The sequence below is a fragment of the Haemaphysalis longicornis genome, unplaced genomic scaffold (assembly GCF_048455015.1).
Source record: "Haemaphysalis longicornis isolate Haplotype H1 unplaced genomic scaffold, Haemaphysalis longicornis Haplotype H1 scaffold_12, whole genome shotgun sequence".
In the NCBI taxonomy this organism is placed as follows: Eukaryota; Metazoa; Arthropoda; class Arachnida; order Ixodida; family Ixodidae; genus Haemaphysalis; species Haemaphysalis longicornis.
The window spans coordinates 15233756-15377934 of NW_027526225.1; positions in this window are offsets into that span (position 1 = coordinate 15233756).

The window sequence follows — 144179 nt, forward strand, 5'->3', positions numbered from 1 at the left end:
AAGGAGTTGTTTTGCTGTGGGCATTTTTTGCCGTAATAACAGTATGTATATGCGCTTCCTATTTCCTGATACGGATTTGCTTCGAAAATAGGCGATTTGCCAACCTGAACTGAATTTAAACAAATAAAAAGAACGCCACGTGTGCTAGCCAATTCGAAAATTTTCAACTTTATCATGCTCAGGAACATTTTCGAACTACCCGCCGCGGTGGCTCGGTGGCTAAGGCGTTGCGCTGCTGAGCACAAGGACGCGGGTTCGATTCCCGGCCGCGGCGGCCGCTTTTCGATGGAGGCGAAAAGCAAAAACGCCCGTGTGTGCGAGATTTCGGCGCACGTTAAAGATCCCCAGGTGGTCAAAATTAATCCGGGGCCCTCCGCTACGGCGCGCCTCATCGCCTGCGCTGCGTCGGCGCGTTAAACCGTACAATCAATCAACATTTTTGAACTCAAACAATACTCATTATTTATTTATTTATTTATTTATTTATTGATTTATTTAATATACCTAAATTTTGACCACAGGGCATTATAGTGAGCGGGGTAAAACACATTTTCACACACAAAATGTGCCAACAAACAAACAAGAGGAATAAGAAATAACAAGCAACATGATCTTGACTCAACACGTAAACACTTATCAATGGCGCAGTCAAAGCCCCACCATTTATCACTTCGAATGTGAATGCCCGAGCATGACAGCTGCAGCAAAAGTGAGAAACCCCCACTCGGAGCACTGGGAAGCACTGCTGGCTGGCGACCGCTTCAAAGACCAAATAAGTCTGGCCCAGCGTTCATGGAGCGCAGCAGAGAGACCAAGGGGACCACCCCTGGTGAACCTGTCGACAACTGAAGGATCATAGCAGAAGCCCGCTGCGGGTTGTCGCCAAACCTTGGAAATAGAATTGTTTTAAGTGCGAATGCACTTTATAAGCGACCCCAAACCATCCACCGCCGGCGGCGGTGGCGGCGGCGTCGGCGTCCGCAGTGCTCCTCTATATTTAAAAAAGAAACAGCATCCGGCGCCAGGTTTCGATCCGAGGACTTTGCGGCCGCAGCGCGACGCTCTACCGACCAAGCCACGGAGGCGACGCTGATATCAGTGTTAGTGACGCGCCTTATATCTTTAACGCATTCAAACTACGTCGTCAGCGGCGTGCGTTGGCGACTCAGCGGCGTTATAGCGGCTTGATAACTGCGTGGTGTACACGTGATACTACAAACCCGATGGAAGAGATGGAAGAGAAGGCGGCGAGGCGGTGGGCTGCGGGGGCCGAGCGCAAGCGCCGCAAGCGGGGGGCCGACAACCGTGCATTCGCACTTTCACATTCTCCCCCTCGGGGAAATGCGGGGGAATTTTTTGTATCGTAAGCTACACTGGCCGAGGTTGAGCAGTTTCGCGTGGACCTTGAAGGGCCGTTCTACGCAAGCGCGAGGAGCATTGGACTGCTTTGAATTGGATTGGATTGGATGAAATTGGATTATTATCCAATTCAATTGGAGTACGGGTGTGTAGAGAATTGGGTCTGCACATTCGCCGGTCTGCGCATTCCAGAGGAGTGACGTCACAGCGCGGCAGACGCACTGGCGCCGGCGCGTGCCCGGATGTGCGCCACCGTTGCGCAGTACCCAAGTCTGACGCTGGGCCCTAGCCGCTTGATAACAGTTTCGCATGGCTTCTGGAGAGCCGTGCTGAGCATGCGCGAGGAGCAGTGACTGGACTGGACTGGGCCCGACTGGAGTGGACTAGACTGGACTGGGCTGGATTGGATTGGAAATCGTGTCAGCAGCAGTACGCATGATAATCAGCTTATCCTATACAACCAGGAAACCTAGGAATAACCAGCTCAACCTTAGCTCACGCTACGTATATCCTGGCATAGCCTAGCTAAGCCACTGCTGATTTTTTTTAGTCCAATACAAGAGGAATAAAACAGGCTTCGACGTCATCCCCAGTACAAATGGCGACGCACACAATGCTGGCATATCTGTTCGAATATTCAACAGTAATGCCAATTCACGTTCCCTACATCACCAGCAGTCCGCAGATAAACCAAATTTTTCTCTCTGGGCCTGGCTGCAGTTGAGGCAAATTATACAGACCATGTTTTATGACGCTCATATCAACGTTCCTTTCTTAAGCAACAACGCATAATACCGAAGATTGATGGCAAACACGCAATGCACAGCAACAACTGAAGCCGAGCTTCATCCGACGCACCTTATAAGAACGCGTATCTCTAATGTTGCTTCTATTTATCTAACCTTTATATGAATTGCAGACATATACTTAAACTTTAAATTTGAATTTAATTGATAAATTTAGGGTTGCTTCTATTTTTATCGCCTTTTTCAGCATTAATATTGGGTTTTTACTGCTTTTAATATTTGTAATCTTTTAAGTTGCTCACGAGCGAGTTCCGCATAGCCTGCTCTTGGGCCGAACGAACCATCCGTGGGCTACCCACAGACCCGCAAAGGTGAATTCAGGACATCATTAGACAGTTTTAGTTGAGCGTACGCACAGAGTTGCGCGCGCACGTAGGGGCAGCTCAGCGCGCGCAGCAAAGTTCTCGCGAAGAACCAGTTTTAGTTGACCGCACGCAGAAGTTGGTGCGTGGATAAACCAGTAGCGCCGAAATGCGCGCTTTGTGTGTCACGCAGCGCCACTGAACGCCAGATTGGCGAACGAAAGAAGTGGTTGTCGGCCAGCGCCAGACGTAAACCTAGCCAGAAGAAGCCGTAAACCAGTTTCTGGGGAGACGCCGTTCCTTTGTACCTTTCGTTCACGGGTGAGAGCGACCGGAAAGAGGACGGGAGGGGCCTCGCGCACGGCCCGCTAAGCCCGCAAAACCCGCAACGCAAGAATCCAAAACTTGCGGGCGCATGCAAAGCGCGCGGCTGCCGCTTACGTACTGCGCATGCGCTCTCGCTCCTCCGCAAGTTCCTTGCGCGCGCAGAGCTGCTGCGTGCGCTCAACTAAAACTGTCTATTATCATCAGAGCTTCTTAAAGGAGCCACGAAGAGAAAATACAACTTCGTTTAATTTGAAAGAGCTAGGATTCAGTATCTCACTCAGCTCCATTACAGCCACAAAAGATGTTTTTTAACGAAAAAAAAAGCAAGAAGTATTTAAAAACTTTTAAATTTTGCGCCACATTGACGTGTTATGAGCAAGAATGACGTCATATGGGCCAACAATAAAACATAATTTTCAGTGCGTTAACTGCACGTTAGCATTCAAGTGATGCGGTGAAATGGAGCTAGAGGCCCCATTACAGACGTCGAGTCATGTGCCGTCGCGACAGGTCAGTTAGGCGGCCGCCAATCGCAGAAACAAGGTTCCGTGACGTCATAGAAAAGTTGCGGGAAATTGCCTAGGGGGTCGTGACTGCTTCACACGTTTTCTTTCATATCTCGGTTATTTGTTCGAAGATTGCGATGATATTAGTATCATTGTTATCGGGACTAAGCAGTCTTTCTAATAAACCCACCTTGTATTTTGTCTTCGTGGCTCCTTTAAGGCGGGCTTTGCGGCATGGCGTTTAGCATACAAATATCGTACGTTAGAGTCGGTTATTTCAAACGTCGCTGGTATAACCTTAAACGTACGTGTAAAGGTCCAGAAATTTGTTCCAACAAAACCCCCACAAACAGCAGCGTCGCAGTATTTCTTACTTTTGCTGCGGGACCACAGCGAGTGGGTTCAATTTAACCTTGCCACAATCACGTGTGTTTATTTAGAGATGACCTGGACACCGCTAGAAGCTCGCTTTTGCCGAAACTATGTTAAATCATTAAAGTCGAAGTGAGGACAAACAATAATAAAATATCCAGGGCCATCTCCACTAACGTGAATCCTGGGTAGGGGCGAAGCACGCAGTGTATACAGTTGAACACGGATATATCGAACACGGATATATCGAATTTTTGTCTATATCGAACAGTGCAAACATCCCCTTGAAAATCCCATGCAAAAGTATAGGGCTGTTGTGCGCGTGTATCGAACTCCTGATCACGGGCAAATTCGATATATCGAATTCCGCGCCGAAGGCTCCCCTGAAAGTTTGCGTCCTCTGATGGGGTGGAGTAGATGATAATTTTGACTCATCGCAGGCGCTGCCTGGCTTGGTGAGACAGAGGCGGCGTCCGCGGCATTATGTCGCTTCGATGGCCTTCAACAGCTGTTTTCACGCTAGCAGGAGGGGCAGCTCCATCACAGCTAGAACGCGGATAGTGTTTGGGGCGCAAGGACATAAAGGAGCAAAAGAAATTGACCGGAGGAACTCTTTCTGTGACTGAGCTGTTTGTTGGCTCGTGCAGGGGGACCGATGCGGCGTTGTATGTTTGTTTTGTACAAGTCATTTATTTCGGAGCAACGAAGGCGGGAATTCGTCGGGTGCAGGCTGCTGAAAAGATGTTGGTTGAAAAGGCGTTCGGAATTCCTCGCAGTAGTTTTGAGGGCGATGCACCCATCAACGTCGACGTAAAGGCGAATGCAGCACAACCCGCCCCGGCTATTCCGGAGCGTGTCGGGTGCAAAGCGACTTCGTTGCACGCCTCCAGATGGGGGAGGTGTTCGGTTCGGATACTGAAGATAACGGCACGCAACGTTCCCAACGTTCCCAACCGCCTACTGCAGCCGAGGTTACGTCAGCGTTATTCGCCTCTGTTGTGGCACAGTGTACAGTGTTGATTTTCTCATTTGTGTGTGTTTGTAATCTTGAAGACAATTTGGCGAACTCTACGACGCAGAAGAAAAAACAAGCGAAGCTCAAAGACATTTCAATGATAATTAAGGTGCGGTGGTCATCATTCTGCGGTTCGAATTTTCCGTGCTTTGACGGTCAAAGCGGTAAATTACCGTTTACCACGACTTCAGCAAACTCTCAGTGATGTGCGGAGTTGTCATATAATCTTCAGATAGGCCTATTTTATATATCGAATTATCGATATATCAAATTCTTTCACGATCCCCTTGGAGTTCGATATATCCGTGTTCGACTGTAAGTGTATTCAAAGATTGTAAGCATCTTTTTTGCCACACGGCGCGCGCTGATTGAGCCCCGTAGAAGCGCCGGTGAGAGGACGAATCGCGCGCTTGCTGAGGCGCTGCCGCCCTCTCTTGCTTTGAACCGGATTTAAGCAATTTTCATGCTCCATCTGTCGTAGCTTGGGGTAGTGGCAGGGGTCAACGCTAGCGGAGTGCAACACCCGCGCCTCGCCTTGGGGGGCTCGGCCTCGGTGATCAACGAGACCCCGGCACCAGGTAAGTACGCCTTCTCTTGCTTCAAGTGACTACCCGACCCGATCAGGCCTAGCATCGAGAGCCGGTGGGTGCTTGTATTTAACACAAATTGTAACCCGTCTACGAACAGCTTCTGCTTCTGCTTGAATATTGCTGAAGGGGAACTGGAGCGTTCCACAAATCTTGAAATCGTGTTACTTTATTTTGAACCGGTTTTATCAATTATACACTTTTCTATTACCACGCGTTACGTTCTAGCGTGGGGCTTTGGAAAACGACTGTCCCGGTGTTTTAGTACCGTGACTACATGAGACGACGACGACAGGAGACGCTCACAGCGCGAGCCCCTAAGGGGCTACGCCCCTAAAAAATTGGACTGAATCGTTTGTCGTATGTGCCTCATTGAACTCACAACACTGCCAGCTTATGTTTACGCATGGGCGGCTGAAAGCAAAGACTTGAACAACCATTTGTATAAAACAATACTCGCAAGAACTTCGATTACAAAGGCTCTGCGAGCAAAATTATTAACGATGAACCGAATCTTGTAAATAGAAGCGACTCGGGCACAGTGGTGATTGGATATTCTACAAAAGAATATCAGGGCGCAGCCAACGCATCCGGGGAGTAATGGCACCCACTCCTGTTTGGGGCGATTTTTTTTTTCACCGATCTCTTTTCTCCCTTCAGTTCAACAGAGCATAAGAACCGTTACACCAGTTTTTACCGGTCCATAGTTAACGATAATGACTGCAATATAGAGATTGACTTCGCATACTGCGCTCATTACGTGGAGGTAATATCCTCGATAATGACATCCTGCGTGCAAATCGTGGACCAACGTACGTTCCTAATAAAGGCACGGCGTGCGTAATGGCCCGAGCGTCGTAGACGGCTTCATCATCAACGGGCGGACGTCGATAGAAAATGGGAAGCGGTTCCCTAGCAGAGCAATACGCTCATGCACCGAATGAGGTAAATCTAGAAGAAAGTGCGCCGAAGTTGTAACGACGTGCACTTTCCGTGACGGGGGCGTTTGGTAGGGAAGAATGGCGAACGAATCCCTTAAGGCGCGGGTGGCGAACTCGACCCACACCGACTCCCTAACGAGGCCTCCGTACAAAATGACAAACGCCATCCTATTGGCTGGTTTCTGCCCAAGATAATCTCTCAGACACAGTGACCAATAGGAACCTCGGAAACTTCCTGCTTAGGTGACGTTTGCGGAGAAGGCTCTGCTCAGGCCTTTTGGCTTTGGAGGCAGTGTTGACTTAATATCGCCGCTGTTTGCACCACATTCCCCTCTACCTTGTAGATAGTGCGCTGTCTACTATAACTCCTTTTTTATGACAGAAATGTCAGCTTTCTATTAACGGCCGGCGTAGGGGCGACGGAAAATTGGCCATGTATGCCCGGAATGTGTTCGCTCGTGACGCCAGAAAGCGCGAGCGCCAGTATTTCATTTCCACGGAGTCCGTTTAGCAGGAAAGTTCTTTCACATTATCCCCTTTTTTTACTGCGCACACGTTACGGACCACGCTAATGAAATCGTTAATACGTGAGGCCCCGCAACTTTTTCAACGGGGGCGAGTGGTGACCTAACATTTTACGCCTCCCTGCGGAGACGAGTGCTGTTATGTTGGTTCGATAAAAAAGTACGTAAAGACTGCCATTTTTAGTGACCTCAGTCAAGGGGACGCCCAGGAACCGCGCATTTTATTGGCAGTAGGTAATAACAAGACGAAAAAGTTTGTTTTTTTCCTCTGAGAAATATACATAACTCGAAATGAGGTATTTTGAATTGCCGCATATATTTTTTCGTCTATTCGTTTTTTTTTTTTTCTATTTCGAATACCTTTAAAGGCCCTCGTAAGAGGGCATTGGATAGTGCGGGGGGAGGGGGTGCAAGAGATATAACTGAAATGCACGTGCATTGAAGTCGTCAAAACAAGCAGAACAACTGGCTGAATCATGTTAATTGCATGTTCGATAGCATGTCGGTTGTGTTTTTCAGATATTTCTAAATACGCCCCAATTAAACATATTTGAAGCGTTTTTTTTATTATGTTTCGAAATGAGCCAAATCCATCTAACACGAATTTGAGAAAGAAGCAAAGTTCCTTACCGGACCTAAATGCAGCGCCATTAAAGCTATTATATGACATATTTTACTTGTCAGCAAGGGGAAGTTTGTGGTCACAATTAATTAAAGATTATGCCGTGCATTTGACCAGCATTGGGTTGATAAGTTTAGATTTGGCTAATATTGAATTGAAACACTCAAGTTGATGTGGCATTCTTACGAAAACCTCATTTAAATTCACTTTCAAGCATTTCGCGATTGATTTTCGGTGGGACAGGCATTACAAATATGCTACAGGGCCTCAAGAACAGTAGAACTGTACATGGAGAGCCGGTGAGTCATCTCACAACCATTAGCTGCTCTTTCAGAATTCTTCCCTAGGATAATTATCTTGGGCACGCCGCAACTCACGAACAAAGTAAGCAAGCTTTTCATTGCATTCCTACGAATTTCCAAAAGGCAGCATATCTAATATCTCATAGCTCATTCATCTCGCTCATATCTCATTCTTCACCTTGATGAAGTGCTTGCTACTCTCAGAGCGGGAAAAAGGAGAGGGGGGGGGGGGGGGGGGGGGCGGGATTTGCCAGGGCTTGTAAGCGGCGGCTATTTAGTTAAGTACTGAAATTGTAGATATGAGAGTAAAAAAATAAGTATTACAAGGGTTATTTTATAGAAACGAGGGAGACCAAATGAAATCATTGTTTCACATGTATGTTTCATTTTGTTCACTTCTTGCGTTCACTTCATCATTGAAATCTGGGAAAGATCTTTCGCCGTTCTCCTAATTGCAACCCAGCTCCGAAACGAACAAAAAATATTCCGAAAACGCCCACAAAACAGTCTTAACAGTAAAGCAATAAGCAAACTCCCATTGGGCAAATTCATTTGACTCATTTTGATCCGTGAAACAGCCGGATGTTGCTCATTTTCGATACGGACTAGGATCTGCATACACGTTTTCAGGGCGTTATCTGAACTATTTTCTAGCGACCATCTTTTAGGGGAAAGTTGCCGAGTTTTTCTTGTCAATGCAGCGTTATCCGGCTCAGTTTCGGTTTCTCTATCTGGCTCATTTCGAAAAAACAACGCCTCGTTTATTGTGGCCGCCTTTCCCTAACAGTCGCGGTTTTTTGCTGAACATTGGACGCTGAAGTGTAGGATGTGCATTACAATTTCGCCCATCTGGCTTCTAGAAAAGCCACGAAATCATAAAAACTGGCAGAGATTGTCTTCCAGGTGCGTAGGAGAGATAGCATGGGAGAGAAAGAACAAGTAGAGTAGAGAGAGAGACAGAGAGAGAATAATCTTTAATGAGTCTGGCGATGTCAGCCGAGCTAAACCGCCTGGCTTGCTACGCCAGATGAATGCTGTGACAATGATGATTATAATGATGAAGAGGAACACATGATTTGAACTATTTACAAAGTCTGATCAAGGCTTGTGGCTTTTAGATAGGCCAGTAAAGCTTTTGTGGCACGAAAGGCACGTTTGGAAGCTCTCCGTATGGCTAGAACTGAGAGACGTATTAGGTCAAGTAGAGTAGATGTGATGCCGCACCACATTTCATTGCACTCCGTGGCATGGCACCGGGTTTGCGTGCCTATTTTGTGGTGAGGTTGTACGACTTAAAAATGAACGCCACCTTAAATGACGACCTAAAAACCAAGCTATAATGCCAATGCGCCCGTCAAGAACGTAGACTAACCTGAGCCTCACAGGCACTGAGCAAGAAAGGAGCAAGTATGCAACCAAGCGCGCTGGCCAGACAGAAGCACGAAATAGGAAAATCGCGTCACTTATCTGAATTCCTAACGTATGCTGATGACACATGTTCTAAAATTCTGCCGTTAATCTAAGTGAAGGAGAAACCTTAGCGAGCAAGGACAAGGAGCGAATCTTAGGTCATCGAAGGCTAAGTCGGCCCTTAATGATACAGAGAACAAGCGCGTCAACATTTCACCTTGGAAAAAGATGGCACAGGTATACCCTTCTACACCTACTTATTACAAGCGAAACCAAAGATCGTGCACGCAGTGTTTCGTGAGAAATTGTCTTTGCTTGAGGTTTCACAGCCGGCCGTATATCTGGTGGATGACAGCATTCATCCTTTCGCTTGCACTGAAGGAAAGGCGCTGGCAGCCCCACCGGCGGGCCATCGATCGCAGCACTGAGTGACCAAGCGTCGGCGAAGCAGCCGGCGAAACGTTCGCGGCGTGCGCTGCAGCGCGCGCTGAGTGATTAAGCGCAGGTGGAGCCGGCGCTTCATCCTCGCCTAGTCACATACATACATACATACATACATACATACATACATACATACATACATACATACATACATACATACATACATACATACATACATACATACATACATACATACATACATACATACATACATACATACATACATACATACATACATACATACATACATACATACATACATACATACATACATACATACATACATACATACATACAGACAGACAGACAGACAGACAGACAGACTAGAGACAACAAGTTGTTCGTTCCAAGAAAGACCGTCCAAGACCAAAAATGTGCCCCAAGAAAGACCCTCGCATTTAAAATCTAGATGTCACCCTCTAGGGCGGCTCAGCGTCCCCGCCGTCAGGCTGCTGAACCTAAGGTCGAAGGTATGACCCCAGCTGCAGCCGCTGTTTTTCTCATAGAGGCGGAAACGGAAAACGCCCCCGAGCAGAGATTTCGGTGCTCATTAAAGAGCCTTAATTGGTCAAACTTATTCGTAGCCCTCCGCTAAAGCGGGCCCCATAGCCCTGGTGTACCTTCAAAAAGTGAAATCCCCGGAATTCAATTTTCAAAATTAATTTCCAAATCTTAACGTTGTTCGCAAGGTCTTCAAGGTAAATAGTTTACACTCATCAACAGAAGAAACTTTGGATGGTCGTCAACAACGACAGCCATTTCCCTGACTGCAAACCCATTTTCCTTCATTTTGTTTGCCATTTCCCAAAGCAGGAGAGGCCCCTGGAGAGGCGCATTTTCTGTTCCTTCGTTAATTTTTTTTTTTATTTTTGGAGGCTCGAAACATCTTGAGGCGCCGTAATGTTTCGTTAAATCAATAGGCGCAGTAGCTGCAGTGCCGTGATCGAGCGCTGTGCTGTTTCGTCCAGGCGGTTCCTGCCCGATGAGCAGCCTTTCGTGCTGCGTCGAATACCTAATGCCCGACCTTTATTTTCTGTGGCCCGCATGCCATTAAGCGCAGAAACAAGAATGGATGTATTGGTGGCCGGAGCCGTTAACCTTTATTTCCATTGAAACTGCCCGGGCGATCGTGGCGTCTTTAGATGTGGTCGTTTGGCTCGCTTCGACTGACATTACCGAAACACGCTGCCGCTCCCGGGTCATTCGCGCGAAAGGGCTTCGTTTGATCTTCGTTCGCCTATAATGTTTTCCCCGCCTTTGTCTTCGGATGAAAGAGCTGGGATTGCAGACTAAATAAATACGGTGGGTAGTTCAGCGCGGCCCATAGAAACGGCTCTCACCCCACGGTGATTTCCCATTCCCTTCCTCAGAAGAACCAGACCGGTACACCGAGAACCAAAGTTCTCAAAATGTCCCGGTATCAAACTCAACCTTCCAAAGCGCGGGCATGGTCAAAATAACGATGACATGGGATCGCAGCCATTTCGCTGCAATAGATTTAAAAAGTTGGCATACGCCATCCTATGCCTCCCGTCGTCTTGTGGTGGACACTGGAAGCCGTGCCAAAATAGTTCCTTTCACCGTGACGTCGGAGAATTCCCGTTCCAGCAGTGCGCTATGTTTAACTTCACGCTAGCTTTCCTTTCGAATTCCTCCCAAACAGATTGTCGCTTTTTACACTGCGAGGTAGATGAATCAGAACCTAATGCAAAACAGCTTGTTCTGATTGCTGAAAGTAGTGGTAGTTTTACTTTTTAGGGATTCAATTTGGGATTTCTTTGCTTTTCGTTAGGCGAGTATAAGCATGATATAGAAAGGCGGTAGCATTCCGCTAAAAAATTTGAAAACGGCTACAAAGATCTGGCCTGAATGGCATCCTTAGTTGAAACTATTATTGCGGGTCCAGCAGTGGGTGATCGAAATTAATTTATTGGCTTGATTGATTCTAGGGTTTATTTGAAAAGCCATGAGGATTGCGGGGAAGGACGACACGAAGAGGAGACAACAGGACGAGGATAGGACAGGACAGGACAATTCACCGACGGAATGCAGGCGATGAGGCGTGCCGTATAGTGGAGGGCTCCGGATTAATTTTGAGCACCTGGGGATCTTTAACGTGCGCTGAAATTTCGTACACACGGGCGTTTTTGCTTTTCGCCTCCATCAGAGAAGCGGCCGCCACGGCCGGGAATCAAACCCGCGACCTCGTGCTCAGCAGCACAACGCCTCAGCCAATGAGACACCGTGGCTGGTGAAATTGATTTATTGATCGCATTGAGCTCACTAGAATTATTTCCGTATTAGCCCCTACATTAACCTTTGGTCAATTCCCCAGAATATTGTTCCATTCCTTAGTACACCAAAATTTAGGAAGGCTTTATTTACTTATTGATTGATTGATTGATTGATTGATTGATTGATTGATTGATTGATTGATTGATTGATTGATTGATTGATTGATTGATTCATTCATTGATTGATTGATTGATTGATTGATTGACAAACTATCGATGTGATGAGCCGTTTCGGTGATCTTTGATCAATCTTTCTCGCTGTGTGTTCTCTGGTGAGTGGCGAAACGAGCTACAGAATTTTACAGAAGAAATGCTCTGTGACATGCCACATCCTGTTCCATTTACGAAACGAAATGGTAACCGGTCTATTGGACGGGTTAGCGGTGGGCATGCTCTTTCTTAGATATTTGCTTTATTTACTTGTGTCCGCTAAGGGCCCGGGAGATTCACAGAGGGGGCTTAGATAAAACGTACTCAAGACACAATTTTAGAAAAACAAGGACTTCTATAGAACAGAATAACACGGAAAACAATAAGAATAAAGAATTGCACCCATCGATGGCAATTACAAGGCTCATATTACAAAACCAAATAGAAAACAAAGTATAAAGTCACCATTAACAAGCGATGTGATATCCTGAAAGCAATAACATTCGTTGTTACAGCCTAAAAAACACGATTACAAACAAATTAGAAAGTTTTCGAGTCGTTAGAAACAAAAGCAGCCCAGTTTGAAATAAAAGGGGCATGTTCGACGCGTGGAGACGCATGCGAGGCCTAAGAGAAATTTTCGAGCGAAGGCCGATGGATTATGTACCAGCGTGTGGACAACAGATAACCCTGAAAGTTCCCTGCGCCTGCGGAGATTTCGAAGGTTCAGTTGATCCTTTAGGGCAGATACGCTCTGCTTTTGTGAGAATGGTGGCCGAATAAATCGCGCATCTTGTGTTGGTGCGAAAGCGTTAATAATACCAACTTAATGTAGATGCCGTACTATCTCCGCATATTATAAAGAAGAGAGAACCAGGCAATTGCACGAGCGGAGCTTCGTTTCGAAATAAGGAGGGATAAGGCAACGCTTGAGCAATCCAAGTTTATATGCTTTCTTTGCTTCATATGATGCATCCACTTTAAACCAGAAATGAATGTTACTTCAAGATATTTAAAGGAAGGTACTGCCTAAAGTTTGGGCGTGCTTATTAGACAACTATAGATGACTTGTCCCGTTACCGAGAAAAATCACCGAGGAAAATCACCAGACATTTGCATTTATCATGTGTTTCACCGTTCAGTTAATGTTGACAAATACAGGTGGAGTGTAGTAATGCCATCGGTTATTATTTTCATGTAAATCACAATCCCCAGTTAATGGGCGACTTGAGGAGCAACTATTAATTACTTTGTGTGTCACTCATGCAAATCAAAGGCACCCTGCAACACTTTCGATACACGCTTTCACTCTTTCCTTCGCGTCTGGAAGCACTGCGAAAGCTTTTGTTACCGCCAGCACGGAGCAGCACTGCGTGATTGACTGGTCGCAGCAGATACGCCTTCCATTTCTGCTTTCTTTTTGTAGCTTTCTTTTTCAAGTTGCTATCGAATGCGTTCATTGCTGCAACTGAAGCAAAACCGGCAAACAGCAGCTACATGGCCTTAATGATGTAACTCGAGCCGTCAAAACAACTTCAAGACCGGGAAAGACAGAAAAATCTTTTAAGCGAGTTTCCAAGTTACCTGATGGGCATGGAGCAGTAATTTTTGGCTGAGGTACTTCGCGACCCCCTAGTTTTCGTACTGGGTTTGTTGGCTGACTCCGTTCGGCAAGCATTTAAGATTTCAGAAAAAGTTTGGAAAAAGTGTTGCAGGGTCCTTAACAGACTGGCCGCGTCTCTGCTCACTTCGCTCCAAGCAAATGCCATCGAAAGACGACTGTCTTCTGCCGCCCCTGTCAATGCCTCGCTTCTCTCATCCGCCCGCCTATCAGGCTGTTCCCCACCCGCCTCGCTTCTCCCACGATAAACAAGGTGGAGGTTTGCTCAACGCATTTTACTTTTCCCGTGTTCCACCGCTCACCCGCCTTCTTCTTGAATCTTTTTTTACTGTTGGTCTTGGAATGCTGTCACGATGTCTAGCCTCAGCCGCCAGCCTTTTTCATTAATATTTTGTGGTCAAAACATTGTTTTCAACCCGTAATTCTTATTAGCTATCGCAAAACGAAAACTACGATGTATTCATAATAAAAAGAACATTGCACGTTCTACGTATGTATTGATGTTTTTCCTCAAACTTGCCGAATGTTTTCTTTTGGCTCACGAATGTTGAGGACTATCAAGTGTGTTTTCAGATTTGGTGGCCAGACAGACAGACAGACAGACAGACAGACAGACATTCAGAGAGACAGACACGGACAGAGACATAGAGACACAGACAGACACAGACAGAGACATACAGACAGAGACAGACATACATACAGACAGACGGGTTTAAGTATATCAAGAAAGGCTATTGTCTCAAAAGTAGAAAACTACCTCCAAAGGAAAAGCCTGGAGGGTTAAAAACGTAGTCATTCAGTATTACTGATTGCCACCGGTTTGTTAAAAAATCTTCAGTCCAAGTAAAATCTTTTTTCACTAATTTTAAACATTGGGAGATTATGGGGAACTCGGTAAAAATCTTCGCTAAATCAATAGATATGACATTGCTGTAAAGTGAAATGTTGACTTAAACGTTTATGTCTGTAAACTAGCTCAAAAAGATGAGGTTGACTAGAAAGATTATGTAAATTCATGTTTCTAGTCAGTGAAGAAGTTGTTTCGGTTAAGGCGAGCAACTGCGTGAAAATGGCATTTTCGAGTTGCGGGTCATTGAAGTAAGTAAGATGAGACAGGCCTATAGTTTATAGAAACAGACCTGTTGGCCGATTTCAAAACGGTGGGGCATGAGTGAGTTGACAGTCGTTCGGAAAACAACGTCAGTTCAGCGATTGTTGGAATAATAACGAAAGCATGTAAGCTAAGGGGGCGGGGCTACCTAATTTTAGGAGCTTTGCTGGTGTATTATCAGGCCCACGGTTAAACTTAGAAGCTAAGTGGTTAATAAGGCCGGCTGGCTATAGCGGTAATTACTACGGGTGAATAACTACGGTCTGTGCTCGGCAGCGACTACGTCCAAGATTTACTGAGAAGTAGTTAGGCCTGACATCTTGGGAAAAGGCTCGGGTAAATTTTTCGGCGCACACTCGATTTTTTCTCGACTGGCAGTGTTGGCCTTGGAGTTTACAAAATACATTATATTGGGGGAGGGCAAATAGACTATTTGTCCCCCTATGAATATGCCCCCAACTGCTCTATGATATATAGAGATAGCTCTCTGAAGCCGGCCAAAAACTGTGGCAGGGCAGATGCGGTGCGACATTTCTGGAAAGACAAAAATAAAGTGGACAAAAAAAAATTTTGTCCACTTTCTTTGTGTCTTTCCAAATTCTTAATCTGTTTCAATGACCTACCACATTTTCCTCTTTGCTTTCCGAGGTTTTCTTGACTGCCAACCCTATTTCTGTCTTATTTCAACGAGCCCCTCATTTCGTATTCTGATTCGCTACATGCATAGCGAGGGCCTCTGTTCTGGCAGTCTTGGTGCCATAGGGAGCTTAAAAGGGTTCAACGCTGGTCGACCACTCCGGACATGTCGTAGACACTCGAGTCACTGCCCGGGGTTTAAAAAGAAGGTCCCCTTCACCCACAACAGTCTGAGTGGAGCTGGCTACCACCCCCAAGCGCAAGAAACAAAAATACCTCAACATAAATACCCCAGAAAGTGGAGGGGAAAATAGCCCCGCCGGTAGCGTAGTGGGCATCGCACCAGACCCATATAATCAGAAATGGGAAATTGAGGGGCTCAGCGAAATAAGACAGAAATTAAGGGTTGGCAGTCAAGAAAACCGCGGAAAGCAAAGTTGTGGTGGGTCATAGAAACAGATGAAGAATTTTTTGAGTCTCGCACTGGACCGGTATTCTGGAGGTCGTGGGTTCAGATCCCACGCATTTTTCTCCACTTTCTTTCTGTCTTTCCAAATTCTTTATCTGTTTCAATGACCTACCACATTCTCCCCTTTGCTTTCCGAGGTTTTCTTGACTGCCAACCCTTATTTTCTATATAACACCTCTGTCCCTAAGCACGCCTAGATGCCTTCATCAGAAATACCATTATTATTTCCTGTTCTACTCACGTTGAGTATGTTTATCCACGAATTGATTTTTCGTAAACATCGAACGGGGAGGCTGGTGTCCCGTTTGCCTCCATAGCACTCAGCCACTCGCCAGTGCTAAAAGTTGGCGCGCTTTAGGAAAGGTTGTTCAGGGACTCGGAACGGGGCAAACGCAATTTTCGCCTGCCTCGACAGCAAAGGGCCTCTGCAAACATTGCTCACATGAAAGCTGCGAAAGAGAAAGAAATGTTTTCTTTCGTTGCTACTTTATTGCTCTGTGAGCAAAGTACCAGATTCTCTGCGTTACTGGGCAAACAAATGGGAGCCGTGAAAGGTAATACTTGCTCAGAGCGTACGTCTTGTCGCGAATATAAGAGGCTTAATGAAAGACTTGTGCAAACAAACAAACGAAAAAGGTTGCGCAGCTAGGGTGGCACACCTTTTTCTCTGGCATGATTAAGGCAAGGTGGTCACGGAGCAAAGTGTGAAACGTCAGCAGTTGCGGCACGACGGCAAACTCCCTGAGTCAGCTACAAAAACCTCTGGAGGCGTGAAAAAACATACAAACCCTGGCCTCCACCTGGCGGAAATGGGCGGAGAAAAGCAATGAACTTCAGAGCACGAACGAAGAAGGTAGCATAGAAAACCAAAGCCGTCCTGAACAGAAGGCAGCCACGCAAGAGGAGCCATGGCTCTTGCGAGGTAAGGGTAAGCGGTGGCTAAAGATGGCCGTCGGGTATAATGCAGCGAAAACGTCGCACGTCGTCGTAATGGAAAACATTGCGCGATAGTGCTTGGGGAAAAAGTAAACCCGCCCGAGAAAAAAAAATCCGGCGCCAGGAACATAAAAGGCCGTTTACCACGACACATTTCAGGAGAGCGGCAAACACTTGCCTAGCAAGCAAAGCGGAGTACGCCTGGACAATCTGCGCTGGGGACAAACTAGAAAACGAGGTCAAGAAGGCTAAAAGCAGGAGCGGCGGTGAACTTTTCACTCGTGTCCTCTCTGATGCATTTGGGTCTCTTTTCATCCCAGTCCACGGTGATTGGCTCGCAGAGGTGATTGGGTTTCCGCCCTTTGCAGTAACGACTTCTGAAGGTGGAGCCAGTGCTGCGCGGCTGATAAAGTGTGTACTTGTGCTCGGCGCCCCTGGGTTCTTCTGGGTGCATTCTGCGTATTGGATTGGGACTTCTTCCCAGTTTACCCGATGTGTGGTGTACCTCTTATACTTGAAAGGACGTCAGGCGAAAAGTTTGTATGCGCCGTCTACGCGGATAACAACACAACTCTGTTTTAAGTAAAGAATTTATTTTTTCTTGTTTATACTCTTGACGCTGTCGGGAGCCGTTGCGAAATAATCGATGTCGCTGTTGGGTTATTTTATATCGGGACTTCAGCATGAATTTTGACCAAACCCTTTGTTTACACAGCAGCCGATCTTTTTGTAGTCTCCATGATCCATCGTGAGAGCCGGGGATAACAATTTTTCTGAATGCTTTACGGGGCAATAGGTGGTATGTTCCTCACTGCTTTGAGTACACAGGCGGATAGCCGAGCGCCTCTATCAAAGACTCTTTTTCGAATCAAACGCCTTCATACCGGACCTGGTTGGCGGGACCCGTTTGAAGATTTTACAACATTATGCAGGTCCATTCTAACGAACATACAGCTCTAAGGGGATCCTGTTTGGACCCGTATACAGGTGCAAACCGGACCTGTTCGACCAAGAAAGCGTCTAGTTCCGCAAACGGGAACTACAAGCGGGTAAGGTCGGGGGCCATACGGGGGTCAGAGCAGACCCATTTGAGCTTATACAGGACCGCTTTTGGGCGCTTCCGTGCTATGCGTGACTGCATTGGGCGGGAACAAAACAGCAGCGGGCGCTTAACAGTGAAACTCGGGGGCAGCTAAAGAGGCGTGAAATTGATGAGCTGTTGGCTTGTATCAAAGCATACTGCCGGCGCGCAGGCGTCCAATGCGGAAATGTTGCAATTGGAAAAGAGAAGACTAATTACCAAAGTGCGTTCCGCATTAACATTCCCAATGCAAGTGCAGGCAGTACAGGTTTGATTTTTTGGTGGAAGGAGTTAACATTTGAAGATTGAAATCTCATTGATTCCAATTAAGACAAAAAATTAAACGAACATGTTTCATATCATAAAAGCGAAGGGATAAAACAAACACTCGGCACGGGCACTCGATGGAAACAAGGTTTCGATCGAGGGGTCGTGCACTAGGTTTTGACGTGAAAAGTTAACACTTCAAAATTCAAATGTCATTATACAAACAAATTACAATATTAAACTTAAACATATTTCACGTGTTTAAAGCAAAGAAATGCGATGAAATCATTATATAATACGTCAAGACGTGAAGTGTGTGTTTGATTTATTGATTGATTGATTGATTGATTGATTGATTGATTGATTGATTGTAGGGTTTAACGCGCCGACGCAACTCAGGCGATGAGGCGCGCCGTAGTGGAGGGCTCCGGATTAATTTTGACCACCTGGGGATCTTTAACGTGCGCCGAAATCTCGTACACACGGGCGTTTTTGCTTTTCGCCTCCATCAGAAAAGCGGCCGCCGCGGCCGGGAATCGAACCCGCGACCTCGTGCTCAGCAGCGCTGAAGTGTATGTTTGTCCCTCATTCACGCATGCTGTTTACGCGCGGTGCGCCCGTACTACACAATCGGTGGTGACAGCGCGCCTGCGGCGGGCCATTTCAAGTTCCGTTTTTAGGAATTGCCTCGTGGCCTCTGTACGGGCGGGCAGGAGCTCGTAGCCCGCTGCGTGTACATGCTTGCCGGTTGAGCTCCAAGTGCCGCGGGCGATCAGGAGTTCCACCTTGTAGGTGCAGCACAAAGAGGAACAGAGACTACGCATGCGCTGCTTTCAAGTCAAGCGCGAAGCAAGCAGAATCTTATGAACTAGGGATAATAATTGCTCCTATATCATATCAAGTAGAAAGGAAAGTCAACAAAAATAACCAAGCAAAAAAAATAAAATTCTGGTGGTTTGACGCGCTCAAGCTACACCAGAGCTATGAGGTACGCCGTAGTAGAGGGCTGCGGATTAATTTTCACCACCCGGGGATCTTTAAAAGCATTCTGCCACACCTTCAATAAACGCTTTCACTCTTTCCTTCGCGTCTGGAAGCACTGCGAAAGCTGCAGTTTTCGCCAGCACAGAGCGGCACTGCGTGATTTGCTCGTCACACCAGATACGCCTTCCGTTTCTGCTTTGTTTTTGTGGCTTTATTTTAAGTTGCTATCGAAAAGCGTTCGTTGCTGCAACTGAAGGAAAACCGGCCAACAACCGCTACATGGCCTCAGGGACGTAATTCGGGCCGTCGAAGAACGTCAACACCGGGAAAGGGAGAGAAATCTTGTGAGCGAGTTTACAAGTTATCTGATGGGCATAGAGCAGTAATGTTTGGCTGAGGTACTCTGCGAACCCCTAACCTAAGTACTGGGTGTGTTGGGTGACTACGTCCTGGAAGCATTCAGGATTTAGAAAAAAGTTGAAAAAAGTGTGGCAGGGTCCCTTAAACCACGCCAAAATCTCGATACAGGGGCGTTTGCGCTTTTCACCTCAATCTGTAAAACAGCCACCGCGGCCGGGTAATGCAGCGCAATGCCTTAGCTACTGCCCCACCGCGGATGGTTAACTGAGTCGACCGGACAGAAGCTGGGAACAGAGCGAATGTGAATGATAGCGTACAGCTGCTTCGTAGACACACGGTGTGGCTTGGGCTTTTTTTTTTTTTTTTTGTTACGGGGCCGGAATGGGCAGAAGGAGAGCAGCGATGGGGAAAACGAACAAATCCCTCGCCTAATTACTCTACCTGCAACAGCTCTCGTCTGCCTTGCACGCGAAGACAATTTCGGTCTAGCGTTTTTTACCTGCCCTTTTTTGCGCCAGATACCGGGCAGCGCGTGGCAACAGCAGAAAGTCAGGCCAGAATCACGGCAGGCTGCACAGCTATTGCTCTCGACAGGCATTCGGAAACGAACCGACCGTCATCAGTACTCCCAAACAAACACACAAAAACAGAGAAAATAAATGTGCAAACAAACGAGCCGAAGGCACCGACCGGTGTGGTTCTTTCCCTGGCACTGAAACCAGATCCCTGCAGAATGATGCACCACACTCTCGACTATCGTAATCCGAGACGGACAGCGGGAGCCCGCACATAATCACATCCCCCGGTGCCCCAGGGGCAACAGCGCTGAGATTACGCGTCATGCTCTGCCAGCTGAACAAACCATTGGCTCTGGGTTCTTTTTTTTTTTTTCTTTCATTGTTATTATGCGTTCTCTGCGAATAACGTGAAGGGATTGTTGCACTCGGAACTATCGATTGAATGCACTAAGCGTGAACGTCCCTGGGTATTGTCGCATGTGCCGCCTTGCAAAGCCCTGTGCCCGCGTGCAGGGAACATACACTCCGAATAGAGGATAAACCCTTTATGGTGAGCTGATTTGGAAGGACCAATGTTTTTACTCAATGACGAAAGTTGTAAGAGGAGAGTCTAATTACATACACTTGATTCCTTTTCTTGCTCACAAATATCACGAGGTAAATGCAGGTTTCTTAAGCGAAATTCTAATACAGGAGCTGTTTCACGAATACGATTTGCGCAAAAGTAAAGTAAAGCCACTGGTTCTGTCGATGATGGCGTCTTCACTGCCTTTCTCTTTTCATAGATGGTGCACTTGAGTTCCCCGAATCCTTCTTGATCCCTTTTTACGAAGAATCGGTTGCATTTGCAGTGTGGAGTCAGTAACGCCGCCTGCAGAAGAGTGGTAGTGATCCGCTTGTGAGGAATAGAAACCGTACTGTACGAGATGCAAGGGGCCTGAAATCTGAAAGGCGATGCGTGCACAATTCTAGTCCCACGAACTGTGTAAATATTGTAGGCGTCGTGTATTACTGAACCCCGTACTGCTCGTACAATAGAAACAACAGCAGCAGCCGTTTCCAGCTTGCAGCATGAAATCCTGTACCTGGCAGATTTAGTGCCACCTAAGCTCTGTCCTAAATACACTCCCGCATTCTCTGGGAGTGTTCGAGCTGACCTTTTTCGGAGCATTACCCCAGCCGGTCACACTTCTTTCTCTTTTTATGAAATGGTTTGCTTTTCTCGGCTTAGTTGTTTTGATAGCTAGACAAAGGAGAAACCGAATCTGGACTTGAGCTTTCCGCTGCTAGAATTGCAGTATTTTTTTTTTTTTTGCCTGAGGGGTAATTTTATGGGGGTGCTAGTCATTTTCTAGAAACCGCATATTTAGTGCTTAAATATGTAAACCTACGTGTCCGTGTACAAAGCGTAGTGAGGAATTATTTTGTGCTGCCATTTCCAAACCAGCACTTTGAACGGTTTCCTGTAAGTCCTTAGGTGGCGAAGAGTTATAAACCGTAAAGCACTCCGATTGAAAAGTTTCTGATCTTAGAGATATACAATGCAAAAAAATACATTTATATATGTTGTACCGAAAACGCTACAAGTAATAGAAGTTTACACAATCTTAGATGGTCCATCATTATCATCATCAACAGCTTATATAGGTCCACTGCGGGACGAAGGCCTCCCCCGTTGACCTCCACCCGCTTCTGTCCCGCGCCGTCCGATTCCATCCTTTCCCTCCGAACTTTCTTCGTCAAGCCCCGTCTTTCGGCGCCCATTCTGCTGCCCTAGGGGTCCCCCTGTTGTCCGTTCGTCGTACTACGTGGCCCGCCCAAGTCCATTTCTTCTTCTTAACCCTTTCACCCTTGATTGTTTTATTTCAAGGGAAACAGTATTTTCTGTGTGTTTCTTAACGTTAGGCTCCCGTAAGACCACAAACAAAACGGAAATCTGAAAGCGCGAGTAATAATAGATTTATTGCGGCAATTAAATAGGACATCTCGCAGTTAAAAATTTTATGTCGAGGAGAGACATCACTTTTGCGTAATTTCTTAAACTTATGACTACAGGAAACACACAAACCAAAATTAGGTTCGTAAAGCACGTATTTTCATATTTACAAGCCTGGGAATGAAACTGTGACCGTCATTTTTTTTTCTGCCGCAATGTCCTTATTTCGTCTTCACCGTAGCTTCTTCATGTTTGTTGCGTGCGGCTCCACTAGAATGAAATAACAGCGATACCCATCGCAACAGGCATCAATGAAGAACAACTCCCTTTAAAAATAGTGGTTTTGGTTTCGTTCTCTATGCGCTAGAGGAACTTTTATGTGATGGCGTCAATTCACAGCACCAGGGCCGAAAGGGTTAACTTGAACTATGATATTTACTACCTCGCCGAATTTGCTAGTCTTCTGTCCTAAAGCGTTGCTCCTAATATTATTCGCTCCATGGCACGTAGGGCAGACCTAAGCTTTCTTTCGAGTTGGTAGTAAGGCGCCAAGTCTCTGCTCCGTATGTCATCCCCTGCAAGGTGCATTGGTAGAATACCTTTCTTTTTAAGGGTAGAGGCATCTTACCTTTTCTTAGGTGAGAGTGCTTGCTGAAAACACCCCAACCCAGTTCTATTCGGCACCGGATTTCCTTCTCGGGGTCGGGATCAGCACTAACCATCTGGAAAAGTTAGTTATATTCTTCTACTTGTTCCAATATATTGTCACCTATGCTGATAAAGACGCGTTAGCATGTTTATTTATCGTTACTTATGTACTTATCGTTGCTGTACTTATCGTTATGTATTTATCGTTACTTATCGTGTATTTATGTTCATCATTAGCCCCGCAGTGAAGGTATCCGATTGTAGCTCTTTAGCCAATTTTTGGAGTTCTGCAGATTCACTGAGCAAGACTGTGTCGCCGGCAAACCTCAAATGACTCAGGTATTCTCCGTTCATCCATAATCCCGAGTTTTCCCAGTCAGGTCTTCTGTATACACTCTCAAGACATGCTGTGAACAATTTGGGGGAAATGGTATGTCCTTGTCGCACTCCCTTTCGGATCAGGTATCTATCACTTTGTTTGTGAAGGGTAATTCTGCCCGTGCATTTTTTATATGTCGTCTAGATTACTGGGTCCTAAATTTTTGTGCTACGAATTGTAGTGGTGAGAACACTTCACACTTCCAACTAAAATTTCCTTTGAAGTTTAGGGTACTGAAATAACTGATCTAAATAATTTTGCAGAAGACACTTCCGCGTATTTTGCGGGACGGATGTACAAATGAAATGTTCAGAACATTTTTCACTGTCAAAAACCGAGCATGCGGGATGCAAAATCAATAAACGAACTCGGTGTGCGTAAAACAAAAGCGAGACATCTGTACCACTGTAACCACAGTACTGTGACACATTTCGAATTTAATAGCTTTTGGTGGGCATAAAACAGCAGCCGTGTATAATATCTCAACTTGCAGTATCCGCTCATTATTGGATCATACGTTTTTCGGCTTTTAAGTACAGGTTTGAAGTTATTAAACGGGGGCTATTTTATTCAAAGCTTACCTACAGTAATTCGACTTGAATACGCGACGCAGCACGTAGCACAGCTACATACTTCAACGTTGCTCTCGGCAGTATGGATTAATATATGTATAAACCTAATTGTGTAAAGAAATATGCTCAACCTTTTTTTATGTCGCCATACTGTTTCCTCGGAATAGCGTTAGGCAAAACGCTTAAAAACTCATAGGTAGTTCCGTTTCTCTCAATTGTGTTATTTTTTATCTTTGGGTATTTTATATTGATCCTTAGTATATATTCTAGACACTTATAAATTAGTACATACGCCTCCGCTATATCTTCCACCAGGTGCGAGAATGAGAGCATAGCATCTACAGAATGTAAATGCGACATTCTGAGCAATGTGCGGCAAAAATAAATAAAACTGCAGATACGTGCAGACGTAATTAAAAGCGAAATATTGACGGAGCTCTACGACAGATCTGCGTTCTACACTGGCGGCCTATGACACATTTCAGCTATGCCTTTTGGAGGAAACAGACTTTGCTGGACCATTCCTGCTGATACCTCGAAATATTGGTGTTTGGTTATGTCAAAGTCTTTTTTTTTATCTGAAGCAAGTTTGCAATCAGTCTTCTATAGTACGATTTATTGCACATGTGAATCTGGTGACAATGTTGTAGATATGATCTGTTGAAGAAGGATGACGTCAACCTCTGAAGCGGTTGTGGCTGTCGATACCGCCCTCACTCGCGCAGGGGACAAAACAGGCAATGTGAGCTAATCCGTTCGGTCCCACAAAGATTATCCCAGTGCGGTAGCACAAAGGTTCCATGCCTGCCGGAAAAGGGTTGGTCGAAATTGTAACCACACACATCCCCGAGGTGCGATTGATCTATGATAACGATCGTTCGCGGCCTTAATCCACCAAGTGCACTCTAGGTTTATTTGATAACGTCCCCGAAACCGGAGTGCGTGACCGAACCATATCATGGAGGGTTGAATCGTCCACCGTGTGAAAATGTGAGAGGCCTCCCTCGAACCTACCTCGTCGGATATCTGTGGACGAAACATAACGAGCGAAACAAAGCACTCAATACAGGAACGATGCAGGAATCAAGTGAAAAGGAACAAGCAGCGGTGCAAACTTTGTGCACCCAGGCGGCTCCATGCCTGCGTGAACACCCATCACGGTTGCCAGTAAAGAGCACCTTCGAGGGACGATTTCTTAATGCGAAGTTTGCCATGCTTCTCATGTGCCGTAGATTGCAACACCAAAACGCAGGCAGGAACCCAAGTTTACACTATTGGGTTTCCAGAAAGAGCACTTCATGATGATGATCATGAAACTCGCAGCGCCTGTAAATTTCTCAGTTTTTAAAAATGCTTCCCGTGGCAGGAATCGAACCTCGGTGGGTCCCTCGCGTCATATAACCGGCGGCTATCCGATTGCGCCATTGCCACACACTCGAAACTGTTTGAATTTCGCACTTTCACTCGAGTTTCATGAGAGGAACCTTCACGATTTGTGCATTTTTCTCTTAAGAATGGGGCTCTGATTTTTCTCGAGTTCCCTCACACCTGGGTGAGTCGCTCTCCGCCATGATAACTGCCCTGTCATAAGATGTCTTGAATCTTTGCGTTGGGTGTTTACCATGTGCTGTTCATGCACGCACCTGCAATAGAAGTTAACGCAAGGAAGGCAACCCAAGGGGGAGGGACGGGAAGCACTAGCCCCGCCTGCCTCTCGTGTGTTCTCTCTCTAAATGCCGGCAAACATCTCTGCTTTTTCAATGAAGAGCCTTCTCTCTCTCTGTGTTTCTCTCTGTGTCGCGAGAACTTTACTTGCAAATACTATGTACCAACAACCCCAGCAGCAAGGTTTATTAAGTTCATACACGTGTTTCATAACTGTTAAGGTGCGAAAACTGACTGGATGTTGAAGTGGGTCTAGTTTCGCGCCGCCGTCGTCGTGGAATTTTATGGTAAACGCTATGTCCGTAAAACTAGCTTTTGTATACGACCCCGTTCAACACAATTGTTTGACGCCCTGATGTTTAGTATAGCTCTACCTTGCCGGCTAGCAGCTACGTTCTAAAAATTATCCTTGTCTGTGAGCCATCAGATCCCTGCGCATATACCAAACCGATCTTGAATCTCTTTCGCGTCCACGGCACATATACGACACATAGATGGATGGCTGGAATAAACTTTATTTAAGGCGAGCTTTAGGTGCTCATGTTAGGGGCACCTGCCTGTGGGGGGGTCTTCTTTAGTCCGGAAAACCCAGGTCCTCGCTGGCTGCTCTTGCTCTTCGTACCAGGTCTCACTGGTCGGAGAGGTCTGAGCTGGTCAGCCGGGCCGCCTACTGCTCATAGGTGGGGTTGGGGTTTGGGGGGAGGCTAGGGGTTTGTGAGCACTCCCATACCATATGGCATAGTGTGCTGGGCTGGGTGCAGAATTTGCAGGTTCCGGGATAGAGGGTGGGGTGCATTGCGTGTAGAATGGTGCCATGCGGGTATGAGTTTGTAATTGGCGCAGAGTGGTGGCTTCGGTGCGGGTCAGTTCGGGGTGAGGTGCAGGGAAACTTCTGCGCTCATGGCGGTGGTGAACCAAGATGTCTGTGTAGTTTAACAGCGGCTCAGGTCTTGGAGCGTTGCCCTGTTGAGAAATGGCCCGGAGTGTATGTGCGCGGGACGCGGCGTGCGCCGCTTCATTTCCCTAGAGGGACTCGAGTCCGGGGGTCCAGACAAGTTGGATATGCGGTAGCGCCTTCGCAGAGCGTAGGATGTTGACCGCGGAGGGACATATTCGGCCAATAGTGTAGTTTCTGCATGCTGCTTGGGAATCTGTAATTATCGTGAGGAATTCCTCTTCATCCTGGTGGGGGGCAGTAGTTGCGGCCAATTCGATGGCTAGTTCTTACGACACATCTAAAAAATAAAATGGATCTGCAGTTTCTAACTTTCGTGAGTACAGCATACAAAATCCAGGACACGGAACTAAATCACCATGGCGTGCGCGATTCGCCGTAACAAGGAACGGTTATACCAAAAGAAGTATCTCTTGACTAGCTTCTGATTGACGCCCTTTCGCATGGTACATAATCATGCCGGAAGCAGGTTAAACGATGGAGCCAGTGTACCGTTAATTACGCCTGGGGGGCCTTGTAGTGTAGTCAAAAAGAGGTACCCCCGACCCACGCCCACACACGGCAGCGATTATCCGTGGTTAGGTAGGAAACTGTCATGCGATCTTTTAATTTGATGATAATGCAGGCTTCCTTGCTTACTTGATCAATTCCTTAATTTGTCGCCTGCTGCCACCCTGCAACGTCTAGTTCCGCGCTTCAATTACTCGACGGAAGTCTCCTGAAGTGGTCAATGGCGGTTTTAAGTGCTAATGCACTTCTTAAGCGACCCTGAACCTGCGTCCACCGGCGATGTCCGCGCACGTGGAGATGGGCGCGCGCAGCCTGGCCGCTGACATGGCACATACCCACGTGGGGGATTGGCCAGGAATCTCCTCGTCTTCTTTGGCAACGGGGGGAGATGGGCGCGCGCTGCCTGGTCGCTGACATGGAACATACCCACGTGGGGGATTGGCCAAGAATCGGGCGTGAGAAGGGCTAATGCACCTGCTTAAAGGAGTACTGACACGAAATTTCAAAGCTGAGATCCGCTCTAGCAATCAAGTACAACGACAACACAAATAGGTGTCTGAATAAATGCATCTTTCTTTCTTTGTAGTTGTGTGTGTGTGTGTGATCTCTCTTTCGCGAACATTACCGAACCGCGCAAATTCAACTCGTGCATTCGCACTTTCACATTGTTCCCCTCGGGGAAATGCGGGGAATTTTTTATTTGTCTTACGCTGCCTAAAGCTGCTGCCTTAGTTTCGCGCTCACCGTTACCGCATCCCGCAAAGATGCAGGAGCACCTTGCGGCTCTTCAGAGTTAATTATTAATGAAGTTTCCGAACTCTCATATAGCCCATGTGTGAAAGGTCACCCGTGATTAGACACCCTTGTTTTGGGAATTTCACATTTTCCTGCCACAGGTCGCTGTGCGGTCAACACATTGCGCCGTAATAATTGAAACATGAGTGGAATGCTCCGGATAACTGTCAAAATTACTGAATTCGAATGTTATCACGGCTAACGAGACCCTATTATCAGAACCACCTAATAAATGCTCGTCCCGGTATCCAATGACTTCACGCTCATCTTTCCGCCCCCCCTATTCCGCACCAGTGCGCAGCTCACTCGTGATCACACATGGAGGAATATTTACTTAAACAAGGCGGAAATTTCCGTAGCCGTCATAATCCCAAGGGGGAGTGGGGGGGGGGAAGCGGCGGGGGGGGGGGGGGCAAATCGTAAAATTCCAGAGATTTCTCACCACTTTCCTTTTCTCAGTATCATTATAATCTTTTAATAATAGTGATTAGCACAGGTGCGCACGATATTTGCTGCAACTGTTTTATTATGCTCGGGGTTGTTGCGGGACTTCTCATTGAGCCATATTATCAAAACGTAGCGTAAGTTTTCCGCCAATGTCACCAAGTTTAAATTGGCGTATCATCTCAAGACAAGAAGTTGAACTAGCAAACGATGCAGCTGATATCATTGCACAGTTACCAACTTGCCTAATAATGCTGTAAAACTGAAATGACCTGCTATTTTCGGTCGCCTAACTATAACAACCTGTGTGGGAAACACCAGCCCAAGGACATGGGTTCGATTCCCGGCCGCGGTGGCTGCTTTTCAGATATAGGCGAAAGGCGAAAACGCCCGCGTGTCGAGATTTCGGCTCGCGTTAAAGATCCCACGGTGGTCCATATTAAGTCGAGCTCTCCACTAAGGCGCGCCTCGTAGCCCCTGTGTACCGGTAGCAGGTTAAACCCCACAATCAAAATGAAATAAAGGGGAACATTAATCAGCGTAGGGACATTTTTGTACTCATCACACCATTATGAAATGGCAAAGCAACGTATTTGGATTTACTTATACCACGAAAGGTCCCATGATGTATGCACAAATCTAAAGCTACGTTTATCGAGTTACTGCACGTTTCGGAGGTGAATTTCGCATTGATTCACAATTTGCAGAATAGCAGTGCAAGCGGGTACCACATCCCGAAGTATGAATTCTGAAAGCTAGTTACCAGCACTCTTTTACAATTCACCTATTTAATTACATTATCATTATTTTAATTTCATTCCATTTCACTACGTTACAATATTTATTTATTTATTTATTTATTTATTTATTTATTTATTTATTTATTTATTTATTTATTTATTTATTTATTTATTTATTTATTTATTTATTTATTTATTTATTTATTTATTTATTTATTTATTTATTTATTTATTTATGAATTCCGCAGCCCTTACGTGGGGCTATGGCAGGAGTGAGCATACAGAACAAGTTCGAACAGCAATTGAACACAGCGGCGGAGCAATATAATAAAAGACCCGCCGTGGTGGCTGAGTGGCTAAGGCGTGGCGCTGCTCAGCATGAAGTCGCGGGTTCGATTCCCGGCCGCTTTTCTGATGGAGGCGAAAAGCAAAAACGCCCGTGTGTATGAGATTTCGGCGCACGTTGAAGATCCCCAGGTGGTCAAAATTAATCCGGAGCCCTCCACTACGGCGCGCCTCATCGCCTGCGTTGCGCCGGCGCGTTAAACCCTACAATCAATCAATCAATATAATAAAGCAAAATCACGACTAATCAGAAATGGCAACTATAAATTTCTCGAGCGGAAGGGAACTGGTGTCACCAGACAATCCGTTCCAGTATTCGGCGGTTAAAGGGAAAAAAATATATATCCATACCTTTTACATTTAGAATTTTATTGACAGGTCTCGGCTTCGCAGAGGTCAGTGCGCCGTTTTTGGCACCACGTGAGCCGTTATCTACACACTTTTCACATATTATTACGTACAAATCCCCTCCAATGGTGGACCGGTATATTACTGATATTTTCCCCTGCCGTGTCCTGCTTTTAAGAAATCACAATTCAACTGACGAATGGTTCTTAAAAAAATATTTCTATGAGCTAGAAATACAAATGCTCTTGGAAACAGAAGAATATAGGATTTTGGAGCTGCCCGTTGGAATTCTCTACGAACCGCCATAAAACTCGCTCATAATTTTTACTCTTCACCAAAAACTTTCTTTCTCTGAGATTCTTAATGTTTCTTCTTTAAACCACTCTTTCATGTAAATTCTATGAGTTTGACTTTTCTGCCCCACGTTTGTTTGTTTTATAACCCCACTTTATGTGATGTAAGGTCGAATTGTATATGTATTTGTGGATAGTGTAATGAGTGTGTATGTATATGTATATATGTATATACTATATAAAGAAGGGACAGCGATAGCTGGCTGACGAGACATTCTAGCGCAAGCTCACCGACGACCAACATTGCGATTTGTGGATACACTAAAATTGTGGATACACTAAAGTCTTAGCTGCGTGATGGGAAAATATCTGATTCGATGTTTGAAGCTATGCTGCCGCAATATTCTAAGCCATGGCGTTTCAATATCTTACCTAATACACAAAGAAAACAATCCTGGTTGCCCCATTGTATCCAGCAATGAAACGGCAGCCGAAAAATCTCCAGTTTTATTCGTAACCTAATTAAGTACATCCCCCACACATTCTCCTCGTACATAGATGATACAGGCTACTTTCTCCGTGAGTTTCAGGCCTCAAGGTCCCAACCGGCAGTTTTCTTGTCACCATGGATGTTACGTCATCCCTGTATACTAACATTCCCCATTCTGATTGTATCCTTGCCGCAGTCTAATGATACAGTGACTTCAGTTTCTGCTCGGACGTAACCCCTGGCATATCGGAAACCCTCCTCCACCTGCTACGATCCCTTTGAATTCGTCAATACCGACTATCTCCAGATTAACGGCACGGCCATGGTAGCTAAAATGGCGCATACATTCGGCAATATATTTATGGCGTCATTAGAAAAGGAGTTTACTGAAATACGCTGGCCAAAATCGATCCTCGATTACGTCTTCTTCATTTGCAATAATTATGGGGCGACCCTGAGGCAATTTATTTCATAAATCATCTCTCTGCATACGTCCATCAAGGTAAACTTATCAGATATCCCCTTAAACCCAAATTTTTTTTGGACGTCATGCTCATTTCGGACCAAGGGAGCGTCTCAACAACATTGTACAGGAAGCCCACTGACCGCCAACAATATTTTCACTTCTACAGCAGCCGTCTCCGCCATTGTAAAACAAGTATACCGGACTCTAAAACCTCAGGTACAGCTGGATATGCTCTGGACGGGACGATTTCGAAAAAAGTATGATATGAAACTCAAGATCTCTTTGATTGGTCAAAAATATCCCGAAGAAATTATTCGCGAAGCGATTAACCGAGCACGCAATTTACGAACCGAAGATATTCTTACTGAAACCCAAACAGAAAGCCACCCTGAGACTACCTGAGTTCTTACGTACTCTTCCAAAACTTCCCGAGTGAACAACACCTTGAGACGACATTTTAATATCATACGGCAGCGTGACGGCTTGTCGGCTGTTTTTCAGCAGCACCACTGCCTCTCCCCCCCGTGCTGTGTACAGACGGGGCAGAAACTTGAAGGACCTTAGTGAGGACAAAAACAGAATCACCTGATTGAACTCAAGGCTGCCCGCCATGCGGCAAGCCGCGCTGTAAATTCTGCCCACCCAAGGAGACCACTAACGTTGCCCAGTGCAGCAGGTCGACCTTTAAACATGAAATAAAAGACAACCTCAACTGAGACACCCAATGTAATCTACAAACTCCGTTGCCTTGTCTGTGAGGACGACTATATTGGCCAAACAGAAAATCTTTCGGTAAAAGGTTTAACAATCGCAAGTCGCACGTGAAAGGCATTCCCGACCTTTCGCTCTCTAGGAATCTCCGAATCCCGGACCACTCCTCCGAAAAAATACAGGCCGCCTTAATTCAGTCCGGTTTCCGCACCACATACGAGCGGGAAGAGAGAGAATCCTTCTTTATACATAAATTTCGGATGTTTGCCGAAGGAATAAATAAGACCACCGGGAGATTAAGTTGCTTTTGAATCTGACGTAACCACCCTCACATGTTCTGCAGGAGGGTGAAACGAGTGCTTATGCAACAAAATTCGTTAGTGTATTTTTTTTTATTATTTTGCTCTTTTAATTTTGTAGAAGGCGTCCCTCTGCCCCCGCTAGGGGAGCTCGTTGTGGTGGTATTTGAGAAGCGAGGGGAGCGCGGAGGAGGGGGGGAGGGGGGAGCGTACGGGGTGTTCCGCGTGGTAATGGCCCCTCTGGCGGCGTTCGGGTAACGCATCCGTCTCCTCCTGCTTTTCTTTACGAGGCATAACTCGGTTTCAATGCAAACTCTACGAACTCTAGGCGGGCCCTTAGGCGGACCGTACGAGCCTCCACGCAAGCTCTACGCTCGCGCTCCCCTTGCTCTCTCTTCCAAGTCTGTTTGGTTTGTAATAAGCTTTTTTCCCCGCCGCCTGCTGTCCATGTGGCACTTGTCTCCATGTCTAACAACTCTCTCAAAGCGCAATCAACAAGGCATGTTTTTCGTCCTCAGTGGGAACCATTTGACGTGCTTCTCCGCCATCTAGAGCGTTTTCGTTTGGGTCGACTCTTCCTGTCCCGGACGCAGCGCTCCGCTGTTGCTGTACACACATTGGTTGTACCTGATGCGTCTCTTCTCTCTCATCAACGCCGCAGTGGTGCCTCTTTCCCATTCCCCACTTTTCCTCTATCTCTCTTTTCTCCACGGTGTAGGAATATTTAGGTGTTGATGACTGCGCGCGCCGGCGCGGCCAGATCTTGTTCGGCACTCCATGCGCTTCTCTCGAACGCCGGCAGACGGCGCCACGCCACGGGGGCCTGTCTGGTCGCAACGTTGCGGCGTTGCGGCTGCCGAAGTGCAGATGTTGCGGGATCGCTCGATGTTGCGCCGTGTACGTGAAGTTTTTTTTAAGTGCAGCAAGGCACACGACGATTGAAACTGCTGTCGACACCAAATCATTTTCGGTTACTGCCATTTTTACTTTCTGAAACTGCGGGAGTGCGCGGAAGAGCAGCGAGAACGCGGCCGGCGACCCTTCCGAGCTCGTCGTGGAAATGAGTTTATTGCAAATTCTTTTGGTGTCCAAAAACGCTGCCAGATCCCAGGGGCTTGTGGCCGACAGCTAGGAACTCCACTTGGCAACTAAATAACGTTTTACTATCTCTCTCTCTCTCTTCGTTCATGCGCACGACTCCCGAGAGCATAGCATAGCTACTTTACCGCATCGTAAAATAAAATGTCCTAAACGCGCATGCTCGCCAATTCAGACCAGAGAGACTACGCGTATCATGAAATGTTGCCAGAGCAGTTTAATGCCCACCCTGTAGAGAATATGATAATATTCGCAAGGCTTACTGGGGCTCTTCAGCTACGTTTCGTATTTCGACGGCATCAGAAATACCCCCTCCACCGCTCTAAGCGCGCTTGACCGGTCCAAAACGAAATCAAGGCTACTTTTATGACGTTTACATGGCTAGGGCAGTGCATTGATAGCTACACGGCAAGAAAATGGTCAATGAAAATGTCCCTGGCGTTCCTCCTGTCAAGCTCGTCGCTGCGCTGATAGCGGCGCTGCTGAGCGGTTGTCTATCTCACGAAAACACAGGTGTGCCCGCGCAAATATCATATACTTACGCAACTGTACATTGGGATTTGCGGATGTCAGTTGAGAATAATTGAAGTCGGCCTGGTAAAGCAGCTTGATGAGCCACAAAATTCTCCACTGAACATTATAGGGCGGGGCAAATTATACAACTTTACCAACATAATATGTGGAACGAAACGTACAGCGGGTGGAAACTGGTTCTGAGATGGCAGACTAAAACTAACTGCGCTGCTGCCATGACATACGGCAAGTGGTGTGTCTGTGTAATTGCTTCTTCGAAAACATATTAAGACCGCATCGGTCGCCTAAATTGTTTCTGACTAAATTTTGAAGTTAGGTTAGTTGGCTCTTCTGCACATTCTGAGGGAAAACAACGCGCAGACGAGGGCAATAGAAGGAAAACACGAGAACTTCTTCTTGGGTTTTTCTTTCTTCGTCCTTGTCTATGCGCAGTTTTTCATCAAAATGTGCAGGGGTCTCAATTATTTCGTTCTTGGATTTTGTGACTATCAGACTCTTGATCCCAAGATGTTTTACTGATCAGGCAGCTGAACTGGGGCACACAAGTGTAACACCGACCGCGGCATCAGCGAAAGAATGCAAAAGCTGCCCATGTCCCTTGTAATGTAAAGAATATCATGTGGTCCTTCAGGGTGTGAAACAAAATTTTTAGATAATGAAACAACATTCAGGGCAAAAAACAAGAAATTGTATGTTTGTTCCACTGAAGCCATAATAGCCAGTTGGTGTAACAGACACATTTATCACTATACGTCACCTTCCTCACAGACTAGAGAAAACATAACACACAATGTAACGCAAGTTGCCTTTTTAAGAGACTAGAGCACTCAAAATGCCCTGCAAGTCTTAACAAAATGTACAAGTCACCTTTCTGAGCGACTAGAGAAAACACAATGCACAAGTCACCTTCTAAGAAACTGGAGAAAACAAAACAATTCACTAAGTAATTCAATCAGCTAGGATGCGCACAGCTTGGCCTGCTTCTTCTTTTCTTGGGATTGCTTCGTCATCATTGCATTCACATGCTTGGAGTACTGCCTCATACGCATGCTGACGTAATAGTGCAGAAGCTGGGCAATTACTTCTTCTTTGTGGTCAGCGCATGGGAATGTCATCGTATACGTGTCGATAACTACGTCTATGGTGTCCCAATAGACAGTGTGGCAGTCTGCGTAGTCGACAAAAAACCGCTCCGTGTGCTTGGGAAGATGGAATATGTGAGCGTTAGGGTGGGTGAGACCTCCTCTGGTCTTCACATTTGGGAGGTCTGCTTCAGCAGAAGAGTTACCCTCTACGCTGAAGGCCGACAAGCAAGTAGGGCAGCTACTTACTCTTCGCATTTTTCTGCACAAGAAACCGGTCACATAGTCAATTATGCAGTCCGTAACGTGCCCTCCATCCGATTTGTGTTCGGGAATAATGTCTTCGCATTCCCAAACTTCCAATGAAACAAGATGATCCAGCTTTTCCTTAATTTGAGTGACGAAGTCAGGCCCCGATGCTGGTGTGTCGTTTGTTTTAACAAGGGCTCTGAAACACGAAGCATCTAACAATGGTTGCTCACCATCGACGACTTTACAATTGCCATACTTCGGAGGTTTAAGGATGCTGTAGATCGACAATGTCTGGTAGAGCTGCAGAAAGATTGGCATAGAAGGATGGTCATTTTGGCTTCCCGCCAACCGTACTTTACCAAAGAACCGTTCAACTGGGTCTTGATTCATTTTGCTTGTCAAGACATATTTGAAATTGTGGCAGCCAAGCAGATTGTCACAAAGATCTATCGTGGACTGCAATGTGACTCGAAGTCCCTCACAGGTGTTCTTTGTCAAAAACTGGTCCTTTGTAATCGCGCCGCTTTCCAACTCTCTCTCCCAGCTGTCCAGCCAGTGAAGGCCATGCTTGAGAATCGTGAGGTCTCGACTGTTTCTTGTGATCCCTTCTGCGGGAAATCGCCGGTTTACGGCATCGAACAAATCGTTTAAAAACAACGTGGACTCTTGGGTTTTCTCGCTGCCTACAAAACTGCGAAGACCTTGTTCCCTATAAAACTGAATACCTGCCGCCATGGAACGGCTGAACACTTGGGTGGCTAATTTCACACGCATCTTTTCAGAGTTGCTGGGGTATATGTGAGCGCGTGTTACTTTCGGGCAGACTTTTAGGCCCCCCATGTTGGCAATGTCTTCTTTGTAGACTTCAGCATAATATTCCCACTTTATCCACTCACCTCCTTTCTTCAAATACCGCTGTTGTGTGAGCCTGTTTCTGACACACTTAAACAAGTGTGGCGTGTCAGAAAAAGCACAAACTTTTCTCTCGGGGTCAACTGGATGTGTGAAGGAGTTGCAGCTGTCCTCGAGGCTCCCACTTATACCGAGACTATTCCACATGCACCTGTTGGTGGAGGCGCCATCACACACGAAACCATGAATCTTTGCACCAGCTTCTTCAAGCAGAACAATAGCTTGGACAAGTAATTAGGCAAGAATGGAACCTTTGGTTGCATTTTTTGCTGCAAACACCCCTATAGGTTGCGCGTAGCTATCGCCAAAGGGGCAGAACATGAAAACAAGGGCGTGATCAGCGAGCTCCTCACTTTCTGCAGTGCCTGTTTCCAGCCCTACATAAGTCATCGTACGAGAATTGACCTGCTTACTTTTACGCACCTGCATTTCATCAAACATGATGATTCCATGTCGCTTGAAATCGTCCATTTTTGCCTGTTTTTTTTTTCAGAACAACAAAAAATTTGCAGTCAAATCCAGACTTCAACCCCACCATAGAGACATAGCGACGTATCGTTCGGACTGATGGCAGTGCAAGTACTTCATTTTCCATAAGGAATCTGTACCCAGTTGGTGACCTAATGTGAAGGAGCAAGCAAAGAAGGATCCAGTTGTCTGAGTACCGCCGTGCTTTTTTAGAGCCAGTCTTGCCAGCAGCAACACATTCCCTTAACACAAGCTGCTGGACCTCAGTCAGGTTCGCATCCCGACCAATGCGGTCAACTGTTTCGTCACTTATTTGTTTGAGCTTCGCCTTGCATTTGCCTTTCGAACTTTGGACTTGCAGCAGGCAATCCTAGCCTTCCGCAAAATGTCAATGCGGGATTTTTTGGAAGGGCTGCTTACAAGACCAATGCGTTTCATTTTTCCCTTCTTTTGCATGCGAGAGTGATGTATCCGCAATGTGTCTTTCAACCTTTCACAGCGGTCACAACTTCCTACTTCAGTGAACAACAAGCAACTCCGGTGGCGCCAAACACCACATGCATCAATATACGCACACTCGGGTTTGATGTTGTGGTACGTTTCAGAATCGGGGCCACCCGCGCACACGTGCAGGTTGTGAAACTTGCGAATCCCAATTTCCAAGTCGCTCCATCCGCATGAAGCCACTGTTAAGAAATAAAGATGGGCAGGCAGGGGGCGACAGTAGGGGGAGTAGAAGAGGAGGAAGAGGAGGATCGGGCGCGCTCTACCTGGCTAATCGACTCGATCACCACATGGGAAGCTATACGCTGGTCCTCGTTCGTTACACATTTCCTGAAACCCGGGAACCGGCACACGAGCGGATCTACGTTCGACGGCGCAGCGGCTCCGCGGCACGCGAGCCTTGGATACCTTCGTACTGCTTTATCCTGGGAGCCTTGCCCTCGGCCGCCGCCCCTTTCGGCTCGTGCCCGAGCCCGCCCTTGCACCCTTGGTATTCGCAACCCCAGCGTCTTGCTTCATCGACTGGTGCCATGGACGCTCTTCGTATTCGCCGAGATGTCCTGCGAGCGACCATCTCCGGGACCATGACAGTCCTCGACGCCTTGCTGCGGAGCCAGGCAGCAACGGCCCTTGATAGACAAAATGTCCTCGACCTCATCTTGCATGACCAGGTGAGCCTTCACAAGCTCGACGCCGAAATTTGAGCGAACCTGACGGATGACAAATTCGAAGCGGATATTTTGAACGAGATCGACTACGATGAACGAATCTGCGCCCTGCGAACGCGCGTGCGCTTCTCCGCGAGCCAAGACTCTTCCGCAAGCCCCGTTCTTCAACCTCAGGCGGCCCTGTTTACCACCCGCATCGCAACTTCGAATATTCGCTCGATTCCCGAGGAGGCCTGGCGGACAACGGTCCCGGGTGACGTGCCGCCCGTCCGGGAAATGACTGGCACGCGGGTAGAAGAACAGGACAACGACGACGGAGGTGCTGCAGCCTTTCAGAACGCTAAGCAAGACCCCGATGGGCTCAGCCCGGGAGAGTGGCTCCAGCGACCGGACAACCCTGGTGTTGCCGAGATTTCCGAGTTGGTGAAATCTGAGGGAGCCTGCCGAGACCTCGCCGTCGCTAACACGACCATCGTTTCCGAGACGTCTGACCGGCCTTGCCGCAGCGCTGGCGTCACCGACGCGGCTCTCACGTCAGAGGCGTCATTACAGCCCTTCCGCAACCCTCGCATTCACGACTTGACTACCGCCACGATATCGTCGGACCCGTTCTGCCACGGCCCTAGATTCGATGATGCGACTCTTGTTTCGGAGACCTCCGAGTTTCCCTGTTGCGACCCTTACGTCGGCGACGCATCTCTCTTTTCGCCAGCAGTTCAGCAACCCGGTTTCGAGTCAAATATGTTTTCATTGGGTTCAGCAACAAAAACGCGGTTCGTGCAGAAGATGGACTCGCGTCAGGGGATAACGAAGCGCCTGCTCCTCCGACGCTCCATCAGCGAGCTTCGACGCCGGAAGCGAGCTTCGGCCGCGCTCGTCAAGGCCCGGTGGGGACGTATCCTCGTGGCGAAGCAGAACAAATGCTTCTATGGTGACGACCCCTTATTTAGCAAGCGCAACTTGATTCCGAGCGAGCCTTTGTGCCGTGTTGGGTCCGGCGAGAGCGAGGTCATATGGTTCGCAGAGATAACGGAAACGCCGCTGGAACACAACAATAACTTCACGGGAGGCGAATCAGACGTGGACGCAACGGCGATGCCACTACGCTCGCCGCATGATCTCTGCAAATTTGACCGTCCGATTCAGCTGTTCCCATTCGATCCCGGCGGCTGCTTTCTGGCAGAAAACCTAGAGCATGGCCCCGGGTGACCGTATGAACATTCTCAGTCGTTTAGGCCTACGTCACTTTGGTCCAGCAACCCAGCAAGCGCTCGTTTCCCATGATGCTGACTATGGATTTGTACTGCCTCGCTCAATTGACAACGCTCTCTACAGAGATCTACGGCACCGAGACACCCTGCCAAATGCTCCACGGGATCCCCCAGCCAGCTTACAAGCATCGCTGTGGTGGAATCATGCACTGCTACGGAAGTTGGACAAGTGGTCGTAGTGGGACACGGACTTGGCCACTACCCCTGCTAGTCACTAACCAACTTGGTGGCGGCGGGAGTATCTTAAGAAATAAAGATGGGCAGGCAGGGGGCGACAATAGGGGGAGTAGAAGAGGAGAAAGAGGAGGATCGGGCGTGCTCTGCCTGGCTAATCGACTCGATCACCACATCGGAAGCCAGACGCTGGTCCTCTTTCGTTAAGCCACATCACCACTTATGGCGTTGATAGTTATAGGGTGACCATAAATGAAGGCACGCAGTGACAGCCCTCCACTGGATGAAACAGTTACATCTAGTGTCTTCCTCAGGAAAGGTGCCTGGTCTCGTTTCTTCGCCAATGCCACTTCCGAGAAGATGACCGCCTCCTTTCCAAAGCCATCAACGACCTGTGTTGCCCACGCAGTTCCTGGAAGTTGGATGCTGTTCGCATAACTTGCGAGGCGTGAAAACGTGAGCTGCTCATCTTCGTTTTGGCTGTTGACAGGCACTCCCCCGTGACTTTGCTCGACTACCCCGTGGCTGCTGGGCACTCCCAATGGTGCTTCTGTCGGCATGCGACTCGATTCGTCCAGGTCTGGACCACCTCGATCTGAACTCGGGATGTTGTCCTGACAAAAAATGAGAAAAATTATGTCACTTGAAATATAATTAAAGTATTGTGTTATGAAAATATGATATATACCAAAAGCTCCCGGGCGTAACAGTTACATTCACACGCTTGGTAGGTAGCTTGAAACATAAATTGGTTTAGCATGCAGTGGGTTACGTTAACAACTAAATTATTAGTGCCCTCGAGTGGGAAGTTGCTTAAACCCGCATTTCAGAGCAACTGCATCACACTGTCCAGGCACCCCTATGAATATTGCATGCCGGGATGACAAGCAAATTCAGCAGAAATTTATGTATAGAGAAGTCGGGTCACCTAGCATATTAATACCAGGACCAGTGTGTGGAAGAGAACCAACCTTAACGTCCCGGATGTACTTTAGGGGGTGCCTCCAGGATTTATGGTGGCAGAGTAGCATGTTCCTTGACCACCTGACTTGCATGACGTACTCCAGCCGCCTGTTCGCAGTTTCTTGTTGCGGCTCAATGTTGGATCGGCGTCTTTTTGGATTTCACCGGCCGTCCCCGTGGGCAGTGCGACAGCGGTTGGTGCGGGCCGCTTGCTTGGCTGCTGGGCACACGGGTCTGCAGACTTTCGTTTTCTAGGGGGCTTTCTTAAAGTTGTCTGCTTTGTCAGATATTTGGGGCACCCCGGAAAAATGCTAGGTACAGCATTCGCCGATAGCACCGGTTTCTTCTTGGGTACATTTAAAAGCACCTGGCCATCGAACTCAGCGTAGTACGATTTCGATATCTCCTGCTCAGAAAAATGTTTCGCACAGACGCAGTCGCTAGGTTGCAATATCCTATCTGCTCTAGGTATGGCCCGGCGCCAAAGTTCGAGCAGGCTCCGATGGAGCTTTGAAAAGCGGCACATGATCCACGCAACTTTGGTAGCCCGATCTGCAGTTGGGTACGAAGCACTTCTTACCCATTACTGCGTCCTAGTCGCCCTCTGGGCCAGGCTAGATTTCGCAAGCGCGCCATTTCAACACCGTCCACTGAAACAACAAACACATCACAGCCACCAAGCACATAGGCCGCGACATTCGCGCACTGCGTCGGCCCGCTCCACCACGTGAGCTTGCATAGCGATCATCGTGGCTGGTCCCAAACCATGCACGACACAAGAGGCTACGCACGGTGCCGGACGGCCAGCTGAAACATAAACGTCTAGTCCTTTTTGTGCACTCTGCAGAAGAAAACACCGAAAAACAGCACGGCGTGTAGCCACCGTAGCTGCGCACGCCACTCCGCAAGCAATTGCCGGCCCCTCATTTGCAGTGCCCGCAGCTGCGGACACCGCATGTACTACGGGCGAACAAGATCTGGCCGCGTTCTCCGCCGCGGCGCCCGGTAAGTGTCAACACCTAAATATTCCTACACCGTGCTTTTCTCTTATTTTTTCCCTCTCCCCACCTTGCGCAGCCTGTGTCGTATAGTTACGTACGAGAGGTCATTGTTACTTTCCCGCTCATTGACTCCCCCAGAGGGTTCTCATTGGAGAGGGCGAGGAGAAAATTAATCCCTAGAAGACAAAGTGTGCATCAGAGTTGTTCTGTCCATGCTAAGATAATCCTTGACGTAGAAAGGTCCTACTGGCGAAACTGTTGGGCATAATACAATCCTTGTCAGTGTTCTCCAATTGTCTGCGCCCAAGTTCTGACTTATTACTACAGTAGTCGTCAAGTGTGTAAGTATGTATTTATGCGCTTGATTAGGTTTTCCTGTACCCAGCCTTCATGAATGCTGCTTGCTTCGTATTATTATGATTGTATATGCATGCTTCATTATACCGTATTACTCTTTTTTCTGCATGAATCCCGAGTAGCCTGCGGGGCTAGGATTCAGGTGTCTCTCGTTCTCCCTCGTGTATTTTTTCAACACTCTTAATAAAAAAATCCTCAATCTTTAGGCAACGTGGCAGTGGCACTCACGCAATAAAACGAGGCACAGCTTTGCCACCAAGGCGAAGATCTTCAAGTTTATCTTTCGCATCTAAAGCGTAACAGAAGAAAAGAAAGCAGGTTCCGATACCGGTGGATGCAGCTACTCTCATGGCCACGTCGGTAGTAGCCTGTGTGAGGCACTGTCTCCTCCAGAACACGATTATTGACACGGCAACTAAAAACCGGTGGTTAAGTTTCCTTTGAAGCTGGTTACAGGCTCCGACAAATTTATAGGTGACCTGCTAGTGACCCATTCCAGGGCCAGCAGTGGGGCAGCGTCAGTTCACGTGACTCAAGGGTGCGTCGCCCACTCATAACTTCTGACACACAAATTTCGAGTACCGGTGACAGAACTATTGGCCCCCGTGGACCACGGGACCTACACTGGGTCATCACCCGCTAAGCCGTTACCCCCAAATTGCTAGTTATCCACAGCTGACTCTCCCCTAACCCACACTTGATCATTCTCCCGTAACCCATCACCCACAAATTACAAGTGAACCGAGGAACCCAGCCGTTGGCAACCACATAATCACCCAACAGTAAGCGCAGTAACCAGAGGTCCGCAAATTACCAGTGCGCCACCGTTAAACCACCAGTCACCCACGAGACTGTTCCTGGTGGCTAATGAGGAGTGCCTGTAGCGTACGCCATGAAAAAATACAAGCAATGGCGAAAATTCCAATTGTGGACGTTTTACGCGCCGAAGCTACACCACGGCTGTCAGGCACACGGTACTGGAGCGCTGCGAACCAATTTTGGCAACCTGGGGATCTTTAACGTGCGCAAAAATATGCACACAAGGGTGTTTTTGCTTTTAGCCTCCATAGCCACTGCCAGGAATCGATGCTGCGTCCTTTGGCAAGCAGCGGCCAGAAAGCCTCCGGGAGGCACGAGTGGTTGAGTTCACGGCGAGTCACACTCGTATCCCCTGAATGCACAAGCGGAAACTAATCATGACTACTTGGCCAGTAGCCGAAAAACAATATTGGCCGTCAAATTAAGTAATAAGGGAGTTGCCGTACTGGGCGACAACAACGCTAAGGTCTTTCGTGGTCATTTATAACGAGGTAAGCGCACAGGCAACCAGGTTTTCCCTCCGCACGCAAGGAAGAAAGGTGAAGTATCCTTTACAGGCCAGCGCCACGCGCTAGCATCAATGCACCGCTAGTAGTAGCGGTGTGCGTACTATTGCAAATATGCTTTTGTTTTGTGGTGCAAGGATAACAGAGGCTAAGGGGCTAAAGTGTGCCACCCAGGTACATGTGTATTAAAGACTGACAATTGGCGACGAGGCAGCACTTGAAGGACGACTACATAACAAAACATGAAGACGAAGTGCCCCCATGTCAGAAGAATAAAGGAAGTGAAAGTGAGGTAGAAGCGGTTATATGAGTTCCCCTGAATTTAACCTTCGGATTTATTTTAGGGTACACTAGGAATCAAAGCACATGCTAGCACATAGTTGATAGAAAAGTGCATTGATGAAAATTGCACCATAAAGGCGGAACGCAATGCACAAGCAAGGCAAACTATTCAACCCAAGAGAAACGAGAGATGACCCATTCAGCAGTACGTGAACATAGGCACCACGTCACACGCTGTCATTGCTATCAAAGTGTGAAAATAGTTAAAGGACACTCCGGCAGTCAAAATTATACTTTAATAAACGGTCTCATCAACTGAAACCCTTCCCGTTCCACCGAGGTATAACGGGTAAATTAAATACATTAAAAATGGGTGTCTGGATTTAAAATAAAAAAATGTAAACAGGTACTTAAACAACATAATTACGCAGAAAATGACTCACTACAGAGCACAGATAAATACAAAAGATCTAAAAATTATTATCGCGTTATTTGCCGCTGATGTTGTTTACGCGTGTGTGTGAAATAGTAACAAAATGTTTAAGGGGTTATTATTGTTGAATATTAGCGTTAATTAGTGTTGTCATTTCTCCTACAATTTTAATGTTTTTGTTTGTTTTATTAGTTCTCGTTTTCTTCTTGGAGATAATTTCTGTGAATATTAAGAAGTTGTTTCCTGTGTTTGTTTACTTTTGGGCAGTCCTGTAAATAGTGGTAGGTTGCATTTACATATGTTATTATTTGTAATGGCAAACCTATGTACATAAAATTGAAATCTACCGTGTCCAGTGATAAACTGTGGCGTGTAATAGTTGGTGGGAAAGTAGTCCGGAATTTTGTTATATTCTTTATCCTTTGGAATGTGTAGCTTTAATTTCCTTCTTGTTGCCAGTCAACATTCTAATGATTTCTTAGGTTAATATTGAGCTGCTTTTGATAAAATGTAGTGAAATAGGCAAGTCAATTTTTTCGCCATATCTTGCTGCTTTTTTATCCATTTCGTCCGCTATATCGTTACCGACATTGCCACTGTGACCTCTATTGTAAGTTAACGTTATGTTGACCTGTTTTGCTATTTTGTGTACCATTTCTTTAATTTTAATTATATTGGGCTTCCGATTATTTGGATTGCTAATTGCTTTTAGGGTTGATAGGCTAGCAGTATACAACTGTAGGTTACCTTCTTTGAAGCTAGTTTTGAGGTACTTAATTGCTTTTAAAATCGCGATTCCTTCTGCCTCAAAGTTATTGCTGTACTCCGGAAGTTTCTATTGTTTGGTTTCTACTATTTCGCCGGATTTATATAGAATTGTAAAAGCTGCTCCTATGTCGGTTTTATCTTGCGAGCCCTCTGTAAATACTACAAAATCTTACTGCGAAATTGGTTGAGTAAGATAGGTAAACGATATCTTATCTGCTGGATGCAGCTGCCATATATTTACTTTGTAACAGAATTGGTCTCCCGTAAAAGCGCGGTTTTTCCAGGTGAACATTTTTCCGGTGAAAAGTACGTTAAATGTTTCGATTTCTTTTTCGATCGTCCGATGAATTAATGGGACATTAGCTATGAGGTTTAAGGCCGGATTAGATACTGTTTAAATGCTTTGGTAACTTTAATGAGGCTTGTTCTCTGAATACTTCTTAGTTTGTTTTTTTTTCATTGGTGCATGTTTCTTATACCAAATTGGAGCGGCATAAGCTATGATTCTTTTTATATATCTGATATAAATTTGTTGTAGGTGTTTGCTGGTAAGCCCCCAGTTGCATGCTGTAAATTTTCATAGGCTGTTTATTATTATGTTTACTTTGTCCTTTACATAGTTATTATGAAGGATAAAACTGAACTTGTTGTCTATTTGTCTGTATAGACGCCTCATATTTTCATTTCTTTACAGAATTTAAGATTTTTGTTTCCTAGTTTGGTAATGAGAGGTCTTTTAATGTACTAGTCACCTATTACAGCGAATTTTGATTTTGTGTTAAATGCCTATTCGCCCGTTTTCTGCTATTTTGAGCGCATCGGTTGCCTTTTGTTCGATATTATCTCTTGAATTGCCTCTTATTACTAAGGTTATGTCGTCAGCAAAAGCCTGAATATATACATCGCTAGGAAATTTGCTGTTTAGGAGATCTAAAATTCCTATGTTTCAGAGTAATGGACTTAAAGGTGACCCCTGCGGACAGCCTGACTTAAGATAAAGTTGAATTCTTGATTTCTCCATGTTATAGATACTTTTTCTATTTTTAAAAAAGTTATGAGTCGAAATGATCAGATTTCTTGGACACCCTGATTTTTTTTGAAAGTTTACAATGACCGATGATTTGATACAGCTAGATGCGTTCTTTAAGTCTAACGAGATGACAACACGTACGACTTTATCTAATCTTGCTTGATCAATTTTCCTTTTTAACTTGTTTAAAGCGATGGTTGCCGACGGGTTATGTGTAAATCCGAATTGTTTTGTACTTTGGAGTTTTTTTCTTGGTTAAGAAGTAATATAGTCTGTGTTTAATTATATTTTCAAGTATTTTTTCTAGTATAGAGTTGACTCCTATGGGTCTATATTTGTTCGCTCCTTGGTTATTTCCCGATTTTGGTATTAGGATTACATTTGATTCATTCCACCGTGATGGAATGTATCCTGTTTTGTTACATGCATTGTAAAGATCAGGAAAGAATAATTTTTGGTTAGTATATAGACATTGTACAAACGTGACTCCGAGGCCATCTGGTCCAGGAGGTAAATTTCTGCGTGATTCAGAAATGACTGCGTTAATTTCATTTTCCGTAATAACAGCTTCATCGTTATAGTTTTCAATAAGGAGAATTTCTTCTTCGTCACAAACCTTGTCGACCTCGTATAACTCGCTTAATGTATGTTCAACTGTTTCTTCGGTTGATTTTGTTTTTCCTCCACTTTCTTTTTCCAAACTTGAAATGATGATTGGTTCCTTTAGTGTTCCTCTGGCTAATTTATACGGTAAAGTGAATGATTTTTTATGAACTTGTGAACAAACTTGTTTCCAACTCGTGCTGTAGCTAGGTTATCCTTGTAAGATTTGTGTTCATTATAGTACTCGCGCTTAAATCGTTACCTCATTTCTCCTCGCAATTTTTGATACCTCCTCCTTAGTGCTCTTACTCGCTTTCTTTCGATTTCAAGTTCAACTGTGCACCACGGTTTTGGTTGCTTGTGGGGTGGTTTAACTTTTTTGCTATGTTTACTTACTGGAGAGCTCAAGTACAGCGCGCCTCATAGCCCAGGGCAGCACCAGCGTCCATAACCCCCAAATATTACAAAGTATGGTGACACCGCCAACGAAGATTCCCCGTGCTGCAGCCGTAGTGCGTAAGAAGTATAAAATACATTCTCCCAGAAATTAGCCCTTCATTCTTGTTTACTCGATTTATGTCCAGTTACGTATGGATACCGCTGTTTGCAGTTTTAAGCAACGAAAACTGCCTGCAAGGAAGTAAAAGCCGGTGTTTTACCGCGTGTATTCCAGGATTTTTCACTTGTGAGACAGTGATAACTTCACGGTAACTATTTTCTGTATGATTATGCTGTTAGGCCTAATCATAGCTGCTTAACTATCATTCGGTTGACTCTGCAAGAGCTCTTCTATGCCTATAAGTTGGTATTTGGCTTTTGAGCCACGAACATACACTTCGGCTGCAGGGAGCATCGTTGTACAAAGCTGCGAGTTCATTTAAATAACCTAGATGTTTTCTATGCGCTAGAAGCTACTACCATAAATTATTTTCTTTCTTCGGAAAGACATCTGCCGTGACAGCAAATCAAGCCCATTACCGGTTTGTAGCAGAAAAATAGGGCTAACACAGACAAATACAAAAGGAGCAGGAACGTTGGGGGGCGCGTGTGGTTACCAACAAGCCGAAACCAGAATGCCCAAAAAAGCACTCTCAGGAATTTACTGTCGTATTCATGGATACAAAGCCTTGCTTCCAATAACAGGCTATTACTAACATTCTCTGGTAGCCTGTTTTGTCTCACACTGAACTGGATGACATGGATTAGGACACTAAGGGGTAGTTCGTCGTGAACTAGAAAATCTCGCGGCGTTGTTCTAGTACCTCAACAAGCAGAGATGTTAAAGGAAAACTGAAGCGTGTTCTAAAACAATCAGGTAGACGCGGGTTTGTATCATTTTTCGCCCTCTGGCTCTGAATATCACATGGGCATTTATCATACATGAGGCCAGCCACCATTTATCTTGCAAAACGCGCGCTCTTATTGTAAAGAGGAGCGCGCTTCGTCTTCGACGCCTCTGATTGGTCGCGCCCTTCATGGCGTCAAGGGCGGACACCCGTTGGCCGCTCCGGCTGCCGGATGCATTGAAACTGATCGCGCGGCCGGGGCGCTTGCCTGTCCCACGATTTAGCTTGCAGTTCAGTGTTTCCGCTGGAGTGTAATGTCATTTTCTGACTTCCCGACTTCTTGGTTCGAGGATATTGGAACTCGAATTACGACCGATAACCGCAAGGAAGGGACTTTCTGGTGTCGGCTGGTGGGTATCGTAGAACACGCTTAAACTGGGCCACTAGAATAGCGCGTTTCTATTTCGAAGGTTAACATTAAAGGCTGCCTGAACTGTTCGTAATTATATAACTAACCATTTCTGCCTAAGTTTCAGGAGAATTTTATAAATAATGTGCCAGTGAAACGAGGCATGTTCCTTGCTGGAACATAAATCCTTCATGGGCTTTGCACGTATATGCGGGAAAGTACTTATGTTACCGGAACCTGCATGACCATCAAATGCTCTTTTTGCTTCCCAATTTCATTTGTGCGTTTCGCGCGCGCGCGTGCGTGATATCGGAAGCGGAGCTACGGTGCCATTTCGGGTCCTGCAGTTGTTCCATACATGGCGTTTGCCTATTTGGTGCATTTATTCGCAAAATCTCGTGGCATATGTTGCCTCCTAAGCACTAGCGGATCTAGCGGCGCTTCAGTTTCGCGTCTGCGTTGCCAATCAGCCATCATAATTTGGCCGCCTCGTACCCGACAACGCAGTTAGATTGCACTGACGTTAATTTTGGCAACAACGGCCAAGGGCTTGTGGTAATAAGTCGTTGGCTTGTATCGCCATTGCTGGATTTAAGCATTTACCGCTAGTCGGATAAAGGCTGTACACGCACTTTTCGCTTCTACTTTTTTTAGTCTCATCGTGATTTCTGGGTCCCTTTTCTTTTTTGTGTTTCCCATCAACAAATATCGCTGGATTACAAGGTGAGCTTCAACTGCAAACGGTGCATGCCAGGTCATGATATGCAGGCACACATGATAAAAATAGCTCCTAAGTGAACGCACCGCACCGAGGGCAAAAGAATTTAGACCCTTAGCAAATCACTTAAGGCACTTTGGGGGTTCGAAGAAGCATTTTCCCATTCCAGTGCAATACTACCGTCTTGCAGCATGTATAGTTAGGAAATAGATAAGATTGTGCTGTTGGTTCGTTTACTTTGTAGAAATATTTACCTATGAGGAAGGAGAGAAGTTCTATCACAATTTCAGTCTCACTAAAAGTTTGCTTTCGGAACGCAGTTCTAAATCCAACATCGAAAATAAACTGACGCGGATAAAAAATTGGTTTTTCGTGAACAGGTGATCTTTTTTTCTTGAACATTAAAGAAACATCCCATGACAAAGAACAGCAGTATACAGCATCTATTTTATCTTCAAGTCCTTCGTTGTTATCTTCAAGAGTCAAGTCCTTCGTTGTAACAAAAATCTTATTAGAGTAATTTACGAAGCCGAGAACGTATGGTAGCATGTTTGCTGTCGTCACGCACGCCCACGTCAGCTGTTGCTTCGTATGTTACAAAACACCCCGGCACAAGAATTCTCCTCAGGAATGCGGCTTGAAAACAGATGCCTGTTTGCAGTTTGTGCATAATTTTCGAACATGAAAATCTTACAAAAAAAAAGCTATCACCAACAACAAAAAATGAGTACCGAAACGAGTACAAAAAAAAACTGTACAGGAAGAAACGATACGCTGTTAGTACCAAAATAGGTATTTTGTATTTATCGAAACCCTGTTTCAGTAAACTGCGCATGAGAAGTTATATTTAGCGCCTTAAGCACTTTCTTTTCTATCACAGCAGGAAGTAACCAACAACACCAAACAATGGAAGATCTCACTTTTAATGCTTTATCATTAGGCCTCTGAACAAACAAAAGGTTTTTTGCACCCTCATGTCTTTTACAATAGCTTGTTAAAGAAGCTAACGTGCCTTCGTTTCGATTTTGTGTGGTGCGGGACAACTTACGGCCGGCGCAAAGTTTTGACATCGTCATACAACTTCTCTGATCCCAAATGGCAACGCTGGGCATGCATGTTCGTGTTTATTTTATTTTTTTTGCCTTTCGCAAGTCACATTGCGGATTTTGTACAGTCGTACACCAGGCCGTACAGCGCAAAATATAAACACAGTTGGAAAGCCGCTGTGGGCTCGAGAGATTTTTGGGGGGACAGTGGAACTGAATATAGTTTGAATGCACCAGCCAAGCAACCGTTACACCTACCCGTTGTTTTCTGAGGCCGGTGGTGTAAACTGTCAGCTGGTCATCCTGAGTTTATTTAGGCTGTTAGGCTGTTTAAGAAAATTAACTTTTCTTTTTTTTACAACTTCTCGCATCGCTGTACCTTCTCTTTTACCAATTCTCATATTTCGGTGTGCGCTTTTCCATCCATCCAAATTTTTCTGTTTCGAATTCATAGTTTTGTGAAGAGGGCAGCTTAGCCCCTGAAAGCTTCCAATCGAGGCCGAATTCCCTAGTGGGTATTTGTCAGGAACATCAACAACGGTGCACCTGCACTTTCTCTGCTTTTATGGTGGTCTCCTTTTAACGAAAGCTTAGAGTTTGAAAAAAGAAAGTGTGCATACGCGTTTTCCTCTTAGTGCTCTTATGCCGAGCGGTGCGAATTTCCGTTCTAAACCGCACTTCGTTTGCACGAGACCCACGAGGGCGACGGCTGTTTATTCCACACAACCATCACCGGTCGAACAGTGACGCACGAATAAAAGAGAGCGTCTCCAAACACACAGCGCTCCTGCCGCGCCTGTCGGAAAATAAGAGCAGGCAACACGACATCTCAGAACAACAAACGATGAGAAATCCCGTCCACGGCTGTCGCTGACGGGTCTAAGTGTGCCGTGTAGAGCGGGGCTCGTTCTCTGAAGCGGCAGGCACTCGCGGGGATCCACTTGCGTGCACGGATGCAGCCTCTTAAGCGACGCGCTGCCGCCCGCGTCTTCTCTCTGCGGATACCGGTCCGGCATCGGTCAGGAACACGCGTGAAGGCCACGTGAGCGCTTTAGGAGAGGGGAAAAAACGCGTACGAAAACGCGTCGTTCGCCGCACGTGTGTTTGGCCTTTTGCGCTCCGGCGGGCCCGTACAGGACGTAGTGCAGCTTCCCCCGCAGGAACGACGGAGCGCTTTCTAGAGCGGACGACGCGTGAAGCAGAAATGGTAAGCGCCGAACGCGGACAAACACCCGGTCACGTCCGCTGCAGCAGACGCCGTTGACATGCCGCGCAGGACCCGCCGCCGCAAATAGGAAGTAGATTGCAGGCAACGCGGATCGCCTCCCCGAAGAGCGTTCGCAGTGCCATTTGCCATGGCAAGCACGCACTCTTCTCGGAGGCGCCAATGGGATGCCAGCGAAGATGCTTGGCTGCCCCAGGGTCAAGCATGGAAGCTTAGTCGTTGCAGATAAAGGACATAAAACGTAACTTAGCTGCCGCACCTCATTGTAAGTTTACTACAGAAAAATGTACGCCATAATATTTTAATTCTATGCATCTAGGTGTAGAACTCTTCGCGTAAAAAAAAAAAACCGTTACGTAGGTGTGCTTTCAGCGCTCGCTTTGCTTGGTGTGCGCGTTCCTCAATTAATACCCTTTCACTTCATCATCCACCGCTTTTCTTTTCTATGGCGTCATATCGACGCGCCTAGCAGCGTACCGACTGTGCTTAGATGTTGGGACGGTGCGAGGACGAACCCTATGCTCCAAACAAAACATTTCCCGCTGCTGTTTCTTTCCCGGCCATAAGTGACCTCAATGTTAGTGTCAGTATTGAAGGGGCGACTCAGCCTTCCCAGAAGAACGAAAATATTGATTTATAATGCCGTCGAATAATCCGAGGCACGTCAAAAAGGCGTTAAACACTCATTTTTTGTAGTTTCAAAGCACGTCAAGCAGGGCCCGCTTGAAGCAGCATAGCTAATATGGGTCAATAATTGCTGCTTTCAATCCATTTACTCTTTCTTGTTTTGGCATATTTTCCAACATTGATACATTTCCAAAAGGAGCCTGGAACACTTTCTGCCTTGTTACAAAGCAGTTGTGTCCGACAGGACAGCATCTCCGTGGTGTTTCTCCAGCAAGCAAAAAACGTGGGAATTAAGTAGGTGACTTAAATGTCAAAATTTAAGTTAACATCGCATTCATCTTCAATGAGACATACAGAGTGGTGCGACGATAATTGGAACACTTTAAAATCTTTCCCTGACCGAACCACCGCGCTGCTCGCGCTCAAACTTCACACGGAGGTCGCATTTTGTGGTCTATTTTGTTTGACACCGGGAACAATGACGGTACTCTCCTGTTTATTATATATATAAGTAAAACGATTTTCGCCTATGTGAAAATGGCGGCTGATTTGGACGTGCGAGCCAGCGTAAGTTAATGTTGGAACGACCACGCCACCTGAGGTATGCGGAGCATAACGCACGTGTGGGATTCACGGTAGGAAGGAGCCAAATTGTGCAGCAGACGATCAGAAAATGTGAAGGCGGGTTTCCTGATCGTCTGCTACGTCATTTCGCTCCTTCTTATGTGCATTTTTTGATCGTTTGCTGCACCATTTGACTCCTTCCTACCGTGAATCGCACACGTGCGTTTCGCCCTGCATACCCCTGCATACCCGGGTTCCAACATCAACTTGTGCTGGCTCGCATGTCCAAATCAGCCGCCATTTTCCCATAGGCGAAAATCGTTTTTATTTATTTTCGGAATAAACAGGTAAGTACCGTTGTAATTGCCGTTGTCAAACAAAATAGACCACAAAATGCGACATTCGTGTGAAGTTTGAGCGCTAAAAGGGCGCCGGTTGGCCTATTGAAAGATTTTAAAGTGTTCCAATTATCGTCACACCACCCTGTATAATGTTTCGTCTTAAAACTCGTGTTCGCCGCAGCTGGTGCCGTAATAAGGCTTGCTCCTCTGCTGGTTCGTGACTACAATTCGCGATAAACGTTAGCGCAGGGTAGACAGCACAACAGATGCAGACGGGACTAGTTGTACTTTCAATTGATATTACTACTTCGAGTATATACCAACAGCCGAACATGCGCAGCATGTGTTGTGACCGGTACACTTAAAAAACCTCAACCAATAAGTCATCTTAAACGGAATTGAAAGGTTCAAGTAAACAGTGCCAGCGACGTATTCCAGGTGCATCCTTCGCCATGCTTCTTGATGTAGGATGGCTCCAGTAACTCGCGCGCGTTTGTGTCATGGCTTGCAGGTGCTGCTAAGCTTACATTGACAGAGCCAGAGGGGCTACCCGTGCACAAGCTCTCTCTCTCTCTCTCTCTCTCTCTCTCTCTCTCTCTCTCTCTCTCTCTCTCTCTCTCTCTCTCTCTCTCTCTCTCTCTCTCTCTCTCTCTCTCTCTCTCTCTCTCTATCTCTCTCTCTCTCTCTCTCTCGGCCACAGCGGACTGAATTAGGGGCTGTTTTCCCAAACGTTAGTGATGCCTTCGTACCAGCGCACCACGCCTGTATCGCGTGCCTGCCTTGATATTTCTTGAAGACGTCAACGTTCTGTAAATAAAAAAAAAGCATCCCTGGTTCATACGGTTCCGTGCGGCGGATGGTTCATACTTGTGTAACCATGACTACCACGACCGACAAGGCTTTATTGCGCGATATATGCGGTATAACGTCGGTATTACATACAAATATCTCTAGTAGTACACAGTAGGGCTCAATGAGAGAAAAAAAGGGGGAGAAAAAGCATTTAATGAACTCGAAAGGGGGACGGGAACCCTAGTACGGGAATCCACGCGTTGTCCTAGCCGTCTACCCCCGTGTCACCAGGAGAGTCTGGTCCTCCAGTTGACAGCTGTTCAACAGTGTGTCCCACAGCTCACGAAAGGAACGGATGGAGAGGGGTGGTAACGCTTGGTTATTTGCGCGTCCCAGGAGTAGATGCCGCAGGGTGCCTTATTCTGTATTCGGGTGGTCGTTTTAGAGTGCTCTGGAGCACTACGGAAAGCGACTCCGTGTTCGGGTGGTCGAAATCGAGCGCTCGACGTATATTCGGCTGGTCGTCTCAGAGCGTCGTACTCCACTCCGAGCGCCTCCGGCTGCTCTGACTCCGAAGTGGGAGCGCCGCCGAAATCTGGAGGCGATCGGGTCACGTGACCCCGGCCGCCGCGGCTCGACCCGCTCGCCTGCCCAGTCGGTGGCGTTCGCTGAGGTTTGTTGTGGGAGTATTTCGACGTTTGTGCTTCTCGTGCTATTACTGAAGGCATCTCCGCATCATGCCGAAACGGAGACGCCCATTGAGTGTAGGGGAAACGTCTCCGCTGCTTCTGCAGCTCGAAATCGACGCCGTGGAGGACAGCAGCCCAGACGACGACGACTCGCACGTTTACGCGACAAAGTTCGCCGAACTGTTCGCCGCACCGCTTCCTGTGTTCAAAGTGCAGGAATGCGTTCGCAACTTTCGTTTGGAGCTAACGCGTCCTATCTGAATGCCGCCATTTGTTAGAATTCTTGGCCGTGTTTGGCTGTTTGCAGTTCCCGTGTTGGCCGCGCCGCGGCGCCACGGTCGCGTGCTGCTCCAAGATCGGGTACGCGTTCGGTTGGGGAGTGGTCACTCTTGCTCGGATTGAGGGAAGCGGCGAATCGGCGTACTCCGAGTTGTAGTATAAGAGCGACCACCTGAATACAGCATTAGTGTTACAGGTAACATTCCCATTGAGCAATGTACGGGGCGGGAAGAAATAAATGCATTCGTACTGGGTGAACATACGTGCGTGTTCGCAATTATCCTGGTGTAATTTCGGGGGAGTTGGGAGAGGGCTACACCAGCTTCAGCTATTGCTGAATGCTGCCTATGTATGGGTGTGGGCTAAAATTGGTCGGAAAAGATTTTTGGCTCCCGTTGTTGCGAGCGGGGGTAGCATTGAGCCAAAACGTTCGTTGCAATGGAATCTAGAGAATCATTGCACGATTCGCGTTTGAACTTCTAAAAATATATTGCGGTGCCATTTTCATACGGTAGGACCGTAATGATAACGTGGCGCCCCGAAAGCGTAGAGTTCGCAACAGTTTACCCCCCTGGGATGTTGAGGGCTCGAGGGCATAAAAAAAACACTGCTGCTATTTTACCAACCCTCACCGTCGTGTTTCTAAAGTGAGCTTGGTGTCCGAATCCCGCTCGCCCAGGGCTGAAATTTCGCTCTCTGTCCGACATCCACATTATTTTTTTTTCAACGGCGTTGTTCCTGCATGTCGCAAATAAACGTAAATGCGCTTAGGTCGGGGACCGAACTCGTTTTGAGGTTAACTTTACCTTTCATATAAACGCAACATACATCGAACGACGCTAAGACCAGATCCGGACGTTTTTATCGCGCCTGGACAGATATAAATGAAAAACAACAGTGTGAGGAAAGAGCACTTTGAGGAGACGACGAACGTATCCGCGAATGCACCTGCATGAAACATGCAAGCCAGCGTGCGTGAGAGCAAAGCCTCCTTAAGCTGCTTTGGAAAGCTTCGCGATCCACATGTGGCCCGAAGAAGGGCCGTCGTCTCTCGAGAAAATCAATAGCGCTGTGCACCAATGAAAAGTAGGGAGCAGTGCAACAAAGAGTGTCGCTACAAAGGCAGACAATATCTGCCGTGTCGGAACCCCTTAAGCTGTTGGAAGCTAACGCAACATTGAAGTGCTGCTGCTGTAATATGCGTCGCTTTCTACGGGCGCGCTTCACTGATTACATTCGCACAAAACTTCAAGTCATGGAGAATTCATCGAAACATTTATGCGGCCAGGTCGAAACAGGGCCGCGGCGGAAAAAAGCTGCACATTATTCATTCGTCTTTGAACAACTGGAGTGGTTTACCTTCGCCGTTTGGAAGGCCATCAGTGGCGACGTAAATAATGCACTCGTTTCAGATGAGTTGCTTTCGTGGTAGTACGTCAAGTGTGCCGATGAAATATTCCTTCAGGTGTTATACTGGATCACCGCATCGGCCTCTCTTAATGGCCCAGTCTTCAAGTTTCGATTTCCATTTATTTTTAAATTTTACAAAGCAAAAGAAGTATAACGCAGCGCAGTGAGCATCCCAAAAAAGAAACATTAGATTTCTCCTGATAATACAATGTTGGCTAAATTTTCACGATAACGCCGGTTATCATTTATATCAACTGTTACGGGGAATTCATTTCTTCTCCGTACATCCCACGTTCCGTTCGCGGGATGTACGGAGAGGAGGAATAAACATTTAATTGAGCAGTCAATGTTGTTGGGTTGACCGCCAGGTGGGGGACCTCCTTAGTCCAGGAAGCCCTGGGTCTTGGCGGCCTGTCTCGCCCGGTCTACCAGATGTTGTTGGTGATCCGGGTTGGAGCTGGTCAACCGAACCCCCCCACTGCTCAAGTGAGGGATTTGGGTTTGGGGCAAGGGATGGTGTGTGGCGGCACTCCCATACCATGTGGTAGAGAGTGCATAGCTCCACGCAGAATTTACAAGTGTATGTGTGCAGTGTCGGATGCATTGAGTGTAGTAATGTACCATGTGGAAATGTGTTAGTCTGTAGCTGTCTGTAGATGACCGTGTCTTCGCGAGACATGTTGAGATGTGGAGGCGGAAAGGTTCTCCGTCCCAAGCGGTAGTGGGCCAGGATGTCACTGTACCTTCTGGGGATTATTTCTCTCGTTAGGCTAATGGAAGGACTGGCTGACATCCCAGAAGGAGGTGCCCGGTGAGTGTGGGCTCGGGCTGCGGCATGAGCCGCCTCATTCCCTTCCTGTGACGAATAAGCCGGTGTCCATATGATAAACATTTCGGGTAAATCAGGGTTGGCCGATAGAATGTTTGCTGCTGTTGATGAAATGCATCCAATTTGGAAGTTTCGACAGGCTGTCTGGGAGTCTGATATGATGGTGACATGTTTTTTGCCAGTGGTAGCTGCAAGGGCAATAGCTGCTTCTTCGGCGGTGTCGATGTCCTTGGTAGGTATAGAAGGAGAAGCTAGCTCCAGTCCTTGATTATTGACTATGCTGACGGCGTGGGCTGATCGACTGGTGTAAAGTGATGCGTCGGCGTACCTAACATCAAGCCGTTTCCCGTATGCAGTTCGAAGAGCTTGAACTCTGGCCTTGCGTCGTGCTTCGTTGTGGAGCGGATGCATGTTTCTTGGTACCGGGGCGACAGTGATGTTCCCTGTAACATGTAGAGGAATGCGTTGTTTAGCGTTATTTTCTTTCGGGACTTCGTAACCCAGTTTTCGTAGGGTGTGTCTTCCCGTCTTGATGAGTTTTAGGCGTTCCAAGAAATGAATTAAAGAAGGCTGTTGTACTGCATGATTGAAAGCCAACCTTGTGAGATTGATCAATGCGACGGGAAGTGTATTGAGGTTGCGGAATTAATTCGCTAAGTTACGAAGGGTGATACGATTGATGAATAAGGATTAGACCAAAACGCTTTTGAGAAAAGACAACGTAATTTGGCCAACCGTATTTCTCATAGCCTTTATGGTTGCATTTCTGTCTTAATTAAAGAGAATGAAACGAATTGAATTATTCCGTACAAGTTCAAGCGCAGTTGTTTTACCTGTATGTCGTAAGTCAGGGGTAAAGCCAGAAATATTTTTTGAGAATGGGTATTATATGCCATCGCCAAAAATATATAAACATAGAAGGCCTCGTTTTCATAAAGATCTGCTTTTAGAACATCATCCATTTTTGTCAGAAAGCTTGCAATTTTTCAATTTTTGATTTTAAACTAACCTACGAATGTAATGTGTAAATAGCATGAACGATAAAGGCATCAAAAGCAGGGTGGGAGGGGGAACCCAGCGGTCAGAATTCTTCGGGTAGTGTTGTGACACTGAAACACCCACACTGGCTACACGGCTTCCGTGAGTGGTACCCCATATTAGCGCGTTGTACTCTAGTTTATAATTTACCAGTGTGGTAAACAGTCAACAGTTTAAGTTCCAACAGGGCTATATCCTAAGCTACAGCACCCATAATTGATTCAAGGCAAGGTCCAAACACTGCAGTCCTCCAGGCTTCATTTCGAGCCTGAGTTTTAGTTTCTATCCCGCTATTACAAACAGCATAGATGTTCGCCGCGAAGAGCGATACCGATTTCCCGCTTCAGAGAATAGTATTGACAAAGGCTACAAGAATTTATATCAACTCAAAAAAAGCTGCACGATCTTTATTGATAACCTCTTATCATTTGTGGTAAAGATAGCACGTTCAACGCTTGTTTATTTATCCCACAAGCATCACGTGACTGGAAGGGTCTCGACTATTTCCGACACTCATTCTTTCCGGTCAGTTATCAGTAATGAAAACAACTCCGATACCATGACTGAATAATAAACTTGCCTCTTGCCTCTGGTTGGCCTGTTGTGTTGAAGCATTGCTGGGTTCTCCTGGTACTCACTGACCTGTCGTGTACGGATTTACTCGACTGTTTTACACTGGGTTTTTGCCCAATTCTTCCTTCACCCTAGGGCTGCCTGCTTAGCACTGTAGTCATCACTTGTTCAAGAATCTAGACCCGCTCCCCTGTATAATGCCTCGGCCCCATGGGTTCTCGCTAAATAAATAAACGGTTGTGTGGGAACGCCCACACCCAACTTCAATGCAGTCCGTACTCCAACCATACACCGAGCACCCTGTCATTTCCACTCCCTTCCAATATCGCAAGCGCACGAATCTCTGCACCCCACCGGCCTAGCTGCTTTACCGCCTAGGTGAGAAGTGGCACCACGCCATTGTCGTCGCCTGCGTTGTCGTCAACCTTTACAACCGCGAGGACACTTTACAACCTGCAGCTCGCTTTATAGCACGGCACGGCACGGTTAAGGAGGCGAAACTTTTCTTTCTCATGTTTGCATTTGGTTTGTCTATCGTTTTGCGCTCTGGAACCGCCGCCCACAGGCCTGCTTGAAATTATTTTGCGAGCTGTATTGACATCATTTCTTCTTTAGATTTTTTTTTTCAAGACAACGATCGCCACTTTTCGGAAACAAGGTAAGAACCCATGTAAGCTCAAACGTGTACTTTTTTGCTGCCAGGGCACACTTCGAGGGCGCTTGCTCTAAACATAAAACAGCGGAGCACCTTGAAGGCGTACCTCGAAGTGATAGCGACGCACCAGTAAAAGAGCGGAGGACGCCTGACGTATAACCCAAGTGGATGAAGAGAACTAAACGAACCGGAAATTACGAACGTGAGCGCGCTTTCAAGAGGTGCTGCTGCTGTTCCTAGCACCACCTCTGCCAGAAGAACGACACAACGTTAGCCTGACGCTTTCTCCACGCAATGGGATTCGCCAGGCACACCTTATTTCGGCCTTTGGGCGGCGACGTATACTGACTTTCTTTTTCTTAACTTTGTCGATCACATGAGCAGATTGAACTGCAGGGGGATGGTTCTGCAAGCATGCTTCGTGATTGCCTGGGAGGTGTTCTTCGAGTGCCGAGGGCCGCTGCGTTTAGCGCTGCGCACGAAACCGCTTTGTCCTGGGCGTGTGCCAGGGCTTGAGCTGCGAGAGCGGCCAGAGCGGTCGACTCGGGGAGGACAAAGAGTTACAGGCTTGTCAAAGTGCTGCCTTCATGTCGAGCGGGGAATGCAGCAGAGCTAGGCCATATAACATCCCGTGTGCATACGCGGGCACACGAGCATGCAGACCCTCCCCTGCACAGCACACCTGCTGACATGAATGAACACGAGCGCGTATGAACGCGAACGGCAAGTTCAAGCATGCTGCAAGAATGCTTTGCCTGAGTAGAAATACAACTGCATGCAACATGCTCCGCGCAATATTTTTTTTTAGTTTTCCGAAGCTATATATCAGCGCTCGAATTATCACCCTGGACCAACGTCGATTGCAGGTGGCTGGAATTTATGTTTTAACTCCAAATGTTCAGAATACGGGCACCCATTGACGTCTATCAGGGCCTTCGGTTACTTGTATCGCAGGGCACCGTGGCACTGTTACAGGGACCATGAAGACATCACCTTCGCTTCACTAGAAAAGATGGGCGTTGATATTTCTACGCAATTCTCTTCCAATGGTAACCATTTCTGCCGAATCTAACGTATGGGTGCTTAAAGGCGCGTGTTTGAAATATCCCACTACTTCGTCTTCCTCCGGATTGGTTATATGAAACTCAGGCGGCCCCATAACGCATAAATTTGGGCTAGTTGGGGAAATGACTTCGGCATGGTAAAAAGCGTGAAAAGACGGAGACACCAGGTGGAAGAGGGGTGGTAAGGGGGGGAAGGCGGGGCGCTAGTCCGCTTGACTAGCTACGGGTGCTACACCAGCGCCGTCCTGTTTAAATGTTCTTTCTTCTGTCCCCGGCTTGTCGCGCTTTGCACCAGTCATGCATTGTTCGTGGCACATGCGGAATAAGAAATGTCGTGTGTCGCGAGAACGCCAAGCTATGAATGTGTCTTGTACCGACGTCACACCATCTGGGAACTCGTAAAGGACCAAAAAAAATCGTCCACGTACCTAAAAACCTTCGTTACTTTCGTGACACTCAACTCCTCTTTCATCTTCCTGTCAAACTTTTTTTTGGTCCTTTACGAGTGCCCAGATAGTGTGACGTTGGTGCAAGATGTTGACCACATCTCCGGCATTTTTTACTCGACCTTGTGTGGCTTGGTTTTAACAAGGGAACTATCGATCAACTATTAATGAGTCTTTTTGAGACGCTGACAAGGATCGGATTTGGAAAATTGGTGCATTACAATCAGGACCGTCGGTTAGCGTTGCGCAGGTGGAAGTGCATAGCGCTTGGGTAACTGAATATTCCAAGTCTACGCTCCGGTGTGTCTTACTGTGACGGCAGTTTGCACCACAGAAAAATGATTTACGAAGACGGTTTGACTGACTACGCTGGCTTGTATTAGAACAGACAGGAAGAAAAAAGCAGGAAGAGCAGACAGGAAGCAAATTGCATACCAGTAACTGTTATCACGGAACACATTGGTGTATGTCCAGATTCGTGTGACATAAAATGATTTTCACGATCTGTTGTGTATGTTCTCTCGAGCGCCCTACTAAAGATGATGGCACAAATGAAGTTGATTGTTCAGGTGCCGGTTCGTGTCTTCTCTATATACTGCCTTCTCTTATATCCTTTATAAGAGAAGCAGTATCTTTTAACTGCCTATAACACAACATTGTTCTTTTAAACAACATCGTTCTTTGACGCGCTCAGCTCCATTCGAGCAATCAAAGACGTCTTCTAGATATAAAAAATCTAACAATGTAAAACAACTTTCAGATTTCGAGCGGCAGTGACCTGATGTAAGCCAGCAACAAAACATAGTTGTCAGTGTGTTACTGCAAGGTGGCATTCGACTTATCTTTGACCTTACTGCAATCGCCCAGTCGACGGCCACCGATAGCACAAAGAAGATTCTGTGACGTAAAAAAGAAAACACCGGAAAGTGGTTGAGGAGTGGACGCTGGGTCGTGTTTCTTCTTAATACCTCCATTATTTCTGAAGTTTGGATGAAATTGGTGTTATTGTTATGGGGACAAGGGAGAGTTTTTAATCTACCCAACTTCAATTTTGTTTTGATTGCCGCTTTAAAAATACCAGCTTTCTCGATGCAAAGCACCGCTTGCCTCTCCCAAGAGAGCCCCAAGTGAAAAAAAGCTGAGTACAGCCTCCTCCAACAAAAAGGAGAAATAGAGAGCCCATTATGGAAGTAACGCCCAGAAGACCCAGATTAACTTTTAAAATGTTCTCGTATACTCCGCACAGTTAGTTAACCAGCGAAGCTGTTACCTGCAGCCGGAGTTTACCGCTGTGCTACTCCTTATGGTTGATTATTTAGAGCCTTCATCATCGTGCGTTCCGTGTTTGTGGTGTTCTCTTTCGTTCCCCTTCCTACCATCGGCGTTGTAATAAAAGGAAGCTGCCTGCTCCTTAGGACTACGCATTAAGGGTGGCCTACGGATTCCGAAGCAGCGTGCAGCCGTGGTGTTTGCCACATCCACGTTCATGCGGATTCATGTACATGATAGTGAGTTCGAATTTTTAAATCGCCCTCTAGCATAAATACAAAACACGCGCCTTCATCCACAGAGTTTGTTCGTGCCTCTCACGTTTTGAAAATAGTACCATGAATTGTGACGTATGTGAGATGTGTGGTCACAAGGGTTTAGGTTGCAGTATTTAAATGTTTGTCTGTTCTAATAACAAACCCGTTGTGAGCCAGCGTTGTGGTTTGTCGTCTCTTTTCTTAGTGTCCGTGTGCTCCCGCCGCGGTGGCTCAGTGTCTAAGGCGTTGCACTGCTGAGCACGAGGTCGCGGGTTCGATTCCCGGCCGCGGCGGCCGCTTTTCTGATGGAGGCGAAAAGCAAAAACGCCCGTGTGTACGAGATTTCGACTCACGTTACAGATCCCCAGGTGGTCAAAATTAATCCGGAGCCCTCCACTACGGCGCGCCTCATCGCCTGCGTTGCGTCGGCGCGTTAAACCCCACAATCAATGAATTAGTGTCCGTGTGTAAGTTCGCTACCTTCAGGCTGTGCCAAAAACACCTGCGCGCGCACCGCTGTCACCCCTGCCCGCCCTTGTCGCCTGATCTGTGCTTCACTAAAGTAGCTCGCTGCGCGTACCTCAGGCGTAGCAGGAATAAACCCAGCCACACTCTGTTCCGTTACTTCTGACAGCTCTCGAACCTCGTGTTTTCCCCCATTCTTATCAGGTTTCGCCAGAGGAGTTTTCTGCGCACGGTAGCCCTGAATTTTTATTTGGCCTAGCGATATAAAGCTTTGTTTTAAACGAGCATCCTAAACGGGACCTCGACGAGTGTTTCAATTTTGTTTAGGCTTGTATCTACCAGCTTTCTTCGTATGGCTAGGACATGCTCCTAACCACTTCACGCGTGCACTGAGTTCATGCGATGAAAATTCGGTAAGGACAGGAGTCCCCCCTGAAGTTGCTTACCGGAATTTGTGGCCGTCTTCTCTTTAAAGGGACAGCCAACCGGTTTTTTTTTTGTGTGTGTTGTATTTGCACTTTTTTGTTGTTGAAAGGGCATCACTTAAAACGACTTGAACCGAAACGTTTTTCCTCATCAGGGCGTAGAATGCTTGAAAGCAAATTTTCGACCTACCGGCTACGCGTATGCTCCCAAAACGAATGCTGCCAACCATATCAGCGAGCCTTGCGGCAACGCACTTTTAACTGTACGTGAGGTGAATAATAGCCATATGAAAATTTTTCCTCGGCTAAAGTAACCATAAAATGCTGTATTTCCCATTCCTTTATGAGTTTTTCGAATCACGAAGTAAAAGCGAAACAACGCTCTTTTCATGCGAACAAGATTTCATAAAGTTTAGGGGCAAATTAAAATATTTCCTCCTATTGGTTTAAAATTTTTCGCGGTCGCCCTACTGTACAAAACGCCTGTTTCAATATAAGTTCGAAGAGATGCACTCCACAAAAAGTGTTTGGCTGTCCCTTCAGGCTGTCGAACAAACGCCAGCATGCACCAACGATCGGCCCCCAAAAGAAAGGGGAGGGGAGGGGGAAACGTCCCCAACTACCGAAAGCAAAAAACGAAACACGAAAAACAGAGGAAGGGAACGACATGCCCGAGCGGTGCAAAAACCAAGTAAAACTTCGAATGCAAACGCACAAGCTACAAAAAGCACCTCGCATGTTCACATAGAGAAAAATTGCCCTCCTCCTCCCCCTGTCTTTGCGCCCCTCCTGCTTTTGTGTGCGTGCGTAAAGAGACCTTTCATTCTTCCTCTCCACACGGTCACCTATTACTCAGCCTTACTAACTGGATTGTCACTGCGATTGAGTTTGCTGTGTGCAAGCTGCATACAGCCGGCCTCTTTTCCAAAGATTTCTCTCCCTTCCTCCTCTTAGCGGTAGGGCAAGGAGGGGATACGGCCAGTAATCCGGAATGACGTGGCACATTCTACTTCAGAACAAATTCCCCGTAGGCTGTCTTTCTTCCATTTGTTCTCTCTTTCTTTCGTCTTTTGTTTTCTTTGTAGTTCGCTCCTTCCTTCCTTCCTTTCTTTCTACTTCTGTTCCCTTTTTGGGCTAACAACATCTTTCTCTTCCGCCAAACAGTTGATATAACAGAAAAAATGCGGCTTTACTCGAGCTTCCGTTGCCCTGGACGGTGGCATTACTTCTGGTCGTTTATGTTCAAAGGGCGCCTCTTTCCTCACATAAAAGAGGAGGACAATGGAGTCATTTAAAACTATAATGAGGAATTTATCTAATTTACGGGTAGGGCACGCTTCTTCACGCACAGCTCTTCCCGCAGGGCACGGCTGTATTTTAAGACCTTTAGGCCGAAGAAGAGTAGCTCCATAGTCTCGTCCCAATGGCGGATGTCACAAGCAGACACCGTCTGCCGTTCCGACACGAGACACTATCTAATTTAGTAAAAACTGCCTGTAGCCACGTGCGGCACAGTGTGGTCCTTTCGGCGTAAGGCAGACCACGAAAATATTGACTGTGGAGTTCGGGATCGAGTAAAGTCAGGAGGACATGTCCTATATAAGGGTTGATGCATTGAGCCAATGTAGCTTCAGTCGGTATTCTGTACAGAGCTCCCGGAGCAGCAGTTCTTGATATCAGGATGTAGACGGCGTGTGTACACGGCGCCATGGGCGGATCGAGCATTTTGACCCGCACGGTCCTTGCCAAAGATGGCAAATCGGTTTGGGGGCCACTGAAACACAAAATGGGTGCCGCAGGTTTCAGCCTGTATTTAAAGAATTCTGATTTCCACATAACGTTGTCTATAACCACCTTGCCACGGGGCTGACTGAATGCCCTGCATGCATATCGAGCAGCTTTCGAAAATCTCCATTTAGGTAGTGCAGTGCGTTTGGACGGCGGCAAGCTCTTAAAAAATCTGTGCCTCTTCATATCAGCAGCTGCGTTTTTACTCACTTCCACCGTGTCAAAGTGGCCAGCATGTGTACACGGACGTCTCAGGGAAATCCTGTAATTCGGCTGGAGCTGCGGTCAATCCATCCAGGTTAGTCACTGCTCAGATCCGAATACCAGACATGAGAACCTCATTTGAGGAATGGGAGTATGGCTACCGTTAATGAGATGATAGCAGCATAAGCAGCATCTGTCTGTCGATGTCTAGTCCAGGACGAAATCTCCATGGCTTCCCTACTTCCGTCATACGAATTCACTCTTTGGTGTAATTTTGTTGCCGGATCCCCTAGGGAAGTTTCCTTTCTTTCTTTACTTCTAGTCGTGTCCTTCGCCCGCCATTTCGATACTGGGATCATCTGCACATTCTCCGTAGACTTTATAATATGGGCAAAGCCAGCTTCGATGTCTTCCCTTTATTTGAGCAATAATGTCTTCTACAGCCGTCTTCCGATCCGTTCCCTGCACGTGTTTATGCTTCCTAAAGGTTGCCCTCGTTGTTCGTGATCTTTCAGCTCACCCACGTCTTTATTCATGCTGGCAGTAAAAGCCAAGCCAAGGTTACGCTCCCACGTAAGTACAAGCCTCTGACATTGGTGACCCATCGGCCGCAATTAAGCGCTTCGCTTTAAAGGGGTCGTGAAGAGATTTTCAAAAATGTTGTGTGGTGTGTGCGCTTTTAACCCTGGAACCTTGATAAACAAACAATGCATACCCGTTTCGTTGCCCGATGTCGGAAAGTAGGAAAACAAATGCAGTTACGGTTTCACCGAGGCTTTCCTCCTCAACTCGTGAAGTGACGTTGCAGTAAGTCAGTAAGAAACCAATCATTGTTCTCCCCCGTCTGCACAATAGGTCGGCATACAGCGGGCTTGCAAAGGGTCAGGTAAAGCTACAACATCGGCGCCATGATGAAACTCGTCCTGCAACTGAACGGGGGATGTCTGATCTCTGATACGTCCGATCATCATGGACGAACTTTCAGTAAACGACGCGGGCGAGTGGCGCAGGCAGAAGTAACCACGTTTAATCTTAACTGGGCATTCGTAAACTGTTTACGCTGCTTCGCACGAGTCTAAACTGTTGTTTTGCTAGCCGGTATTCTTGCACAAGTTTGCCGACGTCTGTCTCACGTAGCCTGCAATGCGAGTTGCGCGAACGTGAAACTTCTGACCTGACGAAATAAATGATCGAACGCTTAAAATTAGAATTTATTACATAAACACGTTTATCGAAGGAACTTCGAGTAGTCGGAACTTAAAACCCATCCATCATTTACTCATCACGCGCAAAAATAGCTAGCGAGTAGCAGCGATACAGCGCCGAGTCGCAGAGTCCCACCATCACGTAGTTCGACGATTGCTTTCCTGTTTCCTGCAATAAACACTGCTGTTAACGCTGTTTCGTCCATTGTATACGCTCCCCTTTGGCTTACTGCAGAAGCGTTGAACAGTAAGTTAGCGGTCAAAGCTCTGGGTTGATTGGAATTTATAAAAACACGACAGACTTCTGGGTTACAAATGCGAATAGGCTTTTATGCAGTAGTTTTTCACCGCGCGCGCTTCTCTCGTCGATAGTGTAGTGGATAAAGTGTCCGACTAGGCTGACCGTAACGGTGGGATGGCCCAGAGGCCGCAAGATCGAATTGCACACGGGGCACTTTTTTTTGCTTGGGCGGTTTTGTGCCATTTCATTGAAAAAAGGTAAGATTCTGAAAAGAATTCGGCGAAAGAACGTGACATTCAGCAGGGAAATTGGCTACAAACGATACAAACAGCCAGTAGGTCTGAGTCCTGCTGCAATGGTTGCCAGACAACTGAAGCAGCCATGACACCGCTCACGTGGACAGAAAACTGTTTTTTGACAATGAATAATGGGTGCGTTATTTTTAAAATATCGGGCATGCAGCTTTCCAGAACAATATACACATAGAACGTTGAACGCGTTGAGCACTCGAGCGTACTTGACGTGACGTCACTCTAGTTGCGCTGCCGACCGACGACGCACGCATGGTCGCTTGCGATGCGCCTCAAAACCAGAATTTCAAAGGCGCCTCCTAAATTTAAGAAGCAATAAATTGTGAAAATATTTGAAATTTTTGTTCTTAAAAGGTCGTTCAAGCAGACAAAATTAAGCAATGACAAATGCATTTTCTCTTCCCGACCCCTTTAAGCACTCTCCCTATTCTGTTGAACAACTGCAAAGAAAGGACCTCTGTTTTGGTATCTGCTGCAGGCGGCAAGAGAAGTGGGTTTTTACTCTAATGGCCTCCATGCGTTCAAGCCTGAGTAATTCGGGCAATTGTTTGTGAACAGTTGTGATTTTTTTTTAATTTCTATCCGAGATCAATGCTACCTAATTATAATACTCTAGCGCAAAGAACGGGAAACGAAGACAAGTAAGACGACGGGACGAGCGCTTACTTACTCGTCTTACTTCTCTTCGTTTCCCGTTCTTTGCGCTATAGTATTATAATGATGTCCTACCAACTAGCCCAACAGTACTCCTTGCTAAGATCAATGCTACGTTTCATTTTTGCGAGGTTCGGTGTGTTGTAGCTCAGTTTTCGTGCGGGACACACTATTACCTCGACAGAACATATAAACAGTGCAGACGACACGGACAAAAGGAAAGGCACAGCACCACTGTGCTTTACTGTTGTCCGCTTCCTTTTGTCAGTGTCGTCTGCGCTGTTTTATATATTCTGTCATGCTTTACCAACTAGCCGAGCTGCCACCTCAGACTATCCCCACGTTTATCTAACGTTCTGCATTACGCCGGAAGTTACGAGTGTTTAGTTACGTGGGTATGTAACCGAGCATGTCGTTACGTCCTTTCCCATAAGTCGCCACTAGATGTACGCATTGGTAGTATAGCATTCTCTTGAGCGAGATGGGTATCCGGCTTCTCCTGAGTATCTACTATTTTGTTTCGTTGCTTTTTTCGCTACTATGTTGTTTGAATCGTACTATGTTCTCATACGAGATACCTATATCCGTCGATTTCTTCTAGCATTTTGTTGCCGAGGCTGCCGGGCAAATTCTGTGTTTGGTTGTTTAACATTGCTCTCTGCGTCTTTCCTTTAAAGCGAAGCTTTTTATGTTACAGTTGTGGCGGTGGCGGAAAAAACGCACTGCAGGAAAGTCAAATTTACACAATGTGTTTTCTTCACAAAGGGCCCGCGGTGATGGTGCTAACGATGGTGGTGGTGGTGGTAAAGATGGTGAAATGCCAAGCTTTCTCCGGTACACATGCAAAGTCCACCATCCAATCAGCCAAAGTCCGAATCTAAGGCAAAGCTGAGCGAAACCAGCCACCACATTCATCTGACCCAATCATGAACTAATAAAAAAAAATCATAACATCCCATTATGTTAGCTCAGCGTTGTCGTAGGTTGGGCTTTGGGTGATTGGATTGGGGACTTTTCGTTTGTATCAGAAGACGTCTCACGTTTCAACCATCTTTCTTCCACAAAACAGCGTTAGATATTTTTGATCTTCAAACTGGGGACCCTCTCTGCAGTTCTTTTCCCGATATTGGCCCTAACAATGCGGATTTTTCCCGCATATCTATCTTCTCCCTACCAATCCTTGTAAACATCCTTTAGGAACGAGCTCTAAAATGCCGCTAATTATACGGAGTATACGTAGCACAGCCTAGCTGAAGTTCTGACCTCGAAGGCAACCTATAATGGCTCCCGCGGGCCGCGCCTGCTCCTTCGCCGCTTTCCCAATGTACCCCTGGCACGTTTCTCGAGCTCCCATTCACTGTTATACCACGTCTGTCAGGGGTTCGTACATCGCGTCACTTTAGTATTCCCGAATCCTTCCAACCCTGACGCGCGCCCGTCAACCTGCCCTCATTTGCCACTCGTTACGAATGCACCCGCACGCGTTATTCACGCTCGTGTCGCTCCCTTTCGATAACAATCACGCTGTGGTGGACACAGCCGCACTGGCAGATTGACACGCCGCCGCTTGCATATATCAACGGGCGCTTCGAATGACAAGCGCTGTAGATCATTCTGAGGCGTTAGCAGCACGCTTTGGCGGGACGGCTCGATGCGGACGGGAAGTCCAGGGGTCGCCCACGAAGGGGAGGCGAGAAGAACAGAGGCACAGGTCGGGTTGCCTCCGACCCGTGGTTTTCTCCACTTGTTGGGAGCGGACGGGTTTTTCATTACTTGGAGGGCCGCTACGCTGGCGCCATATGGAAGCAGGGGGATGGCGTGATTCAAACGCGCCGCACACGGGACGACATCAAGAAAAGAGCGAGACGTACACGTGACAAGGCTAGGATTCAGTGTTTACTGTGGTTGTTCCCAATAATTTTCTGCATCGAATCCAACATTAAAACCTAATCAACCGGCGATTTCTTTGTTTTTGTTGTAGTAGTATAGGGTTTTTCACAATAACCGCCGCCGTTTACAGGAATGGTTACACACTCAGACAAGGATAAACACGAGTGTCAAAAAAACTAAGGCGCCTACTTGCGCGTCCTTCCAGGTTTGCCATTGAGTGAATATGGCACGATTCCTTCTCGGACGCCAAGTTCTGGGTCCACATCATCAGCTGTCCGCAAAAAAAAAAAGCGACGACAGGAATTTTGAGCTGCGTGTATTACACGTCTTCAATTGAATTACTCACCGGTTAGATGTGTGTTCATTATTTGTTCCTGGCTCAATTTTATTCCACCAGGATAGTACATACGTCGGCATCGACCGCAGACATTTACCACGCTTTGTGGACTTGCCGTGGCCTCCAACGTTTCCGACAGCAAGTACTAAATAGTGTGGGACTGAACCCAGGCCGGCCGCCAGACTACAGACGCTGGCTCTTTGGGCAGTATCACCGGATCATTTTATACTTTCTGAGTGAAAACTTCCGATTTACGTACATTTAGACACACTGGCCCCCACCGTTTTATGCTGCAGAGCGAACTTGCGCAATTAAAAAAATGTAGTTTCCCTCGGCTATTCCGGGGATATATTCTAGCAACGAGATTTTCAAACATTATGCTGGCATGAAATTAGCTACCTAAATGCAGAATCCAGAAACCTATTCGATTTGTATTTGAACTTTTGAACATTCGCCAACTCTTGTACTTTCCACGAAATTTGCATCGCCTCACGGAACACAGGGGGCCTGGAGTCCTGATCTCGGTGCCTGAAGACCGGAATCCCTGTGGCAGCACAGCGCCAAACGATTAACCTCCGCCTCATTTCAGTGCTTTGCGGGCTTGGCGGCGTGATAAGGTGTTTCTGCAGCAACTGTGACGCGCAGCTCAGGCGTTTATTCCTGCCTGTCATAAAAAAAGAGATATCCAATATTATTGGGACTTCAACTTGAATCCTTGCGTGAAACGGCCCTTTCGAAAACCCTTCATAGCAGGCTCAAACTTATTTCTACGCGTATCAGTACTCGGGCAATGAAAGCATGCAAAAACATAAGGTATTTGTTGTGTCCCCTTACACACAATCACATAACCGTTTCTAACACACCTCATATTCTGAGCATTGCCCTAAATAGCGCGTGAATACAGACATCTTGCGTGTATATTCGCGTTTAAAAACAAAAATGCCTTACCAATAACGTCGAACAAGAGGTTATGTTACCGAAAAGGAGACGAGGTATATTTTCTTTTTTTAAACGACTTGCGAAATATCGCCTTAACCAAACAAACCCGCAGTAACTTTACCGTGATATTGAAGTTGTGGAAAAGGACGGTCGCCTAGCGGAGTTGTGGAGAGTAGTATTGACTACTTGAATATAGCGATAATATCTAATCTTCGCGCGATTTTCGGCATGCAATAAATAAGCAACCTTACAACGCTCACACGAAAGCAGTCGAAGCAGAATATGAAGTTACGGCGTTAAGCATTTCGCACTTCATGGAGGTTTTTCTTTCTGTTGAAGTAAAAGAATGTTATGTTGGAAATGTAACGCCCACCTATGCTGATCTCTCAAGGCTTGACTGCAGAGCTCTCTCTCTCTCTCTCTCTCTATCTCTCTGTCTCTCTCTCTCTCTCCCTCCGCCTGGCGTATACATTTAGTTGCCATTGCACACGTAATCCGAATCTAACATTAGCAATATTATTTAATGAACAGTGCACTTTGTCTCTCCACCCACCCTTGGTATTTTTGTTATCGTTACCCCTGTTCGGTTACCGGGAAGGAGATAGGGTATATTAAACATTGCTTTTTAAAACGATTTCCAAAATATCGTTTTCCATTTGCATGCATTTTTAATAGGATTTTAGAAACCATTTGCTTTCCCTGCGCAATGAAAATGGTTAAAATATCGGTAATTCTTAAAGGCGATGACAAAAATGGCGTCAGCAGCTGTGGGCCAGTCTCAGTAATTCCCATTTTCTCCAAAGGCATAGACAAAATTCTTTTTTCAAGACCGAATGATTTTTAAAGAAAGAGGCACTAGTCAGTGACAGAATTCCAGCACAGTTTTCACTCGGGGAAATCGACAGAAAGTGTGTCATAATTATAAAGAACTGGTAATTAAAAACATCAAAAAAAGAACAGCTTACCCTGAGGGTCTTCGTAGACTTCTGCAAGGCATTTTGATTATTTGAACCACGAAATACTCCTACACAAACCTAACAACTTTAGGGGTGCGCGGGATATCTTACTACCTAGTGTAGTCTTACCTGAGCAATAGGAAGCAACGTGTTGCAATTGGAAACAGTCTGTCATCTTATTCGATAATTTAAACTGGTGTTCCAGAAGGGAGTGTTTTGGTACCATTTATGTTTAATGTGTACGGGAACAATATTATAAAATTGAGGAAAAGACGGCGTTTGTTACGCGGATGACACCAGTTTCTTTCTATCAGGTCGGAATACACAAGAGATTGAATAAAGCGGAGAAAGCACTTGCGAAACTTTTGGACTGGTGAAAAACTAACATGCTTAAAATAACGCCCGCAAATCTAAAAACATTTTATTTCAGTCAAAAATTAAGCGGATGCACATTCGCACCCAGAGAAATCTTGGCGACATGCCCATTGAGGTACTTAAAAGACACAAAGTTCATGGCATCACGTTTTCATATGACTTGACAATTTCACGTTGAAGCATTGAGCAAATATCTGCCAATAAGCTGCGGATGCTTTATCACAGTGTCGTCATGTTATGCGCGAGAAAGCAAAGCTACAGATTTATCACGCACTATTTGCGTCACACTCAAATAATTGCAGTCTTGTCTTGGGTACAACAACACTAGAAAATATAAATATAATTCATCGCCCACAGTAAAGAGCAGTTCGTTGCATCGCAAACCTACCCTACTTGCACACAACACAAGACTTTTTTTTTTTAATGTAGAATAATACGTGTGACGAACATGTACGATTTTCGACTGCTTCATCATTGTAGGTAATTTATTCAAAAACTCTAGCATTTTATCTGATCATTTTTATGACTAGCGTTACAACACACTAATTTCCGCACCCGCAGTTTTGACAATAGGGTTATTCCTCGCTACCGGACTAACTATATTTCTCAATCACTACCATACTGTTTGCCTGCTCTGCTCAACATGTTGGAAGACAGAAATGTAAACACTAACGGACTCTCACCGCGTCAAGTGAGCAACTACTTTTTGACCCACTCACAGAAAGATACAAGAATGTTCACTGTGGTTTTATGTTTGTTTTGATGCGCGAGCTCGCAAAGATGTCATTGTGTTTCATTGGTTGTGAAAAAGAGTTGCTGCAAAAACTTCGACTATTATTATTACATGGTCATACACTATTACATGAAGAGATTTTTTGGGGATAATAAATAGTGTACCTATATCTGTTACATAAGACACTGAAGTGACCTGTAGAGGCTGTCTCAGTCTACACTATTTTAGAATATCCGGTCGATATTTTAGTACTTTCTCATTTACTGTGTACTTGTGAAGCCCTGGTGCCTTTTACGGGCAGCCAGGTGCCCTCAAGCTGCCGCTTTTTGCCTGGGTTGCCAGCGCAACACACATGTTGGAAATGAAATTCTGATTCTGATTCTCAATATTATTGTTGTTATTATTGTCGTTTATATAGAGTATGTATAGTAAGCACGTCCGAAATTTTAGGTGTGGCCGCTTTTTTGATGGAGGCGAAAAGAAAAAACGCCCCTGTGTACGATATTTCGGCGCACGTTAAAGATCCCCAGGTGGTCAAAATTAAGCCGAAGCCCTCCACTTCGGCGCGCCTCATCTCCTGCGTTGCGTCGGCGCGTTAAACCCTTCAATCAATTAACGGCAGTTCGTTACATACGTTACCGACTTCGGGTCTGGCCCGCAAGGCCGTTTCCTTGCATCAGTTCTTTGAGCTACCGACAGATGGCGACACGGGCTCTGGAGCCGCCCAAACGTGGGCCCAGCGATGTTGGCATTTTGGCTCTGACTGTTTGTTCCGCCAACACTTTCCGCAGGCATGTACGGCATGCAGTTTTGACAGTTAGTCAATCGTTATAATATTTACCCGCAGATCCACGAGCGAAAATTGAAAGAGGAGTTCGTTATGTTCCCAAACGCCATGTTTCCAACTTCACGGCACAGCTCGCCTTTACTGCGGAGTAGCCCCATTTGGCGGGTGCGGAAAGTACTCATGAACATTTGCCGGCCTTGTTCCGCACGTTTTTCACAACAAGATGCACGCCCGTTAAACCTTACTCAAATAAAAAAAATTCTCTAAATTTTCAATTCCATAAGCGGAATTAGGACATCCAGCACGAACAATGTGTGGGCCTGATTATCGGTACCGAATGAAAAGTAGGAGAGGAATACTAATTGATTGATTGAATTGATTCCTTGATTGATTGATTGATTGATTGATTGATTGATTGATTGATTGATTGATTGATTGATTGATTGATTGATTGATTGATTGATTGTGACGTTTAATGTGCCGAAGCTGCACCAGGGCTATGGGGCTCGCCGTAGTGGAGGGCTCCGGATTAATTATGAGAAGCTGGGCATTTATTACGCGCGCCGAAATCTCTACACGAGAGAATTCCTTCCTCAATTTCGGCTCTACCGTGTTACGAAAGCCTTACAGAGCCACTGACTGTTTAATCAATTCACCGCATCTCTTGTCCTTGCCTGTCCTTGCCTTCTGTCCTTGCGCTTAAGATGAACGTTATGGAATACCAACTAGCCCGAACGGAAGCCCTGCCTAAGTTGTGTGGCGTTTTCATTCTTTTGCATTCAGGCTGTGCTGCCTGCTTCTTTAGAAACATAGAAGGCTATGTTCAGACTACCGACGCAAAACCCATATCGTAATCTATGGACGTAAAAAAAAAAAAAACGCCGGGTCACGCAGTTCCGTTGGCGGAGACTGGAAATGACGTCATTCTTTAAAGGAGCCATGAAGAGGAAATGCAAGTTGGTTTTATTCGAAAGATTTCGTGTTTTATAGTGCCCCCAGCGCTTGTCCGGATACAAACGGTGCTTTATTCACTGAGAAATTAAACAATTTAGGTTAAAATTTTGATTTTCCCGCTCAATCGTGCGTTTTCGTGGTCCAAAATGACATCACAGGAACTGACCGCTCTGCAGCCTAAAATACCTTCATTCACGCATCCGCCGTACAGGGTAGAGACACGTATACGCTGGCGCCGCCATTTTCGGTTGCTCGCTCACCGCCGAACCAAGTCATTGTGTCAAAACCGCGCTAAAATTATCGCCGCAACGCGGTTTACGGAAGAAGTTTGAATCATATTGTCTGTTTCGCGTTGCTAGGTCTCGTGGGAAACGAAAAGAATAACGCGTTGAGCCCGTTGGCCCAATTGCGGCGGCACGGGACCGTTCAAAGGTTGTCTCCACCCTGTACAGCGGTGTTGGTTTGTTCCCGCGTTTTTTTAAGTTCCGTAACCTAGATGGCGCCACCATACAGTGGCAAGCGTTTGGTTTGTTTTTGTCCGCATTTAAACCTGGCTTGTTTTTGTTCTGGGAGAAAATATTCGTTCCCTGAAACAGTGCTCGCTCGACAAATGGGGTCACGTAAGACACCGTTGCTTGCGTCAATCGGCCAGTGTCGTCTGAGACAACCCCAAGCCCCGTAGTGCTGTGCAGCTAAACCAAGCATGATGTGCGCAGTACGAACAGCAGAACGCATCAGTACTTCTATGTTTACATGTGCTTTCGTAACTTCCACTGTTTGTCTCATCATTGTTATTGCTTTGTAAAGAATGTGCCCTAAATTTAAGCGCAAATCGCCCATTCGTCTAGTTTGTAAGCTCTACCTAATCTGCGTCTGCTTCTGCCAGCCTGCGCCAATCGCAGAGCTTACCTCATGTGACATCATAGGTTCTGTTGCGGGAAATGAGCTGGTGGGTCGCATGACCATTCCCGTTTTTCCTAATTATGTAGCTTATTTGAGCAAAGTTTACGTTAAAAGTGGTGTCAGTATGATTCTAACGAGACAATCTTTTGAATGAACCAAACTTGCATTTTCTCTTCATGGCTCCTTTAAAGTTATTACGACACCTGCGGCAGCAGTCTGAACCCGGCCTAAGACGCACACTACTAACAGCTAGTGCCAACGGATTCCAAAACTAAGGACAAGCTGCGGCAAATTAACGATCATCGTCCGTCTAATCTGTCCTCGCGGATTGAATGTGGAAGCTGTCGTGACAACAGTCTCAGGACGGGACTGCAAAGAAGGAAACGGGCACGCATGAAAGTACTGAATCGTAACAAACTGGCAGTACTCACCGCAATCACAATCTCGCATCGCTGGCGATCGGCTGATGACAACCTCTGCGATAACAAGCGTTCATCCCAGGGTAGAAACCCGCGGCGAGTGCAGGGATGACCCAAAATAGCTCTGGTGACTAACTTATACCCAAAACAAGCAAAACCCAGAAAGCAAAACGCGTCACCATTACGCCACGTTTGTTTTCTTTATAATTGTTTAAAATATTACACTGGTGAAGCTCTCGTCACTCCCGGTCCTAACGCTCTTTTGCAAGTTCGAACATGTCTGAAAATCCCCTATTAAAACCCTTGTTGTTCTTACGTAATCACGGCGTTGGACAATGTCGAGGATTAGAGATCATGGGTGAAGTAACCCGTGCAAATATATCCGTATTATCAGGCCACATCGCTACGATCTGCAGTGATGCGAGCGACGACGCTGGTTGACTCTCATGGTGGCGTAATATCACGCCACACTTTTGCGCGTGCGCCCGCGCCAGCTGCGAATGGCGAGTGAGGCCTGCGCTCTAAGAGCCGACTGCCCAGAGCCTGAGACGCTAGAGCACTTGCTGTGCTCTTGCCCGCAGCACGACACCGCAAGAGCACAACTCCGGGCCGAACTCCAGCGACTCGGTGCCCCAAGCCACAATCTAGAAGACTTCCTGTTCCCCACGGGACCGGACGCCATCCGACGGGAGGTCTTCCAGCACATAGTCAACTTCCTGGTTACAACAGGACTAGCGCTGCGTTTGTAGCCATCGAGTCATGGACTAAACGAACGCGATATAGACTATCTCCCACTCTCCTACCGCTCTTCTCTTCCCCCTTCTCTCTTCCTATCCTTTGAAGCCCCAATCCCCTTCCCTGGACTGGGTCGTATGAGGGTGAACTCCCCGTTGAGTTCAACAATATCCCCAGGCCCTCCTTTGTTAATAAATCACCACCACCACCCACGCGAATTGAATCTCTAAGCTCCAACAGGGGCCCAGTCGATACTTTATCACTGACCAATTCCCCCGATTGAGCACTTGCCAAACACCTCAAGGGCATCGGCATCATCATTATCTTCATCGTCGTCGTCACTGGAGCACGCGGATGAAGTTGCCTTCTCGCAAAGGCGTTTCGGCGTACGCCGCCATCGACGGCGCAAGTAAGCAAATACAAGCTTGGCTTGATAAAGAAATGCACTGAAGACGGTTCTATGCCATGGTACCCGTAAGTGGCGGTTCAAGTCGTAATTGAGCCAGGGTTTGCGAGGGCCAAGCGACCTCTGCCAGATGCTGCGCTTCATCAACTCGGTGATCAACTCGCATGTCAACTCGACGAATACCTATCCGCCCTGTTTGGAAAGGAGCCATCCTGGCGACTCAGGGTGACGAGGAGCTACGGAATTCTAGTACTGTTTCAATTAGTCGACACTTACTATCCCGTGCCGACAGTGTCGAGCGGTTGCGACGGGTTCGATAAAGCAATTCACCGGCAAAGTTCCCTTAATGATTATGTACGGGCAATGGTATTTGTGCCCAAGCTTTGGCGAGAAACTCCTTTTAAATTTTCCGAGGCTTTAAACAAAATGGCGCAGCCTGCACTAGTGGTGCAAATCTAGAGAAACAGCAGAGCTGGCGGCCCCTCTCCCTTCGTGGGAGACACTGTTTTTGCACCTCGCAGAGATTTCCGTCTTACCCCTGAAAGTTCCTGATGACTGGCAGGCCCGGGTTGTTTTTCCGGAGGCTTTCAAATCTGTCGCAAAATGGACTGCGCTAGAACCGGCGGCAACCCGCTTCGCGAACTCGGTGCCTGTAGCGCGAACTCGGAGTCTGTGTTCCTCTCTTCAGGCGAGAACGCGCGTAAATTGGCATGCAGAACAGCACGCCAGAGATCGCGCCACAAACGCCGCGCAAAGTGCTCGTGAAGGTCCAGCTCGCCGACGCCGAGCCCTCCTCACGAGGCTCACGTGCGCTCGGTATTTTTTCTTGTCATTTTCTTGCCAGCTCCTCACGTGGCGCAAGCCCTCACGCAGGCTTTACCGACGCCGCTGTACACCAGCCTTTACACATGTTGCGGAGTGACGTCAAGGCTTGACGGGCGCCTGTGCGGTCCGGCGGAGCCATCCCAGGCTAGCGAAGCGAGCGCGGAGCTATGCACAGCTGCTTTAGGGGTTGCTAGGCAACGCGAGATAATATCATCGCCTCGCGAGGTTTTTTGGTGCGACGGACGGATAAGGCTCGGCTTCACCAGCTCTGCTCTTAAAATTTAGTATTCGCAACCAATACTCCAGTTTTCCTTCTAGACGCCGACGTGTTCGGACCACAGTTTTGGTTGGTTGGTCGGTTGATCAGTCGGTTAACTGGGTTGATTCACGGTTGGTTAACCCGTCACTGCCGCTACTGCAAACGATGACCAAACTTTTGCTTTAAATCCTCTAATATTCTGTGCGACACGACTGGAAGCCGCCATTATGGGCACGAAAAAACAATAAAGCGTACGTATTAGGGTGCAGGATCACCATTGAGAAATGATCGTCGGGAGGGAGAGTTAACTTAGCCCGCACCGTCAGGTTTGTTTTCTTTGCGTCTGTGGGATATATCGCATCGATCAAGCTCTCGTCAAGGGTTGAAGCGATACAGAGAAATGGCCTGCACCGTTTCGTCTTGTATTGACCCTCCTTTTGCTTCGTATAGGGCTATTTTCGAAGCTTCTGCCCCTAAGCAGTTGGTCTTTTTTTACGATGACAGCCACCGCCTGTTTCCAACGTCACTGCGAACAAAGCAATATTCGCACATTGGGCAAAGTACCTAAGACATTCGTTGCTTCTGGTACAACAAAAAATAAGTCAATAAAGAAAAGAAAATCAACGCCGTTTTTTTTTTTTTTGTATGTAGGCGCGCACGGGATACAGAAATTCACCGTCGACAAAATATATGGAACCTTTCGAAAGGTAGGCGAGAAGCGGAAGTCTAGGGACGGACTTGACCGTTCGTATAATCCGCTTAGTACGCACGCTGCGCTCGGTCGACGGATGGCGCCTAATTTGATTGCGTTAAAGCGCACGCAGCCTAACAATGATGGCGAGGGAAAAGGACGGCTGGAAAGTCGCTCCTGCCGCCAACAACGACGACTCTGCACGCTTCTCGAAATTAGAAATTCAACTTCTCGGACGGCATACCTTATGGAATGAACTCGGGCGCCCGGCGAAATTCCAGCCTACATGCACGTTAAGCAAGCTGCTTCGAGTTCGAAGTGTGTATAAGTACAAGCTGGAAGGGAGATTCGAATTCATTTGCAACGACGGGTCACACATCGACGACGGACCAGACTTAAATAAAAACGACGTAAAGCTGCTGAAAGAAAACTTTGGAAACAAAATTTAAAACTAGGCGGGATTTACTAGGCGGGGTGTTAGAGCAGAGAGGACAATCATAATCCAGTTTCTTTCCTGTCCCTCTCTCTTTGACGGGAAAGCCGAAGTGCATGCGGTCCTAATATGCTTTTCCAGTACGCGCAGCATATTTACGCCTAATGGGATTCAGCGACCCCCCTTTTGTTATGCAGGTTTAAAATATGCAGGGGCCGACCATTGCGCATAAGCGGGAGAGATTTGCTATTTTTAACCTCTTTTACTTTCTATTTTTGTACATTTATCAAAGGAGGGACTGGAGTCTCGCACACAGCTGTTGAACGTCCTGAGGACAATAAAATTTGAGACGCTTGTCGATGAGGTGACCGTGATTTACTAGGGGCGCGTCACGATTGTGCTTTAAGGTTTAGGAAGCAAGTACAAACGCTTGTGAAGCGCAGGACTAACAATAGCTGGACCGGTCCGGTAGCAAAGTTACTGTGGGACGGGACAAAAGTATTCAACTGCAGACAACTCGAACGACAGATGAGATGGGAAAATAGTGGGACACAATCTACAGGAGCGGACCCCGCCGGACAGGAGCGGTGGGAAGTTGATAAGAGAGGTCTCCGTCGACATAAAAGGGCTTCTGATTAGGAGGACAATGGCGATGGTGATGATGCTTGTGACTGTAACAATACCGATAGTAAAGATTAGTGGACACGGTTGGCAAAGGCGTGCGTAAGACCTGGAACTTCTAACTTGCCAAGGGGGATGTGGTTTTCGCGGTTCATTACAAACCTAGGTATGCCTGCGCACCGGCTTCGGTACAAGATCGCGGTAGTTATCCTTCAACCGACGAGGCCCACTTCTGTACGTTCGTCCTCCATATTTGTCGATGCATCTCGCTCTGCAAGTCACGGGGGGGGGGGGGGGGGGGCGAAAGCAACAAATCCGGTGACTGATGAAACCCCAAAATAGTACTGGTTGCGTAGCGCCAGAGGCAGCGCCACAGTTTTGTGCAAAACCATGTGGCTTCTTGCCATTCAAGAAATTTCAGCGCCAGCCGCAGTAATTTGTGATCCCGAGACGCCGTGGCGGAACAGGTGCTTAGGTATTAATAGCATGTTATAAAGGGTCAAATCAAAATATCATAGGCATTGAATTAACATAACAAACTTCTCGTTTTTATTTGTGCCTCTTACGCACGTCAAATCAAGATCTTACTAGCCCCACATCAAGTTATTTTATTTCTAAAGAATGCTTACGAAGTAGAATGATGACTTGAGGTGGTCGATTAAATTCTAAATGAGAAATAACGCGCTACTTTTTTACAACAAAACCACTAGACTGTCGCAACTGCGTGCTTCTCGAGACGTGCGGAGACAAAAAATTCCCTCGCACTTCCCCGAGGGGGAGAGTGTGTAAGTGCGAATGCACGGTTGTTGATTCACGATTACGGTGGATATCGTGATCTTGGAGTGGAGAGGAGGCGCCCAACACCCGCAGTCACTGAGCGGAGAGAGGAGGAGGGGAGTAGCGCCCGCCGTTACGGCGAGGGCTACACGAGCGCCCTCACGCGTCGGAATGCGGAGCGCCCGCTACGCGAGCGAGAGCTCTCCCGCCCGAAGTGGAGAGGAGGCGCCCAACACCCGCAGTCACTGAGCGGAGAGAGGAGGAGGAGAGTAGCGCGCGCCCATCTCCCCCCGTTGCTAGGGAAGACGAGGAGGAAGACGAGGAGCGCGCGCACCCGCAGCTGTTGCTATGCGGACGACGGCGGCGGACGATTCAGCCTCGCTTAAGAAGTGCATTCGCACTTAAAAATGCGAAGAGAGTAGTTTCAGAAGTCCTCTGTGTATGCCTGCAACAGCCCAGAGAGTATGCTGTTGAGCTCCGTTTAGCGGACAAGAAAATGTAAACATGAAACACAGAAAGAACGGGACCGCCGCACAGTATCAACTGAAAATCTTTTCCAAAAAGCGTAACGCATACAGTAGTTTCCAGGGCCCATTACTACTAGCAGGCACCGCATTTTAACATGAGAGCTAAAACAATGGCGTGCGGGCCTTCCTTGCCCTCCCGTCTTTTCTTCAGTATGATTGATTGATTGATTGATTGATTGATTGATTGATTGATTGATTGATTGATTGATTGATTGATTGATTGATTGATTTTGCGGTTTAACGCGCCAGTGCTACACAGGGCATGAGGCGCGGCGTGGCGGAGGGCTCTGGATTAATTTTGTCCACCTGGGGATCTTTAACGTGCGCCGAAATTTCCAAACAAATGGATGTTTTCGCTTTTCGCCTCCATCACAAAAGCGGCCGCAGCGACGTGGAATCGAACTCGCGTCCTTCTTCAGTATAATTCCTTCTTTTTTCGACATTGATTGATTGATTGAGGGGTTTAACGTGCCAACGCAACGCAGGTGATGAGGTGCGCTGTAGTGGAGGGCTCCGGATTAATTTTGAACACCTGGGGATCTCCAACGTGCGCCATCGTCTCGTACACACCGGCGCTTTTGTTTTTCGCCTCCATCAGAAAAGCAACCGCCGAGGCCGGGATTCGAACCTGCGTCCTCGTGCTTAGCAGCACAATGCCTTAGCCACTGACGCACTGTGGCGGGTGTTGGACATGCTCGCGGAACTGTAACTAATGCCGTGACTGATCCTGATTGTTATCAGAAAAGCCTGGGTTATTTGAACAATGGTGATGCTTGCAAATAAAACCAGTGTCTATCAAAACCTTGTCAAAACAATTACGATGCGGTCATACCATATGTGCATGCATTCTGGCATAGTTTGAAAAAGACTTGTGACAGGTATAGCGTACAAATGGTTTCGCAGGCAAAAAAACAACAACAACACAAACAAAACCCAGTTCACAGTGTGTACTTTATGACTGGCGATCAGCTGTCACAGTAAGGCAGGGGGACGAATGGCTCACAACTAAATCCCAGCATGTTCCTTGTAAAACACTGTTTACAGTGTTGCCGTGTCGCCTCCCTGGATGCGCATGGGCCACACTGGGCGTTGTTTGTATGCGTGCGGCTTATGAAACACAAGCAATCCTTTATAGCCCTACCCAGACATGCAGTTGCATTGTGCCTAATGCCGGTGTAGAGCGCGCCCTTAATTAAAACACTGAGATTATTTCCAATCATGACCATTGTGGACATAACCTATAGGCTTCTCTGATACCAATCAAGATCACTCACTGCATTAGTAACCCTTCGTTGAGTATGTCTAACAAAAGAGGAACTATACTGAAGAAGTGGTGAAATGGAAACGGAGACCCGAACACGATAGCTTTTATATTTAAATGCGTTGCTGTGGTGCTGCCTCCTAATCATGGGCCTCCTCATTGTCTTGATAGAGGCATTGCTTGTTCAAGTCATTCCCTGCAGCTTTTATATGCCTAATAATGCATTCACAAACAGTCTGCAACACGAGGAACGAAAAATGCGCATGTTTTTGGAAATTTTGGGGGCAAGGTAAGGCTGGTCCGTTTTGTGTACTTGGTAATAAAAAATGAAACGCACTAGCACCTTTTTAGACCACGGAGCATACAACCAGTACACATTTCTAGCACTGCAGCTTAATGCAGGGCGATTTCAAGGTATCATCAACTGGCACATTGCAAGTTGAATGTCACCTCCTGCCCCTCGCGTTGTTTTACTTTCTCCAAAGAAGTTTGATTGAACGCAGCACCCAATCCCCTCGAAATCGTCGATGTAACAAGAAACGTTCAGTATTCCCACTTGAAAACACACAGGCAGAACGTATTCGACATTGCTGAAAAAATTCCCCGGCCATTCGACTCTGCCAAGGCAATTGTCCAGCGAAGCTGCTTGCGTTAGGGGGCAGGATAGTTCCACGTTGGGCGAGTCGGTACGTGTCCATGCTCAATCACAGCGCGAAGGACGGGACAGACAGAAGTTAGCCCAGTGGTTAGTCTTCTGCCTGTCCCGTCCTTTGCTCTGTGATTGAGTATGAATGCGTTAGGGATCGTTAACACGGTGCCTTCCTGGTGAGTGTGCGTCTTACTCGCTCGACTGCGTCGAGGTTGGTTTCAAACCACACTCTATCGCACGTGTTGCAGATCGAGGCTCGCTTCGAACTTATCGCATGCAACGCGGGCCTGCCCTAGAATGTTGCCCTCAGTAAACACGTTCGCTTTACGGCAGTCAGGCCTAGCCAGTTCCGGTTGTGAGTTTCAGAGAGATTTAATTCTGCGAGCCCGGGGACGAGCAGCAGAGTATTGGCCCTAGGAAGGCGGGCACCACCCATAAATCAATCGCAATACCACTTTTTCTCAACAAACGTCTCTCTCTCTCTCTCTCTCTTGCTGAACGCTGCATAATGTCGGCATGCCGTCGACGATTACACTCACTTCGGTGTTACCGGGCGCCGTTCGCACCACATTTTATTTACGAGCTCTCTTCATGCTCGCCACACACTGTGGCAAGACAGCTTACAGAATTCTTAACAATGCATCGCGACAGGAACAATACCTTAAGCTGAGGACAGAGGACGATCGCTGATTTCCAACTGAGCTTTTATTACAGAAACATGTCATATTTATAAGCACGCATACATACACCTACGATAAAACATTTCACCTGATGAGTAGTCGATTTTAACTGTGCGGATGCAACTTAGATGCAAAACAAACCCCGAAATGATTACCACCCCAGTAAAGTTGGGTTCGATGCAGAGGTTGGGTGGTGTCTTCGTAGAGGCGTGAAAGTACCCGATGACGCTGATGCAGCAGCTAGGTGATGAAGAAAAGTCAATTTACAACGATATTTACAAGGACTTACAGAAGACACAAATACAACTTCAGACAATCAAAACTAGATTACGATTAAAAAACGCCGCAGCGCACAAAGGGGGGTATCGCGGCACGATCCCTGGGGGGGGGGAGGGGGCCAAGAGGCCAAAAAGGTGCAAACCGCAGCACGGTTGGCTGGAAAGGTGCGTGGGGTTCTGGCGCCCAGAAACCGCCACGGGAGCGAGTCTACGTGCGACCGCTCGCAGTCGCATCTCTCGACAGACTAAGCAAAATTGCGGATGCCGTCGCAAGCGAAGCCGCATCCGCACAGCAACACACGAACCAATTCGGGGTTTGACCCCCGCTCCCCCCTGTCCGCCCCGTAGGTCGGGAGGAAAAGAATGCCTTCCCAACAGCCGCGTAGATGGTCACCGGCAAGGCCACCCCGAAGGGCTGCCACTCCGCCGACGGATGGGGGGACAACGAAGCCACGAGAAGGGAGGAGGGTCATCGCCCCGACGGGATCCATCGGCGCTGGCATAACTACAGCCCCCCATCAAAAGCCTGTGCCGGGACCGCTTGGACTACTACAGGCACCAAAACAAAGTGATTACAGCGTGGATAACCCAAACAAACAAAACGCGAAGAATATCCATTGAGGACTCCAAGCATGCAAGCGAAATGTCCGCGTGCCAGCAAAGCACAAAGTGAAATGCTACACAAGAGAACTAAAACGCAAAGGATGCATAACACTCCAGGGGAACATCATGCAACCATCAAAATACCCGCGTTCCGGATAGTACAACAACAAAGGCAAAAGTAAGGCTCAATCGCGAGAACAAGGTTAGGAACGAGGGAAAATGGCAGCCAAATAAATAACGCAATTGCAAAATAAAGCAGCAAAACACAGGGTTATCGTTACTATCCGCCCCAAGCACAGGGACGGAAAAATTGGCCTCGTATCTGCTCTTTTCGTTACAAATGTCGTCAAAAGACGATATTCTTTGTAGACATTTGCCAAGGAAATGCCCCTCTTCGTTTTCCCACTCACCTCTCATGCTGTTCCTGTACCGTCGCGCTCATCCCAAGGTAAACACATCAAATGTTTGCTCAAGGCGATTTGAATTTACCACGTTCCACTGCTACAGACCGGGTTCCTCGATGCCAGCGCTGCAGTACGACGGTGACGCGCGTGAATCGGGCGGCCGACTTCAAGGTTTATAGAACTGCGTGGCCGTGCTCCACGTGCGTCCCAACCAGAACGTGGAACCTATCTAGTAGAACAACCGATTTAGCCCTGGAAAATGCCCTCTTGTGGGTGCGCGCCAAAATCTTTGAGGACATCATTATCATCATCGTTGGTATCTGTTGTCGCGTGAGCAGGCGGCGGTTTTCTGTAGTAGATCTAGAACATCATTTGCTATAAAAAAACTAAGCATCCATAAATTTGTTTAATAAAAAAACACTGTAAACGTCCCTTGTGTACTAATTTCCTGTCTTATATTTGTGTAATGTCTTGTTCTTGTTCAACAAAGTTGACAAGTATGAACATAAAAACCGGGCTTAGGCGTTTACGTTTGGCTGTGAGTATATAAGATTATTGCGCAATATATATTTTACTTTGGCTGGGTGGCTGAATCGAGTCACAGACAGACAGACAGACGGACAGACAGACCAAAATTTCTGAGTTAAGTAGCCCAAGAAAGACTATAGACTTTAAAAAACAGCAGCGGAATGAACCGCACACAAGCGTTCAGTCAGTTCACCACAGTCCCTCCACCCTTTCGCCCGTAACACTCGACTTAATCGGGCGCTGCTTCGAGGTGAGAGTCCACACCCTAGTTGTTGCGCCAACCGCAATGTTCCGCGTTTGAAGAGGCGTCAGGTGATTCGCCTCTGCAACCTGTGCGAGAAGCCCACAATGCCAGAACCACACGCATGACCAGGAGCCGAAACTTTAAGACGCTTCCCTTCTCATGTACGCGTTTGGCACCGTCCCCACCAGCGCATGCAAAGCTGCTTTCCGCTGCCCTTTTCTCGGACCCTTGATTTAGTGCGCCCGGAAGCAGCAGTTTCTCAGCGTTCGACGCTGACTTGGGAGACCCCGAAAGCTTGTGTAACGCAACATTGGAACCGTTGTCACAACTCGTTGGCGGCTTGTCAACGCTAATAAGCACTGGCGGACCATGCTGAGGAGGCGTACCGGCCAGCGCGGACAACGACTCAGTACCGTCCGAGGCCCTGTCGCCTGCCAGGGCATCAACTGTCCGCGTTAGCCCGCTGCATACCGCCGCCGCGGTGCTTGCCGTCTTTACGCAACCGCGAATGTCACAGGGAGCTACTTCCACCGGAAACCCGTTTGAGTAGGCTCGGGCATGATTCGGCAGAGATTCCCGAGCAGTGCGGTGGTCAACCACGTTCGACGCTACTGAGCCTCATCTACGCCTAGTGAGACCTAAGAACTCACCCGGTGCACGACGCGAGTCTATTTCTCCAGGATAACGGCTTGTCGAAGCATGCGACCACCGGCGGGTATGCCTGGGCGCAAGCACAGGTTTGAGCGGACGGGAGCTGAATGACGTGTAAGTCCGCGTCTCTAGGTGGGTTGATGTTTCGGCGTCGTGCCGAAAAGCTGACCCAAGTTTTACAGACTACAAAAACAGGTAAAGGTGTGGGTGTTGTGCGAACAAATTTATCAAACATGTTCCGATAAACGCGGTAAAATAGTAGAATTAAATGAAAATTGGGTAACGTTGGTGTGAGAATACGGTCACGGGCTTCCGGGGCGCAGCAACACCCCGGCTGATCATTAGTTCTCACTGACCGAAGGCGGACCCAGTGAATGCGTGTGGTCTTCGACTTGAAAACGTGTGTTATACACATGTGCTGATGCATACAAGAGCAACATAAGCGCGCTAATTATGGAAGCAGCAATAAGCACGTTTCTGCTACTAGCGTATATGAAGGGCTAACAAACGCGGATGGCCGAGCTCCTAGGTCGTAGTAACGGAGAGAAAAATCGAACCGACGCAATCGCAAAACGATGGTGGTGATGGTTACAAGATGGTACCATCGCACCAATAAACACGTTTCTGCTGTCGCTTCTGCCTACACTTCGATGGACACTACAGTGCGTACATCTGCGGCAGCCCTCCAAGCTTCCCCGGCCACAGATGTGCGCCTCCGAAGAAGGCACTCGCTGCAGCTAGAACCGCCCCCACAGAAAAGGTTACGATGCGAAAATTGATTGATCAATTGATTGATTGTAGGGTTAACGCGCCGACGCAACGCAGGCGCTGAGGTGCGCCGTAGTGGAAGGCGCCGGATTAATTTTGACCACCTGGGGATCTTTCACGTACGCCGAAATCTCGTACACACGGTCGAGGAGCAATAATTACACGCCAAACATATATCGTTCTGGCGACGACAGCATTGTCGCAGCAGATGATGACATAATCACGCCATAAATACACATACCACACGCAGGACCACGCGTAGCTTGAAAAAACTTCTGCAGCTTTTGCTTTCCCGCACGTACGCAGTCTTGAGTGTCTCTCTGGAATTTTTCTCGCTGTGCGGTTGTGTAGTATTGCAAAAACACAAACAGTAACTAATGTACTTTAGCACTGCTGCAAAGCGCATGCTCGTTCAGCTTTCTTGAAGACACCACAGGGTAGGGCCGGTGTCATTGAGGACCACTCTGATGTTCCTTGAGGAAGAATAAACCTCTGGTGATAAAATAAATATTTAAAAATACTGTGACCGGTACCTAAAAGCTATTGTATCACGATTTAAGTTTATAGGGATTAAACCGTTCAACTGATTCTGAGCAATGTGGAGCAGTATAGAAGTATAGACCGACACAAAAAGCGACGGTACAGATTATTACAGAAGTATAGATTACTAGCAAGACCTCTTTCCCATTTTACTCTGTTTGTACCCTCTTCCCTACCAGTGTGATCCCTGTCAACTACAAAAGATTTGCCAGACACCTCATCTGGCAACATATATACTGGTTCTTTTGGAGCTTCCTACGCCACCAAATAATGTATGTATATGGAAAAGCGGCTCTCGGTCCCAAGCTCTTTTAGACCCAAGCACGCCTGTCGCTATGAAAAGTTCATAAAAGGCTAATCCCTCAAAAAAAGGTATTTGCAACTTCCCGCGTACGCCAGTAATAAAACGACCCTTGCATAGCTAAACTTGGAAGGATGCAAAAAGGGAAAATATATGCAAAAGCGGCTGATATCGGAGGGTGGTGCCCTGTGAGAGATTTCGGCTATATTAACTGATTGCGCGATGAACGGCTGATTTACTTCTGTTTTCAAACATACACAAGCAAAAGCTTAAGGGAGAACGTTGCAGAGGATGTGGCGCCACAATGAAAACGTGGAGGCGTGCCTCTCTTTTTTGCCTCAGGGGTCACCGGGAGGGCCCCCTCGCCTTGACGCGCGCTCCTGCAGCCTAAGCGGCAGACGCAAGGCACGCTCCGGGAGGGAGGCCGCTGCGCGAGTGTGAATTGCGGTCCAAATCCTCGCCTCATCACAGCGTGGGGATTACGTTCTTTTGCTTTGCAGTTTTCCCCCAACCAAAGCGCGCAATAGGCGTCCCCAGATTCATGTTTTTTTTTTCTTTTTTTTTCTGTAATGTACATCCTTTTTTTCGGTTCCGTGGGTACCGGAAAACTTGTGATTCGGTGGCGTCAGGCTAAGGTTAGCAGAAAAGACGCTTATAACACGCATGAAGGGATCAAAAGTGGGGTATTGCTCCGTTTGGTCGAACTGTATTTTTCTCGCGGCTTTTTTTCCAGTTGAATGGAAACGGCCACAGCGCATTGGTGCAGCGGATTGCCACGGGCGATGTCGACCAGTGGTTTAGCGGCGCCCGAGGTGCGTTTCGACGTTATGTCCATACGACTCGTCTCGTGGATGATTCATCCACTTGCCCAGAATACTGTGGTGATTTTTTGACAGTTATATTCAAGCTTTGCACCACGCGAGTTGCATTTTTTTCTTGTAAAATCTAGGTGGGTATTTGTAGGGCGTTTATGCCCACCTACAAACGGCACCAGTCGGCAAATTTATCTGCTTAAACTGTTCCACGAATCGTATCCACAATTATTTTCTCTTATTATAAGCCCATGTTTCAGTAGTGAGGAATTTTAAAAATTGGCTGTGTACCTGCTTGCTTCGGTGTAACATCGTCGAATGGCGATGGTCTGGTCCCGCCCCTGACACATCCCCCTCGCCTCTCTCACCCTTCCTATTACTCGCGCTCATTCCATAACTTTCCCTCCTTCCAAAATAAGAGAAAGGGAGGTTTGCGCAATTCAACTCAGCTTTCCAAAGTGTGCACTGCTCGCGCGATCTGTATCGACCTTTTGTTGCCTCTAAACTTGGAGAAACTCCATCTAACGCTCGAGTCCTTCTTAACACGAAAGTGTTTTATTCCCGGATACTCGAAGATTCCACATGCGTCATATCCGTCACAGAAGTGACGCCAGTACAACGAAGCAAGCGGCCTGTAAAGGGTGCACCCTTGAACATAGGGTCTTCTTGCGGTGAAGCAAACTTTAGTTTTAAAGAGTACGTTATACTTCGGGTTCGTTTTCGGGTTTCGTTTTCGGGTTTCATATTTCAACACGAAAGTGTTTTATGCCGGGAACACCAATATTTAACTGATATCATATCCGTCACGGAAATATGATATTCGGCGAAGTACACCTTTGCCGAAGCGACCCGCCATCAGGACGTCGCTCGCCAAGCACACCCGCAAGGCCGCCGCCGTGCCGCAAATCATGCTCAGCTGCAGATTTCGCAGCGCACTTCACTTTCATGTTTTACCGATTCCTATGGCAGAGGAATCAACCTCAGTTTTTTAGTTTTTGGTTTTATCTTGCCTCACTTAGACACGCTAAAATTTTTAAGGGTTTTTATTGCTATCTCCGAAAGCAAGCTCACGTCTGTTTATACTCAAAAGAACGCTGCTAGTGTCACTTGTCTAGTTATGTTTTGCCTCAGTTATATCTACGTACCGTAAAATACCTTCAAGTGGGGATAGGTCAGGCAATTTTGGGAAGGGGGCCCCTTGTTCGGAACTGCCCTATAGCTCAAACTGGCAGAGCAGAAATGCTAACCCACTTGCTCCCACCCCCCAGAAAAAGAAAAAAAGTAATGAAATGCTTTGGAGAAAAACACATTGTGAATGAAGACGAAGCAGACCGTGAAGCCACTCTTGGCGGAACCAGAGTTCGCAATTCGCACGGTTTTCTCTCTCACTAACCACGTTATTGGTCCTGTTAGCCGGAAAATCCACCCTAATCGTATTGTGGTCCATTTCTAAGGTGTTGAACAAGGTCTACTCCTGATGTGTTCAGAGGCCGCTCACGATGGAGTGAAAGGCCTTTGGTGCCTCTGATCTAGCTTTCATCTAGCTTTCGTTACTGGCACAATGCATTCCAACGCTAAACCGCTGTTTCTATCGCTTGATGTACTGTCTCGAAGCAACAAATAAGTGGCAGGACTAAAAATGAGAGGGAAATTTCCTGCAGCGTTCTTCGTCAGCCAACATCAGGACGGCAACTGCACTAGTGTACCGTCTATTGCTCTCAGCGATAAAGAAATCGGTTTCCTACAATAATGATCGGTGATTATAAAAAAGCGGAAAAGGCTAAGTAAAATAGCCTTTTCAATCGAATCACGCGAAGGTGTTCGCGCAGGCGTGGCTCGGTTGTCCACAGAGTGTATCTGCTTCTTCTGTAAAATTTAAGTTGATAGACCCGCGTGCGTGTTGACTCGTTTTTCCTGCGTTTACGTCCTTTCGCTGGTTTTCCCATCTGTCACCAGTTGTAGTAATTTTGAAAGGTTTTGCCCATCCTCCAAGTCGTTCCTGTAGGGCGTATTCACCACAATGTTCCAGAATTACCAACCGAATGGGCCTAGTGGCTAATGACATGGCCGAGGGTTCGATATGAGTGGAAAATGCATCTGTGCTGGGGCTAAAACGCCATTCATGCCATACGTGTTGTCCTCCGCAATAGCGCAGTTTCATCAAATCATACATTGGGCTTTTTTTTTTTAATTTGGAAGTTTGCCCTGTGGGATAAAAGATGTATGCATTTACAGAAACACGAAGAAGTTAGTTTCGTGTATAAAGTTATTGAGTTGTCGGTTACACGGTCCATGCACCCAGCGTTGCAGGTCAGGAGGGCGGCCAGGGAGACTGGTTGCACGAAGGTGCCGCAGGCGAACTTGGAGCTCGAACTTGGAACTTGGCGCAGGTGAACGCAGGAGCTCCTCTCGGCGAATTAAGTCACCAGGGAGGTTTAAACCACAGTCTGGTATGAGTGCTCTCGGGGTGCACCGCACATTTTCCTTTTGTCGTTCCAGGTGCCCGCAAGCGTCTTCGGGGAAAGGTAGTAGTGGCCGCATGACGGTACTCGCGCGGCTAGCTGAGTCTGCCTCCGCATTGCCGGACACAGATGAACGGGGCACCCATTCGATACGTATCTCCAGCACCGTGCTTCTTGCCAAGCAATAAATGGCGTCTGAGAAGGATGTCGATCGTGCCACGCGACGAATGTCATGTATGGCTTGCGTGCGTTGAGTCAGTCCGGAAGATTAGTCGGGAGTACGGCCCCGCCGTGGGATTTGTCATCGCTGAATTACCACACTTGCTCACTTAACTTGGTCACTTTAGAGCGCCCGGGTGAAGACGACCTACGGGGCTTCTTAAAATGTACATAATTCTTGTTCAAGCATTCTATCAACTTATGGCAGGAAGGCTGAATCGAGTGATAGCCAGGCCAACGTTTCCCGTTTAGGTAACATTGGAAAGGTTATCGTAGTTATTACTGCCTTGCCTTTGTCGTTGGAGTGAACGTCATTTCAACACGCGTTGGAAAAATTATAGCAGAATGGGGGCCTCCGGCTATGCGTGGGAACACTGTCTAAGTAGTGAAATCGGCCTTTTTTTTTTCTGTGAACAACAGCAAGAAATACCACTGAACTATAAATCTCACTGGCTCGAAATGTCTTTGAACCCATGTCTTCGAACGAAGCACACCCGCCGATTTTTATAACAATGCGCATACGTGTGATAGTGAAAATTTTGATTTGCACTTCATGATTTTCAACTTCTGTATCAAGCCTTCTTTCTTTATCAATCACACAACTCAAAGTATATTTCTCATCTTCATTGCTACGTCGTTCTCCGTCCGAACGGATTACTCAGACTACAGGAACATGATTCAAGATTGGAAAGAACGAAGCTTCAGGCGGTGCACGTAAATGAAAAAGATATGACCGAAGACTATTAGCTGCGTGTTGAAGGGAGCTAAAATTTAAGGAAGCTGAAGTTAAGTAGCGCCCTCGCTAGTTTTTTTAAACTGCTGAACATCGAAAGATTGTCCTGGTTGTAGAGGAGTATAACACGACAGCGTTGAGAATGTCTTTTTCATGTAAAACGCACAAGTCCGACTTGTTCTACACCAGTGGTTCTCCAATGGGGGTCCGCGGACCCCAGGGCCCGGCGAGGGCCTTTCCGGGGTCTGCTAAACCTTGTCCAGATTCTCGGTATCCCTCATTCATTTCGCCTTACTGCCATACCTTGCTGCCAATGCAAAGATGTGGGTTTGCTGCATTGCAGCTACATTCACTTCAACTGCATGTAGCACATCTTTTAAAGTTGGCGTTATACACAACACGTCGGCTATGCAGGAAAGCCAGACACACAAATGACAGCATATCTGTGTGTGAGTGAGTGTTTAGTGCAATAGAAAATCTTTGGCTGTTTGACATGCATCAGCGTGAAAGTCAACCTCCAAAGGTGGAAATTTAATACGTGTCGGTGACATTACCTGCATGTACAAATTGCTTGACAGTACGACAGGGATCCACAGATTCACCATGCGGTCCTTTATCACTCTTGCAAGCACAAAAAGTGTCCCTTACACGTTCATGGTTGAGAACCGTTGTTCAGGAAAGGGACTTCCTATAATTAGTTTTCTGCATTTACTAGGGGACACACACCTTTGCAGTTTGCGTGGAAGGTAAGTTCAGCAAAGCGTGTTACTGACTCCTTTGTCATGCCCAAACAAACCTGGTTGGTCGCTTTTTGAATCTCGCAATCCGGATAACTGCGCTGCTTTCAGCATCAATGTGGAAGATTCATACCATCTCTTTTCACGTAACAAGCTGCTCAAGCGGGCTAAGACTAGCGAGGAAGTAACTTTATTTATCACGACAGACCCCTTGGGCATCACTCAGGATAATGACGAAGGAAACATCATTACAAGGGGCAGTCTCGTCATTGAATACTTTATGGATTCATTTCTAGTTTTGCATTTTCTCGACATTCGCTGGGACGTCACGATAAAACTGGCAGAAATACGGCGGGGTCGGTATTTGATCTCAGGTAGCACAAGAGTTAAGTACGATTTTTCTCAGTTATGTATTAAACGTCACTCTGGTTGCCTTGTGCCGAATTCGGTTCAGTACGTAAGCGACTACCTTAAAGCTGTGCAAAGAGGTAGCTTCAAGGGGAATTCCGTGGACGCCATGAAGCTGTTCACGGAAAGCAGACATGATGTCGGTTCGCGTTCGAGCTTCCAAAGGTAAACGCACTTCAAAACATTAGCGTGCGTCTCGTGTTCAAGGCTGTCCCACGTGCAACATGCCTTGCTAAATCGGATGGGCTAGTGCTTGACAAACAAACAAACAAACAAACATTTATTAAAAGGGAGGGCCCAAGGTCTAGTTCTTGGCCCTGGGTCTGTTCCTTCAAGGCCTGTCAAACGGGTCATAGGGACCTTTTGTGTGCGTTCTCCTCTTGTGAAGCCCTGTCAGCACGCTCTGTACGCAAGTTTATCTTTTTTTTTTTGCTTTTAATGGGTAAGCAACCCACTTAGTCGTAAACGAGAATTAACAAAGAATCTGGGGAAGCTTGCACTCATGCGCAAGACTTGAATCGCGGAGCTGCTGTAGGTGAGCATTGATGGACACATAGGTTCAGTAGCAAGCCCTGCCTTTCGGTTCGTGGCCTCTTCCTCGGCCATGCGAACTATCCACGGTCGGGCCATGCCGAGAACGGCGAAGATGTTGCGCGCCCGGTCTCTTATACGTTACTGAGCGCATGCGCACGACGATGCGAGCTCCCGCGCCAAGTGCTCTCCTACAATACTGAGCGCATGCGCACGCTCCTCTCGAGTGTTTCGGTGGCCGCTATCACGTGTATTTCCGTTGTATAATGGGTAGTGCAACAGCTGTTGCGACGCCTACGCGATAACGCTCCTCGCGGGGAGTACTCGGCGCGCACGAACCCCGAGCTTACGGCCAGTAACAGCAGCTCCGCTGTTAATAAGGAAACAGGTAAAGGCCGATCCACACGGCGGACCAAAGCGATTATTTGGACTGCGGTCCGCGCATCACGTGACAGGACGTCACCAGATCGCGCGTACCGCCGTTGGACCGCGCCGGACCGCGGTCTACGCGGTCCAAATATTCGCCGAGGCTTTTCGGTCCGCGGTCTCGACGGCGGACCGCGAGATCAATCAGCGTGGCCTGACTGCTCCCGCGCCGCGTGGGCGGAGCCGGGGCCAGTTGCGCCAATAGAGCACGTCGCGGGCAGCGCGGTTGATTCGAAGCGCGTGAAGGAGCCGCACCGAAGGAATTGGTCTGGACAACGAATGTTGTCTGGCAACACAGTGTTTTTAGCCAAATCCAATCCAATTTTTTGGCTAAAAAAAAGCCAGTCGTTCTGTCGTCTGCTTTTCCGCCCCTCGGCCGCCACTGCAGTAGAGTGAACTAGAATAACTGCAGCGCAGTTCCGAGAAACTGCGGCGGGCGCACATGTCCGTGCTTTTATGACCGTACGCACAGCGGGCGGTCGAAATACCCCCCCCCCCTCCCCTTTGTCAGACTTGGCTCCCGACCCTATGTCTCAGGCACCCTAGGTCTGTGTTCTCCGAAGATAAAATAAAGAATGCTTTCTCTTTTTTCGAGGGGTTCGGGAGGCGACCCAAGGACAGTAGCAGACGGTCGCGAGAGTTCCGCACGCCATAACTTGGTTCTGCAGTCCCAGCTCTTTTCGACACATCCACTTTTTAACCCAGCACGACCTTTTCGGCGCAAGGTAGTCTTCTTCATCAACGTACAAAGCTAACGCCATAGCGGCCAAACGACGCTTGCGCTGTGTTTCCATTTCGACTGCTCCAAAATGCGCGCGGAACCGCGAAACCAAGCGCAAAATATACATAAAACATGCGCGGCGCGGGCGCGAGCCGTTCGTATTAGAGTTCCTGTATATAGCTCCACCAGGAACTCTAGTTCGTATGTGTGGGAGCACTGTGGTGGAAAGTGTTGCTGGTTGGACCGCTCTGTCTTCTGCTTTGGCGGTCCGCCGTGGGGATGCTCTCGGCGCTGCATCGGACCGCGGCGGGCAGTGACGTGGCATCACGTGACCGATCGGACCGCGGACTCGGTCCGTCGTGTGGATCGGCCTTAAAAGGACACAGAAAACATGCACAGCCAATCACGGGCACTAAAATCAGTAACAGAACGGCCCATCGGTATACCGTAAGCGCCCCCATATCTCATGGGTTGAGAAACGTCCCCAAACTCATCGGAACAAAACTTCCCTCAGCACCGGAAAAGCATGTACGAGCATGCGTCCTAGTGCAAAACAGAAAACACAGTGAAAGAAGGGGTCAACGCCTGGGAAAAAGCTTGTAAAGGTTGTTTGAGTGTATTATGTGCAAAAGCGAGACTGTCTGCTTGTCACCCATTTCCTTAAATTAGGGTGCACTGCCAGAAGATATGGGGAGTCGACTCAAGAGAGCCAACAAACCCCACCGAATCCACAGGGCACAGGTGACAAAGGGGGTGGCCGTCTGATGTGCGGCTTTCGCCGACCAGAGCGGCAAGAATGATCAAGAGCCTTGAACGAAAACAGCACAAAGACTTATATTTAAACAGGCAAGTTACAAACACAAGCATGAGATAACAGATCGATAATGACAGACAACGCAGTTGGAATTCTAATACAAGAAACAGTTCAATTAGACAAATTGATACAAACAGGAGCGTTAACAAATGAATATTACGAATCGGAGCAGTTAACTAAAAAAGGAACGAACAGTTCGATGCATATGAGTGACAGAGTCCCAGCATATTCACCGACCGGGCCGGACGATGCACCGCTGTCGGAGGCGAGTCGGCTACCTGGGAAGCGTGGCTTCGCTGTAGGCCAGGCCGTCCGAGACGATCACGGTCATTCGAGGCCCGGGAGCACGTTGGAGTCCTCCAGGGCGCGGGTCGCCGATGGTGTGATGTACAAACTGGCAGGTGCAGTTGTCAATCACGACGTCCAAACGTAGCTGGTTTTCTTAGGCGCGGCTTCTCTTTTTATAGGCGCGCCGGTGCGGGGAGGGAGAGCACAACACACAACGCGCCCGCCGCCGTCAGGGAATAACCTCACTCTTCTCCCTTCTAGAATCATCGACGCTCTTTAGAACTGCCAAGGCCACGCGCACCTCCTCGAAAGTACTGGAAGCTTCGACGAAACCGGAGCGGCGGAGGTTTTATTTTTGTTGTTTTCTGGCCGGCCATCCGGCGTAAGATCGTGTTACCTCCTCTTCGTTCGAGAAACTTCCAGCCTTGTCTCGGGCGAATAGAACCGAGTGTAAGAAGAATTAGGCGCTGTACAATGAAATGGAAAATTTATAAAGTACTTTTAGACGTCGTACGCTCGAGTTTGTGACACAGCCCCCCAGTTTCAGAATATTATGCAATAATATTCACAAACCTCACAAAGTCGTGCGTTTGCGTCGTTCACACTTAGGGAACAAAAAGAGGCTGTGCTTACTAACACAGAATCGAGTACAGCCCAATGTTCATAAGAATAATGACAGGCACATAATTCGCGTACAGATTAGCGGTTTGGCGCAGATTTCTCAACAAATACACATCTTAGGGACAACTCATAAGTTTGAGCACAATAAAGTTCTAGCATTCGAATTAAGCCAGTGCCCATAATAAATGTCTGGCCAGTAGTCATTACAAGTACGAAACTCGTGAAAATACATCGTGCGCTCTATTGCGAAGATCTCGTAGGCTCAAATACAATGAGTATACGTCCGTACTCAGAAACACATACAATGCACTGGTACAATGAAAGTCATAAGAAACATAACTAATATGTTGTTCACAAACAATAACATGCAACCACAACGTTCACGATTGTCACCACTAAGAATGCCAATAATAGCATGTGTACTGTTTAACAGCGAAAGTAAAGATTACGCAAAACGCAACTAGTACGTGAATATACCCTGTACAGCCAGAGTGACAAAATAAGTACAAGTTTCGCGTACAGTACGACAGAGAAACAATAAATACAACGTTCAAGTATGCAGTACTCGACGTGAAAATACAACTCTGTCTAACACAATTCCACTCATATCACACGTGCATACCTAAATTGGCATTCTTCATGTTTATCCCGTGTCTATTGGGCACTTGCGCAACTGCGCCTGCGGAATTCTTCTCTTCGGAGAAGATCCTTTCCAAATGTCGCGCGAAGCGACAAACCCTTTCGATTCCGCCGTGATACCGGGCCTGCGAAAATGCTTCAGTGTCTGGACCTTCACCTGACGAACATTGGAGCGTCTAGCGACTTGGCCTTCCCTCGCCTTTCCTCGTGTAGTAACTGACCGGTGCTTCTTTACACCTGTCCGCTGTCTGCAATGCCGGCGCACACGTTTACTCCTAAGCTTGCGCCCAAATCTGCACTCTTTGTTTCGGCAGCTCAGCTGCTTGCCGAGTTTCGTGAGGCCGATTTTCCTTGACTTGTTTTTCACAGGCCCTTCGGTACTCCTTTCTTTTCTAATCGGCGCCGTCACAGGGGCCGCAGATTTTGAGAGCCGGAAGCGTGCTGGCTTCGCTTTTGCCGGTGCTCGAGTTGCGACGGGCACGGCTTCGCCTCGATCCGAGGTATCGAATCGGGGTTCTTCTTTCGAAACAGTGGGTGGTTTCTCTCCCACCGCTGAAGTCACAGGATCGTCGCCGACGCTTATGTACGGCGAGTTCCCTCCGCGGAGTGCGGCTCCGCTTCGCACGGGGGTTTCAAACTTGACCTTAGAGTCAGTCTCTTTGCTCCTGGAGCTGTCAGTTACGCACACGGCGCTAGTCTGCCCAGAGAGTTCATAGTCTCGAACTGGGTCTTCCTGCACAATGAGTGTGCAATTACCCGTGTCTTTCGGAAGGACAACGGTTTCCTTGGGCACTCTCCCCGAAATATTGGGTACCCCTTCGTCTAGAGCGTTCGGCCCCGACGTCGTGATGGCATCCACAACCGGGATGTTATCTCCATCCTCAAGCTCCGCATCACCTGTAGGATCATCGCCCTTCCAGGTCGGAAGTGGTGCGCTTTCGCACACTTCTGGAGGTGTTTCCTCCTTGCTGATTGCGGATACTTCCGCCTCTTCACCTCCGGAGCTATCCTGGCATTCTTTTGCCTTCTCACGGTTAGTACATTGGCTACTATTCTCATCTCTCGAATTTTCATCATTGAGTTCATCTTTCCGATGGAACTCATTTCGCACAATCTCTGTGCTCCTATTCATGTCTTGAGATGCGGCGACCACAGCTGCCTCTCCAGCCGACTCATCGGGGTGTGGCTCCTCAATAAGTGGCTCTTCCACCTCCACGGGTGGCGGTTCTTCTGGGGCAGGTAAAGTTATCGGGTCGTCGGGATCCATGGCTCCGTCGATGTTGCCGAGGATGAGGTCATACATGGACCTCTCCATGCAAAGTGCGGTTACGCTTCCCGTGTAGTAGGGAGTCTCCACCTCGATCTGAGCTACCGGCAACTCTCGCATTGAGCCATCCATAAAGAACACTGGGTTTGTTTCCCCAGTGAACTCCTGCTCTCGGACTAAGTCCGTTCGCACAATAACTGTGCTGGTGCCGGTGGAGCGCAAAACTGTAATGGTTTTGCCTGACAGTTTTCCCTCAGCCACCGGCACTGTCTTCGACCCGAATGCCGTAATGGCACCCAAGACGTGAATTTTCGTGCCCCTTTTACGCTCCTCAGAGCTATCGGTAACATCGTACTGTCTGGATGCCCTGGGAGGTGCGCATTTGCGCAAATCCTGGCGCCTTTCATCGTTGCTGCTCCTGCATGTCACAGCCTTATGTCCAGCCCGCCCGCACTTAAAACATCTGGAAGCACTACTTCTCTTAAAGCTGCTCCAGCAGTCCTTGGCAATGTGCCCAAAAATGTTACAAGAGTAACATTTCAGCGGGGGTTTTTGGCTGGTCCTACTTCGGTCCGCTACCGCGTTTCCGAAATTTACCTTAACCTTTTCAAGGTTTGTACTGAGACACAGGCGCCTATTCTCTCCTCTCATGCTCCGATCTGCTGATGAGCAGTCGAGCTTCAAACGTTGAGCATCAACAATTGCTCCTGTTAGCTCCTTTCTGCTTGCTTTCTCCTCTCGCTCCAACCGAAGTTGTCTCTGAACTTCTTTCTCTCTTTTCCTCTCAGCTTCTGTTCGTGCTGCCTGTCTTGCTCTCTTAACTTTCTCGTTTTCTTCTTTTTCTTTCTCAGCTACCCACTTCCGCAGTTCGGCCCCTGAGAGGCCCAGCTTGCAGCCCAATGCTACAATTTTCTCTAAATCCATGATTGCAAATGTATCGCAATCTAGCCACAATACTCTAGCCTCTAGCTAGGTATATCTACACAGAGAAAGTTAGCGAGAGCACCCGCTTATAAAGGCAGTAGCAACCTATGCCAAAAAAGTTTCAGGCTTTTTCTCCTCCTTACCGCTCACATCAAACGTCCTGCCGTGGACGCCAGAAATTGTCACCCGTTTCCTTAAATTAGGGTGCACTGCCAGAAGATATGGGGAGTCGACTCAAGAGAGCCAACAAACCCCACCGAATCCACAGGGCACAGGTGACAAAGGGGGTGGCCGTCTGATGTGCGGCTTTCGCCGACCAGAGCAGCAAGAATGATCAAGAGCCTTCAACGAAAACAGCACAAAGACTTATATTTAAACAGGCAAGTTACAAACACAAGCATGAGATAACAGATCGATAATGACAGACAACGCAGTTGGAATTCTAATACAAGAAACAGTTCAATTAGACAAATTGATACAAACAGGAGCGTTAACAAATGAATATTACGAATCGGAGCAGTTAACTAAAAAAGGAACGAACAGTTCGATGCATATGAGTGACAGAGTCCCAGCATATTCACCGACCGGGCCGGACGATGCACCGCTGTCGGAGGCGAGTCGGCTACCTGGGAAGCGTGGCTTCGCTGTAGGCCAGGCCGTCCGAGACGATCACGGTCATTCGAGGCCCGGGAGCACGTTGGAGTCCTCCAGGGCGCGGGTCGCCGATGGTGTGATGTACAAACTGGCAGGTGCAGTTGTCAATCACGACGTCCAAACGTAGCTGGTTTTCTTAGGCGCGGCTTCTCTTTTTATAGGCGCGCCGGTGCGGGGAGGGAGAGCACAACACACAACGCGCCCGCCGCCGTCAGGGAATAACCTCACTCTTCTCCCTTCTAGAATCATCGACGCTCTTTAGAACTGCCAAGGCCACGCGCACCTCCTCGAAAGTACTGGAAGCTTCGACGAAACCGGAGCGGCGGAGGTTTTATTTTTGTTGTTTTCTGGCCGGCCATCCGGCGTAAGATCGTGTTACCTCCTCTTCGTTCGAGAAACTTCCAGCCTTGTCTCGGGCGAATAGAACCGAGTGTAAGAAGAATTAGGCGCTGTACAATGAAATGGAAAATTTATAAAGTACTTTTAGACGTCGTACGCTCGAGTTTGTGACACTGCTGCTTATCTCACTCGTGTAGTTGTGTACTCGTAGGACAGACCAACTGCTAATTGAAACGTCTCATTAAGTGCGCTGATCATCTCTACAATAGCGAATACGTTTCCTTATCTACCTTGTATAGTGACCTGTTAACACAAACATCTTTCTTCGGTCAAATAGAACCACATTTTCTCACACTATTAGACACAGACGGGCCTTTCTCGTCGCCCCTTCTAAAATGAAATAGTCCAAATAAAAGCAGTTGTACGGACAAATTGGTCAATGCTCCACGACTCGTTAATACAACAAGCCGTTTCGTGGACAATGAACGGGCTAAAGTTTTGGAAGTTCATGGTGTTGGGTAGGTTTAGGTCTGTATACATACTTATAAGAAAACGCTGCAACGAACAGAAGGGCGTAATTAAAATCAAAGCACCTGTCTTAAGGGAAAGGTGGTTGAAATGCAACGCTTCCTCTTATGCAAGCGTTTCTGGTGCAATGATCTCGCTTCTGGACTTACAATTTGTAACCGCCTTTCACTCCGCCCCCGATCATTACCATCGTCACAGAGAGTTGGCTTTTCTGCAGTGCGTTTTGGGCAACGTCGGCATCAGTGAGGCAAAAAAACTCCGCTTTACAAGCCCTTGCCTTTCCTGCACGTTGTATAACTAAGCGTTGCAATGTGGGAGAGCGAAGGTTTACTGGGCCCAGGTCATAATTATTTTCTCTCACAGCGCTCCGAAAGATGGTAATTTCTATGATGACAAAATGGCTCTCTGACGGCTTCGACAAGTCCTAAAGCAAGAACGTGCAGGCTCTGTCACTAAGAATTCACCCGGAATAATTTAATGCAGAAGAACGGAAAGCTGGGCTAGTTCCAAGGTTCCACCAAGATAATTTATTGCCCCTCACCGGGCGCGAAACGCTTTAAACTGCGTTGAACTTTCCCGACGACAATGAACTCGCTCATAACGCTCATCAACTTACACGAAAGCTGCCTGATTACGCCTTGCCCGCATACTTACGCTTCGTGCCTATCAGAGACTACAGTACTCAGACTTTTTAATAATTTTGCTTAATTAAAGCGAAGCTTTGTGCCCCTACCAGCCAAGGGTGCTGTCGCAACCGTCGGCGCCAACAGAAAACTCATGCGAACAAATAAAAGAAATTACTGACACCGCCAGGAATTGAACCTTAGCCGAATAGAGAAACGGAGTGGGAGCCCGTAGTCTTACCAATTGAGCTACGAGCCACGCGGAGACGGGGGAGACAGACGGTGTACTCACTGAGTACAGCTTCGGGTTTACCCCCCGCGTTCTTGCTAAATGCCACGTGACAGCGTCACGCGACCTCTCGCACCGCCGTGCGCTCCGCCCACGGCACGTGTAGCCGCCTTGTGCACGCCAGGAATTCGCCCATTTTGTCCGCGAAGAGTTTGGACTCGGACTCGTGTGCAACACCGATACCAAAACGACTACCATCCGTGGAACGTGCATTGACTGAACGTTCACGAAGATTGTAACTGTCGTGAAAACGCAAAGTGTGAGTGGGTATCACACCGATCATTAGGCCGTTCTGACGGTCGTGCTGAAGGGAAATAATAAAGAACGTGTTGCTGGTACAGGGTAACATGTGATTAACGAAAGCGGACCGTAGTCACCCGGGGTGGTGCATAAAGCTCCGCATCCAAACCACACGGTAGATTGGCCCACACTTTTTTTTTATTTCAAGGTAAATTATTATGCAGAACTTGCTTCACAGAAAATTTTATTCGAAAACGTGTCTCGAGAGTGCTTTAATAAATTGCGGGCCCATACACACCCTCTTCACTACAGCGAAACTCTGCATCTGCATAAAAAACATAACTAATCTTCCGGACATCAAACACACAAGAAAAATCTTGATTTTATTTCTCGCCGCGAAGTTTCTGTCGTGAACAGAGTAATTTGAAGGGCCAAAGTGTTCCCAACGTTTTAAAACACTATGGCCCGACATGGAAGTATTCTTATCTCTTTTTTTTTCCAGTACCCGCAGGCATAGAGTTTCATAGAAATAACTAGAGGGGAAACTGGCGCTAGTGTCAACGCGAACATGGCAGCGGCGCTTACGCTTCAATGGGAATGATGGGTAGTTGTGGAACCGGATTGCGTAGGATCGAAACGGGCTTATGGCTGCGCAAATTGTGTTTTTTGACAAAAAAGCTCTTACTGCCCGGTTCTCCGTTTACAAATTACATGGCGAACAAAAAAGTTAGTGACGAAAAACCGGTTTTGTACGAAATAAAACGGCGCGTTAAAATAAAAAACAGACGCGGAGTCGAGAAGGTTTGTGGAGCAGGTTTGCCATTTTCTGCCAACTACAGCAGGACGCGGACTTCTTTAAAAACTACTTGTAAAAGTTTCGGCGCTGGTGGTTTGTAATAGTAAGAGAATTTTTATGCTCATAAGAAAAAAGAAACCGATTACCTTTTGAGAAGTTATATAGTGACATACATCAAGCTGCGTTCCTATCAGCCGCCGGTGCTGCTGTTCTACGCAGTAGGAGCCGGCGTTCGCACGGAAGGTTTGGCTGTTCCAAGCGATTCGCAACCGTCGTCAGCTTCGACAATGCATTGCTGTGCCGAATGAGAGCGCCGCAACTCCTAATTAGCAGACAACTTCGCCGCACAGAGCGCCGTCATTTGTGTTTTCGTGCTCGCTGTGCGGCAATGCATTGATTACCCACCCAATTAGCAACTCTGGTTGTAAACATTCCACTCAGGGCGGCGTCAGTGCACGCGAGGCATGCAGTTCAAGGAGAAACGTATTTTGATCACTCCTCCCAACACCCCGCCTAGGCAAATGCGTTCATGCAAATCCAAAACGAAAACGAAACTGCCTGCAATCCATAGTAAGTTTCAGGAGCCATCAAGCGCCAATCCGAATCCACAATTACCCATCACGCCCATTGAGGCGTACGATCGCAGCGCCAGTTTCCCCTCTAGTTATATTGTAAGAAACTCTATGCCCGCAGGCTTTTCTTGTCCAAAGCACCTAGGGAAAACTGCTGGCGTGTGCGGTCTTCTCGTCACGCCACCAGCGCTAACACCGCCACGCACTGAAACTAAATCGGGCGCTGGCGTGACCGATGCCATCGAACCCGGCCCTAGCCGATCTATCTTGCGCTGTCATGTCGCTATCCCGGTAAGGGGACTCTAGTAAACACTCGTCATCGCGCATGTCAGGCAGTGCTCGTGGCCACATTGTCTTTGCTGTGCGCCAGCTACTGTAGTTTCGTAGACATACAGAAACCAGAAAACGGATAAAATTGCGTGATCAGGTGATCGTCAGAGGTGCAGCCAACAGCTTCTCTCCGTCGATAGTAGTGTTAGAGCTTTCTTAGCTTGCTAGTAAAGATAACTTGTTGGATCTCAAGGACTAACGTGATAAGATGGCTTTTAGGATTGAATATCAATTTCTGCCACCATTTATCTTGGCAGTGCCTATTCTCTGAGCCATCCCACAGGATAATGCGCAGTATTATTCTTTGAATCAGACCACAGCGTAATGTTCAGCTTGATTTCGCGGACCGTGCCATGGCATAGTTTAGCCTCATTCATCTAAACCGACTACGAAGAAAAAAAAAGCACCCTTATTCACAAAAGTAATGCTTATTATTTATTTAACAGAACATAGTACATTTAAAAATACACCTTGAAGAAAATAAAATTAGACCTGCTGGGGCTGGAAACTGGGCTTTAGCGTCAGAACCCGAGACCCTACCCTTGCGCCGTCGAAGCTGACGAGCGGGGCCCTTTTAGGAGTAACTTAAAGGAGCCATGAAGAGAAAATACAACTCCGTTTAACTTGAAAGAACTAGGATTCAGTATCTCACTCAGCTCCATTACAGCCACAAAAGATGTTTTTAACGAAAAAAAAACAAGAAGTATTCAAAAAGTTTCAAATATTGCGCCACAGTGACTTCTTATGAACAAGAATGACGTCATACTGGCCAACAATAAAACATATTTTTCAGTGCGTTAACTGCACGTTAGCATTCAAGTGATGCGGTCAAATGGAACTAGAGGCCTCATTACAGACGACAGGTAAGTTAGGTAGCCGCCAATCGCACAAACAAGGCTCCGTGACGTCATAGAAAAGTTGCGGGAAATTGGCTAGAGGGTCGCGACTGCTTCACAGGTTTTCTTTCATATCTCCGTTATTTGTTCGAGGATTGCGATGATATTGGTATCATTGTTATCGGGACTAAGCAGTCTTTCTAACAAACCCAACTTGTATTTTGTCTTCATGGCTCCTTTAAAGCGGCATATCACCCTGGGAACTGGTCCACGGCATAAGCCCGTACTACATGGAGCGATTTCGCCTGCGAATTCGCTGATGCGGCGCCGCTCGTGCGGCAAAACCACCTTTTTTCGTTGCTGCGGCAAAGTGCCAAACATTTGAAGCGGTCGAGCAAACGCCGCTCGTGCGGCGTGTGCGGCGTAGAGGGGGCGGACCTGCGGCCAATAGGAGCACAGCTCGGTACCACTTGCACGCTTGGAAACCAGATGGCGTTGCTTGTTGTATGAGCGCGACAAAAGCGCGGGCACACCAAAAACTTTGTCTTTTCTGCTGTGTGTGCGTATATTGATAAAGAATTGGCGATTCTTATATAAAACTGCAAATAAACTTATATTTACCGCAAACCAGGCAGAAACAACTTGCCAAGAAAGTAAAATAAAACCACCCTTGTTAAAATCACAACAACCTTTGCTGGCGGCAAACTTAATTCAGTCTGCAAACAAGACGCATCTGAAATGCGAAAATCGCGGCGTTCGCAGGCCCCATGTAGACGACAATTCCAGGCATTGCGAACTTCGAAAGTGCGAATGTTCGTTCCAGCGGATTCGCATGCGAAATTCGCTCCATGTAGAACGGGCTATAGGCAGCGGGATCTTCACGGTTTTCACCTTCCCGCCTTCTTCTACGTCAATGGGAAGGAAGGTCTGTGTTCCCCGGCCACACGCTGTACGCGGATTGTTTTCTGTACTTGTCTTTCAGGTGTCTGCTTATATGAGCATGGCGGGGGGGGAAGGGGGGGGAGGGGGGCTGGAGAAGAGGGGCTGAACTCATGCGTGAAAAATTTCCGTTCTATTGCGCTGCCTTCGTTCACATCTGGTGATAATGATGACGAGTACGATAATAACGATGCAGATAATTATGGTACGATGATGATTATGATGATGATAATGGGTGAGCTGGGGTGGGGATTATGATGTGTTTGCTGCAACTTCGCATTGTTACAACCGAAAAAAAGCCGCCCAATAGCCACGCCATCGCTGTATATGCGTTATTCAAGCGCTTGAACAACGTTACCACGCACGCGCATAGCACTGGCAAGAGTTAAACCGTCGAGTGCGCTCCGGTGAGAGCTTGTAGGATTGTTAATTTGCAGAAAATAAAAAACGGCGTGAAATCAACGTAAACTGGAGAAAGTCCGCTTCGAAGTAACAAACGCGGCCTTTTTCTACGCCGTAATGTTCGAAGTGCGGCCGATGAAACATTTTTCGTTATCCGATCAGAAACAGAAGCTTATTACACTTGCTGCATCTAACTAGATATGCCAGCAGTTCGACAAAATTCCTTGTTGTTTAGAGGAAAACAAAAACAACATAGCTGCACTGAAGTCCCAGCCTCCAGATCTGACCAACTCCAAAGCCAAGTCGAAAGCGGAGGGGACGCGCACTTTCTCTCTTGCACGCACTCTTCCACAGAGCCCCCCTCTCCGTTGGTCTCGTTTCCCAGGGCTTTCCAACTCCCGCATATAAGGCCAGACCCAAGTCCCCGAACGAGGCCATCAAACCCACCTGCTCGCTGCCGCCGAAGACCCGCACAACTTTCCAAGGTAGGAAAGCCGCGCGGCGCATTAATTTCTCCCTGTCCCCCCCCCTCCGCTGGATGCGTATTGCCCGTTATTGGCGACGCCGCTGTGCGCCGCCCGCGCCCTCGGAAAGCCGAGCGAATCCAGCAGGGCGACCGCGGACGCCGAGACCGCACTGCGCCAGCACACCTCCAAGACGAAAATGCCCCATAACGCGTTCCCATCAACCCAGTTCCAGGTCTGTGGACACACGACATCACAGTCCTTCGTACCTTGCATACACGTTGTGTTCACAAACCAGCATAGATCAGTGTGACACGTCGAGAGTCCTTAAAGACTGTTATAAAAAGGGAGGAGCGGTGATTTTCGTCTTCTCGTACTTCCCTTCGTACGTGTACCACGCGAAGAGACGTATGTGAATACCAGTATGCGGGTTCGGAAGTGCACGTGCGGGCTTTGATCGCCCGCGGCCGCCCATCCTTTAATAACACACGCCATGACACAGCGCGAATGAAGAAAAAAAGCATCAATGTTCGGACGCTACCTGCTTCTGAATATACAATTATGTATTCGTTTTAATTTATTTATTTATTTATTTAATTATTTATTTATTTATTTATTTATTTATTTATTTGTCTTAGAAATATTGTTGTCCCGGTGCCGGGACATTGCAGGTGGGTACATAAAAACAAACAAAAAGAATACAAACGCAAACAACACTGCGCACAATTAACGAATAAGTTTGATGTTGCGGCACTTTTGTAATGTTCTCGACCATTTGTGATCACTTTATGGGAAAATAGGGAACAGAAAACGGTGCGTAAAAGTGCCTAATAAAGGAAAGGCTGCGACACGGCAAGGGCGGTAGAAGACAGCCGTCTTCCGACCATATTTCTATCGACGCCAACAGTACGGAAGCCAATTTCTCGCGTACATGTCAAAATGTATAAACGAGCCTATCATGGACATGGTGAAGGATAGAAGCTATTCTGCTGATTTCCCAAGTTCAAAAAAACCGCCGCTCTTTTCGGAAAATTTCTGGTAATAAATTACTCCATCCTACCTTCACTTGCTCTACGCGGCAGCCTGCAACATTTCAACATTGACGATCACTCCCCTATTGATGTCCGATGTAGGACAAATGCCTCTCTCAGAGACTTTCAAGAAACCTTATATTCCATCCTCTTAAAAACTTATTTTCTACGAATTTTGTTGCCTTGTCTTGCCGTGGAGTTTTAGCGGGGAAGCCCCTTCGGGGCCGGAGCTGTCGGCGTCTCCTGTCGTCGTCGTAACATTCGTCTCGCGTAGTCACAGTACTACTAAAACACCGGGAAGCTCGTTTACGCCTCGCGCTAGAACGTAATTCGTGCTAAAAAAAACACCGGGACACTCGTTCACTGGTCGCGCTAGAGAATTTTTTGCTTCAAAGACAAGAGACTTTTGGATCAAAGCTGTATACCTGCACCCCATAACAGTTTCATCTCCGTTGGCAAGAACGCCAAGGCGTCAAGAATACACTTATACACTCCATGCTTCGCCCCTCCCCAGGTTTCCCGTTAGTAGAGATGGCCGAAGATTTTTTACACTGGCTGACGTCTGATCGTGCAAAACTCGGTCGCCATTGGTACTCGGGTGACCCGTTTGGTGCCGATTCTACGTTTATCATTTGCACGTCTTATTCCAGGTAACCAGAGGATCTTTCAGTATGGTTTGGCAGACAGCTAGTACGACTTCAGAAAACTTAACGGGAGATTCATTGGCGTTTTAACGGACGCTGGAGCATTTTTTTTTTAGATTTTCTCTTAATTTGTAATGCTTGCAGAAGATAGCCAACAAGTGCGTGCGGTACATAAAATAGCGTGTCAGAAAGTGCCCCGGTAGAAAATTCCTCGACCCGAATTCTTAAGGAAAAAAATAGCAGCATCTCCACTCCGTGGATGATGGCGATATTGCGGAGTACGGGGACTCGAAATGACATCCAAGTGGCGCCCCGAGTGACATCCGATTTGCGCCCCAATCGTAATTTGATTTGAGCCGTGAGTTGCACCCTGATTATTCCCTAATGAAACTGCAACTTATGGCTCAAATTGAATTGCACTTGATTTTCGCTTGATGGTGGTGTGCGCACGGATAAACGCGGACGGACATTGGGAGGTCCTAAGGTACTCCGCGGGAGTAAGCCGTTTGACTGTCGGGTACTAACTCATGGTTGTAGCCCAATGGGTAAGACGACTGACACTAAGTCTGTCTGTTCTACCAGACCCTGGCTCGAATCTTGCCGGTGCCGCTGCCGCTGCCGGTGCCGCTGCCGGTGTGATTTTTTTGCGATTGTAAATGCTGTGCGCACGGACGCAGACGGACATTGTGCGGTCCTAAGGTACTCCGAACCTAAAATCGATGCCAAAGCAAAGATATGTGTACATTTTGCCGTTTCTTAATTCTCGCTTCAATCTTAAAGGCAGCCCGCTTTTCTGGAGACAACGCCGCTTTACAACTTGGAATATATGGGGTTTCTTTTTAGCGAGCTCACCATTATACTAGTTTTGCATACGCCGTCTAAATCTAGGTCGGCGTGCTTTGCTCAAGATGTATCAAGCAGCCGCTTGTTTTCAATGATTTAATGATCGCGCAATCCCTTTACCCGTCGAGCTTGGCCCAAAGTTTTGCGCAGCGCATCGGCGCGGAGAACACTGCTCGGCCTTGACTGCTCTTCACCCTCCGTCTGCTCCCGGCGCTCACTTATCCGGCAGCATTCCTCGTTTATTTACCGAGCCTAAGCGGCAGCTCGGCCCGCGGCAGCGTGTCGGCAGTCGGAGCCTCAACTGGGTTAGTTGGCGGCCGCTGCTTTCACGCGCACCAGCTAGCCGCGTGCCGTCCTCTTAAATCATCCGTAGCGGCCACGCATCGCCACATTCCCTTTTTTCGCCGGCGGCGCCCAGTGTTTACAAAACTTTCCGTTCGCGCGGCACCGGACGACTCCATTGTTTGGGCTCCGTGAATGCGCAGCCAGCGCCTTCTGTTCCCTGCCGACGCAGCGCCCGTGAAAGCTGGCAGCGAAGAAAAGCGCTTTGTGGCCTCCGTCTTCCGTTTTCTGCAACGCTCGGAGCACGAACGACTGGGTGTATGCTCAGAGCAGAAAGAAGCAAAAGTGTCTGCCGCGGGGGCAGTTTGTGAGCGAGAAGGTAAACGCACGAAGGCTGTGATTTACTGTCCGGGTTCGCGTTACGCTTATTCCTCGTGTGTCTCTTCGGAAAGTTCTCGTTCTGGTTTTCCTGTGGTTTGGGACCACAAAGAAGGCAGTGAGCTTGTCTGTGTGCTTGGTGGATACCATTGCGTTTCTTTGACTTTCACTAAGAAAAGCTACGCAAGGAACCGGAAAGGGTTCGCCAGAAAAAGAAACCGGCCTGGAAGATAAGTGTCCTGCTATTTCACGACCGTCTTCGTACTACCCGTGTTTTCGCGGTTTGTTCTCTTTCTTTGTTTTCTTCTGCGGTGCGGCGATCTGTAGCCAAGGGTTCAGTGCATTAGTGTTCTCCAAGTAGACAAAATCAACTACAGCAAAGCAAGCTTTGTCGCGAATGTTTTGCTGAAACTGCCCCTTACTTATGCTTTATCATCCCTGTCACGCGAAATATTTTATAGCAGTTGGCTGCTAAGGCGACTTTTTTCGACTCGCTGAGCTTGTTTTCCGTGTCATATAGGGAGTTTCACTTGTAAAATTTGGGGGGTTCAACCCGTACCCGACAATCACCTTCGGCTGGTAGGATGGGTCCGCCTGCAGCGACCGCCCACGGATCGGAGTAGGAATACCTGTTAGTGTCATACGTCCAAAAATCACCTACTTGCTGGTGCAAACAAAGTTTGTTCCTGCTTCCCCTGGGAAGCTCTCGTCTGCCGTCAGTACGCCGACTTTTACGGTAGAGAAACGAACAGCCCTACGTTTGCGTGCTAGGATAACACACTGGACTTTCCAAGTTTCAGTAGGTGACCAAGAAGCCACAGTCCTTACCATTACCGAATGACGAATCTAGTAAATACGGATAGAAGCTCTAACAATAGGTGTGATGTGTAGTTTATACAGCTTCGCTGGTCACCCACCAGCCACTGTGGAACGACTGCTAATTTTAGCACGAAAGTGTTTATGCCGGGGTCCGCGAAGATCTAACTGGCATCATATCCGTCACGGAAATGACATCGCCAGAAAAACTTCTATTAACGCGGCTGTGCCGGGATTCGAGCCACGAAAGCAACACAGCTCCGTATCCTGGGCCTGCATATGCACCAGGCTGGTACCGCTACAGCATAGCTGAAAGCAGTGAGGCAAACGGTGGCAAATACCATTCGCCTAATCCCCCGCATTGCACCAAAACCGGGTGGTTCAAGAACTGACGTCACTCGGAGGCTGGCGTGCGCTGTGCCCCAAATGCGATTGGTTTATGAAGCCCAGTTTCAGCGTCTAACTGCATCCCAACATGCTAAACTGGAAGCTATTAATAGAGAAGCCCTGCGAGCCATCACCGGTCTCCCTCGCATCACCCCGATACCGGTCCTCCACGAACAAGCTCAGCTCAACACAATTTACGAGCTCATAAATCAACGCGGAGCTGTGGGACTGTCAAAGTATGCATGTCTGCAGAACGGCCATGCACTGTACGACCACTTCAACCCGGCCACCTTGGCTCCCCCAGGAAAGTCAGGATGAGCTTCCACCCTGGTGTCATACCATTATAACCTCCAACAAGACAAGCCATCTGCAGAGAATGTGGACCAAAGAGGGTAAAGTACAGCTCTCTCCCCTCCCAAATAACCCGGGACCAGACGATCAATGCCTCCTCTCCACCGACACTTCATGCACAGGAACGCATGGAGTCACAGCGTTGACCATCTCCACCCATCCCAGCATCGAAGGCCGTATTCTCTACGCCTCTGCCACATTCACCCCAATCCTGCTGGAAGCAGCCGCTTCCAGTGAAGCCTTGACAACCATCAATCTTTGCACCGACTCTACGCAAGTGATCCAATATCTGAAACAGGTTGCGCAGACCCCCATCACCTGCCAACGTATCCACCAGCTCAACAGCAAAATGAAATCCAAGGTGATTGTGTCATGGGTACCTGGTCACACCAGTATTGTAGGAAATGAACGGGCTGACTTCCTGTCACACAACTGCCCGGTCCCATCATCCCCCGCCCAGCTCCAAAGTGACCCATGGGCCACAAGAATGGCTGCAAAGGAGGATCTTCAACACCGAACGCGTGCTCTCATACCTCCATGTTCGGTTCCCCTCCCCCTCAACCTTACCAGGATGGAGGAGGTTGTACTACGAAGAATCTGACTGGGCGTGGCTCTTACTCTTGCTCGCACGAGTGGGTGGAAAGGAGATTACTGAGGGCATGTGAAAGGTCCAACCTGCTCCGATGAAACGGTTCCGACAGGCCTTCACCACCTAATATGGACATGCCCTGTAACTAAGGACACTCGAAGAAAATGTTTGATGGCAGCAAGCATAAATTTGCGTCAAAACACGCATTACCATCGATGGCTCAATGTTCCTGCCTACCGTTCCTTGCTGGACTATATCAGCAAGGCCAACCTAGTTTCCTGTATATAGATCGAACCCACTTAGTGTTTACTAAGCCATGAGGCTATTAAATAAACGAAAAACAACAACTCTTTCGCCGCAACGGCAGGTACGAAACACGCTTCCGACTGCGCTACGGACACACGAGTGAATAGGACGACAAACACGCCTGATATCCTTTCTTTCAGATGGTGCTGTCATTTAGGAGAGGCGAAGCGAAGTAGTGCATCATGATACTAGTGAGCGCCGACAGTTGGCGCCTCGATACCGGCGCCTACGTGTACGGGGGACGCGCAGCGTAAGTTGCGGAGAAGCCGACTTGCGGATGTCGCGCTCCTAACACGGTCTGCTGCTCCTTTCGCTGCAGCGGACCGTGTGTTCACCAAACGATTCGCTGACAACTCGTTTGGTTTCGTTTGCACGGACGGTTTGCGAGCGCCTGTGGTTTCCGTCGGATTTACACAATGCTCTGGCACGTGCAATCCAGTGTCTAACGTTGATGCGTATAACGGTGCCATACCGACAAAATATAAACAGTGATGCGCGAGTTCATATTGATGCTCAATAAACATTAAACTGCTCCTGTGACGGCACGTTTAACTTTCGTGTTTTACCGGTTCCTATGGAAGAAGGAACAACCACATGTTTTATTGTTGTTTCTAAAGCTACCTTTTATGACTTGTGGCTATTATTTGTCTTTACGTGATTTTCATGTTTCGCACTGTATTTTCTCTCCGTTACGTATAAGCCTTAAATTCCAGAGCCCATATTTAAATGTTCTGAGCAGCGAGAAAGTATTTCCGAGTAGCTGGCCACCAACCGTCCACTTGTCTACCTCAGAGCATTTTCTCACAAACTCGAATTCTGTGCTCGTTTTAATAATCGTAAAGGAATAACAAGCGCATGCCACACGGGTATTTAAACAAGAACTAAGGTTGACCTTATTTCGACTTCTAATGCTTCAAAGCACGAAGTGAGCACGTGGCATAAAACGCGCAGCGTAGTTTGAAGGGCTCGGGAGTATTTTAGGATGCATAGATTTGCAGAACCTGCCGGAAACAGTCTCTACAAAATGATGTTTTTTATTTGTGCGCTCGCAAGAAAAACATCCATTGCGTCCTAAAACGAAACCATGGGCCTAATTTTAATTAGCAGAACATCATATCTGCAAGGCCATCTTAACATGTGCTGGACTGTAGCATGCGTCACGAGACAAGTTTCGTACTTGGCTGAGCGTGCACCTTTAGAAAGATCCCGGCGGTCATTTACAGGCTACATGCTTTTTTGCGTAGCATTTTGACCCCTGGTTCTTTCCCTTTTGTTCACTGCTTTAAGCAGGTGCTGGGACGTTAATAGTTATTATCCTGACTGCTACGTTCTTGTTCAGAGTGGCCGGTATCTGCTCAATGCGAACTACAGACGTCGGAGAGATTACGGCGGTCTACTGCAGAGAAATAGGAGTAAAGATCAAACTGGGGCGCCATTTTTCTGCGTAACCCCTAAATGCGGTGATGCTTCATAGTGCATACCATTCGTTTGAAGGTGTTCGGGAAACGTGTGACTGATGCTATCTTTTGTTGGAATAAAAAAAAATAGAGCGACGGACACGACGGAGGAAGAAAGAGGGGAACACTTATGCTGATTGGGCGCTGTTGTTTTCATTCCCACAAGTATGTACGAATATGCTTTATTTTTAACACTCTTACCCTCAATTTTAGCCATTGTGCCGACGAGACTTCAATGTCAGCCGGTGTTTTGAACCTGTTTTGAAGCATTTCGTGGAGTCATGATCGAACGAAACCCGAAGGGCTACTTTATCAAGAGTTAAAAACAAAGCCACCCAAAAAGTGAATCCTGTACTTATTCAGGTTCGCACCAATGTGATTTTGCTTGCGATTGGGCTACCAACCTGCCTACTTCCGAAGTTTATTAGAATTCTTTAATCATTTTTCTCGGTCGCTTAAAATTCAATGGTTCTAAGACGAGGATCATCAAGAGCATCTCGAAAACTCTTCCCCCCATTTGTTCCTCCTCTTTGCCAAACGTTGCTTTGTATGAAAAAAAAAAAAAAACTGGTGAACCTTGCACTAAGTCTCGCAAGGCTTCAACCATAGCAAAGCTGGAGGATTTCTTTCTGTGCAAGTACTGACGGTCGAACCACCAGGCATTGCATTATGTGTGAAATTGTTTATTTACATCTCCCGCCGTCGCTTTTCACTGTGGTAGTGGCAGACATCGTCATATTCATCTGTATCGTCGTCTTCCTCATGCATGACGCGCGGGCCCGGATCGTTTTTTCCGCCAACGGCAAGCGGCTTCGCGAACTAGGCGTCTGTAGCGCCAGCTGTGTTGTGCTCCTCGTTTGAGGTGCGGACGCACGCAAACTGTTTTCTTGGTATTTTTTGCGAGCGCCATGCACAAGCCTGGACTACGCCGGGCGCTTCTTGTAAAACGCGTGCTCACGGGCGCGATAAAGGGCTGGCGTAACTATACCCACTATTTTGATGACGCCGCACTTCGCAGACATTACGGCCAGCAACAACAGCTTCGCTGTTAGAAGGTCGCATCGCTGCATGACTTGTACGGAGCACATTAATTAAAGTTGGGTTTTCGCACAACACGCAAGCTATGCAGAAAACGTCAGACCGACACAAGACTGCATTGAGATTTGGTGACTTATTGCTGCAAAAGAAAATAGTTCGAGAGTATGACACGCATCAGCATAAACGTCAGACACAAAAGGCGGGCATTTAATTAGTATTAGGGTGACTTTAGCCGAAAGCGCAACTTGTTTTAACATTTGAACACGAATTTTCATTGTTTGTCATCGGTTTCCCCATCTCTTTTGCCAGCCCCGGCACACACATGGTTTAGAAATGCCTGAGAACGAGTGTTTTGAGTAACGAAGACGAAAAAAGACCAGCATTAACGTGCTGCTTTGCTTGTTTTTCCTAACAATGCTCCCTTTTACCAAAATTGTCAGGTGGACGGGACAGCTACGTCATCCTGGCATGTCAGTTCCTTCAGGCACTACAGATACTTCGCCCGCGAAACAAACAAAGAGAAATCTATTACAAGAAGATACAACACAAAGGGTGCAGCTGGTGCTGCCGAAGAGATGGAGTGCGACGCCACTGACAAGGCTGAAAGCGCCGGACAGGGTTCCATCTCGGCGCATTAGGGGCAGCGTCTAGTTTCATTGTCGTCTGTTCGGAGCAAACGGGTCGTGTGCTACAACGCGCGTGTCGCAGCAATGGCCCCTCTCCGAAGCCCGCCGAAATGAAGCGTGGAGCTGCGTTATATAGAAAGCCTGCAGGACCGAGGAAGCTCATAAGCGCACACAACCTGATAGGGGCTGATGGAGCTGCCAGCGGCCGTAAGTGTCCCCCGTCCGGGCACAAAGGAGGGAAAGGCGGCGACCGACCAGCCATTCAGGAGGCCTCCCATGCAGCGACACACCACACAGTGATGGAGGCGAGATGGGTGTGGAGGGGATATCGACGCCCAAGCGTCTCTGCTCTACTGAAAACAGCGACCATCATCTCGCCGCCTCACTCTTACCAAAACAGTTTTCGCTGGCTTGCCCGCCTACTGGGCTCCCAATTTGAAACGAAAAATAGTATGGTCCAATCACAAGTACACGTTTTGCTATTTTTATTCATTTACGTGAGCCTGTGAAGGAGATCCAACAGTGAGGAAAGGTTATTGCTGTAACAAAGATCTCCCAACAGTATTACGGCGATGTTGAATTGATGCTGCTGTTGAATTGAATTGAAATGTTCAATCACAACAAAACCAAGGGAAGGAAGCGAAAAGGTACATATTAGTACCTGGGTAGGCTCCAAAAATTTCTGCAAGGATTAGCAGCAGTACGCACCCGCAGCGCTTCACAAACATTTTGGTGAAAGTGAGTGAATATAGCACGTAAACAAAACGCTAGCAATGCCTTTTGAACGCATATTAGCATCTACACCAGGAACATGAAGACCATAGCTACCGTTATATAACTTAAGCCGGAATAATTGAAATATATAACAATACAACTACGTAAGGGAGGAAATATTAGGTCATGTAAAGAAGTACTATAGATACATGCACAACACTCATGGAGCCGAGATACCAACAGATCATTGAGATTGACATTAAGTGCAAGGAACATCAGAGTCACACTAAAAAATATGCCAATATTTCTAAAATAGAGAAAGCTTGCGCAAAACATTTTTAAAGGCTTTAACAAACGGGAAGTCTAAAATTTCAGCCAGTACCTTATGTTCATTTAAAAAGCTAGGAACAAGATATTTTATCGATTTTTGCCCATAATTAGTTCTAATGAAAAGAAGTGCATAGTTATTTTTCCTTAATAAAAAAATTTATTTTCTCAAAACGTATATGCGTTCGAACTCTGCAATGTCTTCCTACTTTTTAATGAAGATGTATTGAGCACACAGGTGGAATTGATCTCCGCTGAGAATATCATATATCTCGAGAAAAAGGGTCGTGTTGTCATCATTTTGTGGGTTTCCTATTGATATTCTTGCTTTTTTCTGAACAACGAACCGTTGTTGTAGATTAGTACATATTGTCTTCCCCCATACCAGCAGACAATAATTTGGGCTGACGGTCCCGTGAAATAATATATGTTTAACCTAAACTTGTTCGCAATTTAGTTCGTAGTTTCCACAATGCACGAATTACTTTTGACAACCTTACATTTAAGTTACCTACATGCTCATTTCAATACAAACATTCTTCAAAATACACGCCCGGAAATTTCACCGGAACCGTTCGGGGAATAATCTGGTTCTGAAAGGCGAGGGTCATATCTTTGTCCAAAACGGCGTATGTAGCTTTAAAAGTAGATATTCTTTACTGGCATTTTCACGTAACCAGTTAGATAGTTCCATCAGCCAGTTATTTGAAGTAAATTCTAATTCGTCTAAATTGGTTCCAGTAAAAAACACGTTCGTATCATGCGCGTAAATAGAATATCTTGAAGGAGAGGAATATTACATATGTCGCTTATATAAAGTAATAATAGAAGTTGCCCTAAAAAAGAGCCTTCCATCACTGCAATAACTTTTGAGTAGTAAAATTATATCTCCTCTCATTACGTATGCGTCAAGGTTCCTTAACAAAATCCCGTGGTCTTTCGAATCAAAAGCCTTTCTCAAAACAGGAAAATGCCCACTGTAAAAACCTTCCTCTTAACATTATAGACTATTTTATATTTGATTTCATCAGGGCTAACTCGGTGAATTGATTTTTTAGAAAGCCAAACTGATGTGGGGAGATTATTTGTTGGCTGTCCAGATACTGTATCAGTCTCCTGTGAACGAAGCGTTCCAGTATTTTCCATAATGCACTCAAAATTATTATGGAGAAAGAGTCATTAAAACCTTTCCTTTGAACCTCCTTTATCAATTACTGCTTTTTAGCCAATTCTAAGTTAAGCGGGAGAGAGCCCATCATGCAGTTTACAAGAGGACTCGCCATCCAAGAGGATACACATTTAATTATCTATGGTTTAATATATTAGGGAGAAAACCAGCATTACTTTTGTGTGAAACGATAAGAGACTTGGTTTCAGAAGGACCCGTGAGGTTTAGAAAAAGTGTTTCTACTGTCGAGTGTCGTAAATAACCAAATAGATCTGAAACTGATCAATCCTTTAAGGGCGAAGTGCCTTAGGCGATCGGGCTGCCATAGTCTCATGTCATCGTCGATGTAGTCACAGTACTAAAACAACGGGACACTCATTTACGCCGCGCGCTAAAACGCGTCTTGCCTCAAGGAAAGCTGTATACCTCTACCCCCCAACGGTTCCATCTCCATTGACAAAAACGCCAAGCAACCAAACATACACTCATACACTGCATCCTTCGCCCCTACCCAGGTTTCACGTTAGTGGAGATGACCCGGGATATTTTATCAAGTACCCCACTTGTCAAGAAATTCCCGTTAAATATCTAACAAAGTTGAATGCCAGATAAGCTATCACCTTCAATGTGCAGGTCCGAGGGAGGCATAACACGAGAATCTACACTAGTTACTTATTGAGAAACTTTTCAAAACTGCGATTGATCAGCGCTACAAAATTTGCTTTCATAGTATACGTTTGCTGCTTCCCGCAATTCTGTATTGAGCTTACTGGGAAATAACCCGCAGCGGTGTCTTAGTGGCTAAAGCATTGTGCTGCGGAGCACGAGGGCGCGGGTTCTATTCCCGGCCGCGGCAGCCGCTTTTCTGATGGAGGCGGAAAGAAAAAACGCCCGTGTGCACGAGATTTCGCCGCACGTTAAAGATCCCCAGGGGGTAAAAATTAATCCGGAGACCTCCACTCTGGTGCACCTCATCACCTGCGTTGCGTCGGCGCGTTAAACCCTACAATCAATCAATCAATCAATCAATCAATCAATCAATCAATCAATCAATCAATCAATCAATCAATGTTACAGCGAAATACCTTAATTGTTTTGAACTTGAGTCGATCTTTTAATTTTAAACAGTCTTCAAGGAAGTTGTTTCGCTTTATATTTTATTGTTTAAGGTTGTGTTAATCTAGGGTTTTCTGGCCCTCGTGTTTTTCCAAGTATAGAGAGGGAATGCCTTTTAATACAGCTCGTTCATTTTAATGCCATCATCATCATCATCAGCCTATCTTCACCCGCTTGAGGGCAAAGGCATCAGCCATAGATCTCCAATCTGAATGTGACCTCCGTAAAACAAATACTGCATGTATACTAGCTTAGACCAGTCGGTCTCCGGAACTAATCCTTTGAAAGTTTCTATCGCCATATCTTTGAATTTTCTGGTTTAAACCATGTACGATTATTTCTTTTGCAAGAACAATTCCCTAAAACACAGAAGATGGCTAAATGATCACTAAAAGTTACAGCAAGCGCGCCAGACACAAGTCTTCCCGACGTGCAATTAGTGAAAGAAATGTCGAGAAGTGTTTCAGGCGTTCCAGTAATCCTTGTGGCACAGTTTATGACATTTTTATAGCCATGACTGAGCATTACTGACAAGAAATCGCTTAGTTGATAATAAAAAGTACTGAGGTCAACATCCATGTCACCAATAACAACTGCAGACCGAGCCGAATGGGCTACTTGTGAGACTATTCGGTCTATACGTTTCAAGAAACAGTGCACGTTGCTTGATGGAGGCCTATACACAACCAGCACCAGGATATTGTTACAGGCTGGCACAGGTACTTTGTAATCGCTCCATATGGCACAAAATTCTGAAACTAGAGTGCAGGTCAAGCCATACTTTGCGCATGAGACACCACCTTCTTTCTTTCGTGGGCGAAGCAAGCCTGAATGAGAGTAACCATCAAAACGGTAAACTTCACTGTCACTAATGAACCAGGTTTTCGTAAAGCATAATACATAAAATTCCAAAGCTAGTTCTTCGAAAGAAATATACAGCAAGTTGGTCTCTCTTATTACGTAGGCTGGGGGTATTCAGATGAAACATAGGAAGTGAATTGTGCACCCAGCTTTTTTTAGAAAACAAGCCTCTTAAACCTCTCAGTGGCAAACGTCGCTCCATTTCTTGAGGATCTTTAAAAAAATTATAGTTCACGCACACAAGATCAATCCTGAAGCTTATTCAAGTGAACCGCGACGAACTTTCACCAGCAAGTTCATTAACGGTAGCGACGCAATCGTCATCGTACTCATCAGCGTCGCTACAACACTATTAGCCGACACTAGCACCCGTCTGGACCGGCACCTCGTTCTACTCTGCTCGTCCTCCGCATAGCGCACCCGTCTCAACTTAAATAAATGTATTCTCGGCTAACATACCTCGTCGGCCGCCTACAATTGGTGACATGGAAGTGGTCGGCTTCGCCATGACAGCGCATCGCTGCTCCCACAGCCACAACGCGGACGAAGGCACGCGACAAACATCACCCACCCTCCCAGATCTACCCGGGGGTGCATAGGACTCCTAGTCACCTCAGCCAAGTGACACACAATGCCATCTAGGGGAATCCACGTACTTCTCTTTCAATTTAATTGCTCAGAACTCCTTGGTCTCCTAGTGCAGTGGTTCCGCTGTTGCATAGCAAACATTCCAATCCGATTTCAAATCGCATTTGGGCTGTTTTCTTTTCATTTTTAATGTTTTATCATAGTTGTAGATAATATTTTTATTACGCATATAGTATATCTGTGACACCTTTATGCCTTATGAATGGTATTTTGGGTAGTTTCTTCACCTTTAGGTAGGTGTCAGCTACTGTTTGTTGAATTTTTTTGTGTTTCTGCCTCGTTTATGTGACGACTGGGCTACCCTGGCTGATCCCGTTTGCCTCAGTCGGTAACCATGCCGCGTGATTCATCATCATGGAGAGCCATTTTTATGTAAACGACATCTGTTTTCCCGAAATAAAGTATCACGTTACCCTTCAGAAGATACTATATGACCTCATTGTCCAAATCCAGCTGCCGGCCCCTGGCCCCAGTGCGTATGACGACCTAAGAGACTCGGTTCTGAAACACTACGGTATAAGAGGTCAGCAGACGACAATGGAAACAGAACGGGAGGCCGTTACCACCTCCAGTCTTCCTGCGTCGCCGTCCTTGGCTCCTTGTATTGCTTTTGAAAAGTTTCGTACAATGCGACATGGGATTTGAAGTAAAAGTACACGATTGTACGTAGTATCGACGAGATAATATTTCGTGACAAAAAATCACCAAACAAGAAGAACTATCACTTTCCCGATCACACTATTATGCAATCCCCGCGCTGCTGTCTCCGAATAAGCTTATAAGTGGTTAAGCCCGAAGCGGCCCTTCACATTTTGCAGCAACGGCAGCACACATCGTGCAAGGACTCGCTCTCGTCTTCGTTGTTTTTTACAGATAACCCAGAAGCGCCGCTGTGAAAACTGACAACATGGGTAACGCACCGAGACAGTTGCGGTCAGTGATCCGTCACTTCTGTTGCTTGTGTGCGTTTTTCCAAACCTAACGCATGCTACTGTTTTAATGACCTTGGTGGAATAGCAAAGCACGATGACAACCCTTCCGAAATCCGTGTTGGTTCTTAAAGAAGAAATGTTTTGATTTAAAGTTACGGAAAACATGCGAAGCGATTATGTGTTCAAGACACTAGCAGCAGATACATGTAAGAGAAATTGGACGGTAACTTTCGGGAGAATGCTTATTGCCTACTGTTTCTTTTTCTTGGTATTCTGTACCACTTACTTTCTCTGTGTTTTCCTGCCCCTCCCGCGTTCCATTAAACTAATAGATCTAGGCTATTCGTCTTCAAAGTGCAGTACTCCAACGTCTTAGCTCGGGCAACCCTTTACCCACTTATCGCAACAGAACTCCCGCAATGTGACGGGGCCGTGATGAGCCGCCGACACCACCCACAGCTCCCAGAGCTGTACGGTGCCGCAATATCATTTAAAGAAACTGAAAAAACAAGGGGCCCAAGTACAGATCCCTGCGGTACGCTAGACAAGACGCGCATGGTACTTGAGCTGAATACATTTATTATGGCACGTTGGTACCGAATTGATAAGACATTTTCAATCCATGTCATAATTTTGTCACTTAACTGCAATTTGCGAATTTTCGAAAGTAACCGTTTATGAAAAACCCTGTGAAAAGCTTTGGCAAAATCAATAAAAATGGCATCGGTGCATTGAAGGGCGTGAATGGAAGAATGGAGGTCAGATACGAAATCGAAAAGCTGCGTCTGACAGGACTTTTTGTAGTTAAATCCGTGTTTATTTTCGAAGAATAGCTTATTTATGTTTATGTAGGACATCATTCGACTGAAGATTATGTGTTGTAATTGTTTGCAGCATACAGACGTTAAGCAAATATGGTGATAATTACTGGGGTCTGTGGGTTCACCTGATTTAAATATAGGCACTACGTTTGTGATCTCCCAGTCGTCAGGGACGCATCCCGTGTCTAAAGATTGTTGAAATATTAATGACAATTAAAGTTTCGATATTTGTGAAGTCCTTTTGCACAAATTTTGTGTTAATACCATCAGGCACTGGGCTAGTATTTATTAGAATCCTCTCGATAGCCTTAACCACGCCTTGTACAGTGATAAAAATATCATCTCATTGGAAAATAATCTTTAAATCATTATTCTCAGGAAAATTGTTTCTAGGCTATTCTTGAGTAAAGACATTTCTGAAGTGATCATTAAATATATCGGCTGCTTTTACGGGTCAGGCGATACGCCCGCTGTCATCTGTTATCGATGGAATGTCCCGGCGATCTTTAGGATTAACCGCCTGCCAAAAGTTTTCAGAGTTGGTTGATAATAGAGTAGGTAATGTGTGATTGAAGTAATTTTTTTCTATCCCTCTGTATTGAAATTTCCGCTTTCGCGGCCGTCTCTTTAAAAATTAAATTTGCCAATTGTCTGCCGTCTTTCTTAGTTTCGACTTTCGGTATGCCCGTTTCTTTTTATTTAAACGTCTGCTTACATCTTTTGTAAACCAAAGGGTGTCCACTCTGGTTTTAATGGATATGCTAGTGGTGGTGGTTCCAGTGAAATGGCGCGTACCCACTCAGGGGGATTGGCCAGAAAATGGGCGCCTTACCGAAAGAAATGAGGCAATTTTTGTAGGGAAAGAAACATATTTAAATATTAAGATGGATTGGCAGTACATGACTAGAGAAATAGGAGTAAGGAGATTATAGAAAGAAAAAGAGGTAAAAACGAACACCATTTAATGAAAATCGGAAGTAAGAAACACGAAGAAAGTGATACAGACGAAGCAGTAAGGCTTGGCGCGCATATTCATGACAAGGGAATCCAGTAGGGTTAAATGATGTCTAGCACGGCGGATGGCCTGATTCCAGGATGAATCACTGCAACGCACTGCAAAGATCCCCTTGGCAGAATCCCAGTTCCTTCGCCCCGAATGACAAAATAACTGTAGTAGACAGCGGAAGGTTTAGCCGGCTGCATGTACTTTCTAAGTATATTCACCTTATCGAGGAGAACCGTCGGCAGGAGAAGAAGAAATGGTCGATTGTTATTTTTGGAATTCAGACCTGCTCAACTTCCTTTACTTCGTCACGAAAAAGCTCCCAATTTTCATTTGGGGCCCGGGAATGGAAACTGCTTTGAAATACGTGCGAAAACGTTTCCCGCATACCGTTCATGTTTGCTTGATCTGCCTTCGAGTAATTAAGAATGCTTAGCTTGTTCGGAGTTCTACCGTGCACGCACGCGGGGAATAAACAGTGAACAAGCTTGTGATCACTTATCTCCTCTAGAACGTAACTTTTACAAAAATGAGAACCGTTCGTAAGCAATAAATCCAAAATGTGTTCACCTCAGGTTGATTCCTGAACAAGTTGGAGTAAATGAAACATGTTCAGAGTATGAAGGAAACAAGAGCACTCATTCCGGTTTTATGATCCTGTCATGTGGTAAGAAGGTGGGGGGTGGTGAGAAAAGAAAGACGATCCCATACCCGAAGGGGGATTGGCCCGAGAAGAATATGATCGAAGAATAGACGAAGAGGACGAAGGATCAGCTTACTGGATGGCTAGAAGGATTTTTAAGAACCAATGAAGAAGATACACATCATGTCTCTCACGGCAACCTCGGCATGCCTTCCTCACCGTCACACCTTCGTCACGCTTTCCCCTCCCCTTACCTTCTCTGGCTATTTCGTCTTTCAGTGTCCTCTTCGTTTGCTCGGTTACATTTCCGACAGCGATGGACGACGCGAAACCGCAACAGCGCGAGCTTAATAGCTGCGCTCTAAAATTTTGTGTGCTTCCTCAATGTGCTATCCAGCTCCTTCTGGCATTAAAAGGCAGCGGAGAACATTGAAAGCATTTGATACCTCAAGCGCCTTAAACTCCACAATTTCAGACGTGACGGCACGTTAGTTCATTCGCTGCTCTTTTACGAATTCCGCCAGGGAGTACTCACGCCCTCGAAAACGTCCGTGCTCAGTGCCGTTAAAGCTTTACATGACAATATGGGTGTCTTTGGTTCAGGTCAATCGGGCACTCATGTCTCCGGGACGCCCAGGTTTATGATGCCGCTCGCTTACCCTCGCTTTCGGCAAAGGAAACTACCTTGCGCTTGAAGGACGCTTCACATGGCAACACTTGGGAACCATAACGACTGAGCTGACGTGCTAATTGCAGCAGCAGCAGCAGTATGGGCACATCTGGCTAAGGTGACCCATCGAGGAGTGCCTGTGCCAAAATTTACCCATGCGATGTTGGCAGATATTTTTTAATTGGATTGAGTTGGATTTCACATTAAGTTAGTGTCCGTGATGAGGGTGGTGGCCGCTTTGAAAGCGATTTCTGTTTTGCGCCCCGTTGTAACACGCACACAAACGTGAATTCCGCTTTTAGAGGGAAAAAAGGTGCGCATTAAAATGTGCATTTACGCTATATGTCGCGCAGAGAATGATGAGCGGAGTGTTTTTCACAGGATGGCTTACGCGGGATGCTTCTGGATAATATCAGCACTAGAGGTACGTGTGTGTGGGTGTGTGTGCGTGTGCGTGTGCGTGTGTGTGCGTTTGTGTGTGTGCGTGTGCGTGCGCGTGTGCCTGTGCGTGCGTGTGTGCGTGCGTGCGTGTGTGCGTGTGTGTGTGTGTGTGTGTGTGTGTGTGTGTGTGTGTGTGTGTGTGTGTGTGTGTGTGTGTGTGTGTGTGTGTGTGTGTGTGTGTGTGTGTGTGTGTGTGTGTGTGTGTGTGTGTGTGTGTGTGTGTGTGTGTGTGTGTGTGTGTGTGCGTGTGTGAGCGCGTGCGACAACAGTGATAACATTTAAATGCACTTCGTTGTCTTGCTGACTTCTTCCGCAAGCGAATCCAGCCTTAATTTGTGTTCCCTGGTCGAGATCTATCAAGAGCTTCTGGCTTGATCCTTCATGAAATGCTGACATTCTTTCCTGCGGTGGCAACGGAACAGATTTCCTCCCATATGCATGGCCGACACAAACTTCGGGAGCCCCGCAAATTGGTCTCACACGTGTCCTGGCAGTGCTGCCCCGTATGTTCGGAAAACCATGATTAAGAGGCCATAAATAGGAGGCAGTGTTGAAATCATCAATTTTTCACCTCACCACTACGCAGACACGGAATGTAACTTACCTGTTGAGCGCCAAACAATTGTTCAGTGCCGTACACGCAGGCGCTAATAGTACGCATCAACAGTTATATCATTCGCGTCATTATTAAGACTTAAATTATCGTCGATAATTTAGTACAATACTCGAAACGAGAGCAATTCTTCCGCTTACTCAATATGTTATGAACTGTTGATTTGGAGCAAGACCGGCCGCTCGGTGGCTGATAAACGGAGCCATTTGTAGCAGAAACACCACCGGCCGAATGGATGCAGGAGGCCCAGCAACAATGATCACCCACTCCTCATCATAAAAGCCAACCCATAAATGCAGGAGGCCCAGTGGTTGCCTTTGAGATACATTGCTTCAATTATTGGGCCCGTATCGCATACGTCATGTGTCGCGGATGGCTGGAGGCTCGACATGGGGCCATAAACAGGAACTAGGTTTGGTACGGGGCACGCCCAAACACACAACCTCCGAACGTCGGCGGCGACGGAACACCTCTCATCAGACCTGCAAACAACGATGTCCCGAGGAAGGCAGTCCGGAGTTCCGAATGAATGACAGCGCTGTAAGCCCGTAATGAAGATGGCATTTCAGACAACGCGCAATGATAATGACCGCGATAAAGAGGCGCCCGGTTCCAGGTTCACGACAGCGAAAGAGGGACATTGTGCCCCTCCTTTGCACGTCCCGTCGCCTGCAACAGCTCTCACCGTCTGTCTTCGGGGGGAAACGATACGTTCTGCCGGAACGAACGCCACCCGCGCTTCGGACCAGCGGAGCTGACTTGCGTCGGCTTGACTTGACTCAGCGTCGACCGGTTCCTGTCCAGCCAGGCGGGAGTCATGTACAACCCTGAGTCTCGTGCAGACGTCAAATGAGTCCATCAAAAGCGTCTTCCCGGTCGTTAGGCTGTCTTCGCCGAGCGGTAAGCGGGCAGCTAGATGGATAGGGAGCCACCGAGCATGCCTCTCGGATTAACCTATCGCGAAGCACGGAAGCCAGTATCGTTCCTTGTCCGTCCTGCTTAGTATCGCGTGCGCCGACTCCATCATTGTGCCCACGCGTCTCGCCATTACGCTGGTTCAGGGTGCACAGCTTATTTTTACGGCAGTTTAAGCTTATCGTTTGAGGATCCAAGGAAAGATACATTTTGGGGAAGCGGAATGCAATACACAATAATATGAATGCGGCTGCTGTTAAAGGTGGCGGCGGCTGTCGCATAGTGGGAATGATTGTTGGACAATGCTGCATGGAGCGACCAACTGCAGTGAGCACTTGAACACTGAAGTAACCCAAGTGGCACGAGAAGTCAATTACGCATTGCGGAGTTTCCGAAGACCTGCGCGATGCGGTAACGCTAAGGGGACGGACATCAGCACGGTCGCGCTCACGCGCATGCACGCGAAGGCTGCTCGTGAAAATAGCTAATCTAAGAGGATAAGGTGTCCAAAGTAATAATCCTCCCCTTTGAGGCAGTGTGCTCACCCATACGTGGTTGCATTTGTTTTCACGGTATGCTTTGGTGGCAGTTGTACACTAATGCAATGTCCCTGGAGGGCAACGTCGGAGGAATTGTCAAACTTTTTCCCTTTTCACTTTGTATGTGACAGGCAAACACATTCATAGGGAAACGGTGAAAGCATCGCAAGATAGAGGCCAAGTGAATGTAAGGTTGGGTTGAAGCAAACCAGCCCCAGCTTGCAAAACACATATACCAGACTTACGCGCGGAAGAGATTGGGACAGGTAGTTGATAACATCGCATGCGGGGGTCTGTTTCCTTATTTTTAGACAAGGACTTCAAAGCATACATGCCAGTGGTTGCCACAACACATGTCTCAATACATGCCTCAACAGTGTCAAGGCAACGGTCTCTCTACACGATTTCTTACGGCAAACAAGAGAGAGAGAGAGAGAGAGAGAAAAAATGTTCTTCAACGAGTCTGATGAGTTTAGCGTGGCAAACGCGCCTAGCTTGCTACCCCAGGCGTAGAGAAGTAGTAGTAGTAGTAGCAAGCTTTATTTTCTAAAAGAGTTAAGGGAAAGGGGGAAATATTAAGGGTGGGATTCACATCCCAGAACCCCAGAAGCTATTTGGCCATCCCTGTCCCTACTAAGCGGCGCAAGCTGCTGTGCAGGGTCCGAGCTGGACAGGGCTTCCTCCCAGAACTCCAATGAGGTTTGGCGGCTATTTTTGCCCCAAGTAATTCGGCAGTTCCAAACTCTATGGAATAGATCGGCCTTCTGGTGACACTGTTTGCTGTCTTTATTATACTTTTGCTGGAACACAAGTGAGAGTCCGTACTTATGTAAACAGGTGGTCGTCTGTATTTTTCTAAGATTTCTCGCTTCTTCAGCACTCAGGCTGGGGCTGCGTAGGCATTGATCTTCGGTGAAGTCTATGCAATATTAATTAGTCTGTGCCCTGACAGTAATCAGGGAGGGCGTACGAATGTTCAAGCTCTCTACGGTGTATGGTAATCCTCGCAAGAAAATCTGCCGCCTCGTTACCCTCTAGCCCCTGATGGGCGGGAGTCCAGACAAGTGTGTGTTTCAGTTTCAGAAGTTTTTGGAGACGTCTTTCAGCATCCCATGTAACGATGGAGGTAAAGTTTCGTATGGCCATAGTCGAGTAAGTGATAATTATGGAGTCCTTGGTCTTGAATTCAGCCCACCTGGTTGCTAGTATGACGGCAGTGGTTTCTTCTTCTTGATTTTTTTAATGATAAAATAAAGCATCTCCCCATATTCGTTGGTAGCTACGGCTGATGCATTGCCTTGCTTATTTACGGCCGCATCTGTGTAGATTGAGTTTGGATTGTCCTGGTATGTTTTTAGAATGTATCGAGTTTGTGCCAATCTTCTGTCTTTATTGTTAGTGGGGTGCATTTTCTTGGGAATGGGAGAGGTCTTCATACAGCTTCTTCGATCGGACGTTAACTCGATCATCCTGTTAATGAAGGCTGCAGGAACATCCTGTCCAGATCTTCTGAGAATTTCTGTTCCCGTTCTGGTTTTAAAGAGGCGTTCTTTCTGTGCGTCTAACAGCGTGTTCATAATTTCGCTGAAGGTGTTGTGTACGCCGAGCTTCAGGAATGTTTCGTTAGACGTGTAAATTGGTAGGCCTAGAGCGGTCTTGTGAGCTGTTCTTATTATTGCATCGACCCTTTCCTCTTGTTTGTGATCCATCCGTTGGAAGGGGAGTTTATTATGATGGCAATGACAATTATGGCGGTGTCGCGCATTCTTGCGTATGGTTGTTTAAGGGCACTGGTCAAGTCCCTTATTTCGCAGGGACGTCGGCAGAGCTTTTGTCCCTCGACATGTTCGTTTAGTACTCCACCAAGGGCCTAACACGTCACTGAGTATCAATCTCCCAGAGAGCGGCTGACCCAAGAAGACTAACAGGAACGTCGTGGGTGAAGAAATCCAGGCACATTCACACGTCACGGGGTTTAAGCCCTCACGCACGTCAGAAAGTGAGCAGTAAGGGGAAGTGGCCCATTGCGCCTCGAGTCGAGTGTGCGTTGTGCAAGTGACTGGGATTTTGTCATAGAGGGATTATTGCGGCCATTCACGCGTACATATCAGAGACTAGACGCATGTCCTGCTAACCTGGTCAAACGTTTTTAGCTTTTTCTTCCAAAAATGGCATCAATCACTCATTCTTCTCTAGATCTATTATATAATTCGGTAACCGTTATGAGGTGGGCGTTTTAGCCCCAAAAAGCGACCCCATTTCTTGTCCAAGACCTCACGTGGGTACGTGCCATCAGAAAAGAAGGTACAACAGCCACAACAAGTGACATTTAGTCAGACACAGTGTAGCAGCGGCAAGCGAGCAGTCTAAGGCAACTCAGTGTCTCGTTAGGTCAGTGCTATTTCATGGGCAAGCCAGATGAGGCAGCGCAAGGAAAAACACAATAGGTGTCTAGGTGCAAAATATCGAAAATGATGGAACATGTTTCCAAGACCTGCGTAACTGCCCCTGCTGTGGCGTAATCCCAGAACTGTTTGGTGTAGCTTTCAGCAGAGTTTCGTTTCATGAGTAGGGTACATGGGGCATTACGTCGCGAGAACTACGTGTGGTATCCCTTGTTCCAGCGGAAAAAAACGTTAGGCAGATCACAATGGCTGACACTGCTCGTATATAGACCACTCTAACGCTGAGAATACATGTAAGGTCAAAAGAGAAACTAATAACATTAAAGGTGGAAAGAGTAAAAACAAGCAAATACGAAGAAATGAACTTCCAAAGCAAGAAATTTCTTCTACGGCACAAAAGAAACCGTTCACCTAACTTTCCGGTTGTTTTGTTTATTTTTCCCCGGTGCAATTTCAAAATGCTGATCCTGGTGGTCAGAACGTATACACCGAGGCCGTACGTTGTTGCTGCGTTGATTGCGGCACCAAAATAATTATTTGGTAGTCAATATTTTCTGATGGGGAGAATTTGTGGCCTCGTCCGTATTCTCCTATGTAGAAGATTTCATCAGGGTCTCCAAACAAGTTTCCGCAAGCATACGCATCATTTCCCCCTTAATCATCATCACATTATTAAAATTTATTTTTTTCTTATACCTCTGGCGTACCAAACGATAGCCTTTGTCATGCTAATGTTACGAGCACATTAAAGAGAGCGCTCTCTCTCCCCCTCTCTCTCTCTCTCTCTCTCTCTCTCTCTCTCTCTCTTTTTTTATTTCTCTCTCTCTCTCGTCTTTTATTTCTCCGCCATATGCACATCTCTCATTTTCTATCCATGCTGTTCATTCCCTTTTTCCTTCCCACACACAGAACAGCTGGCCACCACTAGTACCATCAGGCCTACCTTTCTGTGCTTTTTTCATTTCAATAAAATTTCTCTCTGTCTTGACAAACGCTATGAAGATCATTGGGTGCCGCGGAGCCTCTTTTGAGTCATCTACTCCCGCAATAATTTCGTTAATATGATTCCATGAAAATGCGGAGTTTATCCCAAATGAAAAGAGCGCCAATACTGGTCATTTTCAACGCGGCGAAATCTGTAATTTCGCGCCAGCCAGCGAACGAGTACCAGTTAAACGTGTTTGTAAACAGTTTCGTCCGTATAGTGGGGACGACTATTGTGGCCAAAACAAAATTATTGATTACAAACGAGCACCGAAAACTTGGACGAAGTAGATGACAAACACAAGCGCTGACTAGCAGCTACAAAAATCCTATTGGAATTCACAACATACAAAAGAACCCGTCGACGTCAACTTACGACAGTGCGAGAAGGAAAGGAATACGATATAGGTGAAAGAACTAAGAGTTTCGCTCACCGTTGTAAGATTATCCGTTGGTGTTACATAAGGAGTTTTTTTTTTCGGAATGAGTGAAATCGCCAAACTAAGTCAGCTAAACCGCCGTGTTAAGAAAAAATCAGCACCTTTCTCTGCAGAAAAGATGCTGCAACGAAAAAACTCCCGCCTCCCCTCGCGGGAACCCCTGTGTAGATGCTACGCATATGAGGTTCACGTTGCAGCGTTGGACAGCGGAGGAACGGCGCTGGAACGATGGAGCGGAGCGCCGCAGGCACCGCGTTTTATAGCGCGCATAACGGTGAGGGGACGCGCCGGCGCCAGTGCGTCTGCCGCGGCTATGACGCAACACAATCGAACACAATCCACTTTAATCCAATCCAATCCAGATCCAATCCAATACAAGCCAAGTCTAGCCAAGTCAAGTCAAGCCAATCCAAGCCAATCCAATTCAATCCAATCCACTCCAATGCCCCTCGCGAGAGAGTGTTCGCTATCGGAGAGGAGAGGGGGTGAGCAGCGAGAGCGCAGCTGGCGCGGCGAGGAGAATGGGGGAGGGGCGGACGCCGACGACGCCGGATGCAGGGACAAGGCGAGTGAATGAGATGCAGTCGCATCTAAAAAGTGAGATGAGAAGAGAATTTATTATAAAACCAGATAACGCTCAGGGAACGTGTATTCAGATCGCATTTCGTACTAAAAATGAGCGAGGTCCTGTTTTGGCACAGATCAAGATGAGCTAAATCCATTCACCCGTTGGGAGTGCGCCTTTAGCGTGACTGTTCGGACTGTTTCGTGGGCGTTTTCGCGTGTTTCTTTTTTATCGTTTTATTTTTTTTTTTGTTTCCGCAACTTGCTGATCCAGGATCAGCGAAAGAGCTGGCCTCAGATGTCGAAGACAAAATGAACAGAAGAAATGAACGAAATGAAGCTGAGGGATGATAAACAATCATTTCATCTCGTCCTCCCCGCCCCTACGAAGGGAATCTGGGTTTTTTGCTTAATGCTATGCTATAGTTACCATTGCATTGCCTGGCCTATTCCCCCCCCCCCTTCCTCACTCCCTGTGGGTGAGGGGGGGGAATAGACGATGCCACCAGCCTTCTTGATAACCGTTTTGAAAATTCATGGCAAGACAATGAAGAGCTTGCTTACTTCGTGCGAGTGTTTATGTGATACCCAAGAAAAGGATCGGGCGGAAGTATTCAAAGAGAGCTGCTTATGCTGACAAGCAGACTCACCTGCTCTTCTTGTACAGTTCTAGTGCTCTTGGGGCCCTGTTGCATATTTCTAATAGCTTTTCCGTGAATACTTCATTATACCATTTTTAAAAATCAAGTTTAATAAATTTTTCATTAGAATGCTGCATCAAATCGATGCTTTCAATTAAAGGAGCCATGAAGAGAAAACACAAGTTTGGTTCATTCGAAAGATTGCCTCGTTAGAACCATAACGACACCACTTATAACGCAAACTTCGCTCAAATAAGCTACATAATTAGGAAAAAAGGAAATGACCATGCGACCCACCAGCTCATTTTCCGCAACAGAACCTATGATGTCACTTGGGAATGCTCTGCGATTGGCGGAGGCCGGCAAAAGCAAACGCATGTTAGGCAGGGCTTACAGTTTGCATAGCGAGCTAAATGCCCGTGAAACATACTGCACATTCTTTTTATGACAAAGAACGGTGGAGTAAACGGTTGAAGTTCCGAACGAACACTCAAGCGTGTGCGCCAATGCGTACGAAACTACCGCCTGGCCGATCTCGACATCTCGCCGTCGCGCAGACGAATTTTCGGGTTCGAGGCGCTCTGACCTTGGGGGAAAAAATGCCGTAAACACCGCGCATTGACGCTCGTATCTGCCTGGTCGAAGCAGAGAGCTCGCGCTAACGGCTTTCCATACACGACACCGGCCAACTGGCATAAGAGATACTGCTACTGAAGTTGAACTATTATTAACCGTAATAAAAATACGGCACATACGTACCAGTCTGTATTCGTCCGTCGCGACGGGGCTGACGAGGCAGCGGTGCCGACGGCAGGGCGTTCGTCTGTTGTGGCTATCGCGGAATGGTCGCTTTCCCGTCCACCGCGTATCCCACAACTCTTGCCGCTCGTGCACTTAGAAGCATTGAGCGTTCAAGTGGTGTGAGGTTGTTAAATGCAAGCCCTAGCTCCTCGGCGAGAGTTTTGTTCTCCGGATCAGGCGATTCCATGACTAGGGCTGCGGGTGCACTAGGGCATACGGAGTCGACATACTAAGTATCTGTTTCATGGACCGGCCCGTGTGACGCCGTTGCTCACGTCACCAAATGTGCAATTTTAGCGGGAGATTTAAAATTTTGGCTTAAATTGCCTTATTTCTCAGTGAATAAAGCATCATTTGCTTCCGGGAAAGCGCTTGGGGTACTATGAAACACCTAATCTTTCGAATAAAACAAACTTTTGTTTTCTCTTCATGGTTCCTTTAAATACGGGTAAAATCCTAAGTTATCAGCTTAATATTGGTAACATCCGCAGCGTAATCTTTAGTCAACAGAGGCAGTAAACTTCCCCAAGATGGCATGTAAAACTGCGTTGCATTTAGGTCTGGTAACAAACTTTCACATTTTCTCTAATTCTGTTAGCTGGATTTGACTCATTTCGAAGAAAAAACTCCTGATATGTTCTAAACTCAATATTATTTTCCAAGTTGTTCATCACCGCTTGTGGCTGTATTCTATATCGTCCACGTTTTCCCCGCTATTTTTAATAGAATAATGTGTGCCCAACAAGCCCAACGTAAAGCTTCAGTTAGTGCCCAGAACAATGTTTTCGCGCTAGAATTACTCCCGCCGCTTGCTCCCAGCATGCTCATGGTGATGACGTCAACTGGAACCAGTATGTCTCACACTGCACATCTTGGTTCATGCATTTCTAGTATGGCTGCAGCACTGGATCCATCCAGAAGCGAAGCGTTTCTGAAATAGATTGCCCGCAGGAACGTGAAGAACCAGGGCTGCTGCCGAAAACAGTTCTCGGATACTGAAAATCTGTTTGTGTAATACCGCCTTTTTCTGTTCATTGAGAAGATAAACGAAAAAACTGTGCTTGATTTTTCTGTCATATGAATAGGTAAAACATGAAAGTGAAATGTGTAGCAAAATCTGCAGCTGAGCTTGATTTGCGGGTCGGCAGCTGTCTTGTGGGTGTGCTTGGGGAGCGACGTCCTGATGGCGGGTCGCTTCGGCGAAAGTGTACTGGCGTCATTTCGGGGACGCATATGGCGTCAATGAAATTGTGTGTATCCCGGCATTAAACGTTTTCGTGTTAAAATATAAAACCCGGAAACGGACAACCCTAAGTATAACGTACTCTTCAGTGCTAAAGTTTGCTTCCCCGCAGGAAGACCCTGTGTGCAGGGGGCACCCTTCACAGGCCGCTTGTTTCGTTGTACTGGCGTCAATTCCTTGACGGATATGACGTCAGTGATATATTGGTGTATCCTTAAATAAAACACTTTCGTGTTAAAAAATGCTCAAAGCTGATATCACCAAACTCTTGGGTATCCGCAGTGATCAACGAGACACTTGCGTACGCGCACATCCTACCCGTGAAGGAAGTACGCACTCCTACAAACTGCCCAATTCCTATCCCCAGGACATGTGTGTCTTAGGATAAGCTTTATTTTGAAGCACCTCACAAGAATTCTAATGAATCTTACGCTTCAGGGTAGTAGCCAGCAGGGACACAGCCAGGAGAGGTGGGAGGAAGTCGACCCCCCCTTCCCGAAGTTTTTCTCAGGCACCACGCAAGGGATACAATGGCGGTATTGCGCTCCACTCCATGTGTTTCGTGGACACGGCTGAGTGGAGAATTACGCATTCATTTTACCGGTGAGAATTGCTTTCAGGGATCTCCTCGATTGGAAGCTCAATAGACCCTATGCGAAATTGCTTGGTGATCTAGCAACACTGATGTAAACGAGACCGTCGGCCATATTGGTACGGGCGCCGATCGGGAAGTCTCGTATTGTTTACTGTGGAAGAGCAGGTGACGGTAACGCGGTATGGCTCAAACTGGACGGCGTTTTCCGGCTCCCGACCGCGGATTGTGGACGAAGGACTTGTCTGCGCTGCCGACTGTGTCCGAAGACTCGTACTACTCGGGGTGCCGTGCCAAAGACCCATCCGAGCGGCAGCGGAGCAGGGCATGCCGCCTAGCCACCGAGGCGCATTGCTCGCCTTCATCGCTGCGGACAAACACGTGCGACTCGCAGTAAGTAAATCCTTCTTTGTTTTTTACTTGACGCGAGTTAACCGGTATGAGCATTTGTATGGCACTTTGTTCACCGTTGTTTACCATGCAAATGCGCAGCGGCGACCCTGTTGCAGTAACTCTGAAAGAGGAAAGCGACAATCGCCAGACCATACCGCTAGTGGGTGGATTAGGTATTTTCAAATGCTGTACATCGAATTTACGGGATGATTTTTGGCGAAGATGTTAACGGAAAGGTTGCGGCCGTTTTCCGCGACGGTCGTCCGCCCGCGCGTTTGCCGCAAAAGCAATCGTGATTTGCGGCGAAGTCAACTACAAAAGCGCACATATGCCTTGAATTTTCTTTTTTTGTGTGTTTTCATTATTTATTGCGCATGTTCTGCGCAAAAATCTGTTTGTGTGTCTTTCTTCTCCTTTTTTGGCGGTGGGGTGGTTGTGTTTGTTTTAAAGCGCATGTTTTTGGTGTGCACGAATAGATAATACAGTAAAACCTCGTTAGCTCGAACTCACTGAACTAGAAGATTTTTTTTAATTCGATGGGTCATCGGTATAGCCCGAATGTTTACCTGTTTATCTCGAAATATTCTGGAAGTGAGTTCCAGATAATCATATTACTGCTTGCTTAAGTTATGACGAACACGATTATGCGGGTACTGGTATCATTACCCACGCTGAGGTTTTTAAATGTTAAACTTCCTTCTCTTGAAAAATGCATTAACAAAGCATGCAGAGATACTTGCACGCTCGAACTTGACAAACAATTTTGACATCATTGCTGTTTTAGGTGTAGATTATTGCCCTTGCAACAATGTTAAGGAAGACACAAAATCCGGTCATTTTGAGTCTGTTCCTTGCGGCCACTTCTTTCTGCTCTTTACCATAAACTGTAGCGGACTAGTCCTGTTCTTCACTGAGTGTTATTTACTTATACTCTCTCTGTTCTTGCAGGTTGGGCCTCATCCATGTGCTCAGCAGCTGCTTTCGCTCCCAGAAGAAAAGTCGCCGGCCCTAAGTTGTGTGCCTCACCTTTGAGACGGACAGTGGGGCGATTGGGGAGGCAGCGTGCGATTGCCCGGCGGGTTGCAGTGTAGCATGGAGTCACATCCTGGCTGCTGTGCACCTACTCGCCCTCTTGCAAGCCGAAGGTTTTAAGAGGCGCCACCAAAGCTTGCGTGCACTGAGCTGCCACAACAGTGGGGACGTCCGAGACAGCAGGGCATCAAGCCAGCGAGTGTCCAAAACATTGACTGGAGAAGCCCGCGATAAAATGGCCCCTCCCTTCCCTCGCCAATGCGTCTGTTCGATGCACGTCGAGTACAGGAAGTGCCGTGCAGGCGCTTGGGAGAAAACTTGGTAGCCTTGGGAATGAGTTTTTTGCCCCAGTTGTGCTGGCCTCCCACTCCTCCTCCCCCCCCCTTCCCCCGCCAGTGACAGAAACAAGGACTGGCATGGCACCTGAAGGGTCACCTATGAGCTACCAGCAAGCATTCAGGAGCCCGCAGAGGCTGGGCAACGTCGCGTTTACTAGACCGCGACATGCAGGGGTGCGCGAATGCTTCTTTTTGTTCCATTTATATCCACAGTTTGCTATACTGCACGCGCTATAAATCGGCGAAGTAGTTTAATTTACTGGGATTTTCACTGTGGATACAAAAAACGCAAAAGCTCTCAAGCTGATGCGCGGCAGCCTGATGCAACTGAATAAAACTTGGAAATTGTCTCAGCTACCTACATCAATGGACACTATCATTACGTCGGAGGCATGCATGCAGCGAGCGACAAACTAGAGGAGTGAGTGTGTATTTTAGTCGCAAAATATTCGACAGTAAATACATCGTTGCTGGAATGACAATGGGCACCAAGTTAACTTGACGTAACAACAAACCTTTCAGCCCGGAAAATCGGGAACCAAGTGCAAAAGCTCGAATTTTCCACCGTTAGATCATCATAAAACAGCGTTCGCCACTTCTGCAACGACACACGGCTAAATGCAACGTAAAGAAACCAACAACACACTCCCATACCGTGCGCGCCCGCCACAGAGGAAATTTTCGACGGCGTAGTGCGGCAAGAAAAGTTTGTTTACAGCCCTAGGTAAGATAAAGGCTCGTGTAGGGGCTAAGCGGGACCATTTAACAATGAAATGAAGCCGGCGCAGAGCCACAGGGACGAGTAAAGAAACAGCCTAATTTTGGCAACGTGTGGTACTGTTTTCCCGGTCGAGCGCCGCTGTCAGTCGCGTGAATAGGCGGCGCACGCTCAGGCTTCATTTAGAATACAAAGGCTGGACAAGAGAACTCCAACGCAGCTGTATTTTTCATACGGACAGCGACTACGGAACCCCGCGCTTAGCGAACCAACGACAAATATTCGCTCCAAGCGCACCGCGCCCAGCGTGTCACAAAGGTTGCTCGCGCCGGCACAGTTCGCGTCACAAAGTTCGTTCAAAAGCGTGGAACTTCACGTACCTTTTCTTCATTTGAACCGGTAATTCTGCATTGCGTGCTCTGCGGCACGAAGCAATGCTCCGGCATTGTAGTCCCTCACCAAGAGCGGTCAATGCCCGGCGCCTTCTATGTTTCGCTAATTGGTTTCGGTTTCAAACGACCGTACCAAAATGGCGGACCTAGTTACCGGAGTCGACGTGAGATGGTGGGGCGCAGTTTGCATAGGGTCTATTGGAGGAGGTATTTAGAATACGGGGATAAGTGTTCTTTTCGGCAAAGCTTTCCCTTCCCGTGATCCATACTGCTACTCCTCCCCCCCCCCCTCTCACCCTAAAAGTATTTGTGGCTATGATCTTGCACACCAGCACTTTGCAGCAAACTTGAACTCAACATATAGACCCCATAAAGTGGCGGAGAACCCAGTCGCCCGGACAGCCAAATTGGTATAGCATCCGAAATGTAGTCGGAAGGCGTGTGTTCGCTCCCCCTTCTGGACGAGTGTTTTCCTCCACTTTCTTTCCTAACATAAAGTCACAAGGTTAACTAATAAGGCTATAAAAACAAACTATTCCCCTATATATTGCGCTCGACACAGTCGGCTTTTGTTTCTGTATATGTATACAATGACAATTTGCCTGCTGTGTGTATTATCATAGCCTTCTTGGTAAATACAATAGGCATTCCAGCACAGACTTGTACAAAGTTCAGTGCTCTCGTGCAACTAGCCCGTGCCGGAAAAAAGGTCTAGGAACTCATTGCTGCCAACCCGTTCTTGATTAACGATACCCATCGAAGGGCAAAAGTGTCATGTAAGGCTGATATTATGGTATACGAAACCATAATCACTCACAGAGAACCATGCATCTGACGAAAGGGAGGTGCACTCATCCGTCAAGACACCATAAATGTAGAGTATTCCCTATCATCTTGTTAAGCTCCGGAATTTAATTACGACAAAGTGCTTAATGAAAGATGATGTACTCTGATCGATGTGAAAGGCGAGCAATTATTTAGACCTTGCCAAGCGTTCCATCGTCGATTTTCCGCTTGGATACTGCGCCACGCAAACCCTCACCTCGACGCTATGGGCTGAAGGTGCAGCGCATCGAAATTTGATTTTAAAATACATTTTCCCAACAGCCAACCGTACCCAAAACAAAAAACGAATGGAGAGAAAACCGCTCGAGGCTTGCGCATGGGAAGTCAAGCGTGTAATTAGTCAATCGTAAATACACTTGCGGTGAGGGGTCGTTAGTTTCGTTGTAAAAACACTCTGTACGATACGACTAGACCAAGTTTATTTTCCAGAAGTTCAACTTGCTCCGAGGCGTTCTTTGTAAGCCGAGAGAGAGAGAGAGAGCGAGAAGTAAAATTAAAGCTGAAGAGGTCAGCCCCACTAACGGCAGGGTTTCTTCTTCAGAAGGGGTGGAGAGAGACGAAAGGAGATGAAAGAGCGAAATAAAGGGGGAGCAGGAATAGGGTGTCATAACGAGATTTAATTTATTCTTATTTCATTCATCATACTCTCAAGGTAAGAATAGCTTATAGAGAGAAGAGGCAGCTGGAAAAAGCAAGAACGGTAAAAATGTAGTTGTAGTGAGTAAACAAGAGGACACAAGGACTCGGTGGCCTTGTTAGTAGGGTATCTTGGAGGGGTCAACACGCAAGTAGACTGGTACAATCAGTTAAAAAAAGGCAGGACAAAGCAACCAACACCGCTTTGTACGGTCTGCGTGCGCTGTTAAAACAATCCAAGAGGACACAATTTGTTCTATGCACCGTTTTTATTACCACAAGCGCTTGTAACTAACGCACTATCTACAATGTCTGTTGATGATGGAGGCAGGCGATTCCATTCATTATAGGTTCTGGGGAAAAAAAGATTTCGCGCAGGTAAAGGTGGAGTGAGAGCCATCAACTCTTGAGGATGTGTAGGGTGCAGTACGAATCCAAACAGTGAAGGAATGAATAAAATATTTAATGAGCAACCGGTGCTGTTGTTACGGCACCCGTCCAGTGGAGGCGATCTTCAGTCCGTCATCCCCCGGCTGTTTCTGGCTGCGCGGGCCCTGTTCAACGGGTCAAGCTGGGTCATATAAAGCATAGTCATCAAGCATCATAGTCATCAAGCATCATATCAAGCATAGTCATAGAACACTCGTATTGACACCACGTATCTCAGGTGATCTGCTGTAAATAAGGCTAGGAAAATGCCATGAAAATGGACTTTGTAAATCATCGCAATATACAGGAGACTGCAAAAGAAAGGGCTTAAGGCGGACTTAGTGCCTGCTAAATGCTTCATGGCCTTCGATATAGCAATTTATGTTAAAGAAATATACTAGGGGCTAAGTGAGTAATTAGGGTATGCTAATTACAGAAGTAGCAATTAGGGCCATAGAAGTACGTTGCCACCCCATCTCTTTGCTTGACGATGTACACACGGATATGTGTCGAGTGCTATACGGGAATCTCCAGTGGGCAGTGGCGCAAAGCTCCAGGGGACCTATCACCGGCGACGCCGAAACAGAAGATGGCACAGACTCGTTGCTCGAGCTATCATGGCCGCTTGTAAATAGATCGCATCATCTGTAGCAACAGTTGACGACCGATTGTTCGGACCCTAAACGGACCGCGGAAATGTCCGAAAAATCGGGCTGTTCGAAAAGGCAAATGTGCCCCCCAAAAGCTCAATTTTTTGTTTACTTGAGTGAGTGGGTTGAAAAAGTGATAAATGCGCTTCTGAACAATGCTTCTCTTCCGTGCGAGTAGGTGTACCCGAATTTCGGTGAGAGTCATCGTGTCGCCGTAAACCGACTAAACAGTTGCGACCGCTTGCATCAGCTCGGCTTGCCTCGGTTCGCCGCTGCAGGCCGTCGCCGCTCTACGACCAGTGATGTTCCGTACCCGCTAGAAAAATTCCCATTTCAAAGTTTACAAATTCCCTATTTTCATCAATTTTTTCCCGCAGGTTTCTTAAGAATTCCCTGCAAATTTCCCGGCATTGCACCTAACATAACTCTCCGTGGAATCCTGTTCGGTTTTGGGCGTTAGCCAGTGCCACTTATGCGTACTTTACGTAGCCTTCCGGACGCAGACGCCGTTCCAGAATTGGAGTTTCAGCGGGCGATAAATGTTACTACATCTACCCCTCCGCAGCATTTCACAATACATTTCTTGTTTTGTACCAAACAGCATTCTTATTCCGCATTTTAAAGCTATAACTTCAAACTTCCCGTATGAAGAACAACGAGACATTGTTGCGTAATTGAGGTAATTTTAGCTTAGCCTTTGGACTGCTGGCGCCATATCTTGTTGACAGCACGCGGACTCAGGCGCACCCGAAATACCTTTTTGTATATTACATAGGAATACATGAAAACAGGCTTCAGCCCTTCAGCCGCCGCCGCTTCCCGCTTTACTAGCTCTTTCTCGTTGAACACTCTTTTTTTATTCTCCCTCTTGAATCATTGACCGGATTGGAAGCGGTCTTGGATGCATTTGGCTTTCAGGAACACGGCTTCGAATATCTGAACACAAATCCGACGAAGCGTTAAGAGAACATAAAAAAAGTAATGAATGATTCGAGGTTTGGTGAACTTGCGTTATTTTTCCTTTTTACTCTGGTGGCTCCTAAAATTGCCTCCAGCTAATAGAGATTCCCTTTTTCCCTTTTTTTCTAACATAACAGCCGAAAATTCCCCGAAAAAGAAAAAATCCTCTCATGGAACATCACTGTCTCAGACTCCGTAAGCACTTGGCGAATGATTTCTTCACCTGTGAGCCCAGTGTGATGTTCCAACTCGCTGTCCACGTCCGTGATCTCCGGAAACGAGGCGGTCAAGCGAATGTCGACGCCTGCAGCGCGAACGTCACTTCCAGACACATGCTCGACGTCGCTATCCTCGCCAAAGTTGGCTGACACGCCATTCAACCCAAACCCCGCGCGGCGGAAACAGTTGCGCGGCGTTCTGGGTGCCACCGACCTCAACAAGACGGCGGCGACACACCTCAGTATGCTTAGCAGTCGGCCCGGCTGACGCTTGGACAGTCCGAAACATCGAACATCTCGTCCTAGCGTGTCCGAAATTTTGAGCTGCGTAATACATGGAATGTATGAGGTATGTCCTGGTGCCGGGGAAAAGTCCGAATAATCTAGCATGTCTGAACAATTGGGTGTCCGAAAAAATCAGTCAACTGTACAACTCTTCTCCATCAACCATCTTTCGTGTCATTTCTCCTGCCGCCATGCAACAGTACTAAATGCGAGAAAAACACGCGAAGGCAAAAACGTGATGACAATAACGGCAGAACACGTTAAGGCAATCCCACGCTCAAACTTTTCCAATTAATATACCAGTGCCAGTACTTGCAAGGTACCGCCACCACCGCGACTGAAGCCACTTCATAATACCAGGTATAACCGAAATCGGGGCCACAGAATGATTAATGACCTAAGTCTCTGAAGACTGGGTAAAAATGCATCCATGCGCTCCCTACAGATGGCCGATCAGCGAAGCTGTAACGTGCGCCGGTGTTTTTCCCATGTTACGCATGGCCTACACATTTCTGGGTAACGTGCAGCGGGTGTTTCCCACTGCCAGGTTGGCGTTGCTCCACCCGCACCGCCACCACCCCTGCCCGCCGCTGTGCCTTGAGCTGAGTGCTTCAAGCAGTCTCTCGCTGCGCGCGCGCTCTGTTGCGAGAGAGGCTCACTTTCGCTCCTTCCGATACGCCATTCCCCCTTACCAGTGTCGGCAGCTGCGAGAGTGTAGTTGCGTCATCTATAAACCTAGCCAATCTCTCCCCCTTACTTGTAACCCCGCTTTAACCTGATTTTTCGCGCATGCGCATGGGATTTAGCCGGAGGAGTTACGCGCAGCCGCCGGGTTTTCCTTTGGTCTTGCTATATAAACCTTAGGTTTAAAATACTTTCAGCAAAGGGGCGCGTAAAAATGCGAACAATGCGCACTGAGAAGAACGTTGCACCCCGCATTAAAAAAAAATTCACGCATCTCCACGAAGTGAATCATGACGAGTGGGCGAAGCACTGGAATCGTTCTTACCGTAAATCACCCGTGAGAGTGCTTACTGCTGCGTAAACAATTGCCCATCCAAATCATTCCAATTTAACGTAATCCAATCCAATCCAATACATTTCAATCCAATCCAATCGAAAACCAATCCAATCAAATGCTCATCGCGGATGCCAAGCACGACACTCCAGGAGCACTGTCTCTCTCTCTCTCTCTCTCTCTCTCTCTCTCTCTCTCTCTCTCTCTCTCTCTCTCTCTCTCTCACCTTTTGTGAACCTTTTATTTTCTTCTTGTTGACCTTTTTTGAACCTTTTGTTACAGATGTTTCGATTTACTCGGTGCTGTGCGTCTCTCTCTCTCACCCTCTCCCCCTCTAACCTTTTGTGAACCTTTTATTTTGTTCTTGTTAAACTTTTGTGAACCTATTCATAGATGTTTCGATTTACACGGTGCTGTGCCGTGAGCACGGACGCCAGACGACGAACAAGCCTGGGCCTTAAGGTGCTTCGCCCCTAGAAAAGCCCCGGGTAAAACGCAGTGTCCACTTCCTGTCCGCATGGTTCCCTAGCGTTCATCTCGGGACGTTGCGTATCTCGAGCGGACACGCTCGAGAGACGCGGCCGGCAGGCGGCGCCACCATTCGGGAATCTAGACTCGTGCAGTGGCGGAGGCGGTGGCGACGGAGCGGAAACAAAGGCACCCCTGTTGTTCCTCTCGCTCGAGCGCATGAACCGTGAAAACGTCGGATCTTTGTGCGCATACTACAAAGAGGGCGAACAGACTCGCAGAGCGCTGCGAAAGCTTCACCGTACGGCTCGCCGGATGATTTGTAGCATTTAAGCCCCACTATTTGAATCGGCGAAAGGCCGGTTGCGAAGACGCTGAGAGGACAGGTTCCCCAAGGACTAGCAGAACGCGAAGTTCTCTTGAACCACTCCGCCGGGCGGACGGCCGCAGTATGAAACATCAGCACCTCCAGCGTGTCATTGTGCCAGTATCAGGTCTAAATGAGATGACAGTGCAGATTAATTGTGTGTGACGTGTTCAGAAGGGACGTTTGTTACTGGCGCTCGTAAGAATTGCCAGGAATCAAGCAAAACTGCGCACCTGAGTAGATTTTTTGGAATTCGAGTGCTCTGCCAGGCCACAGCTGTTTTCGAAGTGCCCTCACCTACTATTCTTTTATTAAAGTGACCATAACAAGTTGTTTGGGATGAGGAAAGGCAAAAAAAGAAGCGGGAGAGAGCCAGTACACTGCATGCATCCACTATCAGCCACGCAGCGCTCTTGCCGGAGCGGAAGGACGGCAGCAGGCGACGCAGCAGCCGCGAAGCTCTGGGCCTGTAATACCTGCATCCATAAAAAGCAAGGTATACCACCAATGTGTACTGCCAGCCAGAACTTCTGGGACAGAAACGTGGTGCCTTAACGAGCGCCTTGGGCAATGGAATAAGGGATGACAGGAGCAACGCATAGGGATGGGAAACCCTCATCCAAGTACAAATCCGGGTAGAAGTGTTAACCTGGCAGAAAGAAAAAAAGCAAGCCTTGTTTCTGCTTGAAGAGCTGAATCTTGAGAGTATAGTCCAGTCTGCTACGAAAGCCCCTAAATTGCATCTTGAGGTGTTCTACACTGCCAAAACGCATAAAAACGGCCTTCCTTTCCGCGCAGGGGTGTCTAAAAGGATTGGCCGATTCACGGGTGCACATACTTGCAAAGACGCCTCTTGTCTTTGGACCTTTCCTTGTAAAACATTCTGAAATGATTATAGAATATTCAGAGAATGAAAATCTTGTAACTATCGGAGCCTTTAGCATTAACATTGAGGACAAGCACTACTCACTGCCTCAAAACTATCTTTTGGTTGCAGTCCAATAATGTATTAAGGTCGAAAATGAAGAATTGGCTTTCCGAAACAATAGGTGAACCAGGGTAGAGCCATTTGTTCGATTGCTTTCGGTTTACTTGAACTCTGCGTAGGTTGGTTCGAACGAAGTTTATTCGCAGAAATGTGCGGTTGGCATAGGTTGAAAGGTGGCTCCCACATAAGGTGATAATTTCATCGTGCTCATCGTGCTTTGTTCATCGTGCTTTGGAGAATGGTCTGTCGGGGTTGGTTAAAAAAATTTCAGGTATGTCGACGATTATTTAGTGTTTGTTGAAAAGCATTCCATTCTCTGCAGTGCTGTGGATCTCTCGAAAATATGGGACTAAAGTTTACCTTCGATGTCGAGAAAAAAACGTGTATCCGATTTATGGACCTCTCGCGAAAATTCGGCCAAAAAAATGTTTGCTCGAAATTCGCGCCTATATCAGTAAAGCTCTTTTTCTACTACAATTATGGCCACAGTAAACTGGTAAAAAATTTAGTAGCGATTTATAGCTTTCGTTCAGCGTTATCGAAATGGTGAGTACACTCAATGGACTCTAGTTTTAAGCAACGGGTCGAATAACCAAAAACACCGAAGGAAGCAGGTTTTCCAACTAGTGCATGGGCTTCAGCGTGTAATACGCTTCTGAAGATTACTAAAGGCTGCACGAAGCTTGGCCTACCGAAGGAAGAAGAGCAACAAAAAAAAAAGTGCTCTGTCCTTCCGTACATTCACAAGACCGCTCATGGATTAAAAAAGGTAGCTTCCAGATGTGGGGGCCGGTTGCCATCTTGGCACCGAAAAAAAAAAAGGTAAATAATGTGCCTTAGGGGACAGAAGGAAACAAAGCACTGAATCCGGTAGCTCGTTTGCCGGATTAAATTAAACGCAAGAATAAACATGTCCTGTGTTGCGTTTGAGCTATTTCCAAATGCCGTTGTCATGCGGTTGGGCATACTTTGGCCAGACGGGCAGGTGTTGAAATCTGCGTTAAAAAGAGTACTTTAATTCCTTGAAGGCAACACCTACTTTCCATTTGTCAGATGCTCTTTGCGTTCATGTCAGCCCCATGCCGATAAAACTGCCGTACTCTTCCAACATCCTCATCAGCTCAAACTGGAAATAGGCTTTAAATATAAAGAGGCTTGGTGACAAGCGCATACGTCAGGCCGCTGTTAACATGATAAAGAGGTGGCTTTTCTTGATTGTTGTTGAATGTAAGAGCAACCTTATTCCGTCTTTTTTGTAATTTAAATATTTCATGTGATACTGATGGGTGTGCGCGCGCAGTTTCAATGTTATTTCATGCATAAATATTTGCCCCTTTTCAACAAATTCCACTTGTTAGTGAGCGCTCGTCCCGTACCGTCCTTTTCCATGCGTTCTCGTCAAACCGCGCTGTTACTTCGCCATGTCGCAATACCAACTTGCCCAACTTTCCA